The sequence below is a fragment of the Symsagittifera roscoffensis genome, chromosome 7, assembly GCF_963678635.1.
Source record: "Symsagittifera roscoffensis chromosome 7, txSymRosc1.1, whole genome shotgun sequence".
In the NCBI taxonomy this organism is placed as follows: Eukaryota; Metazoa; Xenacoelomorpha; order Acoela; family Convolutidae; genus Symsagittifera; species Symsagittifera roscoffensis.
In genome coordinates this window covers 8,523,779-8,667,957 of record NC_087068.1, presented here as the reverse complement: position 1 = coordinate 8,667,957, position 144,179 = coordinate 8,523,779, and the positions used below count along the sequence as shown (strand labels likewise).

General features: G+C 36.2%; 2 protein-coding genes and 1 long non-coding RNA gene across 4 annotated transcripts; 1 reads left to right on the top strand and 2 right to left on the bottom strand.

Moving 5' to 3' along the window:
• Nucleotides 1–37,727: 37,727 nt before the first annotated feature.
• LOC134851188 (uncharacterized) lies at nt 37,728–46,402 on the bottom strand. The gene is made up of 4 exons (XM_063867159.1): nt 45,655–46,402; nt 44,819–45,532; nt 40,592–41,637; nt 37,728–38,763 (listed from the first exon to the last, which is right to left on the bottom strand). The coding sequence occupies exons 1-4, from the start codon at nt 46,221–46,223 to the stop codon at nt 37,919–37,921; spliced, it is 3,174 nt and encodes a 1,057-aa protein (XP_063723229.1). The 5' UTR covers nt 46,224–46,402; the 3' UTR covers nt 37,728–37,918.
• A 4-nt stretch (nt 46,403–46,406) lies between these two features.
• LOC134851190 (uncharacterized) lies at nt 46,407–90,391 on the bottom strand. The gene is made up of 3 exons (XR_010164221.1): nt 90,275–90,391; nt 72,590–72,794; nt 46,407–46,570 (listed from the first exon to the last, which is right to left on the bottom strand). It is a non-coding gene; the product is annotated as an uncharacterized LOC134851190 (long non-coding RNA).
• An 8,283-nt stretch (nt 90,392–98,674) lies between these two features.
• Nucleotides 98,675–126,355, top strand: LOC134850983 (zinc finger protein 142-like). 2 transcript variants are annotated; one of them, XM_063866839.1, is made up of 10 exons: nt 98,675–98,798; nt 98,965–99,049; nt 99,200–99,335; nt 99,401–101,869; nt 102,008–102,107; nt 119,788–119,895; nt 120,446–120,685; nt 122,149–122,289; nt 122,811–123,300; nt 125,258–126,355. In XM_063866839.1, the coding sequence occupies exons 2-10, from the start codon at nt 99,028–99,030 to the stop codon at nt 126,244–126,246; spliced, it is 4,695 nt and encodes a 1,564-aa protein (XP_063722909.1). In that variant the 5' UTR covers nt 98,675–98,798; nt 98,965–99,027; the 3' UTR covers nt 126,247–126,355. The 2 variants fall into 2 exon arrangements, with proteins under 2 accessions (XP_063722909.1, XP_063722910.1); XM_063866840.1 differs by lacking the exon at nt 98,675–98,798 and having other exon boundaries at nt 98,871–99,049.
• Nucleotides 126,356–144,179: the final 17,824 nt, after the last annotated feature.

The window sequence follows — 144,179 nt, the reverse complement described above, 5'->3', positions numbered from 1 at the left end:
TTGGTTGAAAGAAGCCTATTTGCCATAATTGATTTGTTACAAGGAGCGAAATCTGCTACTTCTGCACTTTGATTCAGGGGCGAATTCAGAGGATGGGGTGCCTTTCAAAGATTTGGCCAATAACTGCCAAAAGATCCTCCCCCCCCCCCATTTAGTATTATCCTACCAAACTTTCGGCTGAAGGCGCTTTAGCCAACAATTGTGTTTTTTGAAGGATCGTGCATCAAAAAACGCAATTTTTTACCAAAATTTTTCATAAGTACAAATATTTTGGCCTGTTTTCAAAGCTTAGACTACCGCAGAGAAAAAAATGACAAAATAGGGTCTTTTTGGTCTTTTGGGAGAGCTTTTTTTGGTCAGCCTTAAAAAATTTCAACAAAATAGAGAAATTTTTTGAAGACTGGACCCTTATTTTTCAGTTGCAATTGTCACCCCTGCACCTCGTAAAACTACTAGATCTTGCCCTGCTTTTAATGATCACAGACAATCATTCACAAAGAAAGCAACTGAAAAAAAATCTGCTAGAATAGCTCATTTAGATGAAAAAAAAACGCAGCCTTTATTTTTTTTTAAAAAAAGGTCACATCGGCTACTTCAATATGGAGACTTGTGACAAAAAAAGCATTGATTAGTCCCTGAGTAATCATTTAAACTTGTTTGAAGTTGTCTCAACACCTGCAGAAGTTCAAACTGATGTCGATGTCAGTTCAATTAATCATACAACCAGAACCAGATGGGTTCAAGTTCGAATCAGTTTTTTAAATTCGGTCACATATATGGGCTATTTCAAATGATCTTCTCGCAAATCTACATACTGTTTGAAGTCGCACCTTTTTTGTCGCTAAAATTCCAGCATATGTGAATCTATTTTACCATGGTGAGTTAGAACCGAGGTGGTTAACTCATAGAGTAATTTCGGATAGGGTACACCGTCTGCTCGTCACGCTATCTATTTTCGGCCGGATAGATTCGTGCAACTTCTTAGTCTAATACCGATCCTAATCTTACTCTTATACTATCTAGTCTCAGGTTGTTTAACTAGTCTCTGCTAGGCTCAATAGATCTAGGGTATACTGGTTTATTGCGGCTGCTGAAGTCTTCTTGGAGAGTCAACTAATTTCTAAGTTAAATTCAAATCTCTCTGGTGCTGAAATTACAAGTAATTCCAGCACTTACAAATAAGTGGGTTGTTAGTTAGATGGATCATGATTGGTTAATATTAAATACTTTACAGTGGTAAAATATCTAATTTATCCAATCATAAAATGTAGTTTAGATCAGGTTCCACCCATCCGGGTTTTACAGAGTTTTTTAGAATAGTCTTTCTGCAATTCGAAGGATGGATGATGGACGTTGGTATTTGGCGAACATCATTATTCTTCTGGGTTCTCTTGTTAGAGAAGTTCCAGGTTCAATCGCTGTGTCTTCTCATGACAACGACTGGGTTTTCGCAACAAACTCAAATCTGATTTCAGAATGGTTGGCTATGACAGGTTTTTTCGTTTCTTGTAGAGAACATCTTTTGGGTTGACCTTGTCTGGGAATGGCGTGGAGATTGTGCGTGGAGGGGATGCCTGGTTACTCGGATCTGTACGTATACTTGAACATCGAGGTGGTCATTGTTCTAGTTCAATGAAGTCCTTTTCTGCGAAGTCAAGTCGTACTCTAAATCCTTTGAGTTGTGATTGTGGGCGGCATATTGATTGTGGTTGGCCATTCTTTTTCGAGTGTAGTGGGTTCATTTTGTCTTTGAATGTTCGTCTTTGGTGTTGTATGCTGATCTATATACTGCAAGATATAATTTACATTTTATAAAATTTTTATTAGTTTGGTGTTTTAATTATGATTTTGGTTAGTTGTTTTCACAAAAGTTTTTTGTTTTAGTTCAGTTATTTTGAAGAGTTACTCACCCTTGAGTACCTCTTATTAAAAATAGAAGTGTGGTCACAAAGCGTGGATGTAGCGCGGTGGGTTAGGCCGGCTATAGAGCATGCTCAGGACGTCCTCTCTGGTGGGTTAGGCCAGGAGTGGGAGTATGATTTCGTGCGGTTTCTGTGAGAGGTCCTGTTATGTGATAACGTTTTATGTTGAGTTTATTGTGGTTTTCCTTATGTTTCGTTGGTTGTGTCCTTTTTTCAAAAATAAAATTGTTTTTGGTATGGGTTTGTCTTTCGACTTTTTTGTGTTTTATTATTTCTTTCTTAGACTTTATAATAGTCTTCAAAAGAATAAATTATCCAGTTTTAAACTGGGTTAATCCGGTCTGGGTACCGTTGGTTTCCTTTTCTTAGTCATGCTGTTATTCTATGTGCTGTGGTGTTTAGTAAGCTGCATTGGTTAGTTTTGTTTAGTATATAATTCCTTTCCAACCGGGTTAAAGGAAAGTTTGAAACTTGTTATCGTATGTTAGAGTTGTTGAGTGTGAAAGCTTGAAACTGAAATTCATTACTTAAACAATTCTTCGTGGGCGAGCTGTGCGAGTTTGGATAGAATTCTTTGTGCGAGTGAATGAAAATATCAAAAGGTTAGTACTGCATTTGCGTTTTATCAATTTACTACATAGAATTTCAATTTTACTGCTAGTTTTGGGGAAAAATTAAGTTACAAATTTTCATCATTATTAGAATTACTGCTTTTAGGGAAATAATTTATAAATTAATTTACTACATTGGTATGAATTTTATTGAATTTATCTAGTGTAAAATTTTAATAGAGTTTTTAAGAATTTGAAGAAGTTTTCAATTTTTTATTTTTCTTTATTGTATTTTGCAGATGATCGTGAGATGAAGACTAAAAATCTAAATAAAACATGGATAAAGAATGGTTAGTGTTTTATTTTAAATTTATTAGTTTAGAATATGTATAAATTATACTTACCTGTTAGTCGTCGGGGAAAAAACCGTGGGGGAAGATGTCGTGGATTATGTCGGAATTTGTTAGTAACTTTGCTAGTATGCGAATGATGTTTTTAGTTTGAAGCAGTGGCCAAAGCAATTGAAGTGCTTTAATGATTTTTAGTTCTTCAGTGCCAACTGCAAACTCATAAGGTGTGTTTTGGATGAGATTGTATAATTTGTGGTTATATTTAGTGTTTTCTAGTGAATTCTAATATGGGGATTTCTATAGGTTGAACAAATTCATGTGGGATAAGGAAGGGTCTGGATTCTTCTGCGTTGAAGGTCTTTGTGATGGGACAAAAAATATACATTTGGGTTATGGGATCATAATTGCGAAGAATACCGTGAAGGTTAGTATCTTTGATGCAATATGTGAAGTTAAGAAAAAATGGTGATGTGTATTTAGAGTTAATAAATTGAAAACGATGGTGTGGTTGTCTTGATGGAGTGTGTAGGTCAAAATGATTTTGTATAAAACGATAATATGTATATGTGTGGGTTTGTTTAGTGCGTAACATAATATCGTGTGAGCAGTGCAAATCTCTTTCATGTGGTGCAAGGAAATGAAAGGTTAGTGAAAATAATTGAAATTTTTCTTTAAAACTTTCGTAAGATTGTGTGTCGGTTAGTGCTTCAGAAATGATGTGATCGAATTTGCGATCAAATATATTGAGTGTAAAAACATATGGTGTTTTGATGAAAATTTTTTCTGTGATTTGTGGGTTAGCGAAGCGATCATCATCTAAAAATTGATCTTGGTTAGTTCGGATGATGTTATGATCGTAATATTCTAGCGTATATTCGTTAGCTCGGGGTGCAGTGTATGTTTTTAGTGATTTTTTATATCCGATGTAAGTAAATTGTCTATGTGTTAGTGGTGTGGTGAGTCGATATAGCATATCTTTATTTCTTTCTATATCGATGTGAGTATTAGATAAAGGTAGGCAAAGGGGGTTAGTAAAATGATAATATGATGTCCAATGAAGTGTAGGCATTAAAACTTGTTCATCTACAAAACTACGTGTGTCGTTAGTGTCGTTAGGGATGTTCAAGGTATACTGTGGAAATGAGGGCAGGGTGATGGCTAAGAAATCTTTCGTGTTAGTGTGATTTGGATGATTAATATATTCACGGGCTGTTCCTGGTTTTGTCGGAAATGGATGGTTCGGGAATTTTCTTTTGAAAGTGCGATAAGCTCTATTAGTGCTATTTGATGATTCGGTGGATGTGGAGGATGGTGCTAATGATGCGGTATAAGCTGAAGAGGGTGTAGGGGTAGGTGGGTTTAATGATTCTATTGTGGATGAAATCTGGTTTATAGTGGAATTTCCGAGGTGGAAGGGTTGTTGTTGTAGGGTGATAAAATTATCTAGTTCCTGGGAGATTTGGGGAGTATCTGGAGAATTGGATGATCGGTCTGAATGAAATGAAGAGTAGGTTGGGGTGACTTGTGAAGCATAAGAGGGTGTAGAAATCGATGGGAGTGGGTCATTTGGCGGGATTGGTTGAAAAGGGGGTTTTGAAAAAACTGAGGAGTTGGTTTGAAAATTATTGGATGGAGATGGTTCAGAGTCTGCAAATTCATCAGGGGTTTCAATATCTGGGTTATTGAGTTGTGAGATGGAGTATAAAACTGAGATATGTGAGTTAGTGTCTGAATTCATGCCTGATGTTACATTATTGGTTGGGAAATCGGGTGGCGGGAAAGCAAAAAGTGGAATTATTGTAATTGGAGTGTTGAGATTGGTTGGGTGGGAATTTGAGCGATGTAGGGATCCAAGTTGTCGGCTCATCGTGGGCTAAAAAAATTATTATTTTGAGACTGAAAAGCGGTGGTATGGGGTTGTTCTATAACTTGTTCATAGGTATTTTCATCTAGTGGATGGTGTGTCATTATATGTTGAATGGGACTTTGTGATATGGTTGGTCTAAAATTTGGATTATGTGTTATTGCTAAATTTCGAAAATTTCGTGGGACTAGTGATAATGGATGGTTATGTGGTAGGGGTGGTAACTGTGGTGCTGTAGGCGTTATGTCTACATTGTTATGTTCTTCGTCATATGTGTTCTGTCTTGTTGCTATTTTTGTGTTGTATTCTTTTATTTGTGCGTCTAAAAGAATTTTGTTTATTGATGATGAAAAAATTCCAAAAAATCCTGCAAATAGTATGCGTGCTACACTTGCTTGTCTATTTACTTGTGTGTATAGCGCATGTATTGTAGATTCATTTTAAAAGCGAAAAAAGAAATCCTATAAAGTTAAACATTGCGTATAAAATAGTCAATTTTTCTAAGATGTAGTAGGGCCATCCTAGAAAATCGAGAATTTCATTTTTTTGTGTAACGAAGCTAAAAATATTTATAGGTGAAATATCTTGAGGTCTGTATTTTTCACCGTTTAGGTATATATAGTCTTTAATGTCTTTGAAATATCCGCTATAATCTTGTGTATAAATATCTGCAAATCCTGCGGTTTCGGCAAGTTTGCGTAAGTTTTGGTCAATTGATTGTCTTTGTATAGTGTCCATTTGTGTTAATAATTCTTGGAATTGTTGTGTTCTAATGTGATGTTGGATATCGGATTTTGAATATATTCCAATTGATTGTAGGTCAATATTTGGGTTTCGAGCAATAGCTCTGATGCTTTCAGGTGAAAATTTTTTGAGTGATTGCATCAATGTGGGATATGGGGTAAGAAGGTAATATTTATCTTCATCAGGGTTCAATTGTACTACATTGTGGCTATTTTCTGATCCACATGGGACTGCGGTATCCCAAAAATAGGTTCGTCTTGAAAGCGTGTCAACGAAATGTACTTTATTCTTATAAAAGATAGGGATTCTTTTATAGCATCGTTTATCTTCGAAAACATATAGTGTTGATACTTGATTGGTACAGGTATAAAACCATAAAATGTTTCCTTCATAGTCTAAAAAATTTGATCTATTTCCTGATAGTAAATATCCTGCATAGTGTATTTTTAATACTGCTAGTGCAAGTGATTGTAGGATTTGTGTCCTTTCTAATTCGCATAGTTGGTGAAGTGTTTCTAATTCAGAGAGTGACATTTCTTGAAAAATTCGGCTAATTGTGTAGTCTAATTTCATATCTAGGTGAATATCATAGTGGATGTTACCGAAATATGTACTATTCATTAGTGATAATTCTTGTAAACGTGTGCTTCTAGTGTCTTGGGGCTTTAGATGTCCACCAGGTTGGCTTTTACTTTTTTGAAAATCAACTGGTATATATGATGTTCCTTCGTTTATAGGGTGACTTGTAGCGTATGGGTCGATTTTTACTTTTCCAGTGGTCATGTCGAATCCTTTTTCGTATTCAACTAATATCTCGGAGTATTGTGTTTTGTGAAGTGGATTTCTGTATTTACATGCAAGTTCTGTTTCTTGATAAATTTGAAAACGTGTCAATTTATTTTCTATATTGTCTATGTTTCTAAAATTAGAACTTTGTCTTCGTGATGGATGGACTTGTTCATATGGAATTGATTGTATAAAATATTTTTCGTGAAATTTTATCATACGAGCGTGTATTTTTGCTACTTGAAATGTTGTACATGTGTCTTCGGGGAACCAAACAATTGTTGCTTGTGTTCGTGTTGTAGGGTCACAAAAGCCTTGATCGTTTTTACAAGGTAATCTAATTCCTTGATAGATCATTGTGTTGTCTGATAAATCGCGTGTGAGTTGTATTTTTTCGAGTTGTATTTTCCAATCAAAAAACATGATTTCTTGATATCCTTTATTTTTTGTGTCTGCTTTGCAGTTTGATGGGTCATTTATACCAATGTGTGGTATCCAGTGTTTATCGTGTATATCATAAGTTAATCTTCCGTGTGCGCCGTTGTATGGGTATTTTTCATCTAATTTTATATGTCCTTGATATCTTTCAAGTTCTGCTTGATGTACAGAATCTGCAAAAACTTGGAAATATACTAATTTTCTATCTGTGTTTTTATTTCTTGTGATATTGAGTCTTAGTAACTCGTTTTTACAATCTTCGGGATTGAGATGTAGAAGGCGTTCGATATTACTTTGGTAGAATGATTCGTGGTCAAGTCGGTTTTTATTTCCATTTGAGACTTGTGAACAATGTACTTTCTTTTCGGAAAATGTTGCTGTGAATTTATATCCTATAACTGTTGTTGCTCGGGCTTTTGAATAAAGTGTCGCTATTACATTTGTTGTTTCTATGGCTTGTGGTTCTGTTTCGCATTGTGATACTTGATTTATTGCATATTTGTGTAGTGTTTTTTGTTCGTTTTCTTCACAATCGTAATGTGTTGCTAATAAATCTTGGGGTCCTGTGCGGGGGGAAGGGTTTATGTTTTCATTTGAGATTACTAGAAAAAAGAGTTGGAGAAAAATCAATATTTTTAGAATATACATGTGTATGATAATCCCGAGTATGGGTTATAAAATGTGATGTAACCAATTGTCTTTTTGGTATATCTGTCGTATTTGTATATTACTTCAGTTGTTATAAATGGTGGTGGTAGGGATTGAGCTGTTATATTTGGTGGATTTAATGGATAGGGATGCTGAGTAATGTTGTTTAATTTAACCGTGATTTCAAATTTTAATTGTAGACTATTCTGTTGGAGTATTTGGATGTTATGAGCACGAATGTCTTTGTGAATGTCTTGTCTATATTGTAGTCTATTTAGTGCCCAGTTGTGGAGTCGGTTACTTTCTGGGTGTTGTCCAAATAATGGTGGGGGTGCTGTGAATGTATTCTAGTCTAGTCTTAAAGGAATATTTGTTGATGATTGTTCTCGATACCTAGCGTCGAGGTTATTTGGGAAATTTAAGTTAAAAGGCGGTGGTGAAATCTGGCTTATTGATGGTGTTGATGGTAGTGATAATGTTTCTGGTAGTGATGAGGATGTTGTTGTATCCGTAGAAATATCTATTGGATCATTGATTAAATTTGGTTCACCTTGTGTGAATGAATGTGTTGTCCAGTATGGTAGTCGTGATGTTTGGTTTATGGGGTTAAAGGGGTTTTCACGGATTTGTTCAGATGTTGGTGTTGAACCTAAGTAATCTGAGGGTAGGCTTGAGGTGCTACGTTGTGAAAGAAGCGTAGGGGTTTCTGGTAATATGCCAATGGGGTTTTCTGGTGTACTTTGTGATGGGGATTGAGGTATATCAAAATGAACTCGGGGAGTTTGAAAATTTCTGTTTCGTCGAGGATGTATAATTTGTCTATTTATTTCGACTGTATTTTGGTTTTGACTAGGATTTCGTATTCTACTTAATTCTTGTGGTAGTGTTGGGTATAGGTTATATGTTGGTTCACTTAGAGGTGCTTGTCGTTGAACTGGTTCTAGTGGTTCTGATAAGCGAGCGTGTCGTTCTTCAAAGGTATATGGGTTATCTTGAAAGGAAATTCGTGTAGATGTTTGGGGGTTTTGGGTAATTGAAGGTGGTGTTGGGTTTTCCTGGGATGATGTCGGTGAAGACTGACTGTGTGATTGTTGGTTAGCAATTTTTGATGGTTTTTGATCTATTCTTTTAGTGAAAAAATTTATGTTAATTATAGTATTCTTCTAGAAAAAGAATTAGGAGGATTGTTGCTAGGGCGAATGTGATGATTGCTTTCTTTATACATTTGCATATTGTCAAGATAAGGGATGATAGAAATGTTATAAAAATTACAAATAGTAAAAAAATATGTGTTCTACTAAAAATGGTTCGTATCATTTGGATAAGTTTTGTGAATCGTACCTGTGGATATAGTCAATAGCTTTTGAAAGCTGGAGGTATAGTTCAAATATGGAATAGAAAATTAAAAAAATATTGCAAAAAATGATTAAGATTATTACAAAAGATTCAAAGGTATCAAAAAGAAATATGATTAAAAGTTTAAATATCGTTAAAAAGTTTATGAGAATGTTCAGAATTATGTTGACTGGTCGAGAGAAGAGCATTTAAGAAATGGCTTCTCGATCGAATATTTTTTGTTGTTTGAGGCAATTTTCAAGTGTGGTCGAATTATTTATTGGTTTTTTGACAAGTGGGTTGAGTTTTGTGAAAAATTGTTGGGGGCGAATTTTATGGTGATCCGGAGGTCTTCTTTGTCTTTATTTTTATTTGTCAAGTGATCTGGGGTATTTTTGAGATTTTTATACTTTAGGCTAATTAAAATGATCGTTCTTTTACTTTAGGCTAATTTAACATATTTGTTTAGGGGGTATTTGAGGTCTGAGTTGGGGAAATATTGTTGATCTTTGGTTTATTAGATAAGGGAGGGTTATGATATTATGGTGCTATTTATTTTAGTTGTCAAGTTGGAATGGTTTGCTTATTTTTGACCTGGAGGTCGCAAAATTATAGTTATAGATATGCCTGGAGTTTAATATTGTTCGCCTAGTTGATCTGTTGTTAGAGTTAGAGAAGGTAACGGATTGGATGAATCCTATTGGCTAATTTTGAACTAGAATCGTTGCTTGTTTGTCACCATGTTATTTTGAAAAATGAAAGTTCAAAATATTTCAGAGGTGCAAAGATTATGAAATATAAAATTAAAGCTGTTTTTGAAATTCGACTTTCTTTAATATTTTAGACTGTGGAATGAATGTTTTATAGTTTTTACGTGGTTGATTTCTAAGTCGTGATGACTCTCTATGTTCTGATTTGTCGATTTGTTCTTGGGGTATTATTTTTTCTGTCAATTTTCTATTTTTTCTTTCCTTTTGAGGTATATTTTGATCTAGCTTTTTTGTATTGTTTTTCGTTTTGGTTGATTTTTTATTTTGGTTTTCGAGATGAATGTCATGTTGTTCTTTTGTTTTATTCTCCGTATATGGTGGGGTATTTTGAATAACTTTTAAACCTGTGAAAGAATATAATTGAGTTAGTTCGCGTAGTGCGTATTCTTTTGGGTAATAAGGTAATAGGTTGTTTCGATGTTGAACAATTTCTTTTTGTTCTGAGTCGGTGATTTTATATGTGACATCAGTGGGTTTGGCAATTATTTGGTATGGTCCTTTACGAAGGGGTTGTAATTTTTTAGAAATTCTTTTTTGAGTGTTAAAATTGGGTATTAAAACAAATGTTCCAATTTTTAAATCGGAGGCTGGTATAAAGCGTGAATTTATTTATTCATTAATGTTTTGCCTTTGTAACAACTTTTTTGTTACTTTTTGGTAAATTTCATTGTGTTTTTTATCTCTGTTTAAAATCCATTCGGTGTGTGTACCGGAGGCTAATTTAAGAATTTGTGGGTGATGAAAATGATCTTCATCGTGTGTGTGTAGAGGTAGATTATAACAAATTGAGTCTTTATTCGGTTGACAATAAATTTGTGCATTTTTATGAGAGTTTGCTGTAAACATAATCGGTTTGCGTGGCTTTTGATTAAAAACCATTTCATATGGTGACATTCCTAGAGTTGTCGTGATTTGTGAATTATATGCTAAGGGAAATAGTTTTACATCTGCTGACCATTCGGTATATCTTGTATCATTTCCATTAATGATACATCTAAGATATTTTTGTAGTGAACGGTTCATACCTTCAACTAAGCCGTTTGTCCAGGGTGCATGAGATGTACGTGGTTTGTGTTTGATGTTATATAAATGACATAATGTGATGATTTCGTTATTTATGAATTCTGTACCGTTGTCTGTAACTAAAATTTCTGGTAGTCCGAATTTGGCTATCCAGTGTTCATAGAGTGTTGTGTAAGCGTAATAAGCGTTACAATGTGGTACTGGGTTAAGTGCTACATAATGTGTAAATGCGTCAACAATTACCATAATGTAGGAGTTTCCTTCGGATGAGGGTGAAATTGGTCCTTTTGTATCAAATGGAATACGGTGGTTAAAGTACAAACTTTGTCCTTTAAAATCTTGTTTTTGTGCTATTTGTTTTTGATTTGGATAAGGTTTATTCAGCTGACATACTATACAATCATTGCATAGTACTTTTATCCAAATTGGTGCATTTGGAAAATAAAAGTTTTGTATGAAATTTGAATATGTTTTCTCTGATCCAGAGTGTCCTTTAATGTTTTGTGTATGTGAAATATTAAAAGCTATAAGAATCATACTTAGAGGGAGACAGGGAACTGTAGATTCATTTAATTGGTATTCTAGAAGGTCTGTGTTTTCGTTAATTGTTGTATTATTGAATTTTCTGAAATATCGGAGGAGTGTTTTATTTCCTAAAATAGTTGTATCTGCCTTGACGGGTTTAGTTTTATATTTGTGCCATGATTTTAGTTGTCTAATTACTGGGTCAAGATTTTGATATTGTTTCAAAGTATTAATTGTAATTTTATCTGTTGGGGGGAGAAAAATGTTTTCTATTTCTAATTTAGATAAAGGAATTGTATCAAGTGGGTCATGGAGGTCAAAAACTTGATTTATTGTGTATTTTGAATCGTTTGTTTGTGGTCCTGATAAATTTATTTTATCAGTTAGATTTTCTTTTTCAATTAATGGAAAAAAGTTTTTTTTATGCGGGTGTTGTTTTACTCTTTTTTGTTGGGTGTTATTTTTTATCCATTGTGAATATGGAATTGGTTTAAAAGTTGATGTTCCTAGTAGATCAACTTCGTAGTGGTTATTTTGGCAATCTAAATAAAGTGGGAAGTGTTGTAAATTGTTTATCTGTGATTGTTCAACGTCAGTTTTTACTGCATATTTGCATTCTAGTCGGGGTGATGTTTCATTTTCTGCAAGGTAGAATTTTATATTTTTGGGTATTTCAACTGTAGTTTTACGTGTAAGTAATTCAGGTGGTGTATTTCGACTTAATGTGTCTGGTTATGCAAGATTTTTTCCTGCTGTCCAAACTATATGTAAGTTTGCGAATTTCATTAGAATTAATTGAAATCTATAAACTCGATGATTTGGATTGGATTTTTGTGTAAAGAGAAAAATGATTGGTTTGTGATCTGTGAATAGAACTGTTGGATGTTTTGATCCAAGTATTAGAAATTCATATTCTGTTAGTGTATATATTATGGCTGTACACTCTCTCATTAGAGTTGAGAGTCGTAGCTCTGCTTGAGTGAATAATCGAGAATTTACTGATATAAGATTCATTTTGTTTGTGCCATTGTGTGATTGTAATAATGCTGCGCCGATGCCAAAATTCGAAGCATCGCACATTGCATAGAATGGTTGATTTGGATCTGGAATTGTATTCGAAATTTGTTCAGTTAGGAGTTTTTTAATTTCTTCAAATCGTGCTTGATGTTCTGTGTTCCATTCAAAATTATTTTTTTGTCTAAGTATATTATAGAATGGTCTTAGGTATAATTGCATTTTATAGACATATTTGCTTAAAAAATTTAACATTCCAAGGAATTCTTGGATTTTCTTTTTGTTTGTTGGTGGTTGGAGCTTTTGAATAGCATCAATGCGTGATTTTAATGGAGTGATTGTTTTTTTTTCTATATTATGTCCTAAGAATTTAACTCGTGTTAAAAAGAAGTGTGATTTATCGGGGGCGGCCTTCAGATTTTCGTTCTGAAGTATTTTGTGATAGTGTTCTAAAACTTTAAACATTTCTTCTTTTGTCTGTGATTGCATAAAAACATCGTCTAAATAGGTGATTGCGTTTTTCTTGAGTATTAGTGGTCGAAAAATTTTGCTCATAAAAGCTGAAAATGCTGTTGGTCCTATGGATATTCCATAGAATAGGCGGTTGAATTCATATTGTTGATTTCCAATAACAAATTGTGTTAAACGTCGCGATTGTTCATCTAATGGCATTTGATTGTATGCACTATTCATATCTGCGGTTGTAAAGTATTTTCCGTTTATTTTTGTTAAAATAACTTGTATTGGTTCAATAGGCCAATTGCATTTTGATTCGTCTATTAGTGAATTAAGATATCTAGCGTCTAGAACTATTTTTAATGATTCTCCTTTTGCTAGGATGATAACAGGGTTGATAAATGTGTTACCTTTTGGTTGTTCTTCTTTGTTTACCGTTGAGATTATATTGTATTGTTCTAAAATATCGAGTAATCTGTTTACTTTATCGTGTAAATGAATTGGTACTTTACTTGCTCTTTGTTTTTTGAAAACTGCGTCAGGTTTTAATGGGAGATGTAGTGATGAACTGATTTTGCCAACATCAAATTTGGATGTTGCATAGACTGATGAATATTTTATTAGCTGTTTGGCTAATTTATCAAATTCGTCTTGTGTTATTTGTGAATGTTGAAAGTTAAACATTGTTAAAAATTTCTGTTGATTCTCTGTACAGTTATTTATGTTGAATGTAGGTTTGAAATATGGGGTTTTTGTGAAATAATCTGTATTTCTTTTTTCATTACTTATTATATTATTTATGGATAATTCTTCATTAAGAATTGTGGATTGACAAATATCTAATAATTGGAGTATATTATTTACGCGGTATGCTTTTTCGTGTATTGGTGATATCGTAGCGTTGGTTTCGCAATAGCCTAAAAGTCCTAAAGGTAGTGTTACTTGATAGGGTGTATTGTTGTATACATGTAGAGAAATAATATCTGAATTCGAGTTTTTCAAATATTTTATGGATGAAATTGTGATTTTGAAAAATTTATGGATAGGTTTGAATTCAAAGTCTGACATATAGAGTTGTTGTTTATTTTGATTTTTATCATATTGGTGAACTTGTTTTATTGAAAAATTATATATGTTTCCTGATAGTGGTTTCAGGTGTTTTCTTTGTTGATTATATATTGGATAAAATTTTGAAAAGAATGGTGGTTGTTTATTTAATCTTTGAAAAAATGTTAGGGATCTGTCTTTTGTTTTTGTGTATTTATCTTTGAATAGTATTTTACTATTCAAAATGTTGACTGTTGGTATATATTTTGAGATAAATGGTATTCCAATGATATTGTGTTTAATATCAGTGATATGGAATATTTGTTTAAATGGTTTATTTAAAATTTTATTTTGCTCTATTGTTCTTGTGGGGAGAAGAAATAATTGAATTTTTCCATAGTTTACCAATGTTGATCCTTGTGCTGTTGCTAGTTTACTGGAGGTTTCAAGAGGCGTTAGTTTTGGGTGTAATGTTTTTATCTCATTCCATGTGGGAATGTTTATTATGTTTGATTCTGCTCCTGAATCAATTAAAAAATCAATTTCAAGATCTGGTGGTTGAAATTCTTTGCTTCTTGGACTTTCTAAAAGAAATGGTATTGTCCAAATTTTTTCTTTGGGTTGTTCTTTTTGTATATTTTGATAGATGTGGTTTGTATTCAAGCATTTTGTTTTATTATTTTCATTGGATTGATTTGTAGTGTTAATTTCGTTAGTTTCTTGTGCCGTTTGTGTAGAATGGATGGGTTCAATATAATAATTGTGAAGGAGTTCTAATTGGTTTTGATATATATGTGATGAAAAAGGTTGTTCATATATAATAGGTTCGTCGTCATTTTCGACTGCTATCATATTGATGGAGATAGTGTTTTCCGTATCACTTTCTGAATCTTATGATTCACAGTTTATTTGATTTAGTTGTAAATCGTTATTTCCTGTGTCATCAATACCTGGGGGGTCTGATGTTGTTTCTGGGTTTGATTGTACTTGATTAATATTTCTTTGATGTTTAGGTGTACTACTTCTGTGGCGATTGTTAGAATTATTATAATGGTAATTATTCCTGTGTGGTGATTGGGAATAATTTCTATAACGGTTATTATAACTTGAATGTCGATTTTGTGAATTATTTCGTGATCTGTTTTGATAATTATTGTTTGGTCTGTTATAGTTTGATCTGTTATATGAGTTATTCCTTGATCGATTGTTCGGGTAATTCTGGTTTCGGTTGTTTGAATAACTTCTATTTCGATTATTGGAGTAGTTTCTATTTCTATTGTATGATGAGTTTCGTGATTGATTGTTTGGATAGTAATTATTTCTTGATTGGGAATTAGATCTAGAAACAAATTGTGTTGTATTTGAATTTGATCTGGAGTAGTTATTTCGACTATTTGGTCTATTATAATGGTTTTGTGATTTTTTTTTGTGTATTTCTTCGTTCTGGTGATCTTCCTCTATAACTTGAGTTATATGGTGATTGATTTCTCGTGTAATTGGTTTTGTTCGGAAGTGGTTTTCCTGAACTGTTGTTGCTGCATACATTTTTTTTCGGTAGATTTTGATCTTTCTTCATGTATTGATAGAATGATTTATTCGGTTCTTTATATTTTTGAGGTTTGTTTTGATTGTCCTGTTGTTTTTGTCTACATTCAGAAATACTATGTCCGTATCGTCGGCAATAATTACACCATTTTTTGAAAGATGGTTTGCCTTTAAAGTTTGGGTGTTTTTCGTAAATATTGAGTATTTCAGTGAATTTTTCAACGAGGTCTGTATCTGATTCTTGTATATTATTGATATTTGTGGTATTTGTTTCAATTCGGTTAACATATTGTAATTTCAGATTTTCTGTTTCTTCAAGTTTCATTGTGATTTCCGCTTGCTCTAGTTTGTCTACTAGTTTTCGAAAATCTAAATCGGGCTCTCGAATTGAGGAGGGATCTTTTTTATTGCTATTTTCCTTAATTGAGGTGTTAAGGTCATCATTAAGATTTCTGTCATTTTTGTGTTTTTGTAGTCGTGTGTATTTAGTGAGTATGCTTTTCGAACTAGTGTTTCGATACGTACTGCTAATTGTTTGATGGTTTCATTTGGTAATCTGCGAATTTCATTACATAAAACTCTTTGTTGTTGTTTGTTTCTTTCGGAGTCAAACATTTTTGAAAATTCTTGTGTAAATCTTTTCCAGTTTGATTTTATTTCTATAGGCAATACTGAAAACCATTTTTGGGCTGCGCCGTCTAAGGTTGTCTGTATAAACGCTGTGCGTCGATGTATCCAATTTTGATGTAGTGGCGTATTAATTGGTTCAGGTCCTATATTTAAAAATAAATTTGCTGTTACTGCATTTAAATAATCTTCTACAGAATATTCAGGGTCTGGTCCTGTGAATACCATTAATGGTTTGTTTGATGTTATTGATGATCCACCCATAAGGTATGGATTCATTGTCATTTGTAATGATTCTGCTGCATTTGGCATTTGTGAAAAATTAGAAAATTGATTTTTTGTTATTTCGTGTTGTTGAAGGTAATATGGAAGTGCTATTTCATTTTGCATTTGTGTTGGTTGATACGAGTGTGTAATCATTTGGTTTTGTGGCTGAATTGGTTGAAAAGATTGTGTATTAATTGGGTTTTGCATTTGTATTGGTTGTTGATTTTGTGTATCTATCTGGTGTGGAGAAAAATTTCTATGATGTGTTTATGGTTTCTGCATTCCTTGTTCGCGATATTCTTGGGTATATGGTGCAAATATATCTGGTTGTAAATAATCATCATCAGAGGATAGGTAATCCGTTTGATGAGGTGCATGTTTTTTATTTTTATTCTGTTGAAAGAATGGGTAATTTTCACTATGATCCTGTGGAGGATGTGGATTAGCTTGAAAATTTACTGAATTGGTTGTTGCCATTGGATTATTCCAATATCGAGATCTGATTTGATTATTAATATTATTTCGTGGAGGATAGTTTGTTTTTGATGAATGTGTATAAGTATAATTATGTTCCGCAAAATTGTTTCTTGTGAACGTTCTGCGTGTTTTTGACGGTATTGTCATGGGTCTATATGTTTGATAATCCATTTGTGAATATTTTGGAGCAACCGAAGGTTTAACGGTTGATTGTAAGGTTACCTGTGCTAGTGAAGTGTTTGTATTTCTTGGTGTTGTTAAATTTGGACGTATTGGTGAAATACTTTGTTGTGTAGTTGTTGTTGTTTGTACAATTTCTTCATTTATGAAGTGTGATGGTGTCTGAATATCTTGTTGAGTGAGATTCCTAGTTCCATTAAGGTTTTCATTGTGTATGACGGTCGAATTTAAGCTGTTATTTCGCGTATCCGGTAGAAATTTATTGTAGTTTAATGGTGTTGCATCAATGGTTAATGGTACTACTCTTACATAATCTCTGGTATAAGATATTGTACTTATTGCTTGACTTGCAATTGATTGTGGGATATTTATAAATGCATAATGAGACCATTCGGGGTCCCAGACGTAGTCTGACTGTTCTGTGATGACAGTATCATCGTTTGAATTTTGAGGTCTAAAATTTTTTCTTGCTTGTGAAATTAAATCTATATTATGTGTGAAATAATCTATTATAAACCATGCCAAAATTTTTTGTAAGTCATGTTTTGTATGTTGTGAAACTTCATCTTTAGTGAAATTTTCTTTAATTATATTTAGAAAAGATGAAAATAGTGTGATTTCATGTCGTACCTTAATATGTTTGGATGTCTCTGTCGGTGAGACATTTGAGATTGGGATTTCGTTTTCTAATATTGAGATATAACTATATATTATTGTAAAAACTTCATTAGTAAATATGGAGTTTGCTCTTTGTGAGTTATGATATTGTATGCTTTTTATATATTCTGAGAATACTTTTGAAAATTCTAAATCAAGATCGTCTGTTTGAATTACATATTTGCGGTGATTCGGGTTTGGTGAGGTGAATTCTATGGTGTAGATTCCGTAGTGTTGTGTCAAATTACATATATCTTTCAGATAGTGATCAATAATTCGTCTTTTGATTTTTACATCTGGGAATTCTGTTTTACATGGGCTGATTCCGGGTTCAAACAAATTTCGGAGTAAATTCTTGCAAAGTATATGCTGTCCTCTATCATTGGTTGCATCTACGAGGAAGGGGAAGATATCGTCATCATCTGGACTATCTTCACTTGGAGTGTGTGTTTGGCTCATTTTTTCGTTTAATGACTGTTAATAGGTAATTATCGATGTGTCTAATTGGTTGATTCCAGTTATATAAGTGTACTGGTTTGTGTTTGTATTGCTTTTTTATTCGTCTTTTTCCTCTTTTTGATGAATTTGAAGTTGTTTCTGAGTCGGAAAAATATAATTGATCGTGAATGGGGCAATTTTTATCTATAGATTCTTTTAGTTTATAGAGTTCGTCTAAATTGCTGGCTTCTGATTCTGAAAATGCGTTTCTGTTTTTGGAAAATCTTTTTCGTGTTATTTGTCTTTGTTTAGTTATTATTTTTCTTTTTAGTGTTTGTCGTTTTGTTCTAATATATCCAACTGTTTGTGTATGAGGTGTGATTACAAGATCGTATATTTTTGTTATCTATTTCACAGTTGTGTAAAACGATTGTTTGTTTGTTTCCTAGATTTTTAAATGACATAAGGTTTAGGATGACGGATGCAAAAAGTTGTTAGATGATTTCTATTTTCTTAAATTGTTAGTCCTTACGATTTTTTGGTTAGCTTAACCTGGGTCTATTTGTTCAGGGTTGGAGAGAAAAGTATATGGATTCCAAAGAATGATTTTTTACTTTCTCGTGGCTAGTATAAGCTAAGGTGTTAACTTACTTAATCTTACTTAGGGGTAGTGATTGTGTTCAAGGGTTGGAGAGTAGTAAATCGATCCACAAGGTTCAGGTATAATTAGAACGCGAGTAGTTCGTTAGATACTATTTTAAACTTACTAAGTCTAAGATTTATCCTGGGTCTTGATAAGAGGAGGGATCAAGTGAAGGATGAATAACCGAAGTTCTAATTTGAATGATTAGTTTTGTTCAAAAATTTCTATTAGTCTTGGGTTTTTAGAGAGGGTTGGATAGTGAATCGACGTTTGAGGTCGTTAGACACTAGCTAAGTGGGTGGGGGAGAACAAAATTGTTCTTTTTGATCCAAGGATAGGCCTTGATGATCAAGTTTAAGTTTAATTAAATAGAAAATGAATTAAGATCCAAGGATAAGCCTTGATGATCTGATTTTAAAATTAAGTGGTTTTAAGTTTAAAATGATTTAAATTTGTTTAAGAAAAAGATTTAGTGTTTTAATGATATTAGTGAGCTTATGATTGCTGTTATGTTTTAGGTGATGAAGCTGGGACAATTGGATGATGTATGATTACTAACAGTTTATTGTCATGCTACTAATTTTTATTTTGATTTTCAATAAATTTATATTGTTTTATATAATACTGCAGAATTTTAGGAAAACGATCTGAGATCTTTTTATCAATCGTTATTGTATATTAATATTTTGTTTAGCGCCTGTAATGATTATGAAGATTGACTTCAAAATTTTATGTTTGCAAATGAAAATCTAAATTCATTGCTAATAGAATTCTAAATATAAAAGTTTGTGTTGGCTTTTGCCGTACTATCATATAACTAATTGGTAAGTTTCTATTTTGTCGTATGTCGTCTCTGGTTCGAGGTCTTCTTGCAATTCCGGGTAGTTCTGTTATCGTTCGGAATATTGGCTCTGATCTATTGAGTCGTAGAGACATTTCGATTAAATTATCGTCGTATAACATTTTTAAAATGTTTTGTCTAAATTCTAATCTATTTTTGGTTAATTCTAAGCTATTAAGGTCTTGTTCGAGACTTATGGTCGCACCAGATGAGTTAGAACCCAGGTGGTTAACTCATAGAGTAATTTCGGATAGGGCACACCGTCTGCTCGTCACGCTATCTTATTTTCGGCCGGATAGATTCGTGCAACTTCTTAGTCTAATACCTATCCGAAATTACTCTATGAGTTAACCACCTCGGTTCTAACTCAATGATCATAAAGTTGCAGTTAATAGAAAGAAAAAAGTAAGTATTAAGTCAAAAATCAAGTGAATGCATTTTGTCACTAAATATAATTTATAATGTTTGGAGGTAAAAAACGATTGGCAAGCGTTTTAATTATGTTTACTACAAACAAAAGTGACTGACAGTTTGAACTAAAAGTCAAGTAAATACGTCATTGAAGACGAAAGTTTTAATTAAGTCTAGAATAATTCGCAAAGAAAATATTGAAAACTGATTATCAAAAGGCACAAACTAAACTATCCCACGCGAATCAGCGAAAATGGAAGTCCATTAACAGTTAATGAAATTTTCTGAAAATTAGACGTCAGTTATTTTTCCATCGTCTTCCTTAAGCAGGGAGGTTTAATTAAAATATGAATTTAAAGAGTTCTTTTCTGTGTTTGATTGTTTTTCTTTTGTTTCATAGCTTTTAAGAAAGATCCTTTTTAGGAATATTTCTGTACCCATTTGGCTTTGAAAAAAATACCAAACTTTATTAAAACAGGTTCTTTGCAAAGGTATAATTTCTCTGAAAAAAAATGAAAGTCAACGGAATAAAAAAGTATCTCAGTTTTTTATGAGGAAATTTTTTACTTAGTAGTTTTTACTTCAGTCTTACTTTGTAGCGCTCTAAGTGAACAAATATTTCGACCACCTTCTGAACATGAGTTATTTGCAAAAGGGAGGCGGGGTGGACGTCGACCGTTCTCTAATTCAACCGCTCACGAACCAGAGGCTCCATTCGGTTCTAGTTTGATCATTCAACGCTTGAATTTCTCACGACGGTTTTGAAAAGCCAATATAATAGAGGGCTTATAGTCTAAGTTGTTTTTGCAGCCTCATTGAATCTTCATTTCTACTCGCTTCTCTCATTATATATGTTGATATATAAAAAATGTCCTAGGTAAAATGTATAATCTAAGCAATCATGATCCAAATGATAAACCCTATAATTAGTTAGTATGTTTTTATTAAAAGCCCTGTGCGAATTGACTGGAACAAAAATGTTCCGAACACTAGCCTCAAAAAACCAGTGTTTCTACAAAGTTTTTGAGACTCCTGAAATTAAGGGTAAAACTCAGTTTATGTGATGTGAGATTAAATTAGTGTCTGTTAGTTTTGAGTTTGATTTTTATTGATTGTCGCCCTTCGAACTACACTTTGGTGCCATTTTGATTAGTACCTGCCACGTTGACATGCAGTGAAATGGAGCGTTAAAACAGGAGCGCTACTTCAAAGTTCGCTAAAACAGCGTACTGAATACGTCATAGCGCAGCAAGCAGGATACAAAGCGGGTAATGAAAAAACCCATTATGGATCAAGGCATTTTGCCTCACAAGTGCACGGAGGCAACAATGCTGTGGGAGCACTTGAAGTTTTTTTCGCCGGGGAGAGAAGGCGAGGCATGTGTTCAACCATACGTCAGTTTTTTGATAAAGGACTGTCGGCAGCGAAGATTATGATTTAAACTGCGGATGAGCTGGAAAAAAACGAATAGAGGCAGAGCTAACTCAGGTTTCAAACCTGTATCTATGTTTAAGGGTCTAGACGAACTGCGCAACTGAATATCTCACTTGGGTCTAGCACTAACAAGATAAACTAGGATGCCAGATGCGTTGAAGGCCGGAAAAGGAGCGGAACGAAGCGCTTGAAACTCATCACTTAATGTCTAGGAAGCAGCGGTAGAATTAGACGCTGAAGTATTTTCACTCGATTTTAGGCAGGTTGGCAGCGCGGTGCAATTTGGGAACGCTGGAGAGAAGAGTACTACGTGACGTCTTTTTTGTAAAAATATCGATCAAGGATGCGCAAACTGAATTATGTAGATCTACTAAGACACCGGAGGAATTCTGCCAAATTGCACTATCATATGAGAGAGGTGAGAGTATGGCAAAAACTATAAAGTGTCGGGCAGCGGTCTAGCTACAGCACCTGCATAGGTGCTAAGAATCCAGACAAAGTCGGTGAGTGGAACCCGGTTGGGATACAGGCAACCATTCCAAAGGTGCGGACGAGGAACATTTAGGGAAACGGGCCGCATGGAACGGAAACGAGATATTTCAACTGGCCCGGAGGATAAACGGCAAAACGAGCCAAGCATTGATCGGTAGTGGATGGCCAATTTCAATTTCTATTTTAGGGATTCTCAAACGTACCTTGGGATTGCAGGATTTGAAGCTGACCCCTTATGGGAACAACTTCGTATAGGGCTTATGGGAAAGTTGAAAGTCACGCTGCAACCCATTGGACGGACGACAGATGCAGTCATCAAGGTGTCCGATGTTTTTAGTCAACAATCACTTGACGGGACTGGATGTTTGCGCTTGGCCTTCAATTGAAATAGGGATTCGTGTCGGAAGAGATGAATAACCAGTGGCAAGTAGCTCAGAGAGAGAGAGAGAGAGAGAGAGAGTGAGTGAGAGAGAGAGAGAGAGAGAGAGTGAGTGAGAGAGAGAGAGAGAGAGCGAGAAGCAAAAAGGGTGCAGGAACGTTTCAGTAAAAAATTCTATAAGGTATTTGACAGCGTTGAACAAAATTAGAACCACAAAATTCAAGCAGAAAACCGTAAAAACCTAATTTCAGTGAAATAAAAAGGAAGCTGAGTACCTATCAGTCTTCAAGATCTGGTGAAAAATAAAAATTGATCAACTGTTATAACAAGTGCACATCGAGAAGTTGGAAGTTTTTCGGATAAATACTTTGTCTTGCCGATGGTGTTTCGGTGAAGAATGACTCGACTAATTAGTTAAGTTGTTATCCTTAGAGTAGGGGCAGATCTTTTCAGAACTACAAATTCGGACGATAGTTTAGGTCGTAACAGATCATAAAACGCTGGTAATGGTATTGAATATAATTTTTAAAAGGAATGAAACAAAGATTAGCCGTGTTACTGCGTAGTTAGACAGGAGAGTTCTTCTCAATTTTTGAAAATTATTATGGCCTGTTTTTTAAAGATTATATCCTGTTCGCGAAAAAAAAATTGCAAAATGGTTGTCCAGCCTCTCACTGGGTGAAGCGTCTTGCCTGAGCATAAATGACAAACCATTTACAGCAGCTAAAAGAGCTTCTGTCAGACAGTCCCTCGCATACACCAAACTCAAAAACTCTACGGGACAAAGTTCAATCATAACTGCTGAATCAATCAGAATGCAGTATGCAAAAACTATGCAAAAAATTGCCGCAGAATTACGACCGAAGTACTTGCGCTAAAACGTCGGCCGAGCAGAAGACATACGAATTACGACCGAAGTACTTGCGCTAAAATGTCGGCCGCGCACAACACATCGGAGTTCAAAGATCAAAAATCGAAACAGTAGTAAGAGCTATTACTGAGAGTGATTCAAATAAATCATGTCATTCATCAAAAGTCTTCTCAAGTTCATCGAAGTCCTACAAGCATGAATATCAACGTAACCAATAAAAACAAAATAACTTACTCTCTCACCATCTAGATATTAATTACCAGTGGAAGCAGCTCGGTAATTGCAGCTGTGGACGCAAACTTGAAAGCATTAACAAGCGCGAAATCCACTGCAAAGGGTTATTTTTTTATCTCGATAAAGTCAACATTGAAAGGTGAGTTTTACTTGACGGTGTTCTAAATAGTGATGAGTGTCAATCCGAGAGAGTGTAAAATCGTGAAGGAACGACTAATCAATTTTAAGCTACTTAAAGCCAACTACAAGCCCGACCGGCAGCTGAAGGAGGAGCAAAAGACCCAGATCATGAGGAGAAAGTGCATGTTATGGAGGCTTACCTGGTGCAGCACGTGATTGACTTTCACATTGGTGATAAAAAGGACCTGTCCTTGGAAAAAGTAGAGTGGCCGAATTAAAAAAAAAACACCAAAGAAGTCCTACTCGAAAGTGTTACTGACAGGGCCGTTGCCGGCAGAGTTGCGAAATTGAGAAGAAACTACAAAGGAAAACAGGGACATCGAAGCCGACTATGATGAGCGACCGAAAGTCACAAACGCAAAATTGGGACAATGACTCTGACACAGGGTCATCATTTGAGCCGACATCACTGACATTTGGGTTAGAAGCAAGGAAGAGCGCAAATGATGCCGTACGGGGTACCAGTAGGGCGGAGGAGCCGAGCTAGAAGTCGACGAGCGAAACGAAAACGAAGACGCACCACGAACCGAAGATTAAAAAAACACCAGCCGAGATAAGCCACGGGAGAAAATCGTGGAAGAGCCATCTGAACGGGTACCCGAGCGCGAAGGGAGCCTGCCTGCGGAGAAGGGCGCTATAAAGAAACGAGACGATCAAGAAAACAGCGTATGGTCACGTATTTAACTCAAGACTGGCAAGATTCAATCCAGGATGAATAGGCATCTGGTAAATTTCGCAAAAACGAAACGGGGTTACCCGGGTCGAGATCCCGCTCAAAAACCGCTCAAGATATGGGCGGTTTGAGCGGTTTTCCAGCAAGATTTGAGCGGTTTGAGCGGTTTTCCAGCAAGATTTGAGCGGTTTGAGCGGTTTGGGCGTTTTTTTTTGGAAAAACCGCTCAAACCGCTCAAATCTTGCTTAAAAAACCGCTCAAAAACCGCTCATTTTGCTCAACGGTTTTTCAAGCAAGATTTGAGCGGCTTTTACGCGGTTTTTGAGCGGTGTTATAAAGAAAACCGATTATAACCAACAAAAAGGCCTGGAAATGTAATGTGACGCTAAGAAGCAGTTGAAATACTACCCGGGTTGACCTCCATAAACCGAAAATGCTTATCTTACATTTCCCCACACCGAAAATGCTTATCTTACAATTTCCTACATCAAATGTAATGAAAAAAGCTAATCATACAATTTTCATACAATTTCAAAAAAACATTGAAAAAAGATTCAATACAGTTTCTCCGGCTATTTGAACCAAATAAAACAGTCTGGTAATGAAAAATAACTACGTTTATGTTTTTGGAAAAAAATGGTTATCCTACAATTTCCATATATGAAAATTGTATGATAACCATTTTTTCATGAAAGGCAAGATTTTCTGAAACTTGTTAAAACTTGTTTATAAACAAATTTTAATTATTTAAGAGTACTTTTGCTCAATTTGAAGCACATTGCTCATCAAAAATGAAAATTTGGTTTGAACATAATAAAATGCTCATCAGTCAATTTCCATATAGGAAAATTGTATGAAAACCATTTTTTTTATAAACGGCAAGATGTTCAGAAACATGTTAAAACTTTTTTTTAATCAAAATTAAAGTAATTAACAGTGCTTTTGCTCAATTTAGAGCACCTTGCTCATCAAAAACGAGGTTTTAAACTAAGTGGGGGGGGGGGTGCGGGTTCTCATGATTGACCATATTGTTGAAGAGGGAACAGTGAAGAGGGAATGAGTTTCGGTTGAAAACAATGAGAAATCAAAGTTGCGATAGATCCGTCAAAAATTTGCGATAGACCCGTGAAAGCCCAGGAAGAGTATAAGCCCTAATATAAATTAGTTGCTAACTTTGTCAATCCGACCGGATCACATTCACCCTCTTGTGAGGAAAAAAAAACACAAATTAAAATTCGAGTTTTAGGTTCCAGTAGTACCGGAGTTCTTATGACCCATGAGGACAATGTTGAGTTTTAAGTCCTCGTTGGACTAAACGACTTCTATAACTTTCCTTTTTCTTTTCTTCCATCTTGTTGTAGTCTTCCATCTTGTTTTATTTCACCATCATTGTCTTGATCATCTTTTTGTTGTTTCTCTTGGTGTTCCTCAAGGTCATCTCTTTTATCATCTGGCTCTGTGTTTGCGAGTTCCTTAGTAGGTATATTCGTTACGACGAGAACCTCCATATTCTGCTTTTTCCGTGGGCTTTCTGCAGGGAATACCAGGTCGATAATCTCAATTTGCTGGTGTTCTTCTTTCTTTTGTTTCGGTTTGATGGCCTCCAGAAATTTTACGCAGGCTTGATACTCCGGTGACTTTTCATGGAATCCCATTTCTGGAAAGGGGCTTTTAAGGCTGGTTTCACGCTCAGACGTTGAGACGGTTGAATTGTTATCGTTTAATTTTTCTGCTGTTTTGTCCGTTGGGGACTCTACTGAGACATCTTTGTCGGTGATTGAGCTAGATGTCCTATGGCATTTATCGGGACCGGGCTCCCCAGTACCCCGGCTAGAGTTGATTGTCTGACTCGACCCGACTTTCTCTTCGGTGGCAGTAATTTGGCGGTTTCCGATGTTTTCTTTTTGTTTATCAGCTTTGGTGATGGTGCTGTGTTTTCAGAAGTTGATGTGGTGGTTTTCCCCGTGTTCTTTTTCCGGGCTTTTTTGAATTTCCTACCGAGCTAGTTTCACTGGGAGTCCCATTGCATCCTCTCGGAACATAGGATGTTGTGGTGCGTTAGGGTTCTCGATATCCAAAAAACGCAAACACGGTCCTGTTGTCCGAGCGAATTTAATTGCCACATAGTCGCTAAGTCGTGACGGTCGGCAGAGACCGTAGATTAAGGGGTTAAAAACAAACGCAATCCCACTTTTTCTTTAGTAGTCTTGGTTTTTTCCCTTTTGTTTGTACCCACGCTGTGTGTGGCGTGTATTTTAGTAATTTCCCATCATTAGTTTTGTATTTTTGTATGTGGTTCTTTTACCTTCATTGCTAGTCTAATTGTTTTCCGTGCTACTTTTTCTATTCTTTTTTCATTTTTGGTTCAACTTGTTGTTGAATACCTTTACTTCTTACATTTAATTTTTCTTTCTCAATATCTAACGTTCGCCCAGTTTTCACACCTGTGTTTGGTCGCAGGTTGTTGTCTATAACTGGAGTGTGTTTGACGAGTGCAGGCTCCGGGTTTCTTCTTTTTATCGTGACCTTATCTTCAGACCATTTCTGTAGGTCGTGCAAGATTCCTGCCGGGATTGGAGGGTGCAGCAGGAATTTTCGATCTAAACAAGCGTGTTTGGCGTTTTCCCAATTCAAATTGTTAGGTGAACTGTTTGTTGCTATTTTGTAAAGTAGAATATTAGCTTTACGACCCATATGTGCTTCAAATGGCGTTATTTTTGTTATACCGTGTGGAGTTATACGTTTCCTTTTGATATTTTTTGCGACATCCGAGGCTAATTTGAACGGGGTGTGGTTTTCGTCAATTCTCATAATTCAGAGTCGCCGTTTAAGTGTTTGTATTAATCTTTCATCCACACCTTTGGATCTGTGATCATCAACCGGTGCAAAGAGGAGTTTTATGTTGTCTGATTTGCAAAAACGTGAATTTTTTGGCTCGAAGTGTTTGTGCTTTATTGCATCTTATTTTACCTGGTACTCCGTTGTTTGATATGTAGCGTTGCATAAATTTTAAGGAGACGTCCGCTGTCGTGTTCTAAACTACTTTTGCAGTTGGGAATTTTGACCACATGTCTATCGCAATTTAAATATATGCATCTTTGTTTAGTTCGTCAGGGAGCGGTCCTGCAAAATCTAATTGTACCTCTTCATTAGGTTAGACAACCAGTTCCATTGGGAATGAGTGTTCTTTCCCTATTATTGGTTTCAAGTTCTTACCTTGCTCCGTACACTGACGACATCCTTGTGCCATTTGCACAATTGATCGGTGGATGTGTGGGAATCAGATGCGCTGGCAAAGGTCAAGCATGGCTGCCAATTCTGGGTTGTTTCAGGTGCAAGCTGTCAAGTATTGCCTGGCGAAGTTGTGTAGGAAATACAATTCGTACGTCTATGAGCAGGCAAATCGTCCCGTATCTGAAGGCGGTGTCGTATGTTGTACCAGTACTGTCCAAATCACATTTTGATTGCTTTCCAGTCTCGTTTTTTCACGAAGTTAACGAGTGGTTACATATTCCTGTTTTTTCGGGTTGCGGCGGCGAAAAAGCTATCTCCTATGACTTTTTGTAGGTTTTTTCTGTACAACGGTGTGTCCTCTTCAGTTTCCGTGCTGGTTTCCTCGTTGTCTGTAGTTACGAGTCCTTATGTTTTCAATCCATGACTGGCATCCAAATGTACTAGTGTTTCTGTCCACGCGGCCCACGCAATACTCGTAAATATCAATAGTCTCGATTTACAGCTCAGTTTGAGTGTCAGTATTAAGCGTCGTTGACTCCGTTTGTAATGAGGAGGATGCTGTCTTGGTCGGGTCGTTTGTTTGTTAGCGTGTAGTTTCGTTGTTTGCATTTGTTTCTCTATTTTTTTTATCGTGAAGTTTTGCTGTTGTCACTGAAAACGCTTTTTGGAAATGTTGATACTTTCTTCTTCTGCGTTGCACGTTCAATGTTTCGTCTTGCGTCCTGGATTGTGGCTGTTTTTGATGTGGTGTCTGTGTTTATCTGATTGTCCTTTGGCCTTCGTCTATACCATCTCGGGTCTAAAAGGCTCTCCTATCTGTTCGTCGATTGGTTGTTTTTACTACGATTTGTGTTATCCTCTCTTGAGATAAATTCTCCTTCGAACCCTCGAAGATGATATCGTTTTCGCATTTTTTCTATTCTTATCAATGTTTGTGTGTAATTCACAAAATCAGTTTTTCTGTTCGGTGATTCAGTTTCCGACTTTATTTTGGAAGAATTTGTGAGCAAATGAATTTGATCTTGTTGAAATATTTGACCGTTTACGCGGTGAGTGAATTGCTTGGAATGCAACTGAGAATTGAGTTGCCTTGTTAGCGTTGTTTCATTTTCCGCGCGTTTTTTGATCAGTCGATACGGTGCTATTTTTTATTGGCTAGTTGGTTTAAGATTAGGTAGTCAACCATCTCAAGATTAGCTATGAATGACTTGACTGACACCACAACAAAATCCTCATCGTACTCACTATGGGGTTTTGCTCTTCCAACTGGATTTTGGGACATATACTAAATTAATCCCATTTTATTACCCGCCAAACGTTTTATGTCAAAGTTAAAAGGGATTAACCGATCGATCCATCTGGTTAGTCTACTTTGACTAGTTTTTGTGCGCTCTTTTGCGTTTGGTGCGCTGATTAAAACTTGATGATCTGTAATGACCGTAAAATTGTTCCCGTGTAAGTAGTATTGGAAGTGGTCTAATGCTCAAACGACCTCCAAGAGTTCTAGCTCGTTTACTGAGTAAGTTTCTGCCATGAAATTTGAAAATCTTGAAGCATTTTCGATTGCCACCCAAACTTGTGATGTGATTTGTTCTAGGGCAGCTTTTAACTTTGAGGTTGATGCGTCACAGACTACGCGTGTTTCAAGGTTTTGGTCAAAATGTTTATTTTGTGTAATGTCGACGACCAATTTTTTAATCTTTATGAAAGTTCATTCATGTTCTGATGACCAGTCTAATGTTTTGTGTTTTTCTGTGTTTTTTAGTAGTGGACGTAGTACCGCGGTAGTTTGTACCGGATGAGGAATCTATCTTGTAAGGTGATGTATAGAACCCATGAAACTTTTTAGTTGTTTGAATGTTGTAGGTGGAGATAATCTTTCTATGGCTTCTGTTCTTATTAAGGGTGTCGTTCCCTCGCTATCTTTTTTATACCCGAGACATTCAATTTGCTTACGCGCAAATATCCATTTTTCTATCGAAATGGCGAGATTTTCTTCATTGAAATTCTTTAGGACTTGCCGCAATGTGTTTTTGTGTACATCCTTTGGTCCTTTGGTAACAATAAGTATGTCGTCGAGATATGCATACATGTTTCTGCAATTTGTTAGCGTAAGATCGATTGCTTTTTGGAATTCTGCCGGCAAATCAGTGAGGCCATAAAAACCTGTTTGAAATTGGTAGGTTCCCGTGGCAAATCCCCGATGAGGTTAAAGTTGCTTTGTTCGCGGGTTTTTGTATCCAAAGGGATTTGCGATTAAGCATAGCGTACTTCTAATGACGAGAACAATGTTGTTCTTTTGTGTTAAATTTTATTGTTTGTGCGATGTTTTCTAGAAGTAGCACTATATTTCACTTTTTAAATTTATTTCTGTGGATGAATTTGTTAATTTTCTTCGAATCTAGTGCGAATTTTACCGTTTCATCCTTTTGACGATAATGATGGTCAGGCTGATGATTTTTTTGTCTGAACACTAATCTAATTTCACAATACTATTCTGGTCTATCAATTTGCTTAATTCTGTCTCAACTTTTTCTTGGAGGTGAATGGGGTTTCTGCGACCCTTTTGTTGAATAGTTGTTACGTTTGGTGTACACTGCGTTTTAATCACGTGTTTTTTTGCTTTTTCCTATTCGGATGCATAGTTGCGCGGGTTTTTTCTTCACTCACTGTTTTATTTCTATATTTAACTCCTCCCCCTCATATGTACTTAGTATTTGGTGATTTTGAGGTTTTTCTTGTATGAACTTTATCCCAATTTGCGCTAGTAGGTTTCGACCGAGTATATTTGCTTTTTGGTAGTCCACCACAATAAATGAAACTAAATGGATTGCCCAACCCCCCCCCATCCCAATTCGATTGCGATGATTAATCGTCCTTTTGGTAAAAATAATTTTCCCAATGTAACAAGCTCGATTTCGTGCAATGTCCTCCGTGGGGGTGTTTTTGAACACTGTTGAGTCGTCGTTTATTGTAAACGGCGTGCGTTGCCTCGCTAGGGAAGGATAACGGACTGCCAGAATCCGCAATAGCAAGAAAAGAGTTTGTTTTGAGTTTCACGATATGTCCATTTAAATTTTCGTCAGTAATTTTCGCTGACGTTTTGATTTCGAATGCTTCGGCAATTGCCAACATGAAAAACTTATCTCTTAGTAATTCTTTTATCCATTCTGCGACGTAAACTCGGCAAATGCCACTGGGTCATTCTCTTTTATATTCTGATTTTTATCGTCTTCTTTATTATGGGGATCATCGTTGTTATTTTGTAGGAAATTGACATTTTTCGATCTACCTGCTTTCGCAAAATGTCCCCGTTTCGCACATTTAGCGCAAGTTTTTTTTTCACTTGGCAATTTTGTAAATGATTGGTTCCCCAATTTTTTCCACTCGCATAGCATTGCTTTTGTGACATGCTAATTTGTGTGTTTCTGTTTTGGTTTTCGCCCAGGCCTCGATGTTGAATGTAACTCATTGGTTCTTGTTTGATAGCAGATGATGTTATAAATCCGGACGGATTTGGTTTCATAGTTCTGCTATGTTCAATATCTTTTTCACGTCTGATGGCATTTTCATATGCGTCCTGTGGTGGGCTGGTTTCTGCCAACAATTCCTCTGTGACATTTTCGTTAAGCATGTGTGCGGTTAATATGTCCCGAACCCATTCATTCTTGCGAGCCCGCAGTCTGCTCGTGATGCAAGTTCCACTAAATCAGCATGAATTTGTTCTAACGATTAATTTTTTCTTCTGTTTACGACAAAAGAAGTTGTATCTTTCGAATGCGATTTCTCTTTCTGTGGCGAAAAAATCTTCTAACACTCGAATTTGTGCTTTTGTTGTTGTACGTTGTATGTTTAACTCTGGGCTTTTTGTTGTACCTGTCTTTATCCTTCTGTGACCAGACGAAGGAACAAATAACTTCTCAGTTTTGCATCTGCTTCTTCCCATGGTACTGAGTTACACAAAGCTCCTTTTCACGAGCTTTTAAGCATTTGTTCTCCCATCCAACGCGTTTTTCTTGGTTTCTAACTTCTCCGTTTTTCCGTTGTGCCTCAGTTTCCCCTGTTATTTAAACTTCTAAAATCGGTTCTGTTGGATCAGCGACTTCAGGTTTGTCGCGTAATAAATTTCGAACTTCGATCCCGTCTTTCGCGAATACTGTCAATTCGACGATCGCGGCCCACTTGGCCCATTCTTATGGCGGTTCCGCTGAAGCTTTTCCCCAAAATGAATCAATTTTATGCGGATTTTTTTCTGAATCCTGCTGACTGCGCCATGTCATACCGCAGTGTAGGATCTCTTCAATATTGAATCCGAACGGATTGGTAAACGACGAATAGCTCGTAACTGAGAGCACAAATAAAACAACTAGTTTGTAAAGTCTTTATTTATGTTCAATTCAACATATCGTGATGTTGCTTTTTCGTAACATCAACCAAGGTCAACTGACCAGCTCAACGCAGAGAGCTAACTATAATATAAACTAGTTGCTATGTTTGCCAATCTGACCGGAAGACAGTTTGTATAAATTATTATCTGTTAGTTTGAGGTTTGATTTTTATTGATTGCCGACATTGAAGCTGTCTGTAGCTTTGTTGCCAATTTGTTTAGTACCTGCCACCTTGTCATAAAGTGAATTGAAGTGCTGAAACAGTGGTGGTGTTTTAACTTTAGTTCAGAGCTGGTTAACAAGACTGCTTGTATATCAGGGCAAAGCTCTGAGTGTTCCGACTGTCCCGTAATTCAAATCAAATAGTTTTTGGGAAGAAAATTTTTGAAAACCTATACATTTTGGACAATATCAAAGTGTGAAATTTTGAGTCGCACGAAATTAATACGATTAATTAGCTAGCCTCAATTCAATTTGGAACGATTTTGTTGAGCGGGATAATTGGCCACTCATAAATAGTTCGTGTTACGCTCACAACAATATTAAGAAATTCTTCTAATCGCGCAAAATTTAGTCCAGAACCTGGAAAATTTGGCAATTTTCAAACCCCCCGAACTTTTTTTATCTTTAAAGTGGTTCAAAAATTTTTTGTTGAAAATTATTATTTCGATCGGTGAAAATTGACTGAAGAAAAAAACCACACCGAGCATAAATATTCCGTTTTCTTCGAAAGTCGGAACAACAAGTAATAGTACAAAACTAAACTACTGATTGCGGCGTTTTGTCAATTAGTTTTGGAGTAGTTAGAACCTATCTGATCGAGAATAAACAACTTGATGTACAAAAATGTATTAAGAGAGTAACTTTAGTATGTGAGTTGACCATACTGGTCCTAATCCATTTGGATTATCAAAGAAGTTATCACTTAAGTTTGCCAATTGTTTCTGCTCAACGTGTATAACCCTTCAGCGGCTTGACTTTTTGATATAATAAAATTATTGCTCGTCTTTTTTTTCACGTTTTATCGAGAATTGTTCATGTATGCCCTCTGGAATCTATTCACCGTACGTAAATATCAATTCAAAAACTGCGATTACGTAATATGATGAAGGTGTTGATGAATCGAATAGGTTGAGAAACCTTTCAAACTTAAATATTCTTTTTTTTCTTCAGTTATCTTTTGAAATATTCCATGCCATAAATTTAAATAACCAATATAACCTCGAAAGTTCAGAAATATTCGCAATAGCGTCCAAAGTTACCAAATAAAAAGCTTAATGAAATAACCAGAAAACTGACCACAAGCAAAATCTGACAATATCAATTTTCAGTCATCTATCATCTTTTTGAGTCATTGCGACAAAAGATTAAAAATCTTGTTGAGAGCAGACTTTTCACTTGTGATTCTCAAACAACAAAATAACCTTTCATATACATTTTCGATAGTTGCAAATTTTCGGAAATGAGTTATTTTTTTCCTAGATTTTATGATTCAACTAAACCAAAGGCTGAAAAAGTCTAGAGGATTGGATCCAAGTTAAGAAACAGAGCTATAAACCTTTTTAATAAAACACAGATTTCGAAAAATGTGGAAGCTTGAAATGATCGTGTAAAAATAAATGAAGAACCTCAAGAGTAGAATTGTGGAGTAAAAAAAATTGAAATTTGAAACTTGCGTTGCATACCGTGCTGACGTCATGTTTTGCCATCGCTGTGCCACTTAAAGTTGTCTCATACAGTCTTAGCTTAGCCTCCTCGCCATACAAAGTCTTAAGTTAGTCGCTCCAGAGTTTTACTGTTTTTACAAAGTTTTCTTTGTTGTTACTGAAAAAAACTTACGGATCGCAAAAAAAAAATTTTTTCCCAAGACTTATGAAAAAACTGTTACCGTGATGGTCTGTCAGCAATAGTAAAAATGGAACGCGTATTTTGTTAACGGAACCTCAGAAAACTCAAAATGCCTCTTGATTTCTTGCAGTTAATTTTCAGTTTTTGTCTGATTCTTATATAAGGGCTAGCTAATCAAATGTTCCCGTGCTATAAAACTGATTCTCAGGCTACTGAATTTTGCGGAACCGCAAAGAACATCACAGGAAAATAGCAATTTTGCGGATTCCGCAACAAATCTGAATTTTGCCTGTCGCAGAATCCGCTCACAGTTCACAAGATGCATAGTTTGGCCTCGTAATGGATATCTGGAAACCTGATAAATGCCATCAGCTCACCAAGTAAAATGTTGATCAATACAAAACTGGAATACAACACTGAGCTCAGATATAAAAGGTCTAAAAAAGTTTGGAAAAGAAGCTTGTATATTTTTTGCAAAGGCTGGTTTCCATTACCAGCCAACCATCTACGTTGAGCAATTTTAAAAAAAGTTATCTAGTAACTATTAACTGGGTTTGATTAAGTTTTGGTGACACATTTTGGCGTCATACTATGTAGGCGCGCTCATTAACTATTTATAGTGGCTGAATTAAGCACATGAAGGAAATCTAAAGGTTGATTTAAAAGTTTCAACGGGCATAGCTAGTTCTTCTTCAACGTTTTATTGTTGATTAAAAAAAAGAGCGGCAATTTTTATCAATCTCAAAAATTACAAAAAAGCTACAAAAGACATTTAAAAACGCAAACAGATGGTTAATGTGATCAAAGCACGCAAACAAATCCCCTTTGAACATTTGGTGATTTGTTCAAAATGTTCAAACTATTCAAAACGTTCAAATTTCGAAACGTTCAAACTATTTTCAAGTGGTATAAAAAATTCATCAAGTATCTCTTATTGAGTTACCTTGACCTCACGTAAAAATTGTGGGGGGATTACTGATTGATTCGATTTACTCTCACAAAGAATTACAAAACAAAAGAAAAGCTTGGGTAACTAAAATGTAGAAACTTGTCGTTAAAGTTTTCATATGAATAGTAGTCAATATTCGGACTTTCAAAAAATGATTGTGAAGTTTCATGAACGCTACTGAAATTTCAGCAATCCAAAGATACGCATCGGAGAATTTTAGACAGAGCAATTGCATGTCCGATTAATGTAAACACTGACATCTGATCAATTACACCTCTTGAAATGAAAATTCAACTTATAATCAAAGTAAATTGCAGAAATGAAAAAACGAGTCAGTTTGCAAAATGAGACTTAAAAAACTAAAATTTATACCAACAGAACCATTTGCTTATGAAATAGTGAAATTATTGACCAAAATTCTAAGAAATGCGACTAAAATAGACAAATATAGGGATTCTATTAACGACAATGAGATAGCTCGATAACTCGATTATAGAAAAAGCGTAATGTAGCAAAAAACTCAGCCTCAAAACATTTTCACTGCAAAATACCTTTGCATAGAAAAGTCAGAACATGTTCAACATAGTCATCTTATTCATTCTAAATTGGATAATTTTTGTCAGAACAGCCACGACGGACCAAATTAATTTCAATCATAGATTACTGGAAAAATAATTGTTGGATAATAAAAACATTCAACGTTTTTTGAAGATCTAAGTGACTGGGGGCTCATCAACTTTAAAATGAAAACAAAAGCGTTGTTTCTCTTTCGTTCTCTAGATCTCGATTTTTGTCTATTCTAAAGAAGCTTAAAAAACAAAGAAATTGCAAGTGCAAATTAGTTTATCTTTTTTTCTGACTTGAAGAACCCAAAAACAGGCTGTTGCAGCCTAATTATCATGATTTTTATATACACAGTAGTCATTGTTCGGACTTTAATGAAATCGATTCTACAACATTTTTAACTCTTTGATCTAATTCCAAATTACGGCCAAGAAAATTAATTGTTTGTTGTACCTAGAAGTTAATGGTGGCGAAATCAGTTCAGATTTCTTCATGGGAAGTCAAAACATTCAAAACTTAGCCCTGGTACTATCAGTTTTCTTTGTAGTTTGAACAAAATTTCACAACGGTTTTGATAACCTTTCCTACAATTGTTACAAACTATTTTACTATTCTAGATTAGTTTACGGCTGTTTTTCTATTATTTCATTAATCGTCTCATTGTTTCATCAGTTCCTTTCTGATGAAGATTTTTGTCTCGTTTTTTAAAAACCCGAAAATTTCCCACAGGTGTAAGTTGTTGCAAGGAAACTTGCTGTGTCAGGAAACTTATATAATTTTGTGTCAGAAATTTGCTGTGTCAGGATACGAATAAGTTGATGTCAGGCGAATGCGTTTAAAAAATCAAGCTTTCCAGGTCAAGTTCAATAAGTGTCATCTATGTTGGTGCAAAATCAGACAGAAATATTTCCTTGTTCATATTTTCGAAGATAAAGCTCAAAAGACAAACTCTACTCTTGATTAATTTTTCCACAAGATTTCCAATTTAAATTTGCTATATCATGGTTAAATCTAAACAAGACTGCTCGTATCAGGGCAAAGCCCTGAAAGTTTTGACTGCCTTTTAACGTTTATGGAGCAGTAATAACATAAACAACATAAAAGAATTAAAGAAACAAAATAAATTGAAAAACTTTTTTTCTAAAATTTGAAAATTTTTCTATGAAAATCATCACCCCACACGCCATATAAAGTACAAAACAATATATTTCGCTCCTTGCAACAAATCAGTTATGGCGAATAAGCTTCTTTCAACCAATTTGGAACGATTTCTAAGACGGATTAAATCTCCGCTTACGCGTTAATAGCGCGAATTATATCGCGCGTTAATTGTCCCAAATTGGTCAAAAAGGCTAAAATGGCAATCTTTAAACCCTCATAACTTAACGAAAAATGATCACAGGTAAAATATCTTTTCAAATTTAAGCTCAGGACAACAATGGCTTTCGAATGATATTAAAAATTGTTGTCAAAAATGGCTAGTTAAAAAGTAAAGTCGAAATTTGTCTGAAGAAAAAAAAAACCACCCCGAGCACAAATATTCCGTTACTTTTGTATCTCGGTTTTAAATCTAATGCACTGAAAATAAGAAAAAGGAGGTGAAAAACTTTTGATTAATTCTGAGCTATATATAAACAGACTGCTCGTATCAGGGCAAAGCACTGAATGTTCCGACTGCCTTTTCAGGTCTTATGGAGCAGTAATAACATTTAAAAATTATATACTAAAATAAATCCCGCTTACACGTTGAAAGCGCGAGGTAAATCGCGCCCTATTTTTCGCAAAATTGTCATAAGGGCAACCTTTGAACCACCATAACCTTACGAACAAGGATCCCAGAGAAATATCCTTTCAAGTTTAAGCTCAGGAGAACAATACTTTTTGAAAGATAAGAAAAAAATTTGTCAAAATTGGCTAGTTTAAAAATCAAAACTTGTCCTAAGAAAAAAAAATCAATCTCGAGCCCAAATCTTCTGTTACTTTTGTTACGAAAGTCAGAAAAAAAAACAAATTGCTCTTAGCAAGGCAAAGCCCGAACTGTTCCGACTGCCCTTTAACTAGTCGGCCTTGAGTAGTATTTGTTGAATAGAGTTATAGAATTTCGACAAACTATGTTTTTTAGGCTGATAATATCATTTTGCAACTGTCAGAGTTCGGGTCGTGTATGGAATTAATAAAAAACAGCTTGCCGCGATTAAAATTTAAAGCATTTTTGTGTAGCGGGATAGATCGCCAAGCAAAAAAGGTCGAGTTACACTTTCAGCATCAAAGTACAAAATGAGCAGTTTAGTTAGAATTTTTGCAGGTAGGTTAAAAGAGGGGTTGCCCATCCGGCGGGGCTCCCGAAGATTCATCGATCAATCCCGGAGTATCGCCGGAATACATAAATTTTTATCTTGGGTAAAATATAAAAGTCTCCCTATATCTAATTTTTTGCTAAGCAACGGATATCAAGCATTTAAACGAAATACTAAATCTCCAGATTGACTCAGGTTGTTCAAAAAATCCCGCATTCAGACCTGCCTAACTCTGCTGTGAGTAAACTCAGGTGAAACTTGTTTTTAAAACTGTGAGCTCAACGAAACAAAATTCTCACTTAGGGCTGTTTTTTGCTGATTCAACAAATTAAAAAATAATAGATTGAAAATTGCCATGAAAATAACCAGTTTTGATCGTTGTTTTTCTGACCATTTCATATTTTATGAGTTGTTGAATGGGGTGTCGTGAGAAAGTAGCTATTGTAAAAAAAATTATAGAAAAATACTGTAAAATTGTAAAAATACCTAATGAAAACACTTGAAATTAACACTCAATTTAAATGAATTTTAGAAAGGAATTTATTTACACAATTTTTTTTTTCTAATTTTACAAAATGTTTGATCAAAATTTTAATTAATTATAAAAGCAATATTTTCCATAATATCTTCGTCTTTTTGTATTAACAAAAGTTCGAAACAAGACTGCTTGTATCATGACAAAATCTTGATCACTTCAACGGACCATTAAGGTATCTGAAATAGTTTTTTTATTCACAAATTGAAAATCGCAGATTCAGTTTTTTTCGTCGACAAAAGCAAAAATAACAACAGAATATGTTTTTTACAAAAAAAAACTTATTTTTGAAGGGACTGTATATACTCGAGTAGATTAAAGAAATCAGAATCTTCTTTCCTGCTCTCCAGTATTTGGTAACAATTCTCTGACTCGGAGTTGATTTGGCATTTCTGATCAAGCAGTGACAAAGGGAACCCTTTTTCGAACAGAAGTTTGGCAGTTTTCAGAAGAGTGTTTTCTGAGCCATTACTTTCGTAGGACAGCAGGAGCCGGGATAAAACCGTAAGCCCGGACTGGTAGATTCTCGTCAATTCAAGTTTCAGGAGTCCTTCGAAGCAATCCGTGACTTCAATTGCCCATTTTATATTCTCAAACGAAGCTGATTTGCAAGCTTTAAAAATAAGACCACTTTGGCACAAAAATTTCTCGCAATTTTTCAGGTATTTTTGATGCGAGTCTTTAGAGAACTCAAGAAAATTTTGAAAAAATAGTTTTTGTTCATTCTCTTCTCTGAGGATAATGGAAATTGGCTCAAAGTCAAGTTTAAAAAAAGCAGACTCGAAAACATTTTTGTCTTCCTCATTCTTCTGAAGTAATAATAAATCACCGTTTCTTGGAGAATTACCTTGGTGAAGTTCTTTCAGCACTCGACATCTCTCATCATTACTCATTCTCGCACTCATTGCCATATGTAGCAAGTTTCTTCTGTTCTGTTTTATTTCTTCTTCAAACAAATTTTTGGATTTTAAAAATGCAATTGTTTTCGAAAGTTTCACCACACTAAAGCCAGATAAACGAAGCATGCATAGGTATAATAGATCTGCCACTTTCTCTCCTTTCTGGATGACCAAATCGCCCAGTTTTGCCACCCATTCGTAGTCCTGTATTAGCATAACATTACCATCTAAAACAAGGAAACAAATAATTTTAAAAGCAACAAGTCTTCTCGTATCAGGGCGAAATCTTGGATGTTCCGACTGCCCTTTAAGGTCTATGAAAATGAAAAGTTTATCCAATTATCCAAATGCTTTGTTTCAATTGTTTAATTTGCAGGGACAGTTTTACGTCCATACCAATTTACAGGGTCGGATATAAAGTTAATGCGGCAGGGTTTTTTTTTGAATTTTTCTCAAACATTTAATTGATCTTTTTAGCCAGATTTTTTTCTAGCGTATAATCCATAAAAAACACCACCCGCCTATCAAGTCGCAATTCAAATTAACCAACTGCAAGATTTGACCCGATGAACAAATGTTGTATTTAGTTTTGTTGCCCAACGATCTGCTGTTTCGCTGCCGAGTTAAAGCTAAATTGTGGGCAATGGTCGTGACCTTGAGCAACTTTATTGGTCATAAAACTGTTCTGCTTTAGGTTAATTTGATTTTTCATTATGGTTTTTGCGCGCTAAAATCATTACGAGGCCAAACTGTGTACTGGTTTCCAGAAGCAAGTCCAGAAACAAGTCTTAAGACATGTTCCAGAATCAAGTCTTCAGACATGTTTCAAAATGTGAGTGGCTTTCACTTACAAACTTTTCGTGGGATCGCGCAAAAATACATGTAACGTAAATTTTGTAGGCACATTAGTTTTGTAGCGAATTCCGCATCGAGGGAATAAAGCTAGCTGTTCCGGATTTCCCAAATATAAGCGGTTTCCGAGAATGTGTGCAGATTCCGCAAACTTCAGTGGATCTTCGATTAAATTATTTTACTGTACTACACCAGTTCTTGTGTGAACAATTTTAATTACATTAGCTATAGTTTGAATTAATATCTATTAAATACAGAATTTAAACGCAAGGACTTAACTTTTGTTTGTTGAGCTTAAAAACAAATCCTATATCTTTTTTGAGCAAAGTCGTGGATGTACCCTTTAGTATTTGGGTGAACTTCACAGCAAGCTGTTTTGGGGCTCATAATATGCAAAATACTTAATTTTAAAACAGTAAAAGCAAAATCATAGCTTGGAAATAGCGGATTTTGGTTGTGACTTGGTAATATGTGTGGGAATATATAGGTCACTATAATAACTTATCAGAATATGAGATTGTCAACTGTTGTCCGTACAGTGTAAGAGGGTCTGTTGATGAAATCGCAAATGAGATTGAACTGTTGGAAAGTACCGCTGGTGATCCACCAAAAAAAAATAATTTTTCAAAAAAAAATTTGTCTAAGCATAGCCAGTTTCTTTTATTTCTCCACAATTCCAGACTGATTTATGTGCTTACAGTTGCGGATTCCGCGACAGCGCATTTTTTTTATAACCATATAATAGTATTTGTTTGTGCATTCCATAATTTTGATCCGAATTCTACTAATTTTGGTGTGGATAATGCGGCAAAATTGTTGTCCTGAGCCTAAATTTGAAGAGATATTTCACCTGTGATCATTTTTCGTAAAGTTATGAGTGTCTAAAGCGCGTTAATTGTCCCAAATTGGCCAAAATGGCAGTCATTAAACCCACATAACTTTACGAAAAAGGATCACAGGTGAATTATCTTTTCAAATTTGAGCTCAAGACAACAGTAGCTTTCGAATGATATAAAAAAATTCCGTCAAAAATGGCTAGTTAAAAAGTCGAAATTTGTCTGAAGAAAAAAAACCCACCTCGAGCACAAATATTCCGTTACGAAAGTCGGAACAATAACTTCGTTCAGATTCGTTGACCAAAAAGGATATTGCCAACAATTTGGCTTTAACTATATATCAATTTGAAATTACGAGGAAGCTCACCTCTGCTCTCTGCTTCTGTTGCCACTCGACATTCTGAGTTCAGTCTCTTAAACAGCTGGTTTATCACATCTTCAACGTTGTCAAACACAAACGCTCTCTGAAAACTAATTTTCAGCGACTGTGTGTTCGACATGGATGCAATCGTGTTCGTAGTTTTCAGTTTTTTACGCAGTTGCTCGATTTCGATTGGTCGAAGTCTTGCCAATTTCAGTTTCGGCTGCTTTTCATAATCTTCGTCGCCTTCAATCAGATCGTAGTAATCTTGGAGTCGTTTTGGTTTCTCATCTAGCAAGTATTCACGCCATAAACTTTTAGATTTTTTATTTTTTATTATGTCTTTGCGAATTAAAAAGGAAACTTTATACTGGGCTCTTGAAACAGCTAAATTGATAATGTAAAGAGATCTTTCAAGAAGGTTATTCAAATCGATAATTATCAGTACTTCTTGAGCCTCGTCTCCTGTGAAAGCAAATTGGTCCTTATCCCAAAGCCCGACATATGATACAATCAGTTCTTCGTTGGTGATTTTGAGTTTTGCACTCAGTTTAGCTAGCAAATCAGGTGATAGTTGCTCATTTTGATCGGTGAATAAAATAGTCAGTCTCGCTTTCGATTTCGATCGCGCTCCAGACTGTTCAGATAGTTCTAGAACATTAAGATTACAATTTCCATTGCAGACTTGATCCAAAGTATCAAATGTGACGAAATTAGGATTTGTTTGAGAAGATTGGAAGCATCCTAAGACTCGTGGCTGCGAAGCATTTTGATTGGTTGCGAAAAGGTCTATGAACCTTTGAGAAATTTCACTAATATGATGTGCACTTCTGAATGTCACTTTCAACTCACACTGCTCAAATTCTTCAGGTATGAGTTTGCCTATTGGTTCCATGGTCCTTTGTCCCGCCTCTACTATTGCAATCCAGCAAGCCTTGCATTTAAGCAACATATCAAGTTTTTTTCGGTTTTGCAAAGTTTTTTTGAATTGTGGTGCAATATAAAGCTCGTCTATCAAAATGACTGTTCGATCCAGCTTGTCGTCTGTCAATCTAAAACACAATTTAGAGATAAAAAGGTCTGAAATCATTTTTTGGATCTTCTGCCGTATCCATTCACCTGCAGATTTTGTTCCCATTACTGAAAATGGGAAGGAAGTTTGGATTCGGTTGTTTTTTTTTTGTTCTTAAATCAAGTACCTCAAATAATCAAAGGTTAAAGTAAAATGATGCTCCAAATTAAATACCTTTAAATTACAGTCTAAAATACCGTCAAATTACAGTCTAAATGTAGAGAAAACCGGCTCAGAGTACATCGAGCAATAACGGCAAATAACTAACGATATAATATAAAGAAATTGAAACTCTGATACCGAGAACTAATTTTGAAAGCTTCATAAACTATTGCTCGGCAAAAGGTTTTTGAACAAAAAAATTGTGCAAAAAAAAAACTAAAAAGTTTTTCAAAGTTTTCTCGGAAAAAATTTATTATTTGAAGACAACTGTTTTCGAGTAGTCTTAATATACTAACTTAATAACCGTTGCTGTATTTTTTTCATTACATCACATGCACAAAAAAATAATGAACTGAAAAAAAAATCATTTTTTTGCAGTTTTTAGTGAAAGAGGTCGATTATTCTAAGCAGAGCAACCAGCTGCCTTTGTTTATAAGTACCGCTTTGATTTAATTACGGGAAAATGGCCCCTGATCAAAACGCTCGTTCAAAATTTTTTTTTGTTCTGCATCACAAGTAAAAATAATTGATTACTTTTTTGATCATTTATATTGACAAAAAAATTATATTAAGAAAAATGGCATTTTTTAATATAACTTTACAATCTATCTAAAAAATTCTATTAAAGACCAGATGGCTACTAACGAATGCGCTAAAGACAAAATCAATAATTTCACCTGAAAAACCAGTAGGTTGGGCTGTAAAAACTACGATTCTTCTTCTGATTTGAAAGAAAAACGTAGAAAATGTTACCTGATAGGTAGTTCCTTAAATGGAGAATGTTTTGCTGTTTCTTGAAAATTTGAAAAAACTTGTTTCATTCACCCTGTATCATTTTGGATTTTCGAAATCATCTAAGTGAGCATTATCGAACAAAAAGACTCATCGTCAAACAACAAAACAATAATAATTTTTTTGAAAAATTATTCTTTTATGAGAGCTCGATCAATTTTTAACAGTGTACTCGAACACAATAAACTCGCGAACGCTCTAACAAATATTACAATTAAATTCAGACTTCAGATTTTCTTTTTTTATAAACTGTACCTTCAAGATAAAAAAGTGGCAGCCTATGGAAAAATTGGGGGAATTGTTTTATATACTCATATGACATTTAGCATTGTTAATTTCACTCATTTTATTGTCAGATGTTATTTGATATTTTTTTTGCTTTGTTTCAGCGAATGTACATACATTTTTCATTAATCAACAATCTTTTTAAATGAAAGTTTTTTTTTCATTAAAACTAAAAAAATAATATACATAATATGCACCATACCACTCAGTGATTCGGCGATGGGAACGCTATTTTTTTTCCTACCAATCAATCCAAAATTGGATCTTTAGACTGTTTAAGTAGATCTCAGAAATTGATTTTAGTCGTAATATAAAACATTGAAAAAATTCTGTTATTTTTAAATAATCCATATCCCCCAGAAATATGTTATGAGATTCGACCTTTCTTTTTGTTGGTTTAATTCTAAGTTGATATGATTGATACACGCATTTTTTTTTGAAAAAATAAGTGCAAACCCGATTTTTAAATCATTTCAGAAAATTTTCAAATAGAATGCGTTTTTATCGAACAAATTATTCGATGCTGATGAAAATTTGTATAAAAAAAGTTGATTCCAACAAAAAGAAAACTTCATTTTTTTGAGTATTCTTGTGAAAGAAACCAATTATAATCCATTAATTTAAAAGTTGAATTTTGAAAATGCGTAAAATTCAATTGTTTTACCCGAAATGTTTACACTTTAAAATCTATTTAATATCAATTCTTTTCCCAGACCATTTCAAGGTGAGTAATTGTTTCCGCATCTGTTTATTTAGAACAGCTCGGAATAAATCCTAATGTAACACATCCAACAAAAGAGAACTTGGAAATACGTTTCGATAACAACTCACAATATGCTCAAGGCTGTAGTCGGTCCAACAGAGGTTGAGATTCAATACAAAACTAAGAACCGGTCATTGCCGCAAAGCAGCGACGCGCGCGCAACGCACCCACCGGTAACTTTGAACCAAAATTTTGAAGTTGTTTGTTTTTTTTCTTCAAATTTCAGCACTTGGTGTTCTCCTCAATTTTTTGCAATTATTTTGTCACGATTGTCTTTCGTTGCAAATTGTCGCGTTTCTAGTAAAACCACTGGCCACTGTCAAAAAAGGCTGCAGACGACACTTGTTGCAATGGACCACTTACAATCCGAATCTGAGTTATTTGAACTAAAACCGAAAAAAGACTAAATTGTGCCGCGCGACGCAATGAAGTTCCGACTGTCCGTTAAGTCTACGGAGTGGTGTTCGGCGAATGACAAGGATGCGGCCGTGTATTTACAAACAACTTTGAAAGACAGTAAAACAAACAAAGCAGAAGCAAGGCATGCAATTAGCGGAAAATTGTAAGATGCACATTGGGATAGTTTTTTTTTCAGCGAGTAGCCTTATTATTGTTTGAGGGCAAGCAAGTGGTCAAACAATTACTCTTCTACCACATAATGCGTTCAATTACCCGCCAAATTGCCTTCATTTTGTTTGCTAAGCTCGTTAATAAGTTCACTGTCTAGATCAAACCTGTTTCCTTGTCATTCACTTAGTGTTCAACTAAGTAGCGCGTTAGTTGGAAGACAGTCACGCGCTATTTAAAACACAAAGTGATTTAATAAGCGTATAGTAACGTGTTTAATTAGAGTTGATAGTATGCCAGAATTCAATTGGGAACATTTTTTAATGTTCCCAATTGAATTCATCGCTCGTTAACTGTCCCAAATTAACCAAATTGGCAATCTTTAATTGTTAATCACATAACTTAACAAAAACGAATCAAAAGGATATTATTGTTTTAAATTTGAGCTCAGGTGAAGAATACCTTTCAGATGGTATAACAAAATTCCGTCAAAAATGGCTAGATAAAAAGTTAAATTGGTCCGAAAAACACACCTCGATTAGGTGTTCGTCGAAAGTAGTCAGAACAAATTTTTTTTTAGATTTCAACTCACCTATAATCCAAGTCAACTATTTGATACTTTCTTTTCAATTCATCTGCGCTTGCGTCTATTCGAAGTTCCAGCCATGTCTTAAATCCACGCTGAGTTTGATCGAACATGAACAAAATGTTTTCTACGTCGTCTTCTTTGGCCATCATTTGTGCTTTCGCCAGCAGCATCAAAGATTTTCCCGTTCCTGGCGTCCCGTGGATCACCAAAAACTTTGGATTCTTTTGCAAAATATAATACTGCTGAGGGCTTAAAACGATGTTGTCGAATTGTGGATACTTGTTTTTCTCTTTCCATGCTGAATGAGCTTCTTTGTCCCGATCATCCACCTCAATCCTTTGATTCAGATCCCGCATTGAAGCAGCAAGACAGGACAAAATAAGAAGAGACGAGACATACAAAAGCAGGTCGCAGTTTTTCTTATTAATTCCAGTGAAGAAGTCAGAAACTAACAAACTTGGTTTTATTTTCCAAGTATCGTTTTCTGATGCAATTTGTGCCACTTTATAATCGGATGTGTCGCCGGATCGCACTACGAATGTAATTTTTTGAACTAACTCACTGTACTTTTTTAGGGTTTGCTTAAGTGAAGGGCTTTTGGAACAGTCATTTTCGATTATAGAAGTGAATACTTGAAGGCTGATATTGGGTAAAAGCACAACAGTTTCTACACTGTTCCTGAAAAATTCATCGAAGACGGCTGGGCTTCCCGTCTGCCTAAAAACAGCAAAAGTTAAAAGTAAGATTATTGTTCTGAATTTTGAAGAAAGAGCTGAATATATAATCTCGGGATGGTTTTTTTTTACAGACCAAACTCCAAAAAAAATATATGCTGTTACCTGGAATTTTGGATCAAATTCCACTCCAACGTTATTGAGTGGAGGATCAAAGCGAAGTTTGGAATGATTTTTGTAGCACACTGTTCGATCTTGTTGTTGAGCGTTGTTTCAGGGCAGTCTTCGTTTTTAGTCATTCCTACTTCAAAGAGAAAGACTTTGTCGGCGCCGAGAAGCAACCAGTCAAACTGAAAGTTGCCAATGCACGAATCTTCTTGAAAGATTTTTTGCGCATTCTGGTGTCTGAAGTCTTTGATAAAAACTCCACAAATGTTTTTGATGTCAACAAATTTAATGAACTCCTTTACTTCTCCTATATAAGTTCCAGATTCTTCCAGAGGTTTTAGTTGCCCTTTATCATCAGTTTTGTGGAGCAAACTGTCCGGGAACGCATCCTTATGGGGTAACCAGTACTGCTGGTTTCGTTTGTCAGGGTAATATTCACGGCACAAAGAAATAACATCTTCAACGTTTAACAATTCGAGATCGTTGATTGCTGTAGCTTTAAGCGGACAGGGACAAAGTTTGTACTCTACCTCTTGGAAGCTGTTTTTGTATCGGTTTGAGTTCATCAACAGGGGGACTACATTGCCGAATTGTTGGCGCACTCTTCCGTTTTCCTGTGACTGTATTTCGGATGAAAGATCTCGAGTGAAGCTAATAGAGAAATCACTTTTCTCGGGCCGAATCTTGGTTTCTGCCTTCGATTTTTGAATTTTTTTGTCGAGCCATCCTATAATCGTTATCTGCCGACTTTCATCAATGCCCATATCTGACAGTTCTCGAACTTGCTGTGTCAATGTACGCAATATATCTTTTGGTCGATTTAGATTGTTTATGCTCTTGATTATGTAAATATGATCGAATTCTGTCGCTGGAATGTATAAGCATCCATAGTTGACCAATCCAATTTCGTCGGCTTGCCCGGTGACGTCTTTATTCAATTCAAACAATTAGAAAAACATTAGAAAAAAATTAAAAACGCCCATTAGTCTTTCTCATGCCAAAATCATCTCGCAGATGTAGATTTTTAGTAGGGGAAGGATTTTCATTGGGGAAAGATTTTCATAGGGGAAGGATTTTCATAGGAAGGGTTTTGGAACCTGATCTAAACTACATTTTATAATTGGATAAATTAGATATTTTACCACTGTAAAATATTTAATATTAACCAATCATAATCTATCTAACTAACAACCCACTTATTTGAAAGTGCTGAAATTACTTGTAACTTCAGCACCAGAGAGATTTGAATTTAACTTAGAAATTAGTTACCTCTCCAAGAGAACTTCAGCAGTTGCAATAAGCCAGTATACTCTAGATCTATTGAGCCTAGCAGAGACTAGTTAAACACCCTGAGACTAGTAGATATAAGAGTAAGATTAGGATCGGTATTAGACTAAGAAGTTGCACGAATCTATCCGGCCGAAATTAAGATAGCGTGACGAGCAGACGGTGTACCCTATTCAAAATTTTTGGGACCTCAAGGACCAAACTCATCTGGTGCGACCATAAGTCTCGAATAAGACCTTAATAGCTTAGAATTAACCAAATATAGATTAGAAAATAGACAAAACATTTTCAAAATGTTACACGATAATAACTTAATTGAAATGTCTCTACGACTCAGAAGATCAGAGCCGCTATTCCGCACAATACGAGAACTAACCGGTATTGGAAGAAGACCTCGGACAAGAGACGACATACGACTACGTAGAAACTTACCATTTATTTTCATGGTTGTACGGCAAAAACCAACACAAACTTTTTTATTTAGAATCTTATTTTTTTTTAGAAATGAATTTAGATTTTCATTTGCAAACATAAAATTTTTAAAGTAAACCTTCAATAATTATTTCAGGCGCTAAACAAAATTACTAAAGTACAATAACGATTGATAAAAAGATCTAAAATCGTTCCCTTAACTTCTGCAGTATTATATAAAACATATTTGAAAAATATTTATTGAAAATATAAATAAAAATTAGTAGCATGACAATTAATTGTTAGTAACTATAAATCATCCTGTTACTAACTATAAATCATCTTGTTAGTAACTATAATTGTTAGTAACTATAAATCATCCAGCTTCATCACCTAAACATAACAGCAATCATAAGCCAACTAACATCAAAAAAAAACTAAAACGTTTTACCAAATAAATTTAAACCATTTTAAACTTAAATTTACTTAATTTTAAACTAGATCATCAAGGCTTATCCTTGGATCTTAACAAATTTTCTATCTCATTAATTTTAAATTCTGATCATCAAGGCTTATCCTTGGATCAAAAAGAATTATTTTGTTCTCCCCACCCACTTATCAAGTGTCTAACGACCTCAAACGTCGATTCACTGCCCAACCTTTTCAAAAGACCCATGACTAATGGAAATTTTTAATAACACTCACCATTCAAATGAGGCTAAACAGTGCAGAACTTCGGTTATTCATGCTTCATTTGAACCCTCCTCTGACCAGACCCAGGATAGATCTTAGACTTAGTAAGTTTAAAATAGTATCTAACAAACTACTTGCGTTCTAATTATACCTGAACCTTGTGGATCGATTTACTGTTCTCCAACCCTTGAACACAATCACTACCCCTAAGTAAGATTAAGTTAGTTAACACCTTAACTTAGACTAGCCACAAGAAAGTATAAAATCATTCTCCGGAATCGATATACTTTTCTCTCCAACCCTGAATAAAAAGACCCAGGTTAAGCTAACCAAAAAATCGTAAGGACTAACAAACTGGGAAAATAAAAATCACTAATAACTTCTAGCACCCCTCATCCTAAACCTTATGTCATTCAAAAATTTAGGAAGTAAACAAACAATCGTTTTACACAATTGTGAAATATACAACCAAAAATACGATCTTGTAATAACCCCACATACACAAACAGTTGGATACATTCGAACAAAACGATAAACAATGAAAAGAAAAATTATAAGCAAACAAAGACAAATCACATGAAAAAGATTTTCAAAAAATAGAAACGCATTTTTCGAATCAGAAACCAACAGTTTAGACGAACTATACAAATTAAAAGAATCAATCAATATTAATTGCCCCATCCATGATCAATTATATTTTTCCGACTCAGAAACAACTTCAAACTCATCAAAAAGAGGAAAAAAAAGAATAAAAAAGCAATATAAACACAAACCAGTACACCTATATGATTGCAATCAACCAATTAGACATATTGATAGTTATATATTAACAGTCAACAAACGAAAAAGTGAGCCACACTCAAAGTGACGAAAGTCCAGATGAAGAAGCAGTTTTTCCCTTTCTTATAGATTCACTCGATGATAGAGGACAAACACGATTTTGTGAAAACTTTCTCGTAAATTTGTTTGAACCAGGAATCAGTCCATGTAAAGCAGAATTCCCGGATGTAAAAATCAAACGACAAATTATAGAACATTATTTAAAAAACATATGTAATCTAACACAACAATGCGAAATCTACACCATAGAATTCAGCACACCACGAACAGCTCATGGTAAACATGTAATTCAAACAGACGATATTGAATTAGAATTTTCAAAAGTATTCATAGAATATATCAAAAGCATACAATATCATAATTCACAAAGAGCAAACTCCTTATTCACTAACGAAGTTTTTGCAATAATATATAGTTATATATCTATATTAGAAAAAACAAAAGTTCGAAGCACGTCACCAACCCAAACATCCAAATATACAAAAGTAAGAAACGAAATCACAGTATTTTCAACATGTTTACATATAATCCGCGAAAGTTTTACCAATAATGATGTCCCACAAAACACTAATCATGATTTACAAAAATTTTTAGCATTTTATAATAGATTATTTTACCCACAACCTAGATTTAATTTCACAAGCAAGAAAAAATTTTAGACCCCAAAGTACCAATGACGACACTGTCATTGCAGAACAATCAGATTACGTTTGGGACCCTGAATGGTCTCATCCAGCATTTATAAATATTCCACAAGATATCTCAAGTCAAGCAATAGGTACAATATCTTTTCACAGAGATTATGTAAAAGTAATACCATTAATGATTGACGCAACACCATTGAATTAAAATACATTTTTACCTGATACACGAAATAACAGCTTAAATTCAACAGTCATACATAATGAAAAATTCAATGGAACCAGAAATCTTACACAGCAAGACATTCAATCACCATCCCACTTCATAAATGAAGAAATTGACCAAACAACAGTAACAACTACACAACAAAGCATATCACCAATACACCCAAATCTGACAACACCAAAAAGCACAATTACGTCACTAACACAGGTAGCCTTACAATCGACCGTTAAACCTTCGTTTGCTCCAAAATATTCACATATGGACTATCAGACGTACAGACCAATGACAAAACCGTCAAAAACACGAAAAACGTTCCCAAGAAACACCTTTGCAGAACACAATTATAATTATGTACACCAATCAAAAACAAATCAACCCCCCCCCCCCCCGAAAAAAAAACACAAAATTTAAATCACGTATGTTCTCACTATTGGAATGTTCCAAATACATCGACCAATTCAGTAAATTTTCCAGATAATCCACACCCTCCACAGGATAATAGTGAAAATTACCCATTTTTTCAACAGAATAAAAATAAACAATATTCACCATATAACCCAAACTATTTATCATCTGATGATGATGACTATCAACAACCAGATATTTTTGCACCATATACTAAAGAATATCGCACAAAGAGACCGCGACAATCTCAACCATCTCAAAATATGAAAATTTACCCACAAAATCTAACAGAAATACAAAATCCACAACAAATGCATATACAAAACCCATTTAACACACAATCTTTTCAACCAATACAACCACAAAACCCAATGTCAATTTATTTTTATCAACCAACCCAAATGCAAAATGAAATACCGCTTCCATATTACATTCAGCAACATGAAATAACAAAAAATCAACCTTCAAACTTTTCACAAATGGGTGGATTGTCAATAACATCGAATAAACCATTAATGGTATTCACAGGAACAGACCCTGAATATTCTGTAGAAGATTATTTGAATGCGGTATCAGCAAATTTAATTTTAAATATAGGACCCGAACCAATTAATCCACCACTCCATCAAAATTGGATACATAGACGCACAGCGTTAATACAAAAAACACTAGATAGCGCAGCTCAAAAATTGTTTTCAGTACTACCCATAGAAATAAAATCAGATTGGAAACAATTTACACAAGAATTTTCAAAAATGTTTGATTCTGAAAGAATTTTGTCGTTGCATAAAATGTCAAAGAATTTTATGCAACGAAATACGCAGATTACCAAACGAATCAATTAAACAATTAGCAGTTCGAATCGAAACACTAGTTCGAAAGCATATTCACTTAATACTTATGACTGAAAAACACAAAAATGACAGAAATTTTAATGGTGACCTTAACAACTCAAATAAGGAAAATAGCTATAAAAAAGAGAGCATCTCATCCTTCCTCAATTCGAGAACCAGATTTAGATTTTAGAAAATTAGTAGATAATCTACAACAAGCAGAAATCACAATGAAACTCGAAGAAACAGAAAGTCTAAAACTACAATATTTTAATCGGATTGAAACAAAAACTACACATATAAATAACATACAAGAATCAGACACAGAACTGATTGAAAAAATTACTGAAATACTGAACATCTACGAACGAAATCCAAACTCTAAAGGCAAACCATCTTTCAAAAAATGGTGTAATTACTGCCGACGATACGGACAAAGTATCGCTGAATGTAGACAAAAACAACAAGACAATCAGAAAAAACCTCAAAAGCACAAAGAACCAAATAAATCATTCTATCAATACATGAAAAGAGATCAAAATCTTCCAACAAAAATATATATAGTAATAATAGTTCAGGAAAACCACTTTCAAGCAACTCAAATTACACAAGAAATCAGTCACCATATAACTCAAGTTATAGAGGTAGATCACCCGAACGAGGAAATTCACGAAATTTTTCACAAAATAGATAAAACCGATCGAATAGTCAAAAAAACCAAAATAAATATTCCCGATCGAATTCAAACACAACAGAATTTGTTTCTGCATCCAGTTCCCATTCAAACCCAAGGAATAGGCACTATTCCGATAATAGATCACGAAACTCATCATATAACAGAAATAGAAACTGTTCACACAGTAGAAATAGAAGTTATTCTCACAATCGAAATCAGAACTATCCAAACAACAGATCACGGAATAGTTCATATAATAGATCGAATTATCACAGATCAAATGATAACTATCAAAACAGATCACGAATTAATTCACAAAATCGAAACTCAAGTTACAATAATAGATACAGAAATTATTCCCAGTCACCACATAGGAATAATAACCGTTATCCCGATTCTAAACATCGATACAGAAATAACACACCAAAACATCAAAGTCACATTAATCAATTGCAAACAAATGAAGAAACAACTTCAGACCCCCCAGGTATTGTTGACACAGGAAGTAATGAATTACAACTAAATCACATAAATTGTGAATAATCTGATACTGAAAGTGATACAGATAATACCATCTCTGTAAATCTGATAACACTCAAAAACGACTATGAACCTATCATATACGAACAACTTTTTACTTCACATGTAAATGAAAATCAATCGGAACTTCTTCATAATTAATATATTGGACCCATTAATAATAATACACAAACTACACATGAAGTAAACGAAATCAACACGGTAACTAAACCTGATAAAAAAGATGAAACAAAATGCTCAATCACAAAACATATTCATCAAAATATACAAAAAAAACAACCAAGGGAAAAAATTTGAACAATTCCATTTCTCTTAGAGAGTCCAAGAAACAAAGAATTTCAACCACCAGATCTTGAAATTGATTTTTTAATTGACTCAGGAGCAGAATCAAATAAAATTAAAATTCCCACATGGAATGAAATTAAAACATTGCATCCAAATTTAACACCTCTTGAAACCTCTAGTAAATTAGCAACAACACAAGGATCAACATTAGTAAATTATGGAAAAATCCAATTATTCCTTGTTCCCACAATAACGATGGAACAAAAAAAGATTTTGAACAAGCCAATAAAACAAATATTTCATATTACTGATATTATGCACAATATTATTGGCATACCATTCATAACTAAATATATACCAACAATCAACATCTTAAATAGTAAGATCCATATCAAAGATAAATATACAAAAACAAAAAATACAGCCCTAACATTCTTCCAAAGATTAAACAAACAACCACAATTTTTCTCAAAATTTAACCCTATTTATAATCAAGAACGAAAACACCTGAAACCACTATCAGGAAATATATATAATTTCTCAATTAAACAATTTCATCAGTATAACAAAAACAAAATAAAAAACAACTTTTCATGTCAGATTTCGAATTTAAACCTATTCACAAATTTTTCAAAATTACAATCTCATCTATAAAATACTCAAAAATACGAATTCTGATATTATTTCCTTACATGTGTATAATAATACACCATATCAAATAACATTACCGTTAGGACTTTTGGGATATTGCGAAACAAATGCTACAATTTCACCTATAAATGAAGTAGCCTAAGCCTACCAAATTAATAATTTTCTACAATTATTAGATATTTGCCAATCAACAATTCTTGACGAAGAATTATCCATGAATAATATAATAAGTATTGAAAAAAAAAACACGGATGATTTCACAAAAACACCATATTTTAAACCGACTTTCAATATAACAAATTACACAAAAGAACAACAAAAATTTTTAACAATGTTTAATTTTCAACACTCACAAATCACACAAGATGAGTTTGATAAATCAGCAAAACAACTGTTAAATTATTCAACAGTTTACGCAACATCAAAATTTGACGATGGAAAAATTAGTTCATCACTACACCTCCCAATAAAACCTGACGCAGTTTTCAAAAAACAAAGAGCAAGTAAAGTACCGATTCACTTACACGACAAGGTAAATAGATTACTTGAAATTTTAGAACAATACGAAATTATCTCACCAGTAAATAAAAAAGAACAACCAAAAAGTAATACCTTTCATCAACCCTGTTATTATCCTAGCAAAAAGTGAATCATTAAAATAGTTTTAGACGCTAGATATCTCAATTCACTAATTGACCAATCAAAATGCAATAGGCCTATTGAACCAATACAAGTTATCTTAACAAAGATAAATGATAAATACTTCACAACCGCAGAAACGAATAGTGCTTATAATCAAATGCCACTAGATGAACAATCACGACGTTTAACACAATTTGTTATTGGAAATCAACAATATGAATATAATCACTTATTCTACGAAATATCCATAGGACCAGCAGCTTTTTCAGCTTTCATTAGTAAAATTTTTAGACCATTAATACTCAATAAAAATGCAATCACCTATTTAGATGGTGTTTTTATGCAATCAACAACCAAAAAAGAAATGTTTACAGTCTTAGAACAATATCAAAAAATACTTCAAAACGAAAATCTGAAAACAGCCCCTGATAAATCACACTTCTTTTCAACACGCGTTAAATTTTTAGGACATAATATTGAACGAAACACTATCACTCCATTAAAATCACGCATTGATGCAATCCAAAAACTTCAGCCACCTACAAATAAAAAAAAGTCCAAGAATTCCATGGAATGTTGAATTTGTTAAGTAAACATATTTACAAAATGCAATTATGCTCAAGACCTTTCTATAAGATCCTTAGACAACAAAATAATTTTGAATGGACCACTGAACATCAAACACGATTTGAAGAAAATAAGAACCTTTTGACAGAACAAATTTCAAACACAATTCCAGATCCAAATCAACCATTCTATGCAATGTGCGATGCTTCAAACTTTGGCGTCGGCGCAGCATTGATACAATCACATAGTGGAACAAATAAAATGAATCTTATATCAGCAAACTCACGATTATTCACACAAGCAGAGCTACGACTCTCAACTCTAATGAGAGAATGTTCAGCTATAATTTATACACTTACAGAATACGAATTTCCGAAATTTGGATAAAAACACTCAACAGTTCTATTTACAGATCACAAACCAATTATATTTCTTTTTACACAAAACTCAAATCCTAATCATAGAGTTTATAGATTTCAATTAATTCTAATGAAAACTCCAAATCTACATATAGTTTGGACAGCAGGAAAAAAACCTTGCGTTACCATATACATTAAGTCGAAATACGCCACTTGAATTACTCACACGAAAAACTACAGTTGAAATACCACAAAATATTAAATTTTATCTCGCAAAAGATGAAACATCACCCCGACTAGAATGCAAATATGCAGTAAAAACTGACATTGATCAATCACAGATAAATAATCTACAACATTTTGCACTCTACTTAGATTGCCAAAATAATCACTACGAAGTAGATTTACTAGGCACATCAACTTTTAAACCAATTCCATACTCACAATGGATAAAAAATAATACTCAACACACGAGAATAAAACAACACTCTCATAAAAAAGACCTTTTTCCATAAATTGAAAAAGAAATTTTGACCGATAAAATAAAGGACCACAAACAAATGATTGAAAATACACCATAAATCAAGTTTTTGACCTCCATGACCCATTTGACACCATTCCCCTATCAAAACTAGAAATGGACAATATGTTTCTCCCCCCAACGATTAAAATTACACTTGAAATTTTAAAACAATATCAAAATCTCGATCCAGTAATTAGACAACTAAAATCATGGCACAAATACAAAACTAAGCCCGTAAAAGCTGATACCACAATTTTAGGAAACAAAACACTACTCCGATATTTCAGAAAATTGAATAACACAACAATTAATGAGAAAACAGATCATTTAGAATATCAATTAAATGATTCTAAAGTTCCCTGTCTTCCTTTAAGTATGATACTAATAGCTTTTAACATCTCCCATACACAAAATACAAAGGGACACTCAGGATCAGAAAAAAACATACCAGAACTTTACACAAAATTTTTATTTCCCAAATGCCCCAATTTGGATAAAGTATTATGCAATGATTGTATAATATGTCAATTAAACAAACCCTATCCAAATCCCTTTAAAATGCAAAGCAGACACAAAAAATAAAGGATATCAATAAAAAATGTTTTTTGATTGGAAAATACAACTCGAAAAAATACAACTCACAAGAGATTTAACTGATAACACCATGATCTATCAAGGAATTAGATTACCTTGCAAAAATGATCAAGGTTATTGTGACCCCACAACAAGGTCCCAAGCAACAATTGTTTGGTTTCCCGAAGATACATGCACAACATTTCAAATAGCAAAAATACACGCTCGAATGATAAAATTTCATGAAAAATATTTTATTGAATCAATTCCATACGAACAAGTAAACCCATCTCGTAAACAAGGCAAGGAGTTTAGAAATATCCATGATATAGACAAATTAACAACGTTTTCAACCTATCAAGAAACAGAATTTGCATGTAAATACAGAAATCCACTTTATAAGACACAATACTCTGAAATAATTGTCGAATACGAAAAAGGTTTCGACATGACCACTGGAAAAAAAAATTGACCCTTATGCCACAAGTCATCCTGTAAATGCAGGATTGTTGGAATTTTTTCATCATCCATTAATAGAATACTTTTAGTTGCACAAATATAAGAATACAACACAAAAATATCCACAAGACAAAACACATACGACGAAGAACATTATAATATAGAAATAACACCTACTGCACCACAGTTGCCACCGTTACCACAAAACCATCCATTGTCATTAAATACCCGTAATTTCCGAAATCTAGCAATCACAAATAATCCATATTCTAGACCAAATACAACACAAAGTCCTATCCAACACATAACGACACATCATTCACAAAATGATAATACATATGAACAAATTATCAAACAACCGCACACCACCACTTTTCAGTCTCAAAATAATCATTTCTTTAGCACACGATGAGCCGACAACTTGGATCCCTCCATCGCTCAAATTCCCACCCAGCCAACCTCCAAACTCAAATCCCAATAAACCCACTTTTTGCTTTCTCACCACCCGTTTTTCCAATTTTTATTATACCATCAAGCACGAATTCTGATACTAACTCAGATATTTCAGTTTTTCATACTATCTCACAATTTAATAACTCTAATGTAGAAACCCCCGACGAATTTGCAGTCTCCGAACCATCTCCCTCTACCCATACACAGACCAACTCCTCAGTTTTTTCAAAACCCCCTTTTCAACCCACCCCATCCAGTCATCCACTCCCATCCGTTTCCACTTCTTCTTATGCTTCCCAAGTAACCCCAACCTATTCTCCACTTCATTCCGACAGATCATATAATAATTCCCCAGATAACCCCCAAATTTCCCAAGAACTGGATAATTTTATTACTTTACAACAACAATTAATACACCCCCAACACCCTTACAATACATCAACTATCATCCACTATAACATCGTCAAATCCACCTACCCCCACACCCTCCTCAGCTTACACTCCATCATTAGCACAATCATCCACAACCACCGAAACACCTACCAGTACTCACCGAGCTTATCGCACTTTTAAAGGAAAATTTCCAAATCACCCATTCCCAACCAAACCCGGAACAGCCCGCGAATATATTAATCACCCGGAACACACAAACACGAAACATTTTCTTGAAATCACCCTACCCTCATTTCCGCAATATACATCAAATACACCTACCATTGCTAACGACACACGCAATTTTGTTGATGAGCGCGTTTTAATGCCAACACTTTATTGGACAGCTTACTATAATTATACTAACCCCCTCTGCCTACCATTAGCTAATACTACTGAAAGTATCGAGAAAAACAAAAACATGTTATATAGACTCACCAAAACACTAACACCTCGACAATTTACTTAAATTGGATATAGAAAATTATTAAAAACATTCACCGCGCCCCGAGCTAACGATTTTGCAATAGAATACTACGATCATAATATCATCCGCCCTAATCAAGATCAATTTTTAGATAAAGATCGCTTCGCAAACCCGCAACTAACAGACAAATTTTTCATTAAAACATCATACGTATTTATACTTAATATTTTTGATAGAAAGCATGATCATATTATTTCAGAATCACTAGTTGATATTCAAGCATATCAAAGCTTCTATGATAAATTTCAGTTGTTTTCACTCACATTTCACTTTCTTTCACCACAGTAACGCGATTTGCACTGTTCCCACGATATTATGTTACGCTCTAAACAAACGCACAAATATACATATTATCGTTTTATACAAAATCATTTTGATTTACACACTCCATCAAGACAACCTCACCATCGTTTTCAGTTTCTCAACTCAAAATACACGTCACCATTTTTTTTTAATTTTACATATTGCATTAAAGATACTAACCTCCACGGCATCCTCCGCAACTATGACCCAGTTACCCAAATGTATATATTCTGTTATTCTGTCCCATCACAAAGACCTTCAATGCTGAAGAATCAAGACCCTTCCTTATCCCGCATAAATTTATTCAACCTATTGAAATACCCATATTAGAAATCATTCACAATACTAAATATAATCATAAAATATATAACCTCATCCAAAACACACCTTACGAGTTCGCAGTTGGCACAGAAGAACTAAACACCATCAAGGCACTTCAATTGCTTTGGCAACTGCTACAAACTAAAAATATCATACGCATACTAGCCAAGTTACTAACAATATCAGACATGATTCATGACATCTTCCCCAACGGCTTTTTCCCAGAAGACTAAGGTAAATATAAACTAAAAAACTTTTAACTAATAAATTCAAATTTGTACTAACCGTTTTCTATCAATATTTATTTTATTCTTTTAGTCTTCAAACCACAACCATCTACAAAACAGAAAACGACAAATGAAAATAAACTTGTTAAATTATCTTAAAACTCATTTATTTCTTGCACTAAATACTGTAGTAAAATTCATAACAAATGTAGTAATTCTATTTATAAATTATTTCCCCATGAAGCAGTAAAATTGAAATACGATGAAAGTTTATAATTTTAAACTTCACCAAAACGCAGTTAAATTCAAAGTCTATGCAATAAATTGATAAAATGAAAAAGCAGTACTAACCTTTTCGAAATTTTCATTCATTCGCACAAGAATTCTATCCAAACTCGCACAGCTCGCCCACGAAGAAATGTTTAAATAATGATTTTAAATGTCAAGCTTTCACTATCAACAACTCTAACACACGATAACAAGTTTCAAACTTTCCTTTAACCCGGTTGGAAAGGAATTATACACTAAACCAAACTAACCAATGCAGCTTACTAAACACCACCTATCATAAAATAACAGCATGACTAAGAAAAGAAAAACCAACTGTAGCCAAACCGGATTAATCCAGTTCAAAACTGGATAATTTATTCTTTTGAAGACTATTATAAAGTCTAACAAAGAATTAATAAAACACAAAAAAGTCGCAAGACAAACCCAAACCAAAAACATTTTGATTTTTGAAAAAAGGACACAACCAAAGTAACATAAGAAAGACCAGAAAAAAACCAACATAAAACGTTATCACATAACACGACTTCTCAAAGAAACAGCATGCAATCATACTCCCACTCCTGGCCTACCCCACCAGAGAAGGACGTCCTGAGCATGCTTATAGCTGGCCTAACCCACCGCGCTACACCGACGCTTTGTGACCACACTTCAATTTTTAATAAGAGGTACTCAAGGGTGAGTAACCCTTCAAAATAACTGAACTAAAACAAAACGCTTTTGTGAAAACGACTAACTAAGTTCATGATTAAAAAACCAAATTAACAAAAATTTATAAAATGTAAATCATACTTTGCAGTATATAGATCATACACAACAACAAAGACGAACATCCAAAGACTAGACGATTCGATCACACTCGAACAAAAGAATGGCTAAACACAACCGACATGCCGTCCACAATCACGACTCAAAGGATTTAGAGTACGACTTGACTTCGCAGAAAAGGACTTCATTGAACTAGACCAATGACCACCTCGATGCTCAAGTATACGTACAAATCCGAGTTACAAGGCATCCCTTCCAAACACGATCTTCACGCCATTCCCAGACGAGGCTGCACACAAAACAGTTCTCTACTAATACAGAAAAACCTGACATAGCAAACCATTTTGAAATCGGATTGATTTCATTGGGGATAACAGTCGTTGTCGAATGACGTAATAACAACTTCCTATTCCTGATTCCAGCGTCCTGGAACGTTCTTCTTCAAGAGGAACCGGATAAGAAAATGATGCTCGCCAAATACCAACGTTCATTATCCATCCTTCAATTGCAGAGAAGAAAGATAGTTCTAAAAAACTCTGTAAACCCCGGATGGGTGGAACCTGATCTAAACTACATTTTATTATGGATAAATTAGATATTTTACCACTGTAAAATACTTAATATTAACCAATCATAGTCCATCTAACTAACAACCCACTTATTTGTAAGTGCTGAAATTACTTGTAATTTCAGCACCAGAGAGATTTGAATTTAACTTAGAAATTAGTTACCTCTCCAAGAGAACTTCAGCAGTTGCAATAAGCCAGTATACTCTAGATCTATTGAGCCTAGCAGAGTCTAGTTAAACACACTGAGACTAGTAGATATAAGAGTAAGATTATGATCGTTATTAGACTAAGAAGTTGCACGAATCTATCCGGCCGAAAATAAGATAGCGTGACGAGCAGACGGTGTACCCTATCCGAAATTACTCTATGAGTTAACCTCAAGGACCTAACTCAATTTTCAAACAAGTTTCCAATATAAAACTGGTAGACTTATTTTGGCGTCAATCAAACTGGTTTTTGCCCTAAATGACACAGAGCAATAAAATGGCTTGATAATATCGAGAAATTCAGATGAAGAGAAATTAATCGAAAGTCTGAACAAGAAACAAATTCAAAGTAGCGTACTTTTGATGTTTGATTCTTCCGTTGAATCGCCTGTTTGATGAACGTCCCAAATATTTTTAATGATGACTCTGATGGGGACATTCTGATTTTTTTAAACCAGAGATTAGGAACGTTGAGTCACCGAGCAGTGCGTTATCGAACTGAAATATATGGTGGCTTAGAAATAAAATTATTGACAATAGCAGATAAAACCAATGATCCCTACAAATTGTTATCCATCTTGGTTGCTTGGTGGGAAGGGTTCATTGAGATCAACGACAAGACTACGAGCAGAGCTATTAATTACAATGAAACAAGCGGTGAAAAGAATTACTTCCTTCAATGAGCGTCCTACAGAACTGTTTCGAACCAAAAAAAATGCGAGTTGGAGAAAAAGAATGAAGTTGGTTTCAGACTCACACATCAGGAAGCTGAATTGGAGCAACAGCAAAATCAATTTGGAATTGAGCATCTCAAAGTAAAATATTGGTTGAGATAGGAGACTGACGTTTGGTAAAGGAATAATTAAACACAAAAAGCATCAAGGTCGCGGAAGCTTAAATTTTAGAAAATGAGTATCTGGAAGTGATATTCAGCATCTAGGTCAGTCTTTTTCACGTGACCATCCTTTGGAAAGAGAGGGTTTGCCGATCTCGAGAGACTCACAATGGTCCACTACCCGCAAAACTATCCCAGAAAAACTCGGACACAAAAAGGTCCATATATTACCTCTATCACATATCATGGGTTCACAAAACTACATTTGTTTCTAAAACTTCAAGTGTCTTGTACGATTTCCGCGACTCAGCATATCAACGTATCTAGGTTCACTGCCTTACAAGAATCTAATAGCTTACCAGTTTCTCCCAGACAACATTCAGGATATCAAAATTGGGCACAACTCTGACATAGACCAGCAGAGATCAGTATTGGCAATTATAATTTGATTACACATCAACCTTGATATCTGTTTGGCTGCAAAAACCAATTTAAGGGCATTTTGCCAAAATGAGTGAAAATAATCTACCAATGATGGTTAACTGGGTTTCTGCAGGGACTCAAAATAACGCTGAAACAAGTTTCAACTCTCAACTGAATACCTCCCACAATTTTTTCCCTCCCCTAAATCAAATTTCTCAACGAGGAAAACTCGGGGGGAATTTTGAGTGATGGAGCTGTCTATGAAGCTGGTTTGTGCCAGTTTCGAGTGATGGAGCCGTCTACAAGGGCCTCCCACAACTAAAAACACAATGTTACACATCATCTACTTGATAGCAGCTTCAAAATTCGTTTCCTTGTGGTGATCTGATGCATCCAACACAAGTTTTTCGGCAACAACAAACTGAACAGAAGTTCTGAGTGAACTAGTCGAAGTGCTATTATCAGTACACAGGAAGGATCCGATTCCTGAATGAAAAACAAACATGATTGCAAGAACTGAGTTCGACATAGCAGAGTTTGCCTATATTGAGAAAAAGAATAAAGATGACTTTTTTACATTAGAGCAAAAACTTAGCCAACCTCAGAAAAAGATAACGTAGCATCTGGACAAATTGTAGATATTTCCCCAACTCAAAATGCACTTTTCTGAACGAATAGTCGACAATCTCTATTTTGATAGCGTCGTGTATATCTCTTAAATTCAATGAAGAGCTCAAAAAACGTTTCCCTGCTCAATCAAGCTTTAATTAAATCCACTCAACACTCTACGTGATCAAACGTCACTGATCAAAACAAAACTTCCTGGATTTTTTAATATTTATAAGTCAAAATAGAAGCGCACGAGCAATTCAGAAAGCCTGAAAAATCAAAAACTTAGAACCTTAAGTGTTTTTGTTGCAACTAAACCAGTTGATAAAATAGCTGATTTTCAGTATAAAGTATAAGTTCTTTATATCGCCAAGCATGAGTTCTGGAAGTGCTTTGCTTATGAAGAAGACTTCAAGGCTTTACTTTCTACTGAAAAACAGCTGTGATACTTATGCCCCGTCGAGCTACAATAAAAAACAGTTCAAAACCACCCATGGTTATCTGTTTCATTAAGCTGATCGCGTGTACGCAATGGAAAATCCGACAAAACAAGTGCCAAATAATAAATTAGAATGGAACAGCTACATTACAAGCAAGGAAAAAGTTTTTGGAGCGCCAGTTCGAGAAATGCGGACATAAGAAAACTCACTAAAGTAGAATGCAAGGTGTGTTACTTTAAAAAAAAGCATTGGAACTGATTACCTCGAAAGGGTTACTGCCCATTCATATACTTGAAGTGTCTCTAGACTCCCATAGAGCTGAGTGCCTGAGGTTGTCTGGTTATGCAGCAACCCAATGCCGGTATCAGCTATTTTAGTCAGTTTTATGAAGTGTTCAGCTTAAAAACGAACTAAAGGTTGGCACTCATTCTCTCAACGCCATTTTGTAGAGTCAGTATTCTGATCTTGCTCCGATACGTCCAATTGATTATAAAACGCTGATGTAGATTTGATAATTGATCAGGACTAGTTCAGTGCAATTAAGCCGAAATTTTGGTAAAGATTAAGGTTAATCCGAAAATGACACGCGTCTCTAGACTCCCAGTGAATTCCATGGCAATTGTTTGCACAAGCCATTGCTTTTAGATTTTGACCTGCTGCAAAAGTTATAGTTTTTCTTGTCGGTGCATGTCAGTATCAGTATGTTGTCTCGGCTGATATTGACGAAGTCTACCTCTAGGTTGAAAAGAATACCAATTTCTTCATGACGGGAGAATCCCACAGTCGATGTGGTTGTACTACATTACACCAGACCCCTCTGATAACTGATGCGCTAAGACCGCCCAAAACCGCATTTCAATTTCAAAACTGATGTTTTAGCATGTGGAGGTATATCTTCACAAGCTCTCTGTCTCAAATGGGACTACTGTGTTTATGCTTTGGTTCTTAGTCCTGGTGTTATGCGGCAGCTATAAGCTCGATAACACAGCCAACTCTGTCAAATTTGGTATAGTCCGTTTTTGACCAAATGCGTCTCGTAGCAACCTACAACGTACGAGCGCAATTAGTTACAAAATAATTTTCACGAACTCACGACCAGCAGTTGGATGATGAACTACAACTTGACACCCAGTCGAACTTCTTGGCCTTGCAGTCTGGCTCGCCATTTTTTGTGCAGATGGGAAAAAAGGTGCAGTAAATTACCGCATCCGTCGAATGCGTCACATAACATATGTTTGGGGACAGCTCAGAAATTTATTTTGTGATGTAGGTTTTCTTGCTGTCCTTGAAAAGCATTCTCAATAAACCCCACTATCGTTTGTACTTGAGAACTCAAAATTTCTCACCAATGAAAGCATTTGCTATCTCGAATTTTGAAACGCTTGAAAAAAGATAACACCAAAGCCTTAACAAATCCTTTTTGGAATATTTTCATCTGGACTGATAAAGGTACGGTTCTCCGTTGGTTTGATTTTGGACAGGAAAAACCCTACCTATAACTCAAACAGGATTGGAGAAACTGCGGCTGCTGATCAATGGTTTGACGTCTTGATAGGAGACAATCTTGCTGACAATGAGTTACGAGGAAACTCCACCGATTTATTTAACACTATTTTTTGGGTAAGTTTTCCAGGTTTAAATGTTAATGACTGGTTTTCGATGCCGAATAAACAAAAAACTGAGGAAATCTATCTTTCTGTGATCCGTATTGTGACTACAGTGAATGTTTAGGGTTAGCGTCTAACTTAGGGTGAGCGCGCAATATTTCAGTTAGAGTTTGCATTTTTCGCGCCCCGTGAGTTCTCTTCTTTTTCTTTGCTTCATCTGTAGTAGGCATGAATCAAAAGCTATCACGCCAAGGATGGCAGAGTTTTCAGCTGAACGGTTTGGTTACCGTTAGCGCCATTCACAAATTGCAGTACAGGTTACGTTTAATCCCTCTGCGTCTCAAAAAAACGAATCTCAGATAAGCTTTTCTTATTGAACTTTGTGACATGAGTAGGTAATCAAATTGAGATTATTGCTTCAATGTATACGAGCTCTTTGCAATGGCAATCGTTGGAATCGTTGGCCGTCACGAATTTCTGTCAGTCAATTGAACTGACATTCGGTCTTCAAAAAGAAATCGTTTCAAATGCACATGAAATTTTTTAAAGAAACTTCTGTTTTGTCGAAACATCAAAGCACGCGTGCTCAAAAATTACAATTATTGCACGCCCAGATGGTTTCAAAGTTTCAACTCTAAACACTTTTACTGGCCTTCGAGGAGTACTTTGACCACCGTAAAGGGACGTCCGTGCGCGAACGCAATATAAAGCCTTGTCTTCGCGAGTGTATGCTATTTTTGAACAGGTGCTCAAAATAGCAAGCGGATACTGAAGTTCACATGAAAACAGGCAATTTAATCTGGTCCGTAGACAAACGCAGCACAAGAGGTGATCGCTGTTTGGCTCAATTTAATTTTTTGACTGTGGAAAAGACCAAAAAGTTCGATCCGCCGTATTTACCAGCCGCACCGCAGAAATAACGCGTCTGACCAGTGAATTGACCTATATTTTTTACTCCGTCGGGAGCTGGCGATGTTCTTGCCAAAATGACGAGCAAGAACTTAAGTTATTATTTCAAAGAAACCTTGTCTAAGAAACTTTCTAAGAAACCTTGTCAAATCTAAAATAACGAAACTGGCAATAAATTTTCATTTTTCCGAACTGTGTTTCCGCGATTAATTGCAATTCAAAAGAAGTCAGATACAAAACTTTTTATATCCACAAGCTATACCCTACCTACCGGAAATTAATCTTTTTCAGTATCGAGGTGAAACAAAATTAAAGCTTCACAAATTTTTTTTTTGCCGTATTAAAAACGAATGCCCGAGTGGACGTTTTTGCAAGCTGGTTCCTAAAATTTAAATTTTGTAGTAGAGGTTTTGCTGACCTGAGAGAAAATTTCGCCAGCTGATTTTTTTGCTAGAAACTCAGATACGCCATGCACCGCTGAAATATAGCCGACATTTCGGCTTTTGGTCTTTAATATTGATCTGTTATTATTTTTCCCCAAAAAAATGTCTTTTTCTTTATCAATAAAGTGATATTCAAGCTCAATTCGAAGAGGGCTAGCGAAATATGCGGAGCTCAACAGCAACAGAAGCAGCCACATTAAACATATTTTTTGTTAGATCAATGCAAAATGCAAGGATCAAAACGATCGAAGAAACGGAAAAAATTTTGGCGTCTGTCTTTGTGGATCTGTCGATACATATTGGAGATACTAAAATCAGAAAGCAACTCTACAAAGTGAAAGTTGGATAAAAATCTATTTTCTTCAGATATAATTTAAGAATTTTAGATCTGTTGTAAGTTTTGATAGTACGACTTCGATTACGGAGCTTTACCAATCGATTATAAAGATTTTTGTTTTGGAAATTTTTTTCTACTGTCTATCTTCATTGTTTAATCAGCACCAAAATTTCCAAAAACTGTTTTTTTGTAACAAATTTTATGAATACTAGACAAAAATTGTTGGTACGACGCCTATAAAATAAGGCAAAAAAATCAATTTTGAACAGATTTTTTTTGTAACCAGAAACACTATAAGTCATTTCTGATCTTTTATGTTTTCTGCAGCCTTTGGTAAACAGAGTCTGATCTTGCAGATGTTCCCATAAAGTTTGTTGTATAGTAAGCTTGACATAAAAATAATTGATTATAAATATTTACAAGGTATAAAACTCAAGGTGACTGATAGTGTAGTACCACATTCCTTGTGGAAAAAAAACTTTTAGTAATTTAGGAAACAAAAGTGAATAATAACAATAATAAATTCTAATCGATAGTTTTTATTTTTAAATTTGATACAAATTACGAATTTTTCTTTTTTTGATTTTTTCCTTTCTTTTCTCAAACCACGTCTAGCTCGATTTGTAAGCTCGAGCTCGAAGAGGCATTTCTGTCAAGAAACGCGAATCTGAACTTATTCTGGAAAAAAGTGGCACTCTAGAAGTCCCAGTTTGGTTTCCATGGAAAGCTAGTCTTGAAATATGCTAGGCATTCTTTGTACTGCGCCAACGCTGCTTTTAAATTGCCTCCCACTGAAAACTCCTCCTCGGAAACTTCCCGTTTTAAGTGCTTTGTCGGTTTTCCAAATCTTTGTGGTTATTTAATTTTGCAACCCCTGATCTTTCAGGCTTGAGTCGTCCGACACGTCCGTTGGCGGGTCGTATTTTTCATCTCCTCTTTCGGATGACGGCTGATTTTTTCGTCGAATTTTGTCCGCGATGTTTTGAACGCTTCGGTTCAGCAACTAAGCAGCCAGGTTTTTCCATTCAGATGGTGAGAGGTCCCAATTTCCGAATGTGTCCACTAGTTCTTCTGCTATCGACTTCAGTTGATTTGTCTACTTTCTATATTTTTCTTCCTTCTGATTGTGGTTTCCTTGGCGTTAAACTAGACCGGCCATATTCTCTCCGTTCTGGTTCAATGTCTTTTTCCATCTCCATTGTCCTTTTTTTCTGGATTTTTTTCTGCTTTCTCTCTCCTTGCTTCTTGCACAGTTGGTTTTTTCTTTTCAATTGTTTTTCCAAATTGGCCTTCTCTTGAGTTTTTTACAAACTAATGATTTTAGCCAAACTTGTTTCCGATTTTTTTGACGCGACATTCTTTTGGCTCTGTTGGATTCAATTATTCGGAAATTCCGCATCGGCTTGTTGAAACTTCTGGTGCATTTGTTCATCTACATCTGATTCAGTCTCCTCGAGTCATTCCTGTTGGCTGACTTTATAAAAAATTTTGGGCTCCGTTGTTGGATGGACTTTTCCTGGATCTCTGGGTTGACTCGTTGGGCAAGTTATTTCTTACCTCCGCGATATCAACTTTCCGATATATCGTTTCTCCAGTTGTTTCTATCGCGGAGTCTGTGTTCGACGCTATTTTTCCCTGCAGTGGTTTTATGAGTGGCCTTCCATTTTTTAAATTCTCATATTTCTTGAGTGTGGTATTTTTAGCAGAGTTTTGGTGTTTTCCTTCTTTTTTGAATAAACGCTCTCTCCCAGGAGTACATCAGCTCTCTTTTTAGCTTGGGATTTGATTGTTCTGCGAGATTAACTAAACGTTTGGTATCATTTTGTGTCGTTCCTCATTCCATTTTGCAACTTCTTGGGTTGTTTCATTCGTACTTTCCCTCGCTGTGGAAAGTTGTTGCTTGAACATAGGGCTTGTGTCCAGACTCGATGTCTCCTTTCTGAAAATTTTGAGAATCTCTTCTGACTGGTCAATTCATCTTTTCAGCTGTGTTGCCGTCAGGGAGGATCATTATTTGTTTTTTTTCTTAAACTACCAGAGTTATTTATAAGTTTGTCCCTATTACTTTAAAGTCGTTTTTTGCTTGTCTCTTAAAGTGTGCTTGGAACGGCAATTTTTGAATTTTTTTATTTGTTCCGCCTAAGATTGTGAATGATCGTTCTGACACAATACTTGATCGAATTTTTATTGCGTTGAGTAGCATCACTCCAAGAGTTCGATTTTTCTTTGAAATGTAGGTTCAACGAGTCCACACCCTCTGCGGTCCCCCGAGTACTCGGCAAAAAACGTTAATAGATACTTCGCTGTTGCTTTTCCACTAATTGACCTATTGTCTACCACCGATAAAACCTTTGAAAAACGGTCTATTGCTACAAGTGAGTATGTTTTCTTTCCCTTATGATTTTTGTCTGCCTCGCATAATCTAAATTTATTTCTTGGTTCGGCAGCGTGAGCTACGATATTCCTCTGCAAGACTTACTATATCCTTGTGCATGTGGGGCCAACACAGGTGTCGCGTTACAGTCAAAATTTTTTCTCGGCATGCGTGCCTTCTGTGTATCATCTTCATGTTAGCGGGACAAAGTAGTACTACGACAACCAGACGGTTGTCGACTACAATGCAGTAGTCAACGACTGTCAACTGGTTCCAGAGCGGGTTGTTGTAAGGTCCCATGAGTTCAAACCCCTGTTTATTGACTCTATCCTCCACTCTTTCAACTCTGTTCATCCACGCGTATTCAAAAATAAGCTCCGCACGATTTGAAAGCCTTCTTCCCCCAGCTGCTCTGACAGTCCGAAATTATCCTTCCGAGTCAAGTAACTCATTCTGAAAACTTTTCGATTTTTTTCGATACTTTCCTTAGAGACATCATTTGCCTTGTTTTTGTATCTGTGGCGGCGTGGATCCATTAGGCTCGTTCTTTGACTAATCGATTGTTTCTTTTCTTTTTTCGAGATTTGTTGACAGCTGATTTCTAAGTTAAAAATTAGTGAAGCTGGTTTATTTGCATCAAATTGCTGTTCTTTTCCAGTTTTGACGGTCCCGAAAGTCAATTTTTTTCCGTTTGAGCTATATTCGTTTTTGAACAGTTTGGTTGCTATAGCAACCGTTTGATGATGTGTTTATTACTTCAATGCCGTAACTAGTCGTTTTTATCTTTATCAGATTCGGACCATGGGTCCCCGTTTGGTTCCCTGGATAGATAACCTGCTATCTCCACATCCTCCCCCGAAATGTGAACTACTTTAAACTGCTAGGGTACCAATTTATCTACTCAAGGTGTACATATAAATGGAAATGTACTAGGTAACCTATTCCTATCCAGGTCCAAGGTTAACGCTTTATGGTCAAATGCGATGATAAACTCCGTTCCCAGTAGGTGAAATTTACACAAATCTGCTGCTCAAACAGCCGTTAGAAGCTCTAATTCGTTCGTCTTATACTTGTGTTTTAGGCGTATAGTTTTCTAGAAGCGAATAACATTGGTACCCATTCCTCCTCTGTTTCTTGTTCTAAAATGGCTTCTAGTCCATTATAGCGTGTTTCCTTTTCGAATCGTAATCTTGAACTTCGAATCGTACTCTTGAGCTGCTAGAGTTGTTAGCAACTGCTAATTTAATGTTTTTGGAGATACTTATGTGTTCATCTCTCAAGCTGATTTTTTAACGGCAGTTTCATATTTTTTTAATTTTTGCTTTTAAATTACTTCTCTTAGTTTTCCGTTAAATTGCGGAGTTTGTTATGAACCTAGAAAGAAGATTTAATTTATGCTACCTAAAAGTATGCTACTTTGGTATTTTAGTCTCAATTTTAACATTGCTTCGGGTTTTGTGAGCTTTGGTGTAACTCGCGACAGCAGAGAATGATAAATCAATCTATTTTCTCACAAACCCAAATAATCTACTTCGTTTCTAAAAAAGAATTAGCAATTCGAAACATTAAATGCTAAATTTTTTTCATCTAGATTTTTTTATAGCTTTGCTTACTGATTGTTCATGCTCCAATTCCCCCTTATTTAACACAAGTACAATATCATTTAAAAATTAAATGTTTTTTTTTGCATGACTGAGTTTTCTGTTCATTGCTTTTTGGAATTCAGCCGTTAGGCCCGCTAACCCAAAAAAAACGTTAAAATTGTCTAGGCTTCCGTAGTAATGCTTCCTATTATATTGAAGTTGTTTTGGTTGCTGTGTTTTCACCTAATTTTAACTGATTATACTAACTAATTTTAAAGTCCAGGACCGTAAAGTATGGTTTATTCGTCCTCTGTTCAGTTGCAGTTTGGCTCACACCGTCTAGCAGTTCGCCAATATTCGGCATTTAATATTTGTTTTAAAGAAATTGTCTGGTAATTGGTTTTGCATCTAATGCTTTTTTGAATTGATCGCACCCTCGTTCTGTTGTTTTATCACAACCGGTTTGATCAAACAGTCACTGGTACACGTGTCTAGTTTCTCAATGTCCCCCTCCAGTAACAGCTTTTTCAGCTTAAAATTTATTGTAAATTCTCCTCACACTTTCTGGAATCGGGCAAAAGGATAAAGGAAATATGAAATTACTATATACTTTTTGAAACTCATTGTCGTTCAAATAATTATAAAAAAAATTCTAACCTTTTAAGTACCACGTCATAACTGGAGAATTCCTTTGGGGCTGATCGTCGTATGTTAGTAGTACGCACTTGGCCCTGCAAGTCTAGTCCCATTATGCATCTGTTTCTTCCTTCTGTGAACAGGTAAGTTGCTTCTTTCACCTCTATGCCTTTAGTTGCTTTCTGGGGATCCCAGAATAGGAAACGGTTGTTTATTGTAATCGACACACTGTGCTTCCAAACTTAGCTTTTCCGCTGATACAAGCTTTGGTGCTCGGGAGTTATCGATGATCGTTTCTGTTGTCGACCAATTGAGAAATGAAACTTGGCAGTACGTGTGTTTTTCTAATCAATTTAGTACCTTCAGCGACTTCATTTTGTTTGAACTCGGGTCTCGTTGCAGACCAATTGTCTTTGTTACAACCTTTCTTTTCTTTGATTGGTTTGCGGTGTGTTTGCAAATGTTCTCTTGAACGTACTTTGAGATTACTTCTCAGGCTGAGATATCTGTTCAGACTTCCCTATTCTCAAACACGTCACAGGAACCAAAGTTTTCAACAATCAAGTTACATTCTTTCTCTGATCTAACCAAATCTTCTGTTACCTCGCTTTTTTGCTCTTAAAATTTTCTCAGAGTAATTTTGTTTGCTGCAACTTTTTCTTCATATCTTCCTTATCGCTGGGAAACTTTTCAAAAGTCTTTCGATAAAATCTCTACCGCCCATATCTGTTACACGGTTTTTTCTTCATGATTGGAATCATATTTTTTTGATATTTGTTTTAATTCAGTTTGATGGTTTCCTATTTCTTCCTTTTGAATTTTTTACTGCCCGTATTGGTTCCGGTTTTATTCTCATACCCGCATTCTAAGCCTTTGCAGCTCCCGCAGGTGTAATGTTTTGGAGTGAAATGTTTCTCATCTTGAAAAAAAGAACAGATCTCGCGCTATCTCGTTTTTTAAGGTATCTAACTCCGACCGGACTGCTTGCAAAGGTAATGCAGGGTGCAAGGCTTCTTGTGTTTCCCCCTGTTTTTCAATTGCCTAAATTTCAAGTTTGTTACCTTAACGTGCGGATATTTTTTGCACGAATAAAGCCTCATCTTCAGTTTCAAGAAATGAGGATTGTCTTGATATCAAAACTTGTCTTGATATCTGAACTTCATTGTAGTAGATGTTATGTTCGAATCTCAGGCCTCTGGTTCTTCGTTCTTCATTCTCTTGCAGCACTCTGTCTAGGACAATTTGCCTCGTAATTCTTTTGCTGTCCCAGCATTTTCATCTTCCCTCGGGAATTCAGATCTCGGAGGCAGTTCCTACAAAACTTCCTTCGGATTCTCAAGAAGTAATTCTGGGCTAACGTTTTCCATGACTGTGACCGCCATCAAAAAAATGCTCCAACCAGATTTTGAACTTGTGCCATGTTGGATGTAAATTCGCTGACATTCAAAATACCAGTATCCTGACGGCTGTCTGCGCCATGTGATGCTCTAATGAGCTCTCCTATACGTAAATCTACAAGTAACCAGATATACTTGAATTCAGTTCTGATCGTTTATCTTTTCCGCAGCCTTTTGCAAGCCTTGGTAAACGCACTCTAATCTTGTGTACGTTTACGTACATGATGTTTACGTACAATTTAGTCTTTAGTGACCTTGACATAAAGAAAATAGAAAATAAACTTTTTTATATAGCTATACAACTCAAGGTAATTGCTAGCACAGTACCACACACATAAAACACTAAAAAACCACTAAATAAACTGAAAACTGAACACTCTTCAAAAAAACGCATGGAGTTCTTTGTTGGCTTGGAACTTTTAGCCATCTTTTTGGTTGCTCGGAAAAAATAATAATGCAATGTAGTGTCACAAGTCAAACGGGATACCACGGTTCAAAAGAGAACGGGACTCTTTAAGTAGCTAGGGATTAAATCCCAGAGGAAAGGGTATTTTAGCAGCAAGTTGTTATTTTGTGTCCATTCACGACAAAGCTTAGGTCAAAAAAAGCAAGCTTAGGTCAAAAAAAGCAAAGCTTAGGTCAAAAAAAGCAAAAGGTATTTTTTGAAACGTCACCGGCAATTTGTTTTTCAGATTTACACCGTGGACCTCGTATCAACACTCCTTTCAGATCTCGATCCTTCAGTTCTGCAGCTGTGTTGTTGTGGCACAACACTTTTTCCACGAAGTAAGTGTGAAGATTATCAGGAGGTCGTGGCGTAACTTTGAGAGAACGAAGTGCTTCCCAATCCAGCCAATCTGTCACCAACTCAGTTGGAATCTATAAAAATTTAAATGAATTATCATTTATAGAAATCTATAGAACCTATCGGAATCTAAAGCAACTGAACTACCCGGTGCCTAGTGAATATTTCAATATTAAAATAATGCTTGCATACTTTAAGAATGGGTTATTTTAGATCTAACTTCAGATCTGAAGTTTTGTTTATCAAGGTTATTTCAGATCTGACAATTTTTATTTCAGATCTGACTTTCAGATCTGAAATTTTCAAATAACGAATTTCAGACCCGAGAAGAAATTCCCCTGGTTTCGGGTAGTTATTTTCGAAATGGTTTATTTCATAGCTATTTTCAGATCTGAAATTTAGTTTCTCTTGGGTATTTCAGATCTGAAAAATCAATGATTTTGACACAATTTTTGCTATTTTTGTTACTTTTGTATTTGATAGCTTCTGCTAGCTACTAGCATATATTCAGCAAAATCTCCAGTGGGAGACTGCCAAAATATGTTCCCCAAGCATGAGCTAAATATTGGAAACGCATAAGTAGCGCATGAAAGGCGAAATATTGATAGGTCTTCTAAGAGATTTTGAAATTTTTTTTATCACAGGTGAACAAGAAATTTAGTTAAAAAAATTGTTTGTGAAATTATTCGGATTGTTTTTCTACCGCTAGTTAAAATTAACATAATTGTGAATTGCAGAAAGATCAAAAATTAAAAATTCAATTATTTGCTCGAAATGCATAAATTATAATTTAACAAAAGGTTTCTCAGATCTAATTTCAGATCGGAAAATTTGTTTTTCGAGTTTATTTCAGATCTGAAGTTTTCTATTTCAGATCCAAATTTCAGATCTGAAATTTTCAATTTTTTATCCAAATATAAAAGCAAGATTTTCAGATCTGAGGATCAACTAGTGTAAGAAATAAAGAATTTCAGATTTTGTAAAAAAAAAAAAAATCAGCTGGGTACGGGTAGTTATTTTAGAAAAAAAAGATTCTGATTATTAATAATGCGAGAACCCCATATAAAAAAATAAGACTGCTCGTGTCAGGGCGAAGCCCTGAATGATTCGAATGCCTTTTAGGGTCTATGAAGCAGTAATAACATTAAAAAAATACACGTAATAAAATAAAATGAAACATTTTTTTTGTAAAATTTGAGATTTTTTGTGAAAATCGTCACCCCACTCGCCATATAAAGTACAAAAGTAGAGACTTCGCTCCTTTAAAAAAATCAATTATGGCCAATAAGCTTCCATCAACTAATTTGGAGCGATTTCCAAGACGGATTGAATCTCCGTTTAAGCGTTAGTAGCGCGAAATATATCGCGCGTTAATTGTCCCAAATTGGCCAAAATGGCAACCTTTAAACCCCCATAACTTTACAAAAATTGATCACAGGTAAAATATCTTTTCAAATTTAAGCTCAGGACAACATTACTTCTTGAATGATATTGAAAAAAAAACGTCAGAAATGGCTAGTTGAAAAGTCGAAATTTGTCTGAAGAAAAAAACCCACCCCGAGCACAAATATTCCGTTACGAAAGTTGGAGCAATTACTTTTGTTACGAAAGTCGGAACAATAAGAAAGGAAAGATCATTGATTGTCCTGAAGTTAGCTTAATGGTTCATCGAGGTATTCTAGTGTGCAGGGATCTCAAAAACTGTGGAAAAATGGTTTTATCGCGATAAGTTGAATAACAGCATTAAAGTGCTAAATTAAAATTTAAGGATGTTTTTAATGGATTCCACCAACTCTTCTCAACTCATCTTATAGCTTAAACTTAAACTTAACTATAGCTTACACCTAAATAAAGTATAGATTGTATATAGTCAGTAGTTCAGTATTTAATGGTAAAAAAAGGGGAGAGAGAAAAACCTAACATTATTCGGGAGAATAATAGACTAGAAGGGAAGACTGTAGAATTGGTAATTCTAGCAAATTTTCGAATTAGCGTATTTTTTGCTTGGGTATCGTTACCTTGGTTTAAGTTTAGGTATTTCATTTCTCGTTATGAGGTCTAAATAGGTTAATTGGATGGCTGTTAGCTAAGGGTAAACAAAATAGAAAGATTGAAAAGTGGACTTAAAGCTAAATAACGTAGTAGAAATAAAATCGAAGAAAAATGCACTTTTACCCGGACATTTCCCCCTCTAACTCTGGCTGGGATTAAGAAAATGGAAAACGGGTTTATACCTGTAGGTAGCTAACTGCTATGGGATTGTACATGCACGGAACTATGTGCCTAGGGTAAATTAGGTCATGGGGGTACTACCGAGTATAAAAGCAAAACTTATCCCCGACCGTGTATTTTATCCTAACATGATAGGGAAAATATTAGTAATTTTGGTTCAAAATCGGGTTATGATTAGTTTATTGGGATCGCACGACTTTGTTGCTTGGATCAAGATTTGACACCGAAGTCAGCTGGTATTTAAGTAAGTAGCGTAAGGGGGATTTAACTGATAAGAATCATACGACTTCGGTTACCTACCCGATTTACGATAACAACCGCAGGGGGATGTTTTTACGAAACGTGAACAAGTCGATAAAAACCCCGGACTTGGAACCCGTCAGCTTTGACAGAGGGAGTAGGTAAAAGGGAAAACCATAGGGGGCGGTTGTGCTTAAGGGGATGACAACATTGATATGAAGTGGCGTCACTTTAACAAAAACGGAGCGCAAATATAGATAAGAAGTGGAGGTTCGAGAGCGGACTTTGAAGGGAGACCGAGTTAACGAACGTAAGATTCAGGAGGTCCCAGTTGTGGTCGCTATCTGAACTTATCAGTTAATTGTTTCACAGCGAGTGAAGTAAGAACGCAAGACGAAACGCCTTGTGGAATATTAGTTAGAGTAGAAGCTAGCAGAAAGTCAGAGAGCTTAGTCGACGCGTGTACTGACCGAGTACGCACAAGAAATTGTTAAGCGTGTACAGATCGCAAACAATTCTGTTGTATTTTAATATATTAAAATGTGGCCGAACTAGTAGGCCCTTTGTGTTCAGACTTATATATATATTGAATTCATTTGCAAAAAAAAGAATTAGTTGTACGCGACTTCAAGCGAGATATAGCGAGCAAGAGCATCACTGACCAAGGGAGAGCAATAGAATACAGTAGAGGACAACTCACTACTAACATAACCCTTTCGGGATTGTCGTTAATACAGAGCCTTAGTGCCCCTGCTTTAGCACGGTAAAAGGGATAGCTTCGCAAGACCGTGTGTAGAAATCCTAAAGACGACATTGGCGCTCCTGGGTGGGCATTGTCCTAGACTGAAGTTGCAAACGAACAAACAACCATCCCGTGAGCAAACACGATGATGAACGACGACGATAGAGCTGCATTGCCAGAGGCTGCTGTGGCGGCAGCGAATGCTTTGGACAGGCAGCAAGGAGTCTTTGGCTTTGGCACCATTCGCCCGATCGGTTTCCCTCCAGTAGCTATCAGAACTGGGCCGACTGGAGGAAGCATTTCGCCTGGGTTGCGGATGCTAACAGATGGGAAGATGAACAGGCTCGGATGGTGTTGCCTACGTGTCTGGCAGGATGGGCTCTGGATGAATTTACCAGCATACCAGGCCACTTCAGAGAGGAGGAAGACGGTTTCCAGCGCCAACACTTGCACGGATGCTGGCCGAAATAGACCAGCGTATGATGCCCTTCCAAACTCAAGCAGCGGCTAGGGCGAAGTTCAAAAGTCTGATGCAAGGAGACAAGGAGGGCTTGAGGGAATTCTCTCGGCGAATCCGATCACTTGGAGATGTTGCTAATGGAAATGTGGGAGCTCAAGCTCGAGACGATATGAACCGAGAACAGTTCATAGACGGGCTATTTGACGTGGACCTTCAAGACCTACTTCTGCGAGAAGATCTAGGAAGCCTAGCGCAAGCAGTTGCCCGCGCCCAAGCCTTGGATCTTGTGAATAAAACGTCCAGGGCCCGGAACCGGAGAAAGATGCACCTTGCAAGGGTTGCCGAAAATGTCCCAGAGCCGGGTGCTGAGGCTGGTCGGAGTGTAGGCGGACAGATCCCTCGAAACCAACCCGTGGGAGCTAGTCAGGGACGTCAGCAGGCGAGCAATGACCCCCGCATCGACCAACTGGTGAGTGTCCAGAATGATCTGTTAGCTCAGAAGCAGAACATGACGGCCATGATGGGTAGGTTTATTAATTCTATCATCCCCGTCCCCCACCCGGAAAACTTACCGCGGTCGGAACCTTCCCAACGACCCCGACAACTATACGAACCCCAACCCGGCGAGAATAGATCGAACTTATCTCCTGGCCTTGGAGGTCGTTACGGAATGAAAAACCAGATACCCTGTGGGAACTGTTTTGGCTGCGGCCAGCTGGGTCATTTTGCGAAGGAGTGCCCCCAGAAGAATTTGGATCATTTAAACTACCAAGGGCCGGGGCATTGAATATGCATCAGGGAGGTTTTGTCCCGGCCTAGATAAAGAATCAACAGCGAGTAAATCAACCATCCCCCACTTCCAACCCCTCTATGTACCGCTTGGACCCCACGACGAGCCCTCAGGTGCAAATGAGAGGCGAAGGCTTTCGAGGAACAGAGCAGCTTCAGACTTTATTCCACCAAACGACCCCCAGTCGACTGGAAGAACCTAAACAACTCACGAGTATCCAGTGTCAGACAGAGAGTTCCTTGGAATTCGTGAGTGTTTGCCGAGTGCCTGAAGCACCATTCGGGCTAATAGCGGAAGCGATTTTGGGCGGGCTACCGGTAAAAGCACTAGTGGATACGGGAGCTACGATCAACCTAATACGAAGCAAGGTGAACCATAATTTGACTACAGTCCCACCGTTACGGCCCTACAAAGGGACACTAGAAACAGCGGATGGAAGGCAAGTGGGAGTCGAGGGATGGGTGACGGCTAACTTGGAGCTAGGGTCAATCGACGATGAAGTCGAAGCCCTGGTGGTGCCTGAGCTGAAAGCGGAAATGATCATAGATCTTCGGTCTTTAAAGGAGCATGAATGCTCGTTAGATTTCCAGTGTGACAACCTCTGGACGGGACGGAAAGAGGGATCTATAGTTCCCCTGCAATATGAAATATTGAAGGTGACCTCATACTCAAAACACCCGCCAGAGGACGATAATTACTGGGACGTAAACTCGTCGCACAGTACCCCCTTAACCGAACCACACACTCCTCTTGGTGGGTCAAACGTTGAGTCATCATATGCAATGGGGGATGTTGTAGAAGGTTGGCCCCCCGTCAGTCAGGACCACGAGGTGCAGGGAATGCAAGAGGAAGGGTCGATGGACTTTCAAGTACAGGCTAAACGACATCTAGATGAAGATATAGAGAAGATTCTAGAACTAGCAGCTCCCGAGGTGACAAGAACGGAGAGGGACCGGCTGAAACAGTTGATCAGTACTTATAGAGATGTGTTCGCTTTGACAGATGCCTAACTTGGCCAAACTAAATTGGTGGCACATCGGATTGATACTGGAGACTCGGGCCCTATCAAAATCCCCCCCATCGAACATCGCTGGAGAAAGGGGTGATCCAACCTTCAAAAAGCCCTTATAGTGCACCAATTGTCTTGAAAACGAAGAAAGACGGGAGTTGGCGGTTCTGTTTGGATTATCGGAAGCTGAATGATGTAACGGTCAAGGACGCATTTCCGATTCCGAAGATACATCAAACGTTCGATGCTCTTAACGGGCAGAAGTACTTCTCTTCCCTCGACCTGGCGAGTGGGTATTGGCAAGGGCCTGTAGCCGAGGAAGACCGACACAAGACAGCCTTTGTGACACTGGATGAGGGATTCTATGAGTACGTTATGATGCCCTTTGGGCTGTCCAATGCTCCGGGAACGTTCCAGCGGCTCATGAATGAATTGTTTCGGGACCACCTGTGGAAGTGGGCCCTAGTATTCCTCGATGATGTGCTGGTGTATAGCAAGTGCGAAGACGACCATTTTGCACACCTGAAGGCTACCTTGCAGCTACTAAGGGAGGCAATTTTGAAACTGAAGCCGAAGAAATGCAGGTTGGTACAGAAGGAGGTGACTTATTTGAGCCACATAATTGGAAATGAAGGTATCCAAGTGAATCCCAAGAAAGTTGAAGTGGTTGAGAACTGGCCAGTGCCCAAAACAGTTAAGGGGGTGAGGTCTTTCCTCGGCTTCTGCAATTACTACCGTCGATTTGTGAAGGACATTGCCGGGGTTGCGAGTCCCCTGTCCTCTTTGACGAAAAAGAAGGTGCCCTTTATCTGGAACGACGAATGTCAGACAGCCTTCGATAGACTACGGAAAGAGCTTATTACGGCCCCAGTTCTGGAATTTCCTGACTACACGGGAACCTTTATATTGGATACGGATGCGAGCAATACCAGCTTGGGCGCTGTACTCTCGAACGTCATCAACGGGGAGGAGAGACCACTTGTGTACGCTAGCAGGGTACTATCAAAAACAGAGACGAATTACTCAACGACAAAACGAGAAGCCTTGGCTGTGGTGCAAGCGGTGAAATGGTTCAAACCCTACATCTGAGGGGTAAAATTTGTACTTCGCACCGACCACTCCAACCTTCAATGGCTCTTTAGGCAGAAGGAACCCGATGGAATGACCTTCCGAATGCAACAGCAACTTCAAGAGTTTGACTTCAATGTAGTCCACAGAGCTGGGGCTAAACATGGAAACGCGGATGGCCTTTCCAGGATGCTAGAAGAAGGGCCCGACTGGATGCCAGGGGAGAAGGAGAAGGCATTCGGGTCTTGCCCAGAGCCCATGTCTCTCGAATTGGCCTTACAGAAAGCAAAACAGCACCAAGTCGAAACTGTCACAATGATCAGCGAGACCCAGGAAGAGGACGAGGAAGAAACGATTACCTGGGAACGGACGCCCTCTGAATTATCTACTCTGCAAAAAGAGGATGACGCGATGTCTCAGGTGTTCTATTGGGTGGAGTTGGAAGGCGACGCGGGCGATATGCCATCTCTGGGGACAAACCTCATTCCCAAAGAGCAAGCGATACAGTACGGACCCGAGGCCCTAGCTTACTGGTCTAGATGGAACGAACTAAATATCCGAGGGGGGTGCTCTATAAAAAATGGTTCCCAAGGGATGACTTGCGTCCGGTATTGCAGACGATTGTTCCTGCAACCGGGAGGAGGGAGATCCTCAACCAGCTGCACTTCTCGCAGATTAGCGGCGGACACTTTGCAGTTGAGAAGACCCTCGCTCGAATTCGTCAACGGTTCTGGTGGCCCACCATGAGGACAGACGTGGAGAAGAAGATACAATGGTGCCTCACTTGTGCAGCGCGGAGCACAGGAGAAAAAAGAGGGTCGCTGGGCTTGTCCCGTTTAAAGTGGGGATCCGATTCAACACATTGGCGGCGGACATCCTAGGACCCGTGACGTTGGCAGCAAAGTCTCGTGCGAAGCACATATTAGTGATGACGGACTTTTTCACGAAGTATGCAATTGCCGTCCCACTTGTATCCACGGATTCGGCAGAGGTGGCCCGGGAGATAGTCGAGAACTGGGTACTCAAGTTTGGGGCACCGAACATCCTGCACACCGATCAAGGGAAGAACTTTGGGAGCAATCTCATCCTCGAAATGTGCCGACTGCTGTGGATCGATAAATCCCGCACTTCCCCGTACCACCCCCAAGGCAATGGTCAGGTAGAACGTCATAATAGGTTAATTGCGGACGTCATTTCAAAGTACTGCGCGGACCACCCCCGGACATGGGATACAGTATTGCTCTACTTGAATTTCATCTATAATACTACCATCCACCGAACAACCGGTGCGACCCCTTTCAATCTAGCACATGGACAGGAATGCCAGTACCCAATTGACCTGTTCTGCCCAAAACCCTACGACGAAGTTCCGACACAGGATGGGTTTGTAGAATGGCTCGACGAACAATTCCGAGACGCCCATAGCAGCGCTCGAGAGCTACTGGGAACTAATCAGCGACGCCAGAAGGATCAATATCGAAAAAGAGCTTACGGAGAACCGTACGCGACGGGAGACAAAGTGTGGGTTTGGGCGAAAGAGAAGATAAAGTCGAAGAAGTTCTTCTTACCATGGGATGGGCCCTATGTGGTCTTGGCCAAAGTCTCTGAAGTGAATTACAAGGTGGCGAAACCCTCCATCTCCGTCCGGTATTTGCATTTTAACATGTTGAAACCGTATGTAGAGGAGAACCCGCAATCCAACGAGGCTTCCCACCCTAAGCGTCCGACCCCTTCACGGTCGGTCAGATTCTTTGACGACCTTGGAATTAGAGACGACGAGTTGGAAATGGCTATTGGAGAGACCCACGAGTTAAGACCATTGAGGTTACCTACCCCACGACTACCTCCGAATGCCCGGTTGAACGACAAACCCCTAGAGAGCCCTAACCCAATAGAGGATCCGAACCAAATCGAAGCCCAAGTAGTGGAGACTTACGATGCAGCCAAACTGGAGACCAGAAGAGAAGACGACCATCCGAACGCGCCAGCGGACCAGGAACTTGCTCCACTAGAACCTAACGAGTCCTTGGAGTTGAGGGGAGAGCACGAGACAGAGGGCGTGGGCCGACCTAGTCGTAGACGACGACCTCCTGTTCGCTTTGGGATTGACGAGTTCGAGCGGGGCTAACTCCAACCCCAATCAGACAAACACTATTAAAACTTTCTTTCCCCGTTATACCTATTAGCTAGATAAATTAGGACCTCCAAGAAAAAAAATTGCTATAACTTCAGAAGGGGGAGACCAAAACTTAAAACTTAAGGGACATTTTTAATGAAATTAACGGTTATACTTTAATGGTTATAGGCTTTCCAAATTCCAGGGGAAAATCAGATACTTAAGGATGCGACGGTCTTATTCATTTAGTCTTTCTTTTTTTTATTATTGCTGTTTAGATCGTAAATTGTAATCTACATTTGAAATCATTGCTGGTCGGGCTGGCAATCCTCTTGCTACTGGGAGTATGGCCCTCATCGGCAGTGACGATCAACCATACCGCCGGAGCAGTGTTCATGGCGGAGACTCCCCTCATCATTGCGAACGCAATGGAAACTTCTTGGGTTTCGGTACCATTCCCCGTGGTAGCTGCGCTTAATCGGACACTCCTCGATATAGCCTTCCAGGAACAGCAATATATGTTGGCGGATCGCTGGAAAGAATGGGATGGCAAGATCTGCGGTGACAACATCACTACGGAAGCATTTGTGAATCTAACCTACCTGGCATTCAAAGGCATTGAGTACGAAATTAGTGAAATAGAGGCCGTGCTCTATGAGATGAAGAACCGAGCTACGACCTTCGTCGACAAGCACGAAAGGAGCTCCACGAGAGCAAAAAGGTGGATCAAGCCAGCGCTGGGAGGAGTTGCGGCGGCCATAGTGTTAGCTCCGATACTCAAGGAAGGGTTTTGTCACTACTTCTCCTTCTTTGGTCTTTGTGACGGAGACTCGAATTTGGATGAGCTGGGCAACGAAGCTTCGTTCTTGGATGGGGCTGTCCGGACCATCGTTCTCGAGACAAGACGCAGACCCAGCTGAAAATGATATCGCACGACTCGAATGCAAACTTCGAACTGTTCAGGGGATTATTGAGGCATGTTCTAGGTGGGACTGACGACCAACGAAAGGAGAAAGAGAAAGACAAACCAGAAAAGATGTATAACTGGAACTCCCTCTATGGACAAACATTGAAGTATTCCACAGTGATTGCGAACCACTCAGCGACTTTTGACACCATCAGAGACGAACTGATAGCGTTCAAAATGGCAGTACACAATTACAGGTATATCTTGGACGCTGCGTTGAGTTCCTTGACGCGAGGATATGTTCCCGCTACTCTTGTTCCCCCGGAAGTATTGATGAGTATCTTAGATGGAATTCAGTTGGATAAGATGCAAGAGGCTATACCCAGGAACGAACTGATGACGTACTATGGATTCGAGTTCGTGCAGTCGACGGTGATCACGGAAACGGGGATCAACGTTTTGATTAACATTCCTGTACACCACACGATGGGCCTGCACGATGTCTATCGGACGACTCCTCTTCCCCAGCCGGCAAATGGGGGATCTACAGCGACTCAGTATAAGTTTGTAAATACACACTTGCTGGTGTCGGAGAGACGGGACAACTTTGCAGAAGTATCTGGAGAAGTGATCTCAGCTCATTGCAGTGGAAGCAGCCGGTTGAAGCTTTGCTTCCGACCTTTTGCGATGTCCCGAAGTAGTGAATCATCTTGTCTAGCAAGTCTCTTCTTCGACTTGCCTACAAATGCGTTGAAGTTGTGCCCTCAGGAGGTGATTGTTCGGCCAGAAATCCCCACGGCTGTGTACCTGGACGACTCAACTTATTTGGTAACTTCACGGTACGATGATTATACGCTTTTCAACTACAGCAGAGGAGCTAAGGAGAGGGGTGAACCCATATCCGGTTGCAGAAGTTGCCTTCTACGACCCAGTTGCGATGGTAGGATCGAAACGCCAGACGGTGCTTTGGTTCTAGTGCCAGACCCACGGACCTGCCAGTACGAGACTGGATTAACGGTGACGATCAGACAACACCCGTTGATCCGGACCTTGTTTGCGACTTTGGAGGAAGCTGAAAAGAACCTCCCAGGAGTCATGATACCGGAGATCTTACGAGAGCAGGCGAGGAGTGAGATGGTCGAAGCACTTCGACTCAATCTGATCAAGTTGCCAGAGGGGTCGGTGGACGAAGAAGCCCTATCGGAGATTGCCAAGCCCTTTGCTGATGAAATTTTACGCAAACACACCTCTTTTCATTGGCAGATGACGCGCAGTGGACCTGTGCAACTGGGACTGGTGATCTGGTTGTTGGTCGCAGTCTTTTTAATATTAGGCTGCGTGTACTGGCGTTGTTTTTCAAGGAGGGCGCGTTTACTGGGAATTAATATGCGTCGCCAACGAGGCGCGGACTTCGAGGACTCCTACTGTTGTGCGCCACTAGGACGACATCGAGGGGTGCCGCCACCTAGATATGACCCCAACTACGAGGGTGGATCACAGAGACCCAACAGTTATCCCCAGGGACCCTCCAGAGGTGATTCGTTCTCTGGGCAGATATACCTACCCCCAGAGTACCAGCTAGCTCATCATTCGATGAAGTGAACCTTACAAGGACCACAGAGGGAAGTGGGCCGTCGAGCACACCGCTGATGGGACGAGGCTTTAACTATGTGCGAGGCAAGTGGAAGGGGGTTTCTGGACGTGGACCCCGGATCGGTACAAGCGCGCTGATGGACACCACTCTGTGAGGAGGAAAGGATGAGGCGACCAGGAGGGTGAGAACCAGTCCGACCGGTTGTGAGTCTAAAACTTTTTATATATTCATGAACTCAATATAATGCTCATCGTATTCGGTGCTACTATACTAGGGTGTGACCCCACCTCATGGATATCACTACTTCGTTTCAAACATTCATATCTATCTAAACGGATGAGGTTGAATCACACCGTGAGGAGTAACTTGATAGCAGTCATGTCCCCGAGTCAGCTCAGCTGACCCCTCATTCATGGTATAACCAGACGTGCTTTTATTTGGCGGGGACTGACTAGAGGTTTGCGATCACACGATACAATTTAGTAGGATGCGTTAGGCGACATTAAAGCGGTTGAGGGTCATTAAAGACTTAATCAGGTTAATTTAGCGCAAGCTCAGGCTAATTCATAGCATACAAGTCTTTCGAGGCCAGGCTTGCAGGTTAACCGACGAATATGACAGATTACAATCTTAAGTAAAAGCAACCGATTGACTGACGGGCCGTTGTCTCGCCTCGATACGAACATCTGAACAGGTGAAGATAAGGGAAAAAGGGAACCACGAAGGCTGAAACCTTGCATTGTTACTATCAAAATTCAGTCGTTAAGGAATCGTCGAATTTTAATAAATTCTCTAAATTACAAAAGAAAAAAAAAGTCGCCAAAATGACAATTGTGTGGAGATCCTTCATCCTCCGAGCCTTCTTCACCATCCTAGACTACCAGGAAGAAGATGAGTATATAACTCTTTCAGTGAAGAGTGGTGCCTCCCTGCACCTATTGGCAGACACCGCCTCCTGGCATGAGTTCCGGTTGTTTCTGCGGGGGCAGGGTGCCCCACGGCCTTTCCGACACTACCCTAGAGTCGAAGAGACGGTGCCGGATGTGAGCACAGCTCTCTGGAAGTTCAATCCGGGGAGCCCGATCTGGAGAGTTGCTCAACTGCGGGCCAATTTCATGTACATGAGCCCGCCCGGGACCCGGCAACTGACACTTGCTCGATCGAGGGTCAACCGCCTTCGGAGAAGTCTGGGCGGGAGAGATTTCTCAGTTGGGAGAGTGATGAGGACTCTGCAAGCACACACTCAATTTCCCTCTCCGACATAGCAAGGGCTACGAGGAGGAGGTCCAGTGATAGGCCCAAAATTAGGGACCTCTTTGACGAAATCAGACATACCATTGGGGAGGAGGAATATCGGGCGCTCCAGGCCCAATGGGGAGAAGGGAATTGGTCAGACGAAAATGACGAATCCTCAACCAATTCGGGGGCCGAAAATTAGGAGAGGAGAGTTTATAAACTCTCGCTAATAACCAAGGAATTTATCAAGGAAGGAACATTAAACTTATAGCCTAAACTTAAACTTAACTATAGCTTACACCTAAATAAAGTATAGATTGTATATAGTCAGTAAATCAGTATTTAATGGTAAAAAAAGGGGGGAGAGATGAACTTAACATTATTCGCGAGAATAATAGACTAAAAGGGAAGACTGTAGAATTGGTAATTCCAGCAAACTTTCGACTTAGCGTATTTTCTGCTTAAGTTTAGGTATTTCAATTCTCGTTATGAGGTCTAAATAGCTTAATTGGATGGCTGTTAGCTAAGGGTAAATAAAGTAGAAAGATTGAAAAGTGGACTTAAAGCTAAATAACGTAGTAGAAATAAAATCGAAGAAAAATGCACTTTTACCCGGACATTTCCCCCTCTAACTCTGGCTGGGATTAAGAAAATGGAAAACGGTTTATACCTGTAGGTAGCTAATTGCTATGGGATTGTACATGCACGGAATTATGTGCCTAGGGTAAATTGGGTCATGGGGGTACTACCGAGTATAAAAGCAAAACTTATCCCCGACCGTGTATTTTATCCTAACATGATAGGGAAAAATATTAGTAAATTTGGTTCAAAATCGGGTTATGATTAGTTTATTGGGATCGTACGACTTTGTTGCTTGGGTCAAGATTTGACACCGAAGTCAGCTGGTATTTAAGTAAGTAGCGTAGGGGGATTTAACTGATAAGAATCATACGACTTCGGTTACTTACCCGATTTACGATACCAACCGCAGGGGGATGTATTTACGAAACGTGAACAAGTCGATTAAAACCCCGGACTTGGAACCCGTCAGCTTTGACAGAGGGAGTAGGTAAAAGCGAAAACCAGAGGGGGCGGTTGTGCTTAAGGGGATGACAACACCGATATGAAGTGGCGTGACTTTAACAAAAACGGAGCGCAAATAGAGATAAGAAGTGGAGGTTCGAGAGCGGACTTTGAAGGGAGAACGAGTTAACGAACGTAAGATTCAGGAGGTCCCAGTTTTGGTCGCTATCTGAACTCATCAGTTAATTGTTTCACAGCGAGTGAAGTAAGAACGCAAGTCGAAACGCCTTGTGGAATATTAGTTAGAGTAGAAGCTAGCAGAAAGTCAGAGAGCTTAGTCGACGCGTGTACTGACCGAGTACGCACAAGAAATTGTTAAGCGTGTACATATCGCAAATCATTCTGTTGTATATTAATAAATTATACTCTGGCCGAACTATTAGGCCCCTTGTATTCAGACTTATATATATTCAATTCATTTGCAAAAAAAAGGAATTCGTTGTACGCGACTTCAAGCGAGATGTAGCGAGCAAGAGCATCACTGATCAAGGGGGAGCAATAGAATACAGTAGAGGACAACTCACTACTAACATAACCCTTTCGGGATTGTCGTTAATACCAAGCCTTAGTGCCCCTGCTTTAGCACGGTAAAAGGGATAGCTTCGCAAGACCGTGTGTGGAAATCCTAAAGACGACACAACCATCGATACGCACGCGATGCTGAGCATTTAGTTAAAAAGAGCTACGCCGCATATGCAGCTCAGATTACAAAGTGTTTATCAATTCAAGTATTCATCAAGTATTTATCAAAAACTTCCAAAACTCAAGTATTTATCAAAATTTGCGCGTTTTCGATTGAATTAGTCTGATAAAGGAGATCACTAGAGCTACTTGAATTTGTAACAACGAGAAAAAGCTTTCTCATGTTATTTTTCCAGCAATTATGTGTAAAAATAATTGAAATTTTAAGTGCTTTTTTCCAGAAAGTTCAAGTAAAATCAAGTGAACAATTGACTAGAAAATCTAACAAAGCTTTTGTTTTGGTATTTCAATTGTTTTTATATGAAGTTTCTGGTAAAAAAAAGGTGTGCAATGCCATGTTTCCATTGTTACAATTGAGTTTTTGTTCCAAGAAGTTCAAAAAGTTTCGTCTCTTGGTCTTTTTTCTCGCGATTTTGTCAAATATTAACAGGGAATGTTTAAAGAGAAAGTCTGTGAATACTTTCAAGAGTGTATTGTTGATCAAAAACAGAATAAAACAAAAAAAATGGTTCGATTTTTAACTTAAAATTTTTGATGGAAGATTTTAGTTGTTGGGCGCTTTGTTTAAAATGGTTGTTTTTTATTGGTCGAAACTGAACACACAAGATACTATTATGAAAACAAGAACATACAAATTGTTTCCCGCAAACAAAAAAAATGAAAGCATTGAATTTTAGAAACACAAAAACCACAATTGAAAGATAAACATATAAATATTGGGATATTCAGCGCTAAAAAATACCACAAAACATTTTTTTTATCGCTGTTTATCAAAAGTGCGGACATTTTTTAGATGCAGCATTTTGCAGCAAAAGTGCGGACATTTTTTATCGGAAAGAAAATATATGAAAAACTAAATTAAAACAAGGATAGCCAGTAGCTCAGAAATTTCAATCCAGATAAATTAAGAAAAACAATTCAAAAAGCAACAAGACTGCTCGTATCAGGGCGAAGCCCTGAATGTTCCGACTGCCTTTTAAGGTTTATGGAGCAGTAATAACATTAAAAAATTCAATGAAACAAAACAAAATTAAAAAATTTTTTTTCTAAAATTTGAAATTTTTTATGAAAATCATCCCCCCCCACCCGCCATATAAAGTACAAAAGGATAAATTTCGATCCTTGTAACAAATCAATTATGGCAAATAAGCTTCGTTCAAACAATTTGGAACGATTTCTAAGACGGATTAACTCTCCGCTTACGCGTTAATAGCGCGAAATATATCGCGCGTTAATTGTCCCAAATTGGCCAAAATGGCAATCTTTAAACCCCCGTAACTTTACGAAAAATGACCACAGGTGAAACATCTTTTCAATATTGAGCTCAATTGAGGACAACAATACCTTTCGAATGATATAAGAAAATTCCATCAGAAATGGTCGAAATTTGTCTGAAGAAAAAAAAACCCACCCCGAGCACAAATATTCCGTTACTTTCGTATCGAAAGTCGGAACAATAAAAACCAAATGTAAGTTAAAATAAAAATAACAAACTAACTGTTATTTATCGAAAAAAAACATGTTAAATTTAAATTAAATTAACATATCAACAAGAGTTGAGTTTCTTGAACAGAAACGCCAACTTTCGCCGAGTTGAGCACGAAGCTTCCCATACGTTAGGTGAGATTTTTCGCTCTGGAGTTTGTCAAGTGAAACTGCAATTGGTTTGAAATTTTTTTTTTCATCCGTTCGGGATTTGCTAAAATTGTTTCGGAACAAGCATGCAGTATAGTTGCGTTGTGTTTTTCGAAGAATTACTCATATTTCTAAGAAATAGCTAACATCACTGTTAGAAATTGTAAATAACACTGTAAGTTAAATTCAATGTTAAATAAAAATGTTAAATAACATGCCAACCCTGATAAAACTTTTTAAAAATCTAATTGATTTTTAGTTTTCGTTTTTTTTCTAAGCTTTTGCTAAGGTTTTGACAAAAGAGTGACAGATTTTGATGAAAAAACCCAAAAGTAGTAGAAATAGTTTTAAAATTAACATCGCCTATGTATTCGCCTAGAATTGGGATGTAAGCTAAATTTGTCTATGTTCAACAATTTTTGTCAAAATTAGTCTGAAAACCATATATATTCAGACCACGTTTTCTTGAAACTGAGACAAATTTTTAGAGTCCGAATCAAAAAAAAATTAGCTTGAACATGATCCCTCACTGAACTTCTAAAAAAATATTTTGAGTAATCTGTAGCTCTTTTCTACTCTTTGAGCGATCGGGAAAAAAAGCAGTAGTGCAGTGCTGATTGAAAGTTAGAAAAAAACACAGAGTCATCTTCTGAAAAATTTGAATTTGAATGGTCTACAATTATACATAAAACATTCTCAAATCTTCCAGATTTTGTCAGACAAAAAACACGAACGCTCTACAACAATGACTCATTTTGATAGCTTTCCTCCAGCATTTCAAAACACTATTGTTACAAATAGTAAGAGATAGCTAATCAAGTCCTCAAAAGAGAAGTATAAAAATGAGTGGACGAAATAGCAATGCAAACCATCCCAAAAGAAAAGAAAGACAAGAAATTTGATCGACCAACTGCCGGGAAATTCAGACGACTCCAGCCAAGACGACACAACAGTAATGCTTAGTGTGAGGCCGAATAAAAATAAAGAGCCCTCGAGATTCAGAGACCCAATGAAGCATTCGATCAGGGAGATCCAACAGATACAAAAACGTAGAGCAGCAGGCTGAAGATTGCACTGGGAGACTATCGAAACAAATTGGCGATTTGTACGAGTTGCGCAGACCGACCGCTAAAACTATCATATCTCAGAAACTTTTCAGTGGTAGAAAAAAATCAATTCTGAAACAAAAAAAATTGTATTAAAAACTGTTTTTTTTTTATTAAGATGAGACTAACAACCAAATTTTTGTTTCCTGATAATTAGACTTCATGGCTTCGGAAGTGACGTTTGAAATTATAATCAAGAACTACTTTATCTTACTTTGGTTTTCTTCTGCAAAAAAATCGAATATTCCAAGAACATTTTCAAAACATTTCAACTATGAATGTAACGGAAAAAATCGTTTGTCACACTTGAACTAACAAGAATCTCTTTTCATTGAAAACGAAAGTACAAAATATGTTTGCAAAAACGGAATTTCAATCTAAGACTGCAATGATAGCCTTATATAGCTTTTCGATAAGATTGGTAATTGTGTTAGTGCCCCCCGACCAATAAACTAAAATGTCGAAAATTGATAAATATTTGCATCAACACAATCAATTTTACTGAGCATGAAAGGTCCGAAATCATTTTTTGAATCCTGTTTTTGGCAAGTTGTTCCTCAAAAATTTGGAAATTTGAATCTAAATTTTAAAAAAGTAAGGGTATTTAAAGTGGAAAGTTTTGAAGGTATCTTACCTCGTTCGATTCCTCTGTCATCGTCATCAATTTTCGTATCGCTGTTTTTTTATAGAAGCGTGCCGAGAGTTTTTAAGCAGAACACACTAAAGTGGTCCAACTCGAACCAACCTCAATAATACGTAGAACAGAAAAAATATATAGCATATCAGTTGTACAGTATCAAAAAGACTAGTTTCTTATGAATACGGAGCAATTCATGCAAGACGTAGACGGTTAAACTTAATCAGTTTGATTTATCTAGACAGCGCCAAACTTTACGGTAAACAACGCGTTCAATACTATTAGTAAACTAATTGTGGCTTTTTACATTGACGGCGTAACTTTTTTTTGGACTGAGCACTTAAAAACAAAAAAAAATTATTTGAAAAAATTTAAGTTTGGTTTTTGTTACTGCCAAGGGTGGGGCTGACCGCCCTAACCCTCAATTTTGTTTTCCATTTTTTACCTTTTCATTCAATTTTCGACAGCAATTTTTTTTGAGAAAATTTTGAGGTTGTTCAGCAAAAAAATGGATGTCATAAAGTTATATCAAAGGGGGAACCTTTGAAAAATTTTGGTAACGAGAATTGAGGGGCGAGGGGGTCCTATTCATACACATCAATTACGTTCTTGATGTTATTAAGCAATTTGTAACAGTAATTTCTATTATAAAAAAAATAAAATTTAAACAGTAATTTCTATTATAAAAAAAATAAAATTTAATGATTTTTCGGTTTGTGGCTGAAAACCTCTCGGCTGAAAAAACCGCCTTAACGGAGCGATATAGATTGAGGTTGAAACGGCCCTAAACGCGAGCTTAGGTAAATCAAATCGCAAGGAAACAAAATTTATTTTAGTGATTTAAATTTTGGGTATATTATTGTTCAGTTTCAAATTTGTCTTATTCTTTCTAAACTTAAAAAATTCTTGTAGATGTGAAGAGTAGCATCGTTTAATTATAGCTAGAACTTCGACCAATAATGGTGGTGCCAATAACACCCAATTTGATTTGCGACACTGTTTGTGCGTGGTTTGATTGCGGTTGTGTGAGTGATTTTCTCGGGTGTCTTTTCTCATTCCGCCCAAAAAACGATCTTTCAATCTCAATAACTGAAAGTACTTAGCTTCAATCTGATTGGCTAGAAAGTTCAGAATCATTTGAAAATGTTTTGTTCCTAATTCTAAATCGACTTTTAAAAAAACCCGAAAATTTACACAAAAAATAACTCCAGGAAAAAAGTTACTACTTCAATGTCTGCGCAAATTTGGCTTTTTCAGAAACCAGCTATGGAACAAAATGATTAGATTTGTTTTAACCAAACTAATCAGTGCAATTTTTTTATCGCATTCAACCTTTGAAATTTACAAAATCGCAAAATTAAAATATTTGTGTAAAAATAGTAAGAAGACCCAATTTCTCACTCAATGTCGCAGGTACATCTCAATTAGTTGTTTTCTTGGATGATGTCCAAATGACATAAGTCACAAATGGCAAAAAAATGAAATTTTTCCCAAATGGCATAAACTTCAAGTTTCCATTGTAACTCAAGCGTTTTCTATCGATTTATAATTTTAACAAATTTTTTCAGGCAAGATAACATGTGAACAAGATTTGGAATTAATGCTTCCGAACAAACGTTAAGCGACAAATTTGTCAGAAAAATTGACAATAATTGTCTCGCTTTTGATTAAAGAAATGTACACATTTTTCAAAATAAAATTTGAGTTTTATTTGATTCCTCGTTTTGTGTCTGTTTTTTTCGGATGCAGCATGGAATTCTTGTTTTTGGTTGTTGTAGCTATACAGCTCTTCGCCCAGTTTTCATATTTCAGAAAAAAATTTCAATATGCATTCATTACTTTAAGCAAAGAGATTTTTCGGAAGATATTTTCACTCGACATGGAATACTCTCTGCTTATGAACTACGTGTTTATAAACTATTGAAATTTGTTGTAAGATTTATCGAAAATTTCTTTTCTGAATGCTATCTTAATGATTTGTTAGAATTTGAAAACTCAAAATTTGCAACCCGTAGGGCCGATTAACAAATTTTACGGCAGCCCTTTTGTCGCACGAAGCTGGAAACATTCGTTATAGGGCAACGAAGCTTTACAATGCCTTGAAATCAAATGGACTACTACCTAATAACACTAAAATCCTAACAGAAAAAGAAATTCTAGACTTAGCCCATGTTCTCAGAGATGGATACTATATGAGTAATAATGAGTAATTTTATCTTTTCCAAAGGCTCCATGGTACAGAGGCTTACACCTGGGACTTGAACCCCTGGGGTAGGGATTCGATTCCTGACTGCAACCATTGATAATTAATGCCTGGATAAAGATCGTTGAACATAGGAAAGAGAAAATCAGAGCTATTAGCAGGGTAATCACGGTCGTAGGAAATTAAAATGAGAAGGAGGGTAAAGCAAGATAGGAGGTCGGGAAAGAAATTTTATTTTCAAGGCTCTCAAATTTTAAACTGTCACAGTTCTTTAATTTTGTGGTAAAATGCTTGATTGGAGCTCCTGAAAAAGGGGTTCGAATCCCAGTCGGACTTTTTTTTGAAATGTTTAATTATATATGTATTGTTAGAACAAAAATTATTATCATGATTATCATTGATAACTTCTTTCAAAGCAAGTATTGTTTGACACTTCTGTTGCTCGGGGTAGACTTAGAGCAGATCAGTTGATCTCAATATTTACTCTTTTCAAGTGGCTATGTCTATTGCTGTAATTTGTATATTTAGTTATATCAATTTATTTTGACTTGAAAGAAATTATTATTCTTCTTTTTCTCTTCGTCTTCTGACTATTTTTAGCTCATCTATTTTTTTTATTCTCCCCGTACTTTACACCCATCCGTGTAGCAACGCAGCGAAATCTGGAAGCTAGCAAAAGGTACACTATAAATTTTCTGTAAGTGACAACTGAAAGCTTAAGTTTCAGCCATAATATTTAAAAAAAAGTTCATCAACAAACAAACCTGTTCTGAGAATACTACCTTGTATGGGTTTTAGAAAGCTGCACTTCACGAGGCATCAGATCCTTGGGTAATTATTTGAGCGTTTTCCGTAACGAAGGCATTCCCGTGTGTATTTAAAAAAGTAGGGGCTGGGAAATTAGATGATAAGCGAATTAGACAGCTCCAATCATTTGAAATTTAATGGTTTTTTTTCTGCAAAACTAGTTTTAAGGCGGAAAATGGGCTAACACAAGGGGCCAATAATATTTAGAAAAATAGTTTTTTTAATTACAAAACAATTGATAATCCTTTTGCATATCAAAATAATTACCACAGATAATTTATGAAACGTTAATCCGAAAATTGTAAAACGTTTTTGAAATGCAAAAAAAATATACAATGCGGCGTGTGAAAATTGCGTTATGTGAAATGCTGCTATGCATTTAAGAAAAGTTCAAACGAAACTTAATTGAAGTTCACACTTATTTGTAGCCGGTAAAAAAATTTTGTCATGATAACAATACACTCAAGTCTAACTTCCAATATTTGAGATCTACTTAACAATCTCCCCCCCTTATAGTATTTACTAGATAACTTCCATCCCTAAATAAATACAAAGCACTGGCCCGGGTTGACCTCCACAAACCAAAAATGCTTATCTTACATTTCCCCACACCGAAAATGCTTATCATACAATTGCCTACATCAAATGTATGGAAAAATGCTAGTCATACAATTTTCATACAATTTTTTTAAAAAAAATTTAAGTAAAATTGAAATTGCCCCAAAAATTTTTTCGTTTTTTTTCAACCTGAAATCGAATTTTGTACTAAAACAAACATTTTCCAAAAAAAATTTTGCATGCATATTTTAACTTTTTGTATGCATAACATAGTCCACGATGCACAAAAATTGGAGTTTTTTCCGTTTCTCTGGATAACTTTTTTTAAACAGGCTAAAAACTCCTGTTTTTTTTGTATGGCATGTTTATATATGCCTTGATCAATGTCTGATAAGTTGAAACTTCAATTTCAAAAAATCTTCTTTGAAAAAATTTGCCAAAATTCAAAAGTTTGATGCTTTCACTATATGGTTTGTGAAGTAATCACGTTTACAATTCAGATCGTTTCCAATGCATTGTCAATGACAGACGATCAACCTTTTGGGAACTCTAGTGTTGAGTACACCATGGGTTTAGTCAGTTGAGAAATAAAAATTAGGAAAAAAATAATTTTTGGTTTATGACAATATGCTTGTCCTACACTTTTCATTTATGAAGAAATGCTTATCCTAGATTTTTTTAAACAATTTTCTGAGTCTTAAACAATGAAACTGTAAGAAATTGTAGGATAAGCATTTTTTCAAAAATGGAAATTGTAGGATAAGGATTTTTGGTCAACCCGGGGGAGCTTGTTTTGAGAATTCCAATTTTCCTGCATTCTGATTTGTCAAAAAATTGACTTTTTTGATCTTCTTAACAATCTCCCCCCCCCTTTTTAAAGGGGAGGGAGAAAAGGTTGTTAAGTAGATCCCATATTTGTAGTTTTGCATCAACGTCTAAATTCATTTTTTGGCCGTATCTATTTTGCTTGTGGTCTAGTTTCCTTGGCCCCTCATCTGGGTATAGGGTTTGTTATTTTGACCATTGGTAATATTCTGATGTTCTTTATTGATTTATTGATCCCACTAAAAACAGTTACTCCGGCAGTCGTTTTTGATGTGCTTTATTGATTGTTTTGAAAAAGACCTGATAATCTCCAACCATTTGTTTTGAATTGTATGTCAACGAGAAAATACTGTTGTTTCTTTTAACTTTCTATTGTTTGTTTCTCTCGACTCTAGTGGGAATTTACTATACTTTTCGGGAAATCTAGTGGGAAATTAGACGACAAGCAAATCAGAAGTTACCAAAAAAATGAAATTAGACGTCAATGCAAAATTACAAAGATGGGAAATTAGACGTAATTGGATTGTTATCGAGTCCAAAATTTGTTTACCGACTACATATAACTGTTGACTACAAATAACTTTATCTCGAGTTTTTCCTAAATGTTAATCAGTTTTTCACATGCCGCAATTTTTGCATGCCACAATTTTATATACCGCAATTGTATGATTTTGCATTTCAAAAATGTTTTAATTTTCGGGTCAACGTTTTATAAATCATCTGTGGGAAATATTTTGATTTTGATATGCGATAGGATTATCAACTATTTTTGTAATTAAAAAAACTATTTTTTAAGCACTAAGTTTTGCTAGCCCTTTGCTTTCAATCTGAAATGCTAATTTTGCAAAAAAAACAACGTCCTAATTCTTTTTTATTGGAGCCGTCTAATTTGCTTGTCTTCTAATATCCTAACCCCCCACCCAGATGACCCTGAACTAATTGTTCTCCGAGTTGTTATAAAATTCGGAATTTTTTTGTGTTCAATATTTGATAATTTGGCATTTCGTTCGGAAACATTTTGGCAGTTGTGCAACCAACCAGTAGCGCATTTAGGGGGCGGGGCATACGCCTCCTTCTCTCATGGGTTCGACATTCTGCCGACCCAAAGAGCCCTACTATGCTATATTTTGAAATGAACATTTTAAGATGACTGACCCTAAAAATTTAAGAGGCTTTTTCTTTAAGTGCGCTAATATAAATTAGTTTTGTATCTACCTAACAATTTCCCCCTTTCAAGAAAGGGGGGCAATTGTTAACTAGATTAAGGTGTCGAATAGTCGACCGAACAGATTGTAGCAAATTGCGAATTTTAAATACAACACTCTAGTGCTATTTACTGCTTGTAGTTATAGGGGTGCCAATTTTTTAGTAGATAACAAAGGGAGGTCGATTGACCTAACCCTAAGTAGATCCCTAATTTTAATGGCGGAGCAACGCAAGTTTTTCGGTCAAAACTTTCCAAAAAGTGTTTTAATATGCCTTTTCCGACCTGTTTTTTTTTCCAAAAATTTGCCTGCATGACACAAAATAAGTTAAAAACAGGGTCGTTTTAGTATGTGGGAGAGCTCGAAAACTCAACATGGTCGACCCTAAAAAAGTTTCTAAAAAGATTTTCCAAATCTTTTTTTAAAAAATTTTTAAAAGTTTCGTCTCTTCTCTCCCTCTTTCTTCTCAATAAAATCCTGGGTCCGTGTCTGCAACAAACGATAAGACAATTCAGGATTTTCAGCAGCCTTAGCTTCGATGCTTATCGAAAATTTTTGTATTAATTTCACTTTAATTTTGACGGAGAAGTTGGTCTAAGTTCGAACGTTCCAAGACACCTGCGACGTTCAGTGGTTTTTTATTGTAATTTTACAATTTTGTAATTTTGAATGGATAAATGCAAAAAAAAATTACTGATTGCACTGACTGATTTGGTTAAGACTGTGTAATCACTCTTTTCTTTAGCTGATTTCTAATTAAGTCGAATTTGAGCAGAAACCAAGTGGTCTTTTTTTCCTAGATTTAATCACAGTGTGATTTTTTTGGTCTGGTTCAAACTCTGAATCCCATTTGAAATAACTTAGAATAGTTCACTAAGCAATCTGAAATTTTGGGTCATTGTTTCGACAATTTTCAAACAAATTGACGGAACGGAACGGAACAATTGTGCTCGGGGTGGCTTTTTTCCACCAGACAAATTTCTACCTTTTAGCTGCAAGGAATTTTGACAGATATTTTTCTGAAACTCAAAAAAAAATATTTCACCTTTGATCATTGTTCGTAAAATTATGAGGGTTTGAAGACTGCCAATTTGGTCAATTTGGGACAATTTATGCGCTATATATATCGTTCTCTTCACGCGTAAGCGCTGGTACCCAGGGAATTTTCTGTGCAAGATCTGAAATTCTTTATTTCATACATTAGTTGATTCTCAGATCTGAAATTCTTTATTCCATCTCTGGATAAGAAGTTGAAAAAATCAGATACGAAACTGGGGCGTGGAGTAGAAAATTTCAGATCTGAAATAAACTTGAAAAACAAAATTTCAGATGTGAAATTAGATCTAAGAAACTTTGTTAAATGCCGTTGGGAGAAGGGAAGGGGCGGAGTTTTAACTTGGTCCTTGATTTGTTACTAGGAGCGAAATTCATCACTTTCTAATTTATATGGCGTGTGGGGATGATTTTCACAAAAAATCTCAAATTTTAATATCTATATTTTTGTTCCGACTTTCGATACGAAAGTAACGGAATATTTGTGCTCGGGGTGGGTTTTTTTCTTCAGACAAATTTCTACTTTTTAACTAGCCATTTTTGACGGGATTTTTTATATCATTCGAAAGCTATTGTTGTCCTGAGCTTAAACTTGAATAGATATTTCACCTTTGATCAATTTTTGATAAGTTATGGGGTTTAAAGATTGCCATTTTGGCCAATTTGGGACAATTAGCGCGCGATATATTTCGCGCTATTAACGCGTAAGCGGAGAGTTAATCCGTCTTATAAATCGTTCCAAATTGGTTGAAACAAGCTTATTTGCCATAATTCATTTGTTACAAGGAGCGAAATCTATATTTTTGTTCCGCCTTTCGATACGAAAGTAACGGAATATTTGTGCTCGGGGTGGGGTTTTTTTTTCTTCAGACAAATTTCGACTTTTAAACTAGCCACTTTTGACGGAATTTTTTTATATCATTCGAAAGCCATTGTTGTCGTGAGCTTAAATTTGAAAAGATATTTCACCTGTGATCATTTTTCGTAAAGTTATGAGGGTTTAAAGATTGCCATTTTGGCCATTTTGACCAATTTCGGACAATTAACGCGCGATACAATTCGCGCTATTAACGCGTAAGCGGAGATTTAATCCGTCTTATCAATCGTTCCAAATTGGTTGAACGAAGCTTATTTGCCATAATTGATTTGTCTTTTTGTACTATAGGGCGTGTGGGGGGATGATTTTCATTAAAAATTTCAAATTTTAGAAAAAAAAATTTTCATTTTATTTTATTTCATTTAATTTTTTATGTTATTACTGCTGCTCCATAAACCTTAAAAGGCTGTCGGAACATTCAGGCAGCCCTGATACGAGCAGTCTTGTTTCATTTTGTTTTATTTTAATTTTTAGACTTAACGCGGAGATTTTAGTCTTCGGCCGGCGCTGGTCACGATAATTTTTCCTCAGTCTGTAAAGTCTGAAACTTCGGTCGCGATGTCTTCAAATACCCAATGGTGGTCGGTCGCGACGGTCTGAAAAATAGCAAAATATCAAAATTTGGTGACGATAGCCTAATCATAAAACCACAACAGTATGTACATGTGAATGCTTTTACATTTTATCTCGGTGAGTTTTCGTTCCGGTCGAGCTGTTATGTACAATAAGAAAAATTAGACGAGATTTTTGGCCGATGATTATACGTGATGTGATTACATTGTTTGGCATGTATTATAATGAAACGTCCGATAATTTGAGAGGTATATCTGCTGCGTGCGCATTCTATTTGCGCTTGTTAATTGCCACATATTCGAACTTTGAGCAACAAATGGTTCGGCTTGAAGTAGAGGAGGCTTGTTGAGCTGGCTCTAATTATCATGCATTTATTTTAGTCATGCCTGAATAAAATTTGAACAACTCGCCGCAAAACCAGTGAGTCAATTACTTTTGATACAATATTTTGCTGAATACAAATTTTTCTTTATACAGTCCGCAAGAAATTATGTTTGTTGATCTCAATTTTTGGTTTTATGAACTGAACAAAAAGAATCACAAAGTCTACTTGGAATCTAATATTTATCAAGTCTGTCTGATTTAGAAAACTACAATACTCTACTACGAAAATTTTCCTAAACAGACGCTTGTTCTTCGGTGAAGAAAAATGACCCTACAACTAGGAAAAGGTAATGCACTGATTCGTTTTCATCTTTCGCTCGTTAAATGTCCGCACAAACAATATTTAGCTGGAAATTTTTAGCATGCAAAAAATTTCAAATAAAAAAAAAGAATTGAGATGAAACGATTTTTCCGAAATTTCTAATTTTTTGATTTAGATGAATCATACCGCTGCAAACTTTGCACCGAAGTTTACGCCAAGAACGACGCAGTTCAGCATCTAAATGAAACACATCAAGTGTCAATCAGTGATGTTAGTTTGGTTATTGGACTTCTGGAGCCCATATCATTCAAGTGAGTTTCTGTTATTCAAAATCGTGAGATCGTTTTTTCGATTCGTGACACTAATTGTGTTTTAGTGGAAAATCCAGACCAAATGGGTTTGATTTGCGCCAGAAAGTTAATTCAAAAGCAAAAGGTCCGAAGGCGAAAACGGACGAAGACCCTGACTGGACACCTGTCGGCCTTAAAAAGGCATTGAATTATACCGAGGAAAACGGGGAGTTTAGGTGCAATGCTTGTCACAGACTGTTCAAACGAGAAGGACAGTTACAGCGGCACAGATGCTTCAACGCCGAGGAATCGGAGCGGATTGAATACAAAGAGCCAAAACGAAGAAAAATAGATGGGTCGAATAGAAATAATGGACCCAAGATTGTAAGACAGACACAGGTAGATCTAAGACCGGTTGCACGCAATGTTCAGCCAAAGGTTGACTGCTTAGAAGAGGGCCCATTTTTCTACCGCATAAAGAAGGACCTTCGTACAGTTAGTGCAGATGTTTTTGCACAGACGAAGAAAATTGAGGTCCAGGTTAGCGTTGAGGGAGATGACGAAGAGATAGTACGAGATATGTTTCAATGCTTGGATTGCCAGTCAGTCTTACCAACTTTAGAGGAGGCTAAGAAGCATTTGAAAGGACACTTGCCAACGCATCATTTCAGCTGTAAGTTCTGCCCTGCTACTAAAAGATTCACCGATGATTCTCTTGCAGAAGTTTTGCGACATGTGAAATCTTACCACTCTGACAGATATGATTCAAATATCTGCGTTAGGTGTGGATTCGAAGCAGAATCAATTCGCGAACTGTTTCAACACATGTCCGCAAAGCATTACCCGGGATCGACTCATAGCTGCTCTGAATGCGGCGAACATTTCGGACTGTCCATTCTCGGTCTTGTAAACCACGTGCGATTGAAACATGCAGCTGAAAATCCGACACTTTTTGAATCAGTAGTTATCGAAGCCAAAACTTTCTATCAATCAGAAGATATTTTTGAATGCAACCTGTGCGAGAAGATTTTCTTTGTCAACAGTCATATCGAAGCTCATAAGGAAGCGCATGCATCTGGAAGCTTGCAGGTTTCAGACGATGACTGCTGCGGACTGTTCAAATGTACACATTGCAAATACCAAGCTGACAACGTTGACGAACTAAGGCTTCATTTGAGCGCTGCGCATCAGCATCTGATGTGTCGTCTATGCAGTGCTATAATTTTTACTGGATCAACATTCACAGAAACCCTGCTGAATCACGTTGTATCTTGTCACGATATACGTTACGATTTCGACTCGTTAGTGTATTATGAGGATCTCTTCAAAGAAGCCAAGAATCTTTTTTGTGTCAAAACTTCCCTCAAATGCAAGATTTGTCCAAAGATGTTCTTCACCAGAAAGTCTTTCACCGATCATATGCGTTCACATGAAGGTGGAAACGTTTCTGAGTTCTCGTGCGAGGTGTGCGAATACAAGTGCACAACTCGCAGACAGTTGCATCGACATGTGCGCTCTCACAAGTTTCTCTACTATTGTCCAGATTGTAAACTATTCTTCACGAGTAATCAAAACTTACAGGAGCATCTAATCAACACGCATTCCGAGACAGAAGAGCTCCCGTGTGACGAGTACAAGAGAAGTTTGGTCATGAGTTTATTTCTTCCCGAGCCCGGATTTCCATCTACGGTTCCACTTAATTACGTAAACAATGATCTCATCATGGATTATTATAAAGGACGAGTGACAAATTTGTGCGGAGAGAAATTTGATTTTCCAAAATACGCTCAAACATCTTTGAGTAAAATGTTAGTGGAACCAGTAGAAACTGAAAAAGAAGACGAGGGTTATGAGTCACCAATGGAGCCAACAGAAGCTGCGAAGACTGCTCCTGAAACGACAGTCGAGGGAACTTCAGTTTCTGAATCATCGACAGAGCAACCAGCTGCGACCGATGAAGCACAAGGAACAACAATTGTGCTAGTAACTAGGGAAGAAGGAACTGAAACTGAACAGCAGTATGAGATTGCACTGCCGCCAGGAACTGACGGAGTCGCGACACTGCGCGAAATGGGATACAACGTCGAAGACTTCAGTCTTGCAGAGGGCTCATCATTGGGCAATTCAGCCGGAGCTGATTCAAAGTTGGAGCTATCAATTGACAGTCCATATGTCAGCTGTGAAAACACGGAATTCTGTCTAGCAATCGCTTCCCAAAAGTTTTGTTGGATGACTGAGGATGCGCTTCAAGCGCTGATGAATTGTTTCGGAGATATGGAGTGTCTGTTCTGTGGAAAGTTCTATGGATTGCAGTCGAGATATTACGCACATCAAAACATCCACACTAAAGCCACGCAGTTCAAATGCGATGAGTGTGATTATTACTCGCATAGTATCCAGTTGTTGAGACACCACCAGGATAGAAATCATGGAATCGAAAATCTGAGATGCAATGAGTGTGAGTTCACGACAAAGAGCAAAGTGAAGCTAGCGCAGCATCTTAAGAAGCATGTTCCCAAGACTGAATTGAAGTGTCCGAGGTGTTCTTTCACTTGGTAAGTTATAACTTCCGTTTTTCAAAAAGAAATCTATTGTAACGGAGTCCGAAAAATAAGAATCAGTAAAAATCGATAGGTTCAAATTTTGTGAAGAGTTCATTCAGAAATAAATGAAAAATCTTGGTTTTCTTCTAGTGAGAATGAACGACGCATGAGAGAACATTTCACGTTGTCTCATCCGGAGTGTACGGCGGAAGAAATTTCTACTGCGCTCGGAGGGAAACGTAACTTAAACGTAAGTAATCTTAGTTTGCGATCATGTTATTTATGAAACCACAGACTCACCAGAATTAACCTTTTTCTGCAACCCAATATTAATAGTTTTGCCATTCCTTATGCCCCAATATAAAATCCAATCAATGGATTTGACCTTGATTCAAATCCGATATTTTGTTTCAATTAAATGTCTATTATTAAGTCTGCATACCGGAAATAATCATACTGCGCTTACGTCAATAAAATAGTTGCCATAAATAGCGTGAGATCTCTAAGAACGATATTACCAGAACTGAATTTAATCTTTTCATTTTGTAAACAGTTAACAACGGAGTGTTCTAAGTAACTAGACAAGCATGTGTTTGAAAAGTGTATACTGACTATTTTATTGAGAAATAGCCGAGCGAAAGCTTAAGGGGTTAAATCAAATCCTGCATCCCTGAGACGAAGATAATCGCCTTGCCTCATAAGACAAAACGCAATAATGAGGGCAAATGATAATAGCTAGTAACAATATATTATATGGTGACAGGAATAATTAAAGAGTAATGGCTACAATAAATTTTCATCAAGTAATGATTTTGAGTTTTCATTGAGATTGAGTATATCGAAACAGTCAATCATGAGAGTGATCAGAATCACATAATTTGATGCAAATTCCTAAAAGCTTAATTGTCTAATGCTCTAGACTATAGGGCATTCGTATTCATAAATCTTCTTTATACCGACATCAAATCACCGCGAGACGTTGTAATCATTTGGCCTCTCGCGCAAACCTATGTTGTTTTGTGAAAAAGTCAAATCGACATTCATCGTCTTTAATTTTTTTCCATGTGCCCTTCCAATAAATCTGCCTTCCGTTTCATTTGTCTTCAGGGTGTTGGTGAAGGGCATGCAGCGTAGAGTATCTTCCATTCTATGGACAGTCTTTTCCAAGCGTCTGTGCGAATAAAGTTTTCCAAGTCTTGTCTAAAAAACGTTTGTTTCATGTATCGAACGAAGATTTCGCCCCATTGCATACTTGTTCAAACTCCACACCACCACACGGAACCCTGACACGATTTTACCTTTAGCACTGTTTTTGCTTGTGTTCTTTAAAAGAGGAGTTTTTCAAATCACAACCATCACAGTTTGTTTTGCTTTCAAGATCTCCGTCATTTACAAACTCCGCGAGTATTTCATCAAAATCTTGTCTAAGATCATTAATAGCTCTGTGTTTCTACATTAGATTTTCGTCCAGTACTTCAACTTGAACGGTTCGTTGATTTTTTCAATACCAAAAAAGATGACATCTATCATGATTTAAAGGCTGGTTTTTGAGGTCTCTGAAAAAGCACAAAAATTGATCGGTTCTGTTTGAGGGGGGAATTTCAGTCATCATGAAGAAAAGCTTTTTTTGAGGTCTTCGAAGAACGCATAGAGATTCAATGGCTCTAAATTCTAGAGGGTAAGCAAAGTCATCGAATGATTAAAGATAAGAGGGCGAGGATGTGTTCTTTTTTGATAATGGAGTACACACTTCAATGTTTCAGTTTTGCGAGGGGTTTACTTGAATCTCACCCTTTTTCTCTGATTTCTCGATCACTCTTGATCACTGCCTTTGCTGGAGGTTGTTTCCTTACCTGAATTTCTGTAACTTCCTTGTCTAGAGGATGCTCCGTTATTCTGATATTTTGGTTTTTATTTTTAAACTTGGTTTCTTTTGTCGAAATTTTCTTTTTTAATTTGTTGCCGTTAAAATTATTTCTATCCAAAACAAGCTAAATATAGCAACTGCAACTGAGTGATAAATTAACAGCAGTGAATAAAAAATCCTTATGGTTAATTCTCGATTATTTCTAAACTATAAAACAATCGCATTCAGGAATCTGCTTCATGCGCACTGCAAATGCATTGAAAGATGTGGTCTTTTCTGGTACTCTTCGATCAAACTTAATTTTTTGTTGTTGTGGAAGCCTTATTGATTTAGTTAAAGGTTCCAGCTAATTTTTTTTCCAGCTTCACTATAAATTTTCTTTGTTTTTCCTTCAATCGTCACTCTGTTTAATTGTCTTCAGAATGAAGATAGAGGCCAGGGTAGAGAATCTTGCTTTCTGCTGGTCATTGTTTTCCAAGTGTCGCAGCAAAAAAACTCCCTTGCTTCTTGTATTAAAGTTGGAACTCATAACATTGAAAATCTGCTTCAATTTCTACCTGAATCATTTGGAACCATGATCGGAATTTGCATTTAGCTTAGTTTCGCTTGTTTTGTTCAATATGACTTTATTTTTTTCAATAGGTTTTTGTCATTTACTTCAGCGGTAACAAAATTAACAAAAAAAAATTCATATCTATCGAAATTTAGAGCTTGTTTTGAGAAACGCACAGAGGTAGGATGGTTCTGAATTCGAAGGGAGAGTCACAATCGACAATTGATTTTGGATTTGAGTGGCGGGTGTGTTTTCTTTGATAATGGATCACAGACTTCAATTTATTTCATCTTTCCGAAGGTTTTACTTCAATCTCCACCTTCTGTATGGTTTCTCGACCACAGCTTTGTTAAATACTAATTCCGCATCGGATTGTGTTTCTGGTTTCATAACAGAAAGATGACATCTCTGCCATAATTGAAAGTCTGGTTTTCGAGATTGATTCTGTTTTTGTGGGAAAACAGTCATCGATTAGTTCTCGATTTGTAACGGAGTGTTTTCTCCTGCTTTATTTGAACACAAAGTTCTATTGTACTGGTTTCTCATTCATGCGTGTGCTGCAATGTGATTCCGCATCTGATTTACGATAACATAGTTGTCTAGATGATGCTTTGCTTTTAGTTTGGGCTTCTTGTTGATTTTTTATTTGGTAAATTTACCATTAAAGTGAGTTCCTCCCAAGAAACAAACAAAAATTGGGGGCTTTCAGTTCGTAGAATACCAGAAGCCATTCAGATATAATTAATGACAGTATGATGAAACAGGCAATAAAGAGTCATTAAATTAAGAAGTGAATTTAAAATATTCCTACTTGTCTTCAGAATCGTGGGCGAAGGGCATGCAGGTTAGAGAGTTTTGCACTCATTGGATAGTCTTTTCCAAAAGTCTGTAAGAATAATGTTTGCACGTCTTGCCTGAAAAATTCCCTTGTTTCATGTATCGAACGAAGAACTTGGCAGATTGAATACCTCTTACAAACTCCATTGACTGGAATTTGAGGTTTTATCTGTTTTGTTAGAAAAGACTATTTTTTCAAATCACAAACACCACAGTTTGTTTTGTTTTCGAAATCATCGTCATTTACAAACTCGTCAAATCGTCGTCAATTTATTGTCTTAAATCAGCATAAGCTCTGTTTCTATTCATCAGCTTTTCGTCAATTACTTCAGCGTGAACGGATTGTTACTTGTTTCATAACAGAACACTTGACATATCTACCATAATTTAATGTCTTGTTTCGAGGTCTGAAAAAAGCACAGTGATTGGTTCTGTTTTTGAGGGAGAACACAGTCATCGAATGTTTCTCGATTTAAAGCGGGAGTGTTTTCACTGCATTTTTTGAACAGAAAGTTTTCCTATAGTTTTAATTTCTCGTTCATAACTGCTGCAATTTGATATCGCATCTGATTCATGGCAACCTAGTTGTCTAGATGATGCTTTGCTATTGTAGTTTGGGTTTCTTGTTGATTTTTTTCTATTTTGGTATTATACCGTTAAATTGTACTCTTTCCAAGAAACAAACAGAAATGGGGGCTTCACTTTGTGGAAGGCCAGAAATTTTAAGATCGAATTAATGACAGTATATTAAAAAAGGCAATCAGGAGTGATTAAATTAAAAAGTGAATTGGAAGTATTCCAAAAATATGATTTTGTAAGGCTGTAGACTATAGAGCGTTCTTATAGGTAAATTTTCTGCATGCTCACTGCAAATGCAACTAGAGACGTTGTCATCACTTGTCCTCCTCAATCAGGTGTAGTTTTATGTTGTGAAAGCGTCAAATCGGCAAAAGATACCGGAATTCATCGTCTTTGATTTTTTCCATGTGCCCTTTCAGCAATCGGTCTTCAGTTTCATTCGTCTTCAGGTCGTAGGGTGAAGGGCACGCAGGTTAGAGAATTTTGGACTCTACTGGACACTCTTGTCCAAACGTCTGAGAATGTTTTCACGTCTTGGCAAGAAAATTTCCTGGTTTCATGTATCGAGCGATGAAATCGTCACATTGAATACCTAACATATTTCTTTAAACACATGGAACCCTGACTGGAGTTTGCGTTTTTGTCTGTTTTAGTTAAAAAAGGACTCTTTTAAATCACAAGCACCACAGTTTGTTTGAGTTCGAGATCATCGTCATTTACAAACTCCGAGCAGTTCGTTTTCAATTTCATGTCTTAAATCATTAACAGCTGTGTTTCTCATATGGTTTTCGTCAACTTTTTCAGCGTGAACGGGTTGTTACTTGTTTCAGAACAAAGTAGATGACATATCTATCATATTTTAAAGTCTGTTTTTCGAGGTCTCTGAAAGAAGTGCTTGGTTGTTTTTGAGGTGAAACTTTGTCATCGAATATTTCTCGATTTGAAGCTGAAGTGTTTTCCCTGCTTTTTTGAACACAAAATCGTCCTATATTACTAGTTTCTTGTTCATGCCTGTGCTGCAATGTGATTTCGCATCTGATTCAAGGTAACTTAGCTGTCTAGATGATGCTTTGTTTTTAGTTAGGGCATCTTGCTGATTTTTTTTTGGGTGTTTAACCGTTAAAATGAACTGTTTCCAAGAAACCACCAAAAATGGGGGCATTCACTTTGTGGAAGGCCAGAAATTTTAAGATCCAATTAATGACAGTAAATTAAAAAAGGCAATCAGGAGTAATTGAATTAAGAAGTGAATTAGAAGTTTTCCAAAAATATGATTTTGTAATGCTCTAGGCTATAGGGCGTTCCTATACGTAAATTTTATGCATACCCATTGCAAATGCAACTAGCGACGTTGTCATCACTTGTCCTCCTCAATCAAGTGTTCTTTTTGTTGCGGAAGGTACCGGCCTTCATCGTCTTCAATTGTTTCCATGTGCACTTTCAGCAATCGGCCTTCAGTTTCATTTGTTTTCAGATTGTAGGGTGGAGGGCATGTTAGAATTTTGGACTCTACTTGACACTTTTGTCCAAACGTCTGTGAGAATGTTTTCACGTCTTGTCTAAAAATTTCTTTTGTTCATGTATCGAACGAAGAAATCTGCGCATTGAGTACCTAATACAAACTCGATCTCAACACATGGAACCCTTACTGAAATTTGCGTTTTATTCTGTTTGTTTATTTTGTTTAATTACCACAGTTTGTTTTGCTTTCGAGATCATCGTCATTTACAAACTCCGAGCAGTTGTTCGTCACTTTCTTGTCTTAAATCATTAACAGCTCTGTGTTTCTTCATAAGGTTTTCGTCAATTACATCAGCGTGAAAGGCTTGTTACTTGCTTCATATTAAAATAGTTGACATATCTACCATTTTTTGAAATCTGGTTTTCGAGGTCTCTTATAAAAGTACAGTGATTGGTTTTGGAACACAGTCATCGATTAATTCTCGGTTTAAAACGGGAGTGTTTCCTTCTTTTTTGGGTTTTTTACCGTTAAAATGAACTAATGAACTGTTTCCAAGAAACCACAAAAATGGGGGCTTTCATTTTGTGGAATGCCAGAAGGCACTAAGATCTAATTAATGACAGTATATTGAAACAGGCAATCAGGAGTGATTAAGTTATGAAGTGAGTTGAAAGTATTCGAAAATTTTGATTGTAATGCTCTAGACTATAGGGCGTTCATATATGTAAATTTTCTTCATACCCATTGCAAATGCAACTAGCGACGTTGTCATCACTTGTCCTCCTCAATCAAGTGTTCTTTTTTGTTGCGGAAGCGTCAAGTCGGCAAATGGTACCGGCATTCATCGTCTTCAATTGTTTCCATGTGCACTTTCAGCAATCGGCCTTCAGTTTCATTCGTCTTCAGGTCGTAGGGTGAAGGGCACGCAGGTTAGAGAATTTTGGACTCTACTGGACACTCTTGTCCAAACGTCTGAGAATGTTTTCACGTCTTGGCAAGAAAATTTCCTGGTTTCATGTATCGAGCGATGAAATCGTCACATTGAATACCTAACATATTTCTTTAAACACATGGAACCCTGACTGGAGTTTGCGTTTTTGTCTGTTTTAGTTAAAAAAGGACTCTTTTAAATCACAAGCACCACAGTTTGTTTTGCTTTCGAGATCATCGTCATTTACAAACTCCGAGCAGTTGTTCGTCACTTTCTTGTCTTAAATCATTAACAGCTCTGTGTTTCTTCATAAGGTTTTCGTCAATTACATCAGCGTGAAAGGCTTGTTACTTGCTTCATATTAAAATAGTTGACATATCTACCATTTTTTGAAATCTGGTTTTCGAGGTCTCTTATACAAGTACAGTGATTGGTTTTGGAACACAGTCATCGATTAATTCTCGGTTTAAAACGGGAGTGTTTCCTTCTTTTTTGGGTTTTTTACCGTTAAAATGAACTAATGAACTGTTTCCAAGAAACCACAAAAATGGGGGCTTTCATTTTGTGGAATGCCAGAAGGCACTAAGATCTAATTAATGACAGTATATTGAAACAGGCAATCAGGAGTGATTAAGTTATGAAGTGAGTTGAAAGTATTCGAAAATTTTGATTGTAATGCTCTAGACTATAGGGCGTTCATATATGTAAATTTTCTTCATACCCATTGCAAATGCAACTAGCGACGTTGTCATCACTTGTCCTCCTCAATCAAGTGTTCTTTTTTGTTGCGGAAGCGTCAAGTCGGCAAATGGTACCGGCATTCATCGTCTTCAATTGTTTCCATGTGCACTTTCAGCAATCGGCCTTCAGTTTCATTCGTCTTCAGGTCGTAGGGTGAAGGGCACGCAGGTTAGAGAATTTTGGACTCTACTGGACACTCTTGTCCAAACGTCTGAGAATGTTTTCACGTCTTGGCAAGAAAATTTCCTGGTTTCATGTATCGAGCGATGAAATCGTCACATTGAATACCTAACATATTTCTTTAAACACATGGAACCCTGACTGGAGTTTGCGTTTTTGTCTGTTTTAGTTAAAAAAGGACTCTTTTAAATCACAAGCACCACAGTTTGTTTGAGTTCGAGATCATCGTCATTTACAAACTCCGAGCAGTTCGTTTTCAATTTCATGTCTTAAATCATTAACAGCTGTGTTTCTCATATGGTTTTCGTCAACTTTTTCAGCGTGAACGGGTTGTTACTTGTTTCAGAACAAAGTAGATGACATATCTATCATATTTTAAAGTCTGTTTTTCGAGGTCTCTGAAAGAAGTGCTTGGTTGTTTTTGAGGTGAAACTTTGTCATCGAATATTTCTCGATTTGAAGCTGAAGTGTTTTCCCTGCTTTTTTGAACACAAAATCGTCCTATATTACTAGTTTCTTGTTCATGCCTGTGCTGCAATGTGATTTCGCATCTGATTCAAGGTAACTTAGCTGTCTAGATGATGCTTTGCTTTTAGTTAGGGCATCTTGCTGATTTTTTTTTTGGGTGTTTAACCGTTAAAATGAACTGTTTCCAAGAAACCACCAAAAATGGGGGCATTCACTTTGTGGAAGGCCAGAAATTTTAAGATCCAATTAATGACAGTAAATTAAAAAAGGCAATCAGGAGTAATTGAATTAAGAAGTGAATTAGAAGTTTTCCAAAAATATGATTTTGTAATGCTCTAGGCTATAGGGCGTTCCTATACGTAAATTTTACGCATACCCATTGCAAATGCAACTAGCGACGTTGTCATCACTTGTCCTCCTCAATCAAGTGTTCTTTTTGTTGCGGAAGGTACCGGCCTTCATCGTCTTCAATTGTTTCCATGTGCACTTTCAGCAATCGGCCTTCAGTTTCATTTGTTTTCAGATTGTAGGGTGGAGGGCATGTTAGAATTTTGGACTCTACTTGACACTTTTGTCCAAACGTCTGTGAGAATGTTTTCACGTCTTGTCTAAAAATTTCTTTTGTTCATGTATCGAACGAAGAAATCTGCGCATTGAGTACCTAATACAAACTCGATCTCAACACATGGAACCCTTACTGAAATTTGCGTTTTATTCTGTTTGTTTATTTTGTTTAATTACCACAGTTTGTTTTGCTTTCGAGATCATCGTCATTTACAAACTCCGAGCAGTTGTTCGTCACTTTCTTGTCTTAAATCATTAACAGCTCTGTGTTTCTTCATAAGGTTTTCGTCAATTACATCAGCGTGAAAGGCTTGTTACTTGCTTCATATTAAAATAGTTGACATATCTACCATTTTTTGAAATCTGGTTTTCGAGGTCTCTTATAAAAGTACAGTGATTGGTTTTGGAACACAGTCATCGATTAATTCTCGGTTTAAAACGGGAGTGTTTCCTTCTTTTTTGGGTTTTTTACCGTTAAAATGAACTAATGAACTGTTTCCAAGAAACCACAAAAATGGGGGCTTTCATTTTGTGGAATGCCAGAAGGCACTAAGATCTAATTAATGACAGTATATTGAAACAGGCAATCAGGAGTGATTAAGTTATGAAGTGAGTTGAAAGTATTCGAAAATTTTGATTGTAATGCTCTAGACTATAGGGCGTTCATATATGTAAATTTTCTTCATACCCATTGCAAATGCAACTAGAGATGTTGTCATCACTTGTCCTTCTAAATCAAGTGTACTTTTTTGTTGCGAAAGCGTCAAATCGGCAAAAAATACCGGCATTCATCGTCTTTAATTTTTTCATGTGCCTTTTCAGCAATCGGCCTTCCGTTTCATTTGTCTTCAGCTTGTAGGGTGGAGGGCACGCATCTTAGAATTTTGGACTCAACTGGACACTTTTATCCAAACGTCTGTGAGAATGTTTCCACGTCTTGTTTAAAAAATTTCTTCGTTTGTATCGAACGAAGAAATCGTCACATTGAATACCTAATACAAACTCCATTTCAACACATGGAACCCTGACTGGAATTTGCGTTTTATTCTGTTTTGTTTAAAAAAGAACTTTTTCAAATCACAAGCACCACAGTTTGTTTAGCTTCCAAGATCATCTTCATTTACAAACTCCGAGCAGTTGCTCGTCAATTTCTTGTCTTAAATCATTAACAGCCCTGTGTTTCTTCATAAGGTTTTCGTCAATTACCTCTGAGTAAAAGGATTGTTACTTGCTTCATAACAAAACAGTTGACATATCTATCATATTTAAGGTCTGGTTTTCGAGGTCTCTTTCAAAAGCACAGTGATTGGTTGTTTTTGAAGTGGAATACAGTTATCGAATAATTCTCGATTTAAAGTGGGAGTGTTTTATTGCTGATTATTTTTGTTTGGGTTTTTAACCGTTAAAATGAACTGTTTCCAAGAAACCACCAAAAAATGGGGGCATTCACTTTGTGGAAGGCCAGAAATTTTAAGATCCAATTAATGACAGTAAATTAAAAAAGGCAATCAGGAGTAATTGAATTAAGAAGTGAATTAGAAGTTTTCCAAAAATATGATTTTGTAATGCTCTAGGCTATAGGGCGTTCCTATACGTAAATTTTATGCATACCCATTGCAAATGCAACTAGCGACGTTGTCATCACTTGTCCTCCTCAATCAAGTGTTCTTTTTTGTTGCGGAAGCGTCAAGTCGGCAAATGGTACCGGCATTCATCGTCTTCAATTGTTTCCATGTGCACTTTCAGCAATCGGCCTTCAGTTTCATTTGTTTCAGATTGTAGGGTGGAGGGCATGTTAGAATTTTGGACTCTACTTGACACTCTTGTCCAAACGTCTGTGAGAATGTTTTCACGTCTTGTCTAAAAATTTCCTTTGTTCATGTATCGAACGAAGAAATCTGCGCATTCAGTACTTAATACAAACTCGATTTCAACACATGGAACCCTTACTGAAATTTGCGTTTTAGTCTGTTTGTTTATTTTGTTTAGTTACCACAATTTATTTTGCTTTCGAGATCATCGTCTTTTACAAACTCCGAGCAGTTGTTCGTCAATTTCTTGTCTTCAATCATTAACAGCTCTGTGTTTCATAAGGTTTTTGTCAATTACATCAGCGTGAAAGGTTTGTTACTTGCTTCATATTAAAATTGTTGACATATCTACCATTTTTTGAAATCTGGTTTTCGAGGTCTCTTATAAAAGTACAGTGATTGGTTTTGGGACACAGTCATCGATTAATTCTCGATTTAAAACGGGAGTGTTTCCTTCTTTTTTGGGTTTTTTACCGTTAAAATGAACTAATGAACTGTTTCCAAGAAACAACAAAAATGGGGGCTTTCACTTTGTGGAATGCCAGAAGGCACTAAGATCTAATTGATGACAGTATATTGAAACAGGCAATCAGGAGTGATTAAGTTATGAAGTGAGTTGAAAGTATTCGAAAATTTTGTTTGTAATGCTCTAGACTATAGGGCGTTCATATATGTAATTTTTCTTCATGCCCATTGCAAATGCAACTAGAGATGTTGTCATCACTTGTCCTTCTAAATCAAGTGTACTTTTTTGTTGTGAAAGCGTCAAATCGGCAAAAAATACCGGCATTCATCGTCTTTAATTTTTTGGTGTGCCTTTTCAGCAATCGGCCTTCCGTTTCATTTGTCTTCAGCTTGTAGGGTGGAGGGCACGCATCTTAGAATTTTGGACTCAACTGGACACTTTTGTCCAAACGTCTGTGAGAATGTTTTCACGTCTTGTTTAAAAAATTTCTTCGTTTGTATCGAACGAAGAAATCGTCACATTGAATACCTAATACAAACTCCATTTCAACACATGGAACCCTCACTGGAATTTGTGTTTTAGTCTGTTTTGTGTAAAAAAGAACTTTTTTCAAATCACAAGCACCACAGTTTGTTTTGCTTCCAAGATCATCTTCATTTACAAACTCCGAGCAGTTGCTCGTCAATTTCTTGTCTTAAATCATTAACAGCTCTGTGTTTCTTCATAAGGTTTTCGTCAATTACTTCTGTGTAGAAGGATTGTTACTTGCTTCATAACAAAACAGTTGACATATCTACCATATTTAAGGTCTGGTTTTCGAGGTCTCTTTCAAAAGCACAGTGATTGGTTGTTTTTGAAGTGGAATACAATTATCGAATAATTCTCGATTTTAAGTGGGAGTGTTTTATTGCTGATTTTTTTGTTTGGGTATTTAACCGTTAAAATGAACTGTTTCCAAGAAACCACCAAAAATGGGGGCATTCACTTTGTGGAAGGCCAGAAATTTTAAGATCCAAGCAATGACAGTAAATTAAAAAAGGCAATCAGGAGTAATTGAATTAGAAGTGAATTAGAAGTTTTCCAAAAATATGATTTTGTAATGCTCTAGGCTATAGGGCGTTCCTATACGTAAATTTTATGCATACCCATTGCAAATGCAACTAGCGACGTTGTCATCACTTGTCATCCTCAATCAAGTGTTCTTTTTTGTTGCGGAAGCGTCAAGTCGGCAAATGGTACCGGCATTCATCGTCTTCAATTGTTTCCATGTGCACTTTCAGCAATCGGCCTTCAGTTTCATTTGTTTCAGATTGTAGGGTGGAGGGCATGTTAGAATTTTGGACTCCACTTGACACTCTTGTCCAAACGTCTGTGAGAATGTTTTCACGTCTTTTCTAAAAATTTCCTTTGTTCATGTCTCGAACGAAGAAATCTGCGCATTGAGTACCTAATACAAACTCAATTTCAACACATGGATTCCTTACTGAAATTTGCGTTTTAGTCTGTTTGTTTATTTTGTTAATTTACCACAGTTTGTTTTGCTTTCGAGATCATCGTCTTTTACAAACTCCGAGCAGTTGCTCGTCAATTTCTTGTCTTAAATCATTAACAGCTCTGTGTTTCTTCATAAGGTTTTCGTCAATTACTTCTGTGTAGAAGGATTGTTACTTGCTTCATAACAAAACAGTTGACATATCTACCATATTTAAGGTCTGGTTTTCGAGGTCTCTTTCAAAAGCACAGTGATTGGTTGTTTTTGAAGTGGAATACAGTTATCGAATAATTCTCGATTTAAAGTGGGAGTGTTTTATTGCTGATTTTTTTTGTTTGGGTATTTAACCGTTAAAATGAACTGTTTCCAAGAAACCACCAAAAATGGGGGCATTCACTTTGTGGAAGGCCAGAAGTTTTAAGATCAAGTAATGACAGTAAATTAAAAAAGGCAATCAGGAGTAATTGAATTAAGAAGTGAATTAGAAGATTTCCAAAAATATGATTTTGTAATGCTATAAGCTATAGGGCGTTCCTATACGTAAATTTTATGCATACCCATTGCAAATGCAAGTAGCGACGTTGTCATCACTTGTCCTCCTCAATCAAGTGTTCTTTTTTGTTGCGGAAGCGTCAAGTCGGCAAATGGTACCGGCATTCATCGTCTTCAATTGTTTCCATGTGCACTTTCAGCAATCGGCCTTCAGTTTCATTTGTTTCAGATTGTAGGGTGGAGGGCATGTTAGAATTTTGGACTCTACTTGACACTCTTGTCCAAACGTCTGTGAGAATGTTTTCACGTCTTTTCTAAAAATTTCCTTTGTTCATGTCTCGAACGAAGAAATCTGCGCATTGAGTACCTAATACAAACTCGATTTCGACACATGGAACCCTTACTGAAATTTGCGTTTTATTCTGTTTGTTTATTTTGTTTATATTAACCACAGTTTGTTTTGCTTTCGAGATCATCGTCTTTTACAAACTCCGAGCAGTTGTTCGTCAAATTCTTGTCTTAAATCATTAACAGCTCTGTGTTTCTTCATAAGGTTTTCGTCAATTACATCAGCGTGAAAGGTTTGTTACTTGCTTCATATTAAAATAGTTGACATATCTACCATTTTTTGAAATCTGGTTTTCGAGGTCTCTTATAAAAAAACAGTGATTGGTTTTGGAACACAGTCATCGATTAATTCTCGATTTAAAACGGGAGTGTTTCCTTCTTTTTTGGGTTTTTTACCGTTAAAATGAACTAATGAACTGTTTCCAAGAAACCACAAAAATGGGGGCTTTCACTTTGTGGAATGCCAGAAGGCACTAAGATCTAATTAATGACAGTATATTGAAACAGGCAATCAGGAGTGATTAAGGTATGAAGTGAGTTGAAAGTATTCGAAAATTTTGATTGTAATGCTCTAGACTATAGGGCGTTCGTATATGTAAATTTTCTTCATACCCATTGCAAATGCAACTAGAGATGTTGTCATCACTTGTCCTTCTAAATCAAGTGTACTTTTTTGTTGTGAAAGCGTCAAATCGGCAAAAAATACCGGCATTCATCGTCTTTAATTTTTTCGTGTGGCTTTTCAGCAATCGGCCTTCCGTTTCATTTGTCTTCAGCTTGTAGGGTGGAGGGCACACATCTTAGAATTTTGGATTCAACTGGACACTTTTATCCAAACGTCTGTGAGAATGTTTTCACGTCTTGTTTAAAAAATTTCTTCGTTTCTTGTATCGAACGAAGAAATCGTCACATTGAATACCTAATACAAACTCCATTTCAACACATGGAACCCTGACTGGAATTTGCGTTTTAGTCTGTTTTGTATAAAAAAGAACTTTTTTCAAATCACAAGCACCACAGTTTGTTTTGCTTCCAAGATCATCTTCATTTACAAACTCCGAGCAATTGTTCGTCAATTTCTTGTCTTAAATCATTAACAGCTCTGTGTTTCTTCATAAGGTTTTCGTCAATTACATCAGCGTGAAAGGTTTGTTACTTGCTTCATATTAAAATCGTCCAAGCGTCTGTGAGAATGTTCTAACGTCTTGTCCGAAAAATTTCCTCGTTTTATGTATCAAACGAAGAAATCGTCACATTGAAAACATAATACAAACTCCATTTCAACACATGGAACCCTGACTGGATTTTGATTTTTTGTCTGTTTTGTTAAAAAAGGATTTTTTTTTTCAAATCATGATCACCACAGTTTGTTTTGCTTTCAAGATTATCGTCATTTAGAAACTCCGAACAGTTCCTAGTCCATTTCTTGTCTTAAATCAGTAACAGCTCTGTGTTTATTCATCAGATTTTTGTCAATTACTTCAGCGTGAACGGATTGTTACTTGTTCCATTTTAAAACACAAGACAAATCTACCATAATTCAAAGTCTGGTTTATGAGGTGTCTGAAAAAAGCACAGTGATTGGTTCTGTTTTTGAGGTGGAACACAGTCATCGAATAATTCTCGATTTAAAGCTGGAGTGTTTTCACTGCTATTTTTGAACACAAAGTCGTCCCATAGTACTAGTTTCGCGTTCATACCCGTGCTGCAATGTGAATTCCTATCTGATTCATGTTAGCTTAGCTGTCTAGATGATGCTTTGCTATTGTAGTTGGGTATCTTGTTGATTTTTTCAAATATTTGGGTATTTTAACGTTAAAATGAACTGTTTTCAAGAAACCACCAAAAATGGGGGCTTTCACTTTGTAGAATGCCAGAAGGCTTTAAGATCTAATTAATTACAGCATATTGAAACAGGCAATCAGTAGTGATTAAATTAAGAATTGAAATAAAACTATTTCAAAAAAAAACATGATTATGTAATGCTCTAGACTATAGGGCGTTTATATACGTAAATTTTCTTCATATCCATTGCAAATGCAACTAGAGATGTTGTCATCACTTGTCCTTCTAAATCAAGTGTACTTTTTTGTTGTGAAAGCGTCAAATCGGCAAAAAAAACCGGCATTCATCGTCTTTAATTTTTTCATGTGCCTTTTCAGCAATCGGCCTTCCGTTTCATTTGTCTTCAGCTTGTAGGGGGGAGGGCACGCATCTTAGAATTTTGGACTCAACTGGACCTTTTTGTCCAAACGTCTGTGAGAATGTTTTCACGTCTTGTTTAAAAAATTTCTTCGTTTCTTGTATCGAACGAAGAAATCGTCACATTGAATACCTAATACAAACTCCATTTCAACACATGGAACCCTGACTGGAATTTGCGTTTTAGTCTGTTTTGTTTAAAAAAGAACTTTTTCAAATCACAAGCACCACAGTTTGTTTTGCTTCCAAGATCATCTTCATTTACAAACTCCGAGCAGTTGCTCGTCAATTTCTTGTCTTAAATCATTAACAGCCCTGTGTTTCTTCATAAGGTTTTCGTCAATTACTTCAGCGTAAAAGGATTGTTACTTGCTTCATAACAAAACAGTTGACATATCTACCATATTTAAGGTCTGGTTTTCGAGGTCTCTTTCAAAAGCACAGTGATTGGTTGTTTTTGAAGTGGAATACAGTTATCGAATAATTCTCGATTTAAAGTGGGAGTGTTTTATTGCTGATTTTTTTTGTTTGGGTATTTTACCGTTAAAATGAACTGTTTCCAAGAAACCAGAAAAATGGGGGCTTTCACTTTGTGGAATGCCAGAAGGCTTTAAGATCTAATTAATTATAGCATATTGAAACAGGCAATCAGTAGTGATTAAATTAAGAAATGAAATAAAACTATTTCAAAAAAAAACATGATTATGTAATGCTCTAGACTATAGGGCGTTTATATACGTAAATTTTCTTCATATCCATTGCAAATGCAACTAGAGATGTTGTCATCACTTGTCCTTCTAAATCAAGTGTACTTTTTTGTTGTGAAAGCGTCAAATCGGCAAAAAATACCGGCATTCATCGTCTTTAATTTTTTCATGTGCCTTTTCAGAAATCGGCCTTCCGTTTTATTTGTCTTCAGCTTGTAGGGTGGAGGGCACGCATCTTAGAATTTTGGACTCTACTGGACACTTTTGTCCAAACGTCTGTGAGAATGTTTTCACGTCTTGTTTAAAAAAACTTCTTCGTTTCTTATATCGAACGAAGAAATCGTCACATTGAATACCTAATACACTCCATTTCAACACATGGAACCGTGACTGGAATTTGCGTTTTAGTCTGTTTTGTTTAAAAAAGAACTTTTTTCAAATCACAAGCACCACAGTTTGTTTTGCTTCCAAGATCATCTTCATTTACAAACTCCGAGCACTTGCTCGTCAATTTCTTGTCTTAAATCATTAACAGCTCTGTGTTTCTTCATAAGGTTTTCGTCAATTACTTCAGTGTAAAAGGATTGTTACTTGCTTCATAACAAAACAGTTGACATATCTACCGTATTTAAGGTCTGGTTTTCGAGGTCTCTTTCAAAAGCACAGTGATTGGTTGTTTTTGAAGTGGAATACAGTTATCGAATAATTCTCGATTTAATGTGGGAGTGTTTTATTGCTGATTTTTTTTTATTATTTGGGTATTTTACCGTTAAAATGAATTGTTTCCAAGAAACCACAAAAATGGGGGCTTTCACTTTGTGGAATGCCAGAAGGCACTAAGTTCTAATTAATGACAGTATATTGAAACAGGCAATCAGAGTGATTAAGTTATGAAGTGAGTTGAAAGTATTCGAAAATTTTTATTGTAATGCTCTAGACTATAGGGCGTTCATATACGTAAATTTTCTTCATACCCATTGCAAATGTAACCAGAGACGTTGTCATACTTGTCCTCCTCGATCAAGTGTACTTTTTTGTCGTGAAAGCGTCCAATCGGACTTTCTTTTGGCTGTCTTCAGTTGTAGGGTGAAGGGCACGCATGTTAGAATTTTGGACTCTTTTGGACACTTTTGTTCAAACGTCTGTGAGAATGTTCTCTCGTCTTGTCTTAAAAGTTTCTTAGTTTCATTGATCAAACGAAGAAATCGGCACGTTGAATCCCTGCTACAAAGTCCATTTCAGCACATGGCACCCTGACCGGAACTTGCCTTTTTGCTTCTCCTTTTCAAATGAGCACTCTTCTTTCAAATCACAACCATCCCAGTTTGCTGTACTTTCGAGATCATCGTCATTTAGAAACTCCGATTAGTAAATCGTTAATTTCATGTCTAAAGTCATTGCTCAATGTTTCTTCATCAGCAGCGTGAACGGATCCGTTGATTTTTTTTCATCACTAAAAAAGTTGACTTCTCTGCCATAATTTGAGGCCTGGTTTTCGAGGTCTCTGAAACAAGCACAGAGATTGATTGGTTCTGTATTTGAGGAGGAACAGATTCATCGATTAATTCTCGATTTATGGCGGGAGGGTGTTTCCCCCTGCAATATTCGAGCTCAAGCTCGTATTTGACTGGTTTCTCGTTCATGCGTTTGCTTTAATTTGGTTCCTAATCTGATTCTTCGTATTTTCCTTGCCCAGATGATGCTTTAATATTCTTGTATTGTGAGTTTCTTGTGTTCAACTGCGTTTCTTTTCTAAACCTGTTTGGTTTTCTTGAAACAAAGCGAAGTCACTTCTTTTTGTCGCTGTCATTGAATAAATACACGATGGCGTGTCTGGCGAATAAGACGACGCTACATGAAAATTCTTCAATTTTGTTTCTGAGATTTAGAATTCGCTGAAATTCCGAGTTCGATTTACGTGTTCCATTTCTCATTTTTGTCTTAATTTTATGTCGTTTAAATGTATTGTATAATACCTAGCACAACTGGATGGAACTAAACAAACTAGTTTTTTGGAGAAGTTGAAACAATCAAGAAACAGCTCGTAGGGGGTCAAGACTGGCGTCTTTTCAAAGCTATTGGTCATGTTTTAGATTCCAAAAAATATCAAAAAGTTCTCTGTATCGAGAAAGACTAATCTGAATAATTTTTGATTTCATAATAATTAAGAGGATTGTTTTAATTTGGCTTTTGATTTCTGACTTTTTCAAAAAATTGATTGTTGTTTTAGGTTGGATCTAAGTTGAGGATTGAGCCTTGCAAGCAATGTGGCAAAGTGTTCGAAAGTAGTCAAATGGCAGAGCATCTGCGGAGCCACAGAGAAGAAAACCTGTTCAGGGTATGCGTCCTAAAATTGTGATGGATTTAAAAAACATTAAATTATTTTTGCATGGCAAAAACAACCAATAGAATACATCGCAACAATGATTTGGAAATTGATCCTTGATGCTTTGAAGTAAAGTTTTTTATCGTCATAAAGAAATATTTCAAAAATAAATTACGCGATCTGAAAATGAAATCTGGGTTCGGAGAAAAAAGTTCATTTCTCAACTAGTAAAATTTCGGTTTGGTTTTAGAGTCAAATTTAAAATAACAAGAAACATTTTCAAACATGAAACATTTTCAACTACATTGCCAAAAATACGAATAAGTTTCCAGCTAAAGCTTTTCAAAGCTCAGTAGATTATAATCATTGGTATTATTTCACTTATTAATACAAATGTTCGAAAAAAATTGCCTGAAAATTAAATATGATAAATACTTCCTGAATTTTCCAATCCGTTTATAGTTTACCGGCTAAAAACTGCGAACTCTCACTGTCACAAGCAGTGTGCAAATGAAATGTTCATTAACCTAAAGGAGCTCTGAACCTTTTGTTGTGTGTTTAGTGTCGTGAGTGTGACTTCACATGTAGAAGTAAGGCCTACATGATGACTCATGAGCAGACTCACCAACAGGCCAAAGTGGACGTGGCATCGACAGAAGAGCCCAAAGAGATCACCAACTCCAACCAGGACGCCCTCTCGTGTCCGATGTGCACCGCTTATCTGAAGACGGAGAAGGCTTTCACTTCGCATATTGTCAATGTCCATTTTGAAGATGACACTTGCCCCCAATGTGGACACGAGGTTAGAACATGTCGTGATTAAAAGTTAAAAGTGTTATAATATAATAAAATAATAATACAGTATTTAGGATGCAGAGATCCAAGATGATTCTCATTAACCGGTTTTCAGTTTTTCAGAGTCAATGAACGTAGTGAAGATGCTAATTTAGATAGTAATTATTTTTTTTTCGTAATAGAGATCGCAGTGAAGAAAAAAGTCTTGGAAGTTAGTTCACGCTCAAATTAGATTTTTCGCGGTTTGACTTTCTCAGTTCAATTCGTTTCCTTTGTAAAATGGAAGGCAAAATCCACTATCGAACAGCAAAAATGTAAAGGTGACGAAAAACGTGATCGACTTTTGATTTCCAATGTGGATTTAAATTTTTAGATTTCCCGCCGGAATGAAATTACCTAATCCACTTTTCTCAAATTGTGTTGTTTTTATCACAAAAGTGACAGTAATAATTTTTCTCAAAATTTCAAGAGCTTTAAGGGCATAAATCTGTTTCTTTGAAATCGCAAGTTGGTTTTTATACAAAAAAAAGAAGTTTAACAATTTGATTTTTTTTTCTGTTTCCTTGCGGTCATTGACTTTTCCCACTGCCTGTTAGCTCTGTTAATTAAGTTCAAGTTTGTTGACACCTGCGCCGAATTTGTAAGCACAGTTTGTTGGCCATGAGCAGACACAGCTTCTTCAGTTTTTTTTTTGGCAAAAGCTTTTCATTTTGGCTAGTGTTTTCATAAACTTGATATTGTTGTCTGTCCTCATTTTCAGCTGCGTTGTTTAATAGTAGTTTAGATTTTGATAAAAATCTAACACGTCCAGTCAAGATGTTTGATCGAGAATATGAGTAATATTTTGACCCTGAAGGTAAAATTATGGCGTCTCTTTTTTCTGTTGAATGCTTAATCTGAAAGAAATGTTAAAAAATGAACATTACTTGCCTCTGAGCTTTATTTTGGTGTTGCCTCATTGACCAAAGATCTTCTGAGGTGTATTCTAGAATTAAGTAATTATAGTTTTTCTCCAAATATAAAGTTTTATATTACAATGATAACAAGAGTTCAAAACTCAACCATACTTTTTTTCAGACACTTGGTTCTAGAAAAGTATGATTGAGTTAAACTCTTAAATAAGGATTGGAAAAGCATGCCTGAGAAGAGCTGAACTTGTTTAGTTTCTTTCCACTGAGAGTCTTGATTGCAATGATATAAAAATGGGAGAGATAATTCTTATCTTCGATTTAGTCGATGTAACTTTTTGTTATCAAGAGTCAATGAACGAAGTGAAGTGAAGTGAAGTGAATTTTATATAGGTTGTTTCTTAATTTTTTTCCGATGCTGACATTTTAAAGCTCGTTTCTTTAGTTTTTTTCCGATGCTGACGCTTATAAAGGTGGTGTTTTTTTTAGTTTTCCAGGAAAAGTTCTTCACAATTAAGTATGATTTTGCGGGATGTCACTTTTGATTTTGTTTGTGTTTCAGTCGGCTAACAGAGGAGACTTCCACTGCCACCTGCTGATCCACAGTGAGGAGAAGTCCTTCGCTTGTAACCTCTGTCCCACCGTCCTCAAACAGGAGGGCAAAATGGAGGAACACTTCAGAACCAAACACCCAGGACTCAGGGTTAGTCCAGTCGAACATTTGGTGTTATTCCAGTGATACAAGAGGACAGTTGAACTAAACAGTTTTTTGTTGAGTTTATGTTATCATCTATGACATGCAAAATAGCTTATCGGCTTGCTGAGGCATCCATCTCACGAAAAGGGAAGAGACTACGGCATATTTTTTAAAACCATTTATCCACGAGGGAAAGGTCCAACAAACGAGCTGTACAGCTCATCACGGCGAAACGCTGTTGTGCTCCTGCTGAAGAACTACATGCATTTTGTTGGTTATTTTTTTTCTGGGCTGGGTATTGTATAGAAGGAACTATGGCGAAAATAGTGTAGGAATAACTCGTAAACGCTCCTCTAAATATGGTTCTAAATTGCACTCGAAGTTGGGCCGTATATTTAACACGAAGATATATTACCAGGTATTACTTTTACACAAAATTTATGAATTTGTGATCATCGGTTCAAAAACGTTATTTTAAATGTCTGTATTCATAAAGAGTTCATGAATGCAAGTTTGTTTGGTTTTAGATGCACTACACGTCCTTCATAAATGAGAACCCAATTCCGATAGCTGCCATTGCCCAAATGCCAAAACAAACTCAACTACAGACAGGCCCAGAGACAACAACAACAACAACAACAGGCGATTTGTCCATGCAAGCTGAGCAGTATCCTGCTAGTCAACAAAGTGATCAGGACAGTGGGTATAAAGTACCTTCGGAACAATCGCTGGAGTCCCAAATAGCGTCTTCGTCGCAAGCATCGTCGGATGTGGATTACCAGCAGAAGATTCAAAATGATGCATCCAGATTGACGACCGATGAGGGGGTTCGAAATGAGGATACCCAGACGAATCAAGAGTTCCGACAGGATAGCGGCGGAGTGAGTGGTTTAACGGGATCTGAGATGCCAGTTGGCCCGAGTAGTGACTTGCCAGTGGAGCAAATGATGATTACGGAAGACCAGATCAACGCAGCACTTCAGGCTTTGGTTGAAGCAGGGGAACAACTACCTGAAGGTGAGAAATTGGATAATCTGCTAAATAGTCTATCTGCTTAGTAAATAGATAATCTGCAAAATAGGGAAATTGGAAATCTGCTAAAAAAAGTCTTTGGTAGTGGTGCTGCACGTGCAACACTCGTTAGAAAATAGCCTTCGAATTTTCGCCAAAAATGTTGGAACATTCAATATTTTATCGGGTTTTTCAGTTTTCTTGAAAAAATTGAAGAGCCATTTTTAATAAAAAATTTTCACGTTTTCATGATGTTTAGCATGTTCACACGATCTTCAATAAGTGTTGCGCTTTTCTTGTTTTACTAAGTTTCTAGCAGTGCTGAAAACACGCATAGACGGGGGGGGGGGTAATCGAGAATGGTATGCAGATAGTTTTCCTTGCCAAATTAGTGAGGCTTGGATACTTAGTGTAAATTTCTCACCTTCAGGTAGAATGTTTAGCATGTTCATACGATCTTCAATAAGTGTTGCGCTTTTCTTGTTTTACTAAATTTCCAGCAGTGCTGAAAACACGCATAGACGGGGGGGGGGGGGTAATCGAGAAAGGTATGCAGATAGTTTTCCTTGCCAAATTAGTGAGTCTTGGATACTAAATGTAAACAACTCAATAACACGCAAGTCAAATGGGACCGAATATTCGCGAGAGCCTTCGAAGGTTTATAGTATTATAATAATCAAAATAATAATAATAAGGTTTTTCCTCGAACGAACATTCGGTTTCGCTTCTAGTCACTGGTTAGAAAAATAAAACAAGGATAGTCGGTTACTGTGCAAGTAGCACAGAATGTTCAGACCATAATCTTTAAAAACCTATCACGCAAAAAAAAATAACATTAATTTTTTTCAAAAAAGTTATTTTTCTATTAGGTTTTTAAAGACTAGTTTTTTCTGCGTGGCGTGATAAAAAGATCTGACGTAAAACTATAATTTAATCATATTCGACATTCATAAAAACTTAGACAAACAAGGCAACAGATTTTTAGAAAAATGACTAAAACGTCAAAAAATCAATCAAAAAGAAAAAAAAATTCTGCAAAAAAAGTTCCTTTTTTCCCAAAAAGGCTTTAGAAATCTCCAAAAATTAATTTTTCATTACGCGAGTGAAATAAAAATTTAAGCTGAAATAATCTATTGTAAACGGCCTAAATTAAGCATAAATAACCGTGCTCGCTCGCTTTACTAGCTCGAATTTAGACGAAAAACCAAACATTTCAAACCGGTTTTTCTCGAAACGGAAAAAAAATGTTGTCGTTCTAATCTTGACTGAATGAGATTCAAAATGATATATCACTCAATTCAGTCGGATGATTATTTGTGGTACCTGATTTTGCGTGGAAAACAAAAAGAAAAAGCTAAAACACCCGAATAAAAAGTTCATCCCCATTTTCAATGGTCGGAACAACAAGCCTGGAGAAAATAGTCACTGGTTACAAAAATCTAACAAATAATAAATGGTTACGTCTCCGCCTCTTAATCGAAAGGTCAGATGTTCCGAGGCCCACTATTCTCAGTGCTCGTTGTTTGATGATGAAGCATTACTACTCAGTCCAAAAAAAATTGAAAATGCATATATTTACACAAGCAAAGCTTGTGTGATAGTATGAACTCTTTTTTTTCCAAGCTAAGTCGCAAATATCAGTGTCCATTTTGATCAATAACCAGCTGTTAAATACAGCCAATGCTAAGGATATTAATACATTCTATTACATTACACAGCAAGGTATCATGGATCTGTAGCGTAAAGGCAGGAAAGGAGACCCGCAACAAGATAAGAGGGTTCGAACCTGGGCAGGGTTTCGAAATTTTGTAGACTCATTCAGTTTTACTCATTCAGTTTTTTTCCACTAGTTTTATTGGTTGTATTTTTGCTTGTGTATGCGAATTGCAACTTCACCTCTGTGTTATATAAATGCATGTGGGTAGGGTTGATTTGGTGCATTGAAAATGTCATGTTGATTTAGGCGCCGAGATTATGGTTGAAGACAACACGCTCTATGTTGACGGAGTTCCTAGGGTAGTCATAGCTCCTGCTGACGAGTCAGAAATTGAAGAACATTTAGACCAAGGTCAAATAAATCAACCACAGGATTCAATGAATGTAAACGATACAGTTAATCAAGCACCTGCAGATCACGTGGAAAAAATGCCAACCTCAGGCAATGCAATGCTGGATCCGGTGGTAGCTTTCGATCAGCAGTTCATTATGGATACTAATGCCAACAATTCGAACGCTGCTGGACAATACGAGACCCAAGCAACATTAAGTGTCCAAAAGCCGGAAGGTTCAGCAGCAGTTGGGTCATTTGACGAAAATTTAGCCATACCAACCGATGCTACAACTTCGGTGTCTGAATCGATTAGACAGCAGAATTCAGATACACAAGTGCAAAATACGGCCAATTCGGAAGAAGACTTTCTGAATGTTCCTGGCTTCGCAGCACCAGGCTCCGGTGAGCAACGCCTAGAACAACGAAGTAATGTAATTACTGCGGAGGATGTCATGACGCCAAGTGAAATGCCTGTTTCGATAACAAACACGGAAGCGTACATTGAGAAACCTGTTAGCCAAGTAATCGAAGAATCATCACAGAGTGATCAAGTCAGTTCTATAGGCGAGCAACCACATCAGCCTAATGAGAATATTGAGTTGCCAGAACCAGATCAAATTTTAATGGGTGTCCAGAATTTGGACCACGATTCTCAGGAGCCACACTTGCAAGTTCCAAACGTGGAAGAACCAGATTTGGTCCAGAATTCTGGTCAGGAACTAGTAGATCAGCAACAGCCAATTGGCGAAGAGGAACAGTACATTGATCTCTCCAATTTAGATCTGTCCAATGTTGATTTGCCTCCTGGAAACTACAATTTAGTGATAGATGAGCAAGGACAAGCTGTGTTTGTGGAAACAGATGTGATTGACGAGAACACTATTCAGATTGTAGCTCAGTAAACTTTTGGTTTGAAACATTGGTGGATTCTTTTGAATGATTTGCTTGTAATTTTGTTTCCCCAAGTATTTCTGTCGTGCTCCTTAATTGAAATTAAATGTTCCTTTTGCATGTTTTTAGTCTAAAAAAATGGCTGGTTGATATGCAAGCAGCACAGAAATTACTGAGCACATTTGTTACAAATAGCGCATTTGCTTAAAGAAGAATTTAACGGACTTTCTCTTGCTATCTAAGATACTAACACGATAAATCACTCTGTAAAAGCAACAGATTTACGCCCCGTACACTGACTGCTTAAGGGTGCCAACCAAAGTACCATTTGAGGTCAAATATACCGCTTACTTAAATGCAGCATGATCAAATGTTATTTTAAAGACCGCGAACAATAACCGGTTGCTCTAAGGAGTAGAGTCTCCGTCCACAATTTATTATTGCAAAAAATTAACGAATACCAATGAGCAATCGAGATTTTTATTCAGATTATCCACCTCGCAAGAGTGATATGATACGATCATTTCATTTTTACCAAAGCAATGCTTGAGTTAAACAAAAAAATTGGTTTAATTGCACAGCAGATGAGCTACATTTTCCGCTTTTTTATGCATGGTATCTAAGAATTTAATATGCGTGAAAGTAGTTTAAGGCAAAGGAGCTGAAGATTCCACAGCCTGCAATGCCCCGTTTCTTTTATCGAGTCGTTTTACTAATTTGAGTCAATTTTAAGTTGTAAATGACAATATCTCTTTTATTTCGTTCGTTGTCAAGGAAAAATCCACGAACCGGAAAAGTGTAGAACTCACAAAAAACATGATCGACTTCATTTTTAATTTCAAATTTGCCAGCAGATAATAAAATTTACCTGTTCATCCAGTTTTCTCAAATAGGGTTACTTGCATGAAAAAGTTGCAGATCATAAAATTTATTTATTGCAAAGAGCTTTAAGGGAATGTATTATTTTCATTGAAGTTCGATTTTTTTGTTGGCTATGAGTTTTCATTTCATGTCTTTGTTTAAAAGCATGGAGAACTCCACTATCGAACAGCAAATGTTGAAATCTCAAAAAAAACATCGAGTTCCAGCTTTGTGGGTTTTAGTGCTTAGATTTCTCAGCTGAAAAAAAAATCATGTAATGGCTTAGCAGTTTTCTCAAATTTTGCTAGTAAAATATAAAAGTGTCGATCATACATAGCTCTTGAAGTCCAGATTTTTGAGGCCGTCTATTTTTTTCGAAATATTTTTCTAAATAGATTTTTTAGTGTATGAGAACGAAGTCGGTTTCCCATGATAGGTCGTGACGATTTTTTTCTCAGGAAAACGTGTTCAAATGCTCTAATAACTACAGAATTATAACATACTTATAAATGCACGTCTTGAACTCAATTTAAAATCATTAGCTAAATTGTAGGAAAATTGCGCTCTGCAATTACGGAAGCGAATTTTACGCGAAAGAGCGTGATCGATCAGTTTTAGCTTCAAAAGAAGACTGAAAACTAGACTTTCATAATAAAAAAAGTTACCAATTGGCTTCATTGGACTGGAAAATCCAATTGGGTTCGATATTCCTGAAGCGCGTTACTTTTAACAAGAAAATTGCGAATCATGATCAGTTCTTGAAAGTCAAAGTTCTCTAACCAGATATTTCTTTCTCTGAAACTCGAAATTGAAAATTAAAAAAAAAAATTCAGCCAATGTTTTTTGGTTCCTCTTATTTCTGTTAATGTTTTCCTATTTTTGTTGCTTTTTTCTCTGTTCTTTTTTTGCAATCAATGTGTTCCAAAAGCCTTAGAATTCCAACTGTTTTGGCTGAGTTTGAAGCTTTTTCAAAGCATTTTCTGACTAGAAAATCAACTATATTTTTTACTTCTAGATTTTCAAGTATCTCTGGTGCTCATGAATTTCAATTTTTCATCATTATTTGGAATCTTTGACAGAAAAACGCCTAAACATCCAAATTATGAACTAAATTTTGATTAAAACGTGCAAAATCTATTGTTATAATCTTGCTTAGTTAGAAGATCTTTTTAACTGTACTTTTTAAATAGTCATTGGAGTTGTTTCTAAACCGTAATTTTGTTATTTTGGAGGTCACTTTTTGATCAAAGTTTTGCCATTTACTAGCTACAAAGTTTAGTCTGAAAAAATTCAGACCAAGTTTTCTCGACACAGACAGCAATTTTGAATTTTTTTTGAAAGCTGGCTCAAGGCTCAAAGAGATTTAATATGTTACCCCCGTACGAGATTTTGTTGAGACGCATTTTATCGACTGAAAAGGAAACCGACTTGATCTTATATGGAGCATTCTAGGAACAAAAATTATAAACGAACGTGAAGCCACGAGAAAGAAAAAGTTGGTAAAGAGTATTTGTTTGCGAAGAAATGTATAAGTGCCATTTTCCATTGTTTTAGCTATTGAGTTGAATCAGAAAAAATGGTATCTGTCCGTCTTTTAGCAGTGTAAATTCACACTGTTTGCATTTTCTCCAAACATTTCATTAAAGGAGGCTTGAACAGATAAATCATGTCCAAACCATCTTTAAATTTGTCTTTCATTTACAACACCAAATTACCAAACTATCAATGGCGAAAATTTTCCCATCATTATTGTAGTCGCAAATCTAATTTTAGCTTTGAAGTTTGTAGCAATGCTTGAGTTAAACAAAAAAATTGGTTTAATTGCACAGCAGATGAGCTATATTTTCCGCTTTTTTATGCATGGTATCTAAGAATTTAATATGCGTGAAAGTAGTTTAAGGCAAAGGAGCTGAAGATTCCACAGCCTGCAATGCCCCGTTTCTTTTATCGAGTCGTTTTACTAATTTGAGTCAATTTTAAGTTGTAAATGACAATATCTCTTTTATTTCGTTCGTTGTCAAGGAAAAATCCACGAACCGGAAAAGTGTAGAACTCACAAAAAACATGATCGACTTCATTTTTAATTTCAAATTTGCCAGCAGATAATAAAATTTACCTGTTCATCCAGTTTTCTCAAATAGGGTTACTTGCATGAAAAAGTTGCAGATCATAAAATTTATTTATTGCAAAGAGCTTTAAGGGAATGTATTATTTTCATTGAAGTTCGATTTTTTTGTTGGCTATGAGTTTTCATTTCATGTCTTTGTTTAAAAGCATGGAGAACTCCACTATCGAACAGCAAATGTTGAAATCTCAAAAAAAACATCGAGTTCCAGCTTTGTGGGTTTTAGTGCTTAGATTTCTCAGCTGAAAAAAAATCATGTAATGGCTTAGCAGTTTTCTCAAATTTTGCTAGTAAAATATAAAAGTGTCGATCATACATAGCTCTTGAAGTCCAGATTTTTGAGGCCGTCTATTTTTTTCGAAATATTTTTCTAAATAGATTTTTTAGTGTATGAGAACGAAGTCGGTTTCCCATGATAGGTCGTGACGATTTTTTTCTCAGGAAAACGTGTTCAAATGCTCTAATAACTACAGAATTATAACATACTTATAAATGCACGTCTTGAACTCAATTTAAAATCATTAGCTAAATTGTAGGAAAATTGCGCTCTGCAATTACGGAAGCGAATTTTACGCGAAAGAGCGTGATCGATCAGTTTTAGCTTCAAAAGAAGACTGAAAACTAGACTTTCATAATAAAAAAAGTTACCAATTGGCTTCATTGGACTGGAAAATCCAATTGGGTTCGATATTCCTGAAGCGCGTTACTTTTAACAAGAAAATTGCGAATCATGATCAGTTCTTGAAAGTCAAAGTTCTCTAACCAGATATTTCTTTCTCTGAAACTCGAAATTGAAAATTAAAAAAAAAAAATTCAGCCAATGTTTTTTGGTTCCTCTTATTTCTGTTAATGTTTTCCTATTTTTGTTGCTTTTTTCTCTGTTCTTTTTTTGCAATCAATGTGTTCCAAAAGCCTTAGAATTCCAACTGTTTTGGCTGAGTTTGAAGCTTTTTCAAAGCATTTTCTGACTAGAAAATCAACTATATTTTTTACTTCTAGATTTTCAAGTATCTCTGGTGCTCATGAATTTCAATTTTTCATCATTATTTGGAATCTTTGACAGAAAAACGCCTAAACATCCAAATTATGAACTAAATTTTGATTAAAACGTGCAAAATCTATTGTTATAATCTTGCTTAGTTAGAAGATCTTTTTTAACTGTACTTTTTAAATAGTCATTGGAGTTGTTTCTAAACCGTAATTTTGTTATTTTGGAGGTCACTTTTTGATCAAAGTTTTGCCATTTACTAGCTACAAAGTTTAGTCTGAAAAAATTCAGACCAAGTTTTCTCGACACAGACAGCAATTTTGAATTTTTTTTGAAAGCTGGCTCAAGGCTCAAAGAGATTTAATATGTTACCCCCGTACGAGATTTTGTTGAGACGCATTTTATCGACTGAAAAGGAAACCGACTTGATCTTATATGGAGCATTCTAGGAACAAAAATTATAAACGAACGTGAAGCCACGAGAAAGAAAAAGTTGGTAAAGAGTATTTGTTTGCGAAGAAATGTATAAGTGCCATTTTCCATTGTTTTAGCTATTGAGTTGAATCAGAAAAAATGGTATCTGTCCGTCTTTTAGCAGTGTAAATTCACACTGTTTGCATTTTCTCCAAACATTTCATTAAAGGAGGCTTGAACAGATAAATCATGTCCAAACCATCTTTAAATTTGTCTTTCATTTACAACACCAAATTACCAAACTATCAATGGCGAAAATTTTCCCATCATTATTGTAGTCGCAAATCTAATTTTAGCTTTGAAGTTGAAACCAATTTTTTTAGAAGTCTGAAAACTTGCTAATAGAGCAAATGGAGGTTGGATAAATTCTAACTCAAAAACGGATGAAACTTTATATGGGGTTCAAATATTTGGTTCAAATTAGACAAAAATACCGAGAAACCAAAAATTTATTTTTGAAACAAAGTTTTTCATTTTTTGCGCCTGTTTCAAGTAAAGAACGTAATTTGTAATGCATTTACCAAATGAATTTGAAAAAAGTTTTTAAAAAACGCAAATTAAACCACAAAAACATACCATGAGCGTAAACAAAATAACTTCTTCTTCCGATTCCCAAAAAATGTGTTAACAAGTATATTCACGTCAATCCAATAAGGCTTACAAGCTCTGCACAAATAACAAGCCTTGACACTAACTTTTCATTGTAACATGTGAAATGGCAGTCCAGAAGAGTTACTCCTCAAGAAATGCAAGTTATTAAGGAATAAAAACTATCTATCTACACCAAATACTTAATGAAAACAAATAAATCATTGTTCCGACCAATCAAAAATATGGAGGAACTTTGAAATCGGGTGTATTTTAGTTTTTTTACTTTTTTTTGTCCACGCAAAATTAGTTGACCCAAATAATCATCAAAATAGGTTGAGCTAAGTAACATATTAAAACCCTTTCACTCGTACTTTGTCGAAACTTTGCTCATACTTTGTCGAAAAAAACGGTTAAAAACTTTTGAGCTTTGATCTAATTTTAAGCTTATTTGAGCCGTAAAAATTTAGTTTAACTCAAGTAAAGTTTTTTTGAATTTTTATAGCTTTTTTGAGAGTTCAAAAAAATCTGCAACAAAAATGGAAAATTTGTTTTACATTTTTTTGTTTCTCTAGTCATTGTTCTTCAGAAGCTGTTTTTCAATAGGCCAAACTGAAAATGAGCGTCGAATATACCTATTTTCAATTTTTGTTCTCATCTTACTATCACACTTCAGAGAAAAACAACATTAATTTAAAAAAAACCTTTGTATTTTTTTCCGACTATGGTCGTAACATTTTGTGCTTTTGGTACAATAATCGGCTATCTCCGTTTTGAACTCTGATTGTTTTTCTCAGTTTAAAGTAGACTGAAACACTGCTTTTATGTGGCTTTACAGTAACAATTTTTGGCTTGTTGGAAAATTATTGAAAGAAGTTAAAAGTCACTTTTAACTTCTTTCAATAATTGTTATCTTTTGTTATCTATTGTTATCTATTGGAAGCATCGAATTAAACGTTAATAAGATTTGGGTATGTTGCCATCAGTCTTTAACAACTGCTCGATTTTTTATGGAGTTAGGTGTCAACGTAGTTATGAGCGTTAAAAATACAAAAAAAATGTATTAGCCAAAATATGATGGCAACTCTCAAAATTCCAAAAACACTTTAGTAATCGTTCAAGGCTAATATCTATGGCAATACCCGGAAATCAAAAAAAAACTTTAATTCTGTGCTTCAAATAGATAACAAAAATCATATTTTTCTAAGACCTTACAACGAGACAAATTTTTTTGTTTTATTGCGAAAAAGAACAACAGATTGTCTCTGTTTTCTTGCAATATTTACTAAACTGTTCCGACTTTCAAAAAAAGTGGGGAGAATTTATTTTGATTTAGTTTTGGCTTCAAGGTGCTGTAGTTTGTAGATATAGCGGTTTTCATATAGCGGTTTGCTGAAAATCCACCTTTAAATTGTATAGCTTGATTGTGTTTAGTTTGCGGCTGTAAACGCAGTATTTGGATTGATAAGCTTGTCTTAATTCAACATAGAAAATGCTACATTCCAAAAAAAAATCTTGATTCCCTCAATTTTCCAAAAATGACTGAATTGGCAAACTTCAAAATCTCATAATCTTACGAATAGTCACTACAGGCAAAATATGTTTTCAATATCCGGTCCTAGGTATCAAAAACTTCCAATTGATACAACTTAGTTCTTAAAAAACTGTCATAGTTTTCGATCCGTTTTTGAGGTCAATTTATAAAAATGACTAGTTTAACAATTCAAAACAAAAAAACAAGCTTTTAGCGAGCGAGTATTTAAGTATAACAGCATTTTTTTTCCAGTGTGTCCCAATAAAAAAACAACGAAAATTTAGATTGTCAAATGAACCATGGAAAAAAAACAGGAAATAAACGCCAGAAAATAATAAATTTAACTTAGCAAAAAGTTGCTCTTCCCAAGTTCTATTTCTAGATTCTAAGCCTCGCAATAATACCAGTATACTTTAGATCTATTGAGACTAGGAGATAAAAGAGTAAGATTAGGATTGGTATTAGACCAAGAAGTTGCACGAACCTATCCGACCGAAAATAAGATAGCGTGACAAAAAGACGGTGCATCTTTTCCAAAATTACTCTACGAGAAAGCCACGAGAGCGGCAAATTTCAGTTCAGAGTTTCACAATTTACTCCTAATAGAGGAGCGATCAATTAATCGTTAGAGTTGAAGAACCAAAAGTTTAACGCAACTTTTTGCTCCATTTTAATCTGTGGTGATATTTTTTCTGTTTCTACTATTTTGCTGAGCTTTTTAAACTATATCTTTTATGCAACGCTACCTAAATTAGTTCTTTTATTGCGGCTATATTCTCAAAATTTTTGGAACAGCTTATCTCACAGACTAAATTGATCTAAATATTGGTCCATCATTCAGAAGTTTTACTGCCATTCCTGTTAGCGCCATAGTAGTACCCATCGCATGATTCATAGTAGTCGGGACATTGCTCACTGTAATTTTCGGTTGGACAGTCGCTGTAAACATCGGAGCAGTAACCATAATATGATCCCTCCTTTGGAACTTGTTTTGCCTTTTCGGCACCCATTTTGACGTTGTCGGAACCCTGTTTCTTATTATCGGAACCTTTTGGCTTCTTATCGGAACCCTGTTGCTTGTTGTCGGAACCCTGTTGGTTGTTGTCGGAACTCTGTTGCTTGTTGTCGGAACCCTCTTTTTTGTCAGAAGCTTTTTGTTTAGTGTCGGAATTCTGGCCGTAATCGCAGTCTGTATAGCTGCAGGGTATGTCCGAATAGCATCCGTAATATGACTGATACGGAGAATCATGATGACTATACAAACCAGGCCAATACAAATGCTGATCGTAATGATGATCATAATAGTTTCCATGATGGGGTTTGTTGTGAGGGTCATGATGGTCATAGAGTCCTAGCCAGTATAAGTCGTCATGGTCGGGGTAGTTTCCATAGTATGTGTCATGGTGATCGAAATTGTCATAATAGCCGGGCCAGTAGAGACCGTCATTATGGCCGTAATAGTCGTAATGTCCACCCTAAATATATAAGTCTCACAAAATAAGTCGCAAATTTTTGACCTCAATATTATTGTCATTGCGAAGGCTTCAAAGTTTTCTTAATTTTTTTAATGAATGTCATAATAAAGTACTGTACTGCACTTAACGTTTTGCAAGAGAAAAAATGTTTAGATAGATGAAGTTGTTATTTTATTTTTTTCTTAGTTGATTGTTATTCACTGGTAGTGAACACGCCAAGGCTAGATTCTCTTAGGATATGCATGTCTGTCATCTATTCTTTCCAATTTTGTTTCTAAATTTATTTTGATGAATGTCACAGTTTGAACGTTTTTCTCATTTGGGAGAAATAGACTGACACTCTTTACTTTTTCAGTTCTAAATATAAATCGTCAAATTGAGCTGCTATCTTCAGGCTTGCACAAAAACAAAAGAAAGAAGAACCCACTTAAAATTTTAGTTAGCACATCAAAAACTTATGACCTAGTTTTTTAGTCGAGAACCAGTCCAAGTTTTTTTAAAAGTTTCAAAAACTTTCGTAGAAAAGTTGTATTTGGATGCTAAAAATGAAGTTGAGCTGTAGCGAAGGCTTCAAAATTTTCATTGATCACGCGACTAGATACTGAGAATAATTATGGCCTTCGGGCCGGTGTTATCCAACAGAAGCTTGCTTTGAGTAATTAATAATAAAAATTGTGGCTTCTGCAATTCGCAGAGGATCTATGAAAATCTATCAAACCTGTCTAAGCATAATTAATTTCTATTATTTCCTCATATTGAGTTATTTTGTTGAGCGAAGCTCATTTTTTGCGACTCAAGGCCGTTTTTACAAGATATTGCTATTACAACCGTAGTTAGTCAAGCTGTGGTGTTCCTGAAGCTAGAAGTCAAATGAGAGGTCATATCATAGACATACAGGAAATAGGTTACACAATCCGACGATCTCTAAGTGAACGCCTTACCACTATGCTAAATAATTTTTTATCGAATTGAGTGCTTAGTTACCATTTCAGGGTTATAGGAGGATTTGCAAATGCGACAGAATCAATTTTTCTTTTAGCGAATTAAGATGAAGCATTTTTTTTCCATTATAATGTTACTGAGAAAACTTTACGTGGTGAAAATTACACTAATCGAATCAATCTATCAGAAAAAAAAACAAAGCTCCAAATCGCCCCTAGGCTTTATGCTCGTCCATTTTAAAAAAGTTAAATTCGAAAAAAATATATACTTACAATCTGTTTTTATTCCGACAATTGACAATGGAGAGGAACTTTTGTCTTCAGGTTTGTTTTAGTAATTTGTTTCCACCCCCACCATTGAAATGGAGAGAAACTTTTTATCGGTTGTGTTTTAGTTTTTTATCTTGTTTTCCACACAATGTCATGTACCACAAACAATAATCGGAATTTGTCCAGTTTCATATCATATTAGAGCCCTTCCAGTCGTATTGTTTAAGCTTTTCTCTAGTCATTTTTCGAAAAAAAAAACGTTTGTCCAATATGCTATATGAACTATGACTGTAGAGTATGCCTAAATTGTAGGCTCTCGTTCAGATCTTTTCATCTCACTCCACACAAAAAAAACACTATTTTCAAAAAAGGAAAAATCTTTTTTGTAGTTTTTATAATGTTGGTCGGAACATGCTGTGCTATCCTCCAAGATCATGTGTGAGCCCTTGAGTCATGATTCAAGCAATATAAGAATTTCCAAAACATTTTTACTTTTGGTACTCTAATATCGAGCGAATAAAGAGAGCAAGCAGGCTTATAATTGGAAGTTAGTTGAATCCTTTCGCTCAAACCATGAACACTTAGTCTTAAACCAAAAAAGCGGTTTCTTGGGAATAAAACTTTTCAAAAAACTTCAAAGAAATCGCAAAAAACTGCAATTTTAGTTTTTTTTGTGTTTTTGGTAGTTTTTATTGTTTTCTATTCCTTATTCGAATAAAAATTCTCTCGAAAACGCCTAATTGACTAATGTAACAGAATTTGACTAAATTGTACGCCTTTGTCTGGTAGTATCTCCTCACACCAAGAACAAGAAACGACACAACTTCAAAAAAAAAGAAACCGGATAAACTCATTTTTTATTTTGTAAAAATTTGTAAAAACGACTAAATTATAGTTCGTTGCGTTCATGAATTAAACCAAAATATATTAAATCAAGACGATTTACCAATGATATTTTAATAATCATTATGGAAAATCAATATTTTCTCACCCCATGTCCTGGATTTCCGCTTTCTGCTTCCCGCGTCTCCGGCTCGGTGAACGACATCTCATGATGTCCGACTTGTCCAGAAGCCACGTCACTTGATGCAACCAGAGTATCTTCAGATCCACTTATAGGTGCTCGGAGAGTCGCATCATTCTCATCGCTCTCGTAACCGTCATTCTCGAACTCATTTTCCTGATGAACCTCCGCTCCAACTAAAATTGACCCAATTTCACCTCCGACTCCCATTTGGGCAAACTCCTTCTGTAATCTGACCGCGATACTTCTGCTCGGAAGTTGACTCCCAGAAGGTCCGGCTGTTTCAGAGGACACTGGATTGATATTTTCATCTTGGTTATTGCCATCGACACCGACTAAGACTGAGTCAGTTTCACCTGTAATCCCGAGTTGGGCAAACTTAGACTCCAATCCCCTCGCAGATACAAGTTCAGGTTGACTCGATGGTCCTGCTTCTTGGGTTCCTGAAGTGCTTGGATTACCCTGTATTTGGTAGGTCTGGGCTTTTTTTTTCTGTATATTCGCCATTCTAGCTCGGAGCATTTGAAGTTGTCGTCGACGACGAACAAAGGGATGATTGAGTGGAAAAGTTATGCGTCCCTCTCCGGGATTTTTCAACTGAAATATTGAGGGATTTTCAAGAAGTTTTGTTTTACATTTTCTTTATGAAATTTTGCGCCCTTCAAGGTATTCATTGATTCAAGTCTCACTTCAGAAAAAAGTGACAAATTGTTAATGTTTTTTAAAATTCTGTAATCAATTTGACCTGTTTTCTATGTCCATATTTTTGCACTCAATGTGATTATACTCTCTACGAACGCTTGGATCCGATTAATATGAAAATGATATATCAGAACTGAAATTGATATATTACAAATACTTCACAATCCCAAATCAGATTGTAGACTCTTAAAATTCACAGTACCGTCTGTCGCATTTCTGCATTAACCTAAGTTGACTTTTTTGGGGAACAACCAAAGACTTTTTTCGAAGACTCCCAAACTCATTATCATTGGACTTCTTAAGGTTTTCAGACGAAATTACGGATTCTCAGTGTAATAATGAGTCACCCGTAATAATGAGTCACCCGTAATGTACCTTCTGCCTGACATCGTCCTTCACCCCGTGACCATCTAGCCAGTTTGCCATATCCAGAGACCCTCCAGTCTCCCGATCCGAGAACCCTGTCTCACATCCACTGACTCCAGATACAGCTACCCCAATTCTGCCCCCACCGTAGTGCTTTTCAAGTCTCTGCTGTTCTTCCCTCTGATTCTTCCTGTGTTTCATGACTTGTTCTTAAACACAGCAAGTATAAACAACAATTTCAAAGTTGAAGTTGTAGGCCAAACAGCTGGGTATAATTGAAGGGAAACGTTTTTAATAAAGAAATTGATAGTTATAAAAAGAGCATTTTCATTATTACAGCTCAATTTTCCATAAAGCAGAAAAATCCCAGAGCATCGCGAGTGAAACAAAGAATTTAACAAAGAAGTCGCTCGGCCGAAAATACTAAGGACATAAAATCGAGAAATAAATCGATTATCAATCATGAAAAACTTACGTACACTTTTCAACTATTTCAAGTTTTCCATTCACAAACTTTCAATTTCCTTGACTTGTTTCGAAAATGTAATTTTTTGCTTATAAAAAAATCATTTCATAGACTTGAAAGGTCTCTTAAGTAAAAACTACAGCAGCTTTTCAGTCAGTTGATTTTATGCTGGTGTAGATTTTCAGTATGAAAAACCGCAATTAAAATTAGACCTACAAGATTCCTTACCTCTTGTTAGTACTGCGTTCGCGTCCGGTTGATCGAATCGTTCAGCTGGCAGAAAACTATCCTCCAGGAACGCATCGTCATCCTCCTGTAAATCCGTATCTACGAACCTCATATATTGAAACTCTTTTCTTCCCGATCGTTTCATTTCCTCATCATGCTCGAGACGCTCTTGATAACCTTGCGGCTCAAACTTCGGAGTCTGAGTTTCGGCGTTAGCTTTTGGTTTTGGAATCAGAGGACGACGATCACTACGACCAGCTCTCTAGAAGCATTAAAAAAACAGTCAATTAATATAAGCCTAAAAGTCCCTAAAATTTTTGTCAGTTGTGTGTGTCAAAGCGTGTGTGTCTAATTGAGTCATTTTTAATTTGGTGCACATGTATACAAAACTGCCTTTGAGCCAGAAAAAGCTTACGATAATCTATCTACCATATTAAAGCTCAATTTTCAAGATTATAACTGAAATGCTTCAGTAAAAGAGCTTCAATAAGTGTTTGGGTATTTTTTGAGTTTGAATCGAAGAAAAACACTTTTCCATTCTGTTCTCAAAGAAACAACTGTTTGTTACTTAATTTTTAATGTTCAATGTATGAGTAGATTGTGAAATTAAACTCAAACATTAAACTGTTTTATAATTTCTAACCCTTCGTACTGGAGATCCCAGCAGATCCTGATTGGGTGCATCACTAAAAGACAGCTGGTGATGTCCCTCCTCCGCCCTCTCCCCTCCTGCTTCAAAACCATATCCCCCAACTAAGGTGTCATCGGACCCAGTCAATGGAGCTCTTAGAGTATCTTCAGATCCACTGAAAGGTGTTCGAAGAGTCGCATTATTGTCATCGCTTTCGTATCCACCATTGTTGAACTCATTTTCCGGATGAACCTCCGCTCCAACTAAAATTGACCCAATTTCACCTCCCACTCCCATTTGGGCAAACTCTTTCTGTAATTCGGCCGCGATGCTTCTGCTCGGAAGTTGACACTCAGAAGGTCCGGCTGTTTCAGAGGATACTGGATTGATATTTTCATTTTGATGATTGACATCGGCACCGACTAAGACTGAGTCAGTTGCACCTGTAATCCCGAGTTGGGCAAATTTAGACTCCAATCCACTAGCAGAGACAACTTCAGGTTGACTTGATGGTCCTGCTTCTTGGGTTCCTGAAGTACTTGGAAGAATCGTTTTTGCTCTCTGTTTCTGTAAGCTTGCGAGTCTAGCTCGCATGCGTTGTCGTCGCAGCATTTGTCGAACAAGCGGATGATTGCGTGGAAAAGTTATGCGGCCTTCTCCTGGACCCTTGAACTGAAATAATTGAAAATTTTAAGTTAATTTTGTTTAATATTTGGATTATTTCATATCAGGTTTTGTACCCTTCAATATCTTTCCTTGATTCAAGTCTAATTATAGAGAAAAAAATTGAAATATTTTTGAAAGCACTGATCAATTTGAAATAAAGTCTGCCTCGTTGCTTTCATTTGATTATACTAAGTATGATGTCTTCGATACCATAATTGAAGCAAAACAATTTTTGAGTAATTCGTCATATTGAATCTGATTTCAAATATCATAAAAAATCACTAAAAAAGCAAAATAAAATCAAGAAAATACCTTTTGTCACGCATCTTTATAAACTTGTTGACTCTATTTGAAAATCAAACGTCAAATTTATCCAAAACTTTCAAGGTAGATTTTAGAGAAAAGTAGGTTTGAAAGTTTCAGAGAAAATTACGCATTCTCAGCGTAAAATGAGTCATTTATGTACCTTCTGCCTGATATCATCCTTCACCCCGTGACCATCTAGCCAGTCTGCCATATCCAGAGAACCGCCGGTCTCCCGATCCGAGAACCCTGTCTCACATCCAGGAACCCTCGATACAGCTACCCCAATTCTACCCCCACCGTAGTGCTTTTCAAGTCTCTGCTGTTCTTCCCTCTGATTCTTCCTGTGTTTCATGACTTGTTCTTAAACATAGCAAATGAACAACAATTTCGAAGTTGAAGTTATAGGACGAAACAATTGTAGCAACGAACTGTTATTACGATATCGGTAATTTTGTTTTATTGTAAAAAAGAGAATTTGTAAAAAGAGACTTTTTAGTACTTTCATTTCAGTTTCCATAGTGCAAAAATTTTAGTTCTTTTAAGTATTTGTGTTTTAAATTTAATTTATGAAAATTTTTGGGACCCTGTAAATTTTTAAAACGTTGCAGCCGGTAAATGAGATCTATATACATTTTCATGCCTGATTGTACACATTTTCAGTGGTGCAAAATTGATCAGAAAGCACAGCTGAAACTAAGATCTGTAAATTCCTTCACCTCGTGTTAGTACTGCGTTCGCGTCCGGTTGGTCGAATCGTTCAGCTGGCAGAAAACTATCCTCCAGGAATGCATCGTCATCCTCCTGTAAATCTGTATCTACGAACCTCATATATTGAAACTCTTTTCTCCCTGATCGTTTCATTTCCTCATCATGCTCAAGTCGCTCAAGGTAACCTTGCGGCTCAAATTTTGGTGTTTGAGTCTCAGCTTCTGCTTTCGGTTTTGGAATCAGAGGACGGCGATCACTGCGAGCATTTTTCTAGAATAATCAAAATTACATCAATTCATTTTATGCTTTATCGCAATATGCATTCTGTTGCGTCAGTAAAAACAAAGTATCCAAACATGAAAAAAAACTGAAACTAATGGTTTGCATTTTGCATTTTGGTTTTTCCTTCAACATAGAAACTCTCGTCGTGCGAGGCAAAATACTTTCGGTAAAATGTAGTGTGTTACAATAGTTATGCTCATTTCAAAAAATGTATGAACTTCCATGAATGGCTTTCAAAACAATTTTGACATGTTCACGTTTGAACTAAAAAAAATGTTTCAGTTCTCAGAAATTCACCCTATCATTTGTTTATATTTTAGGTGTGTAGAATAATATACTCAAGGAAAAAACTTAACCCCCCCCCTACAAAACTGCCCAGGAAGAATTTATCGCAGGACTGAAAAACTCTCTAATAAATCCTACATCCAGAGAACGAAACAATAAATAATTGCAATTTGAATTTTCAAACAGATTCAATTAGTTTCACTTTCGGTTTAGCAATTTGCATGCATCGCTCTTTTACCGTGACTCTTCTGCAGTTTTAGCAATCCAAAACTCCGCTAGTTTTGTTTAAACTTGATTTTCAATTATGAAACTAACAAGACTAATCGTATCAGAGCGAAGCCCTGAATGTTCCGACTGCCGTTTAAGGTTTATGGAGCAGCGATAACATTCAAAAATAACTGAAATAAAACACAATCAAATAAGGCAAATAAGCCTTTTTCAACCAATTTGGAACGATTTCTAAGACGGATTAACTCTCCGCTTACGCGTTAATAGCGCGAAATATATCGCGCGTTAATTGTCCCAAATTGGCCGAAATGGCGGTCTTTAAACCCCCGTAACTTTACGAAAAATCATCACAGGTAAAATATCTTTTCAATTTCGAGCTCAGGAGAACAATACCTTTCGAATGATAAAAATAAAATTCCGTCAAAAATGGCTAGTTAAAAAGTCAAAATTTGTCTGAAGAAAAAACCCCCACCCCGAGCACAAATATTCCGTTACTTTCGTATCGATAGTCGGAACAATAAGCCATTTGGCAAAGGCAGTAACTCAAATGAATGAAAACTAAAATGATCAATTCTGCGTGAGGTCGATTTGTTCAATGTTTTGAATAATAGACGTTAACTTTATCTCCGGAACCAAAAATCCCACTCTTCTGTGAAAAAAGGGTGTGGTTTGGTTCAAAAGAAAATCCTTTTTTCTGTTGTCTAGTTTCCAAATCAGATTTTTCAGTTAGATTTTGAATCAGATTTTCGATCTTAAACTCACAAAAAAAAATTAGTAACGAGATTTAGTGCAAACACCGAAAACCGTACAAGAAAATTAATGTTACAATTGTAATAACAGTTTTCATAGGTTCATTTCAATACCCTTGTGGCAATTAAGCATTTGCCTGCAGACGTAAAAATTAGGTCAATTTTTAGACAATTTTAAAAGTTTTACATCAACCAGTTTAAATTGAAAGCTAAAAACAAAATGAAAAAATTAAGTTTATCGTGAGTAACAGACGGGGAGAAAATAGTTTATTATCAATTTCGTTGTACTTTTTTATTGTTCTACACTTCTATGACCACAAAAAATTGATTTTGAGATTACCAGAATTTTGAACTTAATTTTACAAAACATTTTAAAGGGTTGATTGAGCGTTAATACAGAAAATTCTACCAGCAAGCTTTTGTCTCTTTTTCATTACCCTTTCAGCATATTACCATTTGCCTCTCGACGCACAATTTTGTTTTTTTTTGGATAAATGTAATTTTTACACATCTAATTTTAATTGAACTGAAAAAAAGTGAAAGAAATGAACGTGTCTTGAGTAACAGAGGAGGACAAAAGAATATGTTATCAATTTTGCCCTTAATATTCTTACAGTAAGTATAATTAGTAAACAATTTTTTCCCACTTTTGTTACTCAAGACAAAATTACCGTCCTTGTTTTGCGTTTTAATTAGACTCGAATTTAATTGTTTTCTCAAATTGCACGTTTTATGAAAGAATCCAGCTCCACTGAAAATTGTGTAACTGCTAAAGGGCGACTAAAATGAGTCTGCGCAAGTTACTTTCTTTCTTTTTTAAGTCATTGTGCTGGGATGTTTTCCGGCTTTTCCGATCAATCAATTAACCAAAAATAACGTAAAAATAAGTTCGAAAGTTTGTTTTTCCCAAGAAATCAACCTTCCATGGGAATATCGGCCAGAAATTTTGACACTTCGTAGAAGATAATTGTCTACTCTGTTTTTTTTGCACTATGCAGTGCCTACCCGCATCCAAGTTTAGGCGTGAGTAATCGATTATAACGGATTATTATGATGATTTTTTGACAATTATAATTGATTTTAATTACCAAAATTAGATGTTTAAAGGATTTGTAATCGATTATAATCGTGATATTTTCCAAGAGATTATAATCTCTTGAAATCGTTTATAATTGATTTCTGTTCTTACAAAAACCCTTTATAATCAATTATAATCGATTAACCGGTTATAATCTCTTATTTTGCCAAAACTTTGTCAATTCAAAACTATATTTGAATTATATCTTATGGATTTTTGTGTCAATAAGAAGTCTCTGACAGAGAGATCTCTTGAACACTTTGGTTCATCTGAACACAAAGTTTTACCACGAAAAAAAAGTTTCATAGAGATCCTTTCATATTAGTGAAAAGGCTCCCGCGGTAGATGAAAAATAAATTTTTTGAATCAATCATAAAACTAAATCAATTTGCTGATGTTTTGGTGGTTAAAACAGCTTAAAATATTTATCACAAAACAACTCTAATAGGGAATAAATGAAAAAAAAACCTTATAAATTTGAATTGATTGGAAAACTTTAAACACAAGTTTCTAATTTTTCATAGGAACCAGCGTCTACAAAAAGCATAAAATATAAGCAATTTAATCAATTATAATGGATTATAACTAATTATATTTATTTGATTTTAAAAAGAGAGATTATAATCGATTATTAATTGATTAAAATCGATTTTTTCTCAATTTTAGTAAGACTAGTACTAAAATCGTAAAATAATCCATTATTAACGCTTGAAACTGGATGCGGGTAACTTAAGTAGCAACGCGAAATTTTTGTTCCGGGGTTATTTTTATTGCCTATTGTTCAAAATGTCATCATTGGAAAACAAACTCAAAGGCACTTTTACTGGACTTAGCTTCCGCTCCCATGACTAACTGACTGCGCCACGTGGCTTTGTTAGTTTGCTAAATAAAATCTCATGTTTTGTACAGCCAGGTGAAACTTTGATTGCTAAGTTGGCTGCGAACTCGCGTCAAATTTTCGATGCATTC

What these genes read in the sequence shown, in the direction of transcription:
- LOC134850983 (XM_063866839.1), top strand. Translation starts at nt 99,028, where the DNA reads ATGACCCTACAACTAGGAAAAG. An exon ending in CTGGAGCCCATATCATTCAA is followed by an intron (nt 99,336 to 99,400) that starts GTGAGTTTCTGT and finishes ATTGTGTTTTAG; the next exon opens with TGGAAAATCCAGACCAAATG. An exon ending in GAGGGAAACGTAACTTAAAC is followed by an intron (nt 102,108 to 119,787) that starts GTAAGTAATCTT and finishes TTGTTGTTTTAG; the next exon opens with GTTGGATCTAAGTTGAGGAT.
- LOC134851188 (XM_063867159.1), bottom strand. Translation starts at nt 46,223, where the DNA reads ATGAACTCAAACCGATACAAAAACAGCTTCCAAGAGGTAGAGTACAAA. An exon ending in AATTTGATCCAAAATTCCAG is followed by an intron (nt 45,533 to 45,654) that starts GTAACAGCATAT and finishes TGCTGTTTTTAG; the next exon opens with GCAGACGGGAAGCCCAGCCG. An exon ending in AACAGAAGCAGAGAGCAGAG is followed by an intron (nt 38,764 to 40,591) that starts GTGAGCTTCCTC and finishes TCCTTGTTTTAG; the next exon opens with ATGGTAATGTTATGCTAATA.